The sequence below is a fragment of the Chrysemys picta genome, chromosome 4 (genome assembly GCF_011386835.1).
Source record: "Chrysemys picta bellii isolate R12L10 chromosome 4, ASM1138683v2, whole genome shotgun sequence".
Lineage (NCBI taxonomy): Eukaryota > Metazoa > Chordata > Testudines > Emydidae > Chrysemys > Chrysemys picta.
In genome coordinates this window covers 20327943-20472121 of record NC_088794.1, presented here as the reverse complement: position 1 = coordinate 20472121, position 144179 = coordinate 20327943, and the positions used below count along the sequence as shown (strand labels likewise).

General features: G+C 48.2%; 1 protein-coding gene across 1 annotated transcript; it reads right to left on the bottom strand.

Annotated features, from left to right (window-relative positions):
* Positions 1–31200: 31200 nt before the first annotated feature.
* Positions 31201–128813, bottom strand: LRRN2 (leucine rich repeat neuronal 2). Its single transcript, XM_005306392.4, has 2 exons — positions 128398–128813; positions 31201–33725 (listed from the first exon to the last, which is right to left on the bottom strand). The coding sequence occupies exon 2, from the start codon at positions 33453–33455 to the stop codon at positions 31290–31292; it is 2166 nt and encodes a 721-aa protein (XP_005306449.1). The 5' UTR covers positions 33456–33725; positions 128398–128813; the 3' UTR covers positions 31201–31289.
* Between the last annotated feature and the right edge of the window lie 15366 nt (positions 128814–144179).

Sequence of the window (144179 nt, the reverse complement as noted above, 5' to 3'; positions counted from 1 at the left end):
ATTAATCATAATTAATACCACTATAAATGAATAATAATTTAGTAATAAGCGATGGATTGCTCGGCTGAGAACCAATATGATAGATTAGAACTGGTGCGAATGAGTCAGTAGGGGGCATCTTCCTTTTGAATCATTACTGGTCCCAATGTCCCCGTGCCAGCTTAGGGGGCTCTGTACTACTGAAGGTTTCAAACCATGGTGCTAGGCACAGTACAGGGCCAAACAGACAATAAAAGAGAGTCTGTTCTCCAAAGAACTCTCGCCCTTTGGTTAAAGGGAAGACTTTGGGGCCCACGTGGGTAAAACGGACACAGTGGAAACACTAGATTTTCAAAAGAAGAAATTCAGGGTGCTGAAGTCCCTGGTCTGGGCTTGTAAACATTTGATTATTTTTGTCCAAGTTGCAACAAAAACCTCAATTTTTGAAACCTGCCACATTTTTGTCATCGCCTGACACCAGACACAATAGCAGAAGCTCAATACAGCAGGACAGCATCTTCCACAAAGAATCCCCAGGTGTCTTGCAGTTTAAAGACCAGTAACAAGCCACATCCAGCATAATCCTTCCCTCCCCCCGTGCCTTTGTCATTGTGATTTAAGAACTGTAATGGATTTGGCTTTCCAAATTTCAATGGGAAGATGATTCTATAGCCACCGGGCATCACTGTGGATAAAAAACAAAACAAAACAAACTTCGCTCTGAGTGTTTGGATTGCAAACCGCCTTCCAATCTGCTAGTGCAACATTTAATTTAAGAACCTGTTGGGAAGGTGGGTATGGTGCCCCGCTGAGCCAGGAAGAAGTGGAAATGGTAGAGAAATTGTGTTTACTGGTGTCCTGATCCAAATTATAAAACATCCAAACCAGCAACCTAAATACGACTCATTGTCTCCTTCCGTTGTGGGGTGAAGCAGAGGGTATTGGATGCATGGAAGGGGTTTTGATCATAGATTAAATCAGTGCTGCATTAAAGACATAGTCACTACAGGCCTGTGCCTAGGGCCCCAGTTCCTGGAGTCATGTGATGAGATGGAAATCTCAGCTTTCATTTTAAAAAAATAATAGTAAGTTTCCAGCCCTCCTGGTCAGGAAGAAAAGCTTGAAAAATGTACCCGAGTGTAACCAATGCCTGAGTCTGAAGAGAGCCTGAAATAGCAGCTCCGAGAGGGGTGAGCTGCCCTGTGCATTTCAGGGGAGTGTGACCTCCAAACTCTCACTGCTCCGGGGGGGCCCTCCACACACCAGCAGAGGGTGTGAATGGAGCCTTTCACCTCTAGGTGGCTGGTTTGAATTCAGTCCGGGTCGGCAAAGTCCAAAAGTTGTTACTGTCTGATAGCTCTTCAGTTGCCCCTTCCAGAAAAAAACTGGGGCCCCCAGTCCAGCTGTAGTGGACAGGTGTCCCATGAAGACCCTTCCAATTAGCACTAATCACCCCACCCTGCAGGCAGGCTCAACAGTGACCAATGGGCTGCAGAGACAGACCTCCCCCTCAGCCGTGGAGGTGGCTCTCCTAGGGGAGGGCTGAAGCACAAGGTGGCGGGGCACAGTTTGTCCTGCGGGTGCCCATGCCATGTCTGCCCTGTGGATACAGAGGCCTTCAGTCTCCAGGGCTGTCAGGCTGGAAGCTTTTGCCAGAGGAGGAAGCTTGATGGAGATGCGGGAGGAGGGTTTTTTCTCCCCTTAAACCATGTGTCTGGGCAGAATTTGTCTGGGAAACATCCAGTAATTCCTCAAATTCTTTTTGGAGCAGGAGGCTTTCACCAGGGCTGTCTGCCTGCTGTCCTCTTCTGATTGCCTTTCCATAGGCTTTAAGGCCAGGAGGGTCCATGAGATCATCTCGTCTGACCTCCTGTATGATACAGGCCATTGCATGTCCCCCGGTTACTCCTATATTGAGCCAAACGATTTCAGTTAGACTAAAGCATTCCAGGCCTCAGACTACACTGTGATGTGCCACAGGCAGAGAACAGGCGGGACCAAGGTGCCACCAATGCCTTAGGGTCCTGGAACAGCAGGGAATTCATTAGGTGGGGATATGCCCAGATGAGCCCACCAGGCAACCCATACCACCAATCCACTGCAGAGGAAGGGGAAAATGCCCCAAGACCCCTGCCAATCTGACCGGGGGGGGGGGAGATTCTTTCCCGTCACCTAATCTGACAAACAACGTGACCCTGAACAAGACACACCAGCCAGACAGCTATAAAGAGGATTCTCCCAGCTACCTCAGAGCGCTGGGCCACCCTGTCCAGTGCCCCATCTCCAGCTGCGGCCAATCCCTGATGCTTCAGAGGAAGACCCCCCTACCCCTCACCCCTCAACACATCTGGCAAACTGCATCGGAGGAAAAAATTCCTGCCTCACCCCAGCAGGCGAGTGGCTGAAGCCCTGAAGCATGAGTGTTGATAATACTTATTGTCTCAGTGCAGAGTTGCAAACCTTATGAGCAGGTTGAGGACAAGGCAGGCAATCCTGCTCCCTACCATGGTCCTTTGACCTGCACCCAAATGCCTGGTGTTGCATTCTTTACCCACTGTAATGAGTTGAGCTTTGTTCTTTCCTAGCCTCCCCCTTCCTTTCCTTCTTGTTTGCTGAGAGGTGTGTGAGGGTGTATGGGGGAGTGGTCAACCTTGCCGTGATCACGAGGGTGGAATCTTTCATCAGTGCTAAATACACTTGAAAAACTGAAAAAGGGGTCAGTGTTTCCTCTAAGCCGCTTGGGGCACATTCCAGTCCTTCCCTGTTAGCCTAGTGAATGGGTTAATTATAGATAGGAGAGTTGCTACAGAAGAACTGCCCCTCCCCACCTACATGCCCTTCCTGTAGGGCCAAACCTCAAATGCCAGGATGCTTCCGATCTTGCTGCCCGGTTTTCTGGGTTATTTCTCATGTTTACAGAAGCCTCTGCACTTCCAGGTTCCAGATGCAACTGGAAACCCTAAAATCCCACCCCCAGGAAGGGCTGTTGTTATGATTGTTTATATATATTGCAGTAACACCAGGAGGCCACGGGCCCACTGTGCTAGGCGCTGTACGCTCATATATTCATGAGATGGTCTCTGCTCCAATGGCATTACCCGCCCCAACTGGCAGCAGATGTGGAGCAATGCAGGATCTTTCTGATTTGGGCCCGCTGGCCTTAGGTCACTGAGAAACCAAACAACTCTCCACAAGGGCTGTGAGGGGGAAGCAGGATCAGGGAGATTGAGAAGGGGAGAGGCTCAAGGAAGTTGGGAAGAAGATTTCTCTGATAGATTCTTTGATTTTTAAGGGCAGAAGAGACAATTGTGATGATCTACTCTGACCTCTTGCATAACCCCAGCTAGGGAACCTCCCACTGTGATCCCTGCATCCAGCCCAATAACTTGGAGGTGAGCTAGAACATCCGCCTTAGAAAGACACATGCTTTTGATGTAAAGATGTCAAGTCATGGAGAATTCACCACGTCCCTTGGGAAGCTGTTCCAACGGTTAATTACCCTCGCTGATGCAAATATTTTATTTCCATTTTGAACTTTGCCAACTTCATCTTCCAGCTGTCAGATCTCATTCTGCCTGTGCACGGTAGATTAGAAAGCCCGCTAGTAACAGATAGCTTCTCTCGGGAGGTAATAATTACAGAACACAAACAGGTCGCCTCGTAGATCCAGGCCCCATTTGGCCTTAGGCAACCAGAGTCCTAGAAATCTTTTCCAGAAGATGAGATCTCGCTAGATTTCCAGCCTACCTTTGCATACCCAAGGGATTAAGAGACACTTAAACGTGCAGCTCCTTATCTGAACCTACAAAATGGTATGATTCTGTTCAGGGATGGATACACTTTTACTCCTCTTTATTCTCCCCAATACCTCAGGGTTTTGCTTTTTGCAAGGTGCCAATCATTTAGCAAACACCAGACCCCCTCTCTTTCCCCCACAGCAGATGTCTCTCCTAGTTTGTCAGCAGTGGAATGGCTGTCAGAGGTCTACATTATTTATCCGCTCTGTAACATTTACTGGGATTTAGTGTTTAATAACTGTCACTCCAATATATCTTTTCTTAATCCCCTCAGATCTGGCGCTGTAGCAATTTTAAATATTTATCAACGCAGTTTGTGTGTTCACTGTTAAGGCTGCAATTTTCTTGTAATTAAAGATTTACAAGACACTGCTCAAGATTTAGAAAGGATTGGTAAAGATCAAAGCTGTTTAGTATTCGTGCTGGAAGTCATCAGCTTCCTGGAGGTATTATGTAGGACCGGAGAGTTCGCCCTACGCATGTAACAGCACAGATCCCACTAGGGCAGACAGCTTTTGTTTATTTTTGCCTTTGCTTTTTCTTCATCTTTTTATGCCCAACGTCGCTCTTTTCGTTGACAGATATTTGGAGTGGGAACTCATGACAGCAGAGCTGAGTGCATACACTGTGCACAGTTCTGCTGATACACCTCACGCCTGCCCGACAGCACTTCCTGCCATTGCAACTTCGACCCCTCCCCCCCCCCCCCGCCACCCACCTCTCCTGCTCCCAGCTGTGCCACCACTGCAACTCAGGCTACGTCTACGCTACGGGGTGTGTGTGTGTGTCGATTTCAGATACGCAAATTCAGCTACGGGAATAGCGTAGCTGAATTCGCCGTATCTGATCCGACTTACCCCGCTGTGAGGACGGCGGCAAATCAACTGCCGCGGCTCCCCCGTCGACGGCGCTTATTCCTACCTGGGCTGGTGGAGTACGCGCGTCGATTCGGGGACCGATTATTGCGTCCTGACGAGACGCGATATATCGATCCCCGAGAGATCGATTTCTACCTGCCGATCCGGGCGGGTAGTGAAGAACAGCCCTCAGTCCCAACCTTGCTATTCTAGTCCAAGAATTCCCCCACCCCCATCAATGCCCCTTAATCTTGACCTGCAGCACTCCCTTGTAAGCCAGTGGGCTAACACACCAGCCCGTCCACTAAAGAACAATCTCCAGGAACAGGATCCCTGTCCCCTTTCTTCAGGGCCTAAGTTTTATTTCTTCAGAATAAAACTATTTAATGCTAGTTCAGCATTTCAATGGCCTCCTTTCCCCCTGATCCCAGGTCCCTCTGCAGGTGGCTGTCTAATCCCTACAGTGGCGGTTTTCAACCTTTTTTCATTTCAGACACCTAAAAAAATTCAAATGGAGGTTAGAGTGACCAGACAGCAAATGTGAAAAATCGGGACAGGGGGGTGGGTGGGAGGAGTGTAATAGGAGCCTATATAAGAAAAAGACCCCAAAATCGGGACTGTCCCTATAAAATCAGGACATCTGGTCACCCTAATGGAGGTGCAGACCCCTTTGGAAGTCTTAGACAATCTGAGGATCCCCAGGGGTACACTGACCACCGGTTGAAAACCATTCCACAGCCTGTCTGCCAGGGAGTCAAGACAAACCTCTCTGATCTCTTCTCCTTCCTTAGCCTGCTGCTCCCTGCAAGATTATCCTTTATAAACCATCTATCTGGAAATCACATATAAGCTGAGTTCTCTTTCCCCTGCCCTACACTCTCCTGCAGAAACCTTCCTGGGTTGCTCCCTATAGCTCTCACCCACAGCTGAGCTACTTGCTGGCTTTTATGGGGACCACATGATCTCCAACCCATCCCTGGCCTTAGCATCAGCTGGGCGGCAACTGATTAGTCACAGGCGGGGCTGGACTCAACTCCCCTTAAAGGGCCAGACGCCCTGTGGCACTCCTCCTCTCCCAGGGGTGCAGGATGTCATGGTGGTGGAAACATGGCATTTTGCCCTGCTCAGCACAAGTGCAATCCCAATAGCAGGTGAGCTTCATTTCCTGGAGAGGCAAGTGCTCTGCACCTTTGGAAACCAAGCCGGGCATGAAGAATGCTGGGGCAATTGCAGATTTGGGGTGTGTTACAGGCGTGCTAGGGGATTGCAAGGCTGGGGCAGTCAGCCTAATGCACATCCTTTGCAAAGGATAACACAGAGGGCTGGGCAGAGGGATTTTTGTGGCAGTGACTGCTTATGCAGTGAGAACAGTGCCTTAATTAAATGGTTGTCCCTTTCAGATAAAGCTCATCTGCATATCGGATTGACCCTGGCCCTTGTCCCCATTAGCGCTGAACCAGGTCTCTGGAAAGGCCAGGATGCCAGGCTGGGAGAGCCGTGAGGTCAGATTGGCTCTGTCAAGGGAGGGATAAGAGCTATCTGGGTTGAACAAAGCCAATCAATTGTGAGGTGCTTTCAAGAAACAGCCCTCTGTGCTTTGCCTTGGCCCTCCTCTAATTTCTGTATTCCGTGTCAGTTTCCATTGCCTCAGTGCTACGCACACAATTGTTATTGTGTATTAATATTCAATTCTCATCAGCACAAATGCAGCCCTTCCTTTCTTTTCTTTTTCTTTTGCTGCATGCAAATCTGAAACCGATTTTTCTCCTAATTAAGATTGAACATTGTTCCAGAATGACATGGCAGCAGTGAGATTATAAAAAGGTCCCAGGTGTTTCACGTGACTGGCTAAAAGCTGTGAGCGGACTCAGAGGTGGATCTGAGACGCAGCATGTTTGCCTGCAAGATGTTTCTGAAACATAACCACAGTTCGTTCCTTTCTCCTGGTCATCCTTCAGCAAATGAGACATTTTGCTGCATGTCGGGCTATGAATCCATGGAGAGGCAAGCACAAACAACCCCTTACCAGCAAGTAGAAGCTTTTAACTTGTGACCCTCAAAGATCTTGGGGGAGCCTTTAGTAGGATGGAGGGGTTAAATGCTGTGTCCTGACCGAAGTCTAGGATGAGAAACAATATTGGCTTCTTTTGGTCATATTTTACACTTTCTGTCAGAAGATCTCAAAGCACCTTAACAGCATCAGCGAATATAGTATTCCTGAGGTGTAGCTGGAGCCCAAAGAGGTGAAGTAACTGACCTAAAGAAGTCTCTAGCAGAGCAACGAGTAGAACCCAGATCTCCTGACCTTCATCCCTGTGCCGTAGCGACACTGGAAGTCTGCTGGACAATGGATGGTATTTCAGTACAGGTGTATATTGGCGTAACTCCACTGAGTTCAATTATTCTTATTGTTTGTCTTTCAGTAGCACCTCATTGTGAACAAAGTCCCTATTGTGCGAGGCACTGTTGTAACCCAGGAATCTCCTAGGAAGCACAGAGGGGGTGCATCGGGGATCTCCTGCGTCTGTTATTTACATTCTCGTTCACCAAAGGAATGTTATGTGAGGTCTCTAATAAAAGTCTGTGCCACACTGGTCATCGATATCATTGTGAAACAAAAGTACAGCTGTTGTGTAAGGGGTTAAGTATGTACACCAAAAATTCTGTTCCAAAGGTCTGTGTCTAGGGAGAAGGCCCCAAGAAAGGTGAAACACAGGTTTTCTTTGTATCTATCTGTCTGTTTACATGTAAATTAAGTATTGTCCGGATCACAATGGGTCTCCTCTCACCAGTCTGAACTGAATGCTAATGAAGGACTGTGAAAACTTCAGAGAGAGAAAAGTAACCAGAGGAACTAGAGAGCGGGAGCCCGGAGAGACTATCTTGACATGCACATCAAAGGGTTTTTTGGGGAAAAGGAAGACGCCCTGTCATCCTTCACCTAGGAAGTAAACGGACTGTGAATTTGCTTCATGAAAGAGGAGTCTCAACCAGGCTGGAGAGAACTTTGGGTGAGACACACTTTGATAGACAGGAGGGGAACTTGTTAGTGAAGTTTAGTCTCTAGAAAGTGTGGTATGATTTTATCTTACATGTAACCATTGGTTTCCAATATTCTTACTCACTACCACTTGAATGTCTGCTCTTTGGTAATAAACTTATTCTTGTCTTCATTATAAATATATCGGAGTGCTGTGGGGCTCAGCAAAATATTGATCCCGCGTGCTGTCTGACAAGCTGGTGTGTGCTGGTTCTTTGGGGACAGCAGGCCTGGTTATTCTGTGGCTGTTGAGTAGAACAGGGGCCAGGCATTCAAAAGGGCACTCCGAGGGCTTGGACGTTAGTGTGTCCCTATGGCTAACCTTCAGAGAGAGAACAAGACCCGTGGGTCTGGAAGACAGTGCTTGTGTCGCTAGAGGCTGGGGATTTCAGGGAGCTGATTGACTTCCTTGCACTAAGGGCAGGTGGTGCAGAGGGTGCCTCACAACCCTGGGAAGTGTGACAGCTGTACCAGCAGAGAACAAAAAGACAGCCCGTGCCCCCAAAGAGTTTACAGTCTAAATATAAGACAAGAGAGAACAGGCGGACACAGACAGATGGGGCAGCACCAGGAAACAATGCGCCAATGCTGTTGCCAGAGAGGCACGTGTCAGCCAGAGCAATTTAGCCATCTTTAGCAGTTGGTGTGCATTGCAAGACACCCTGGTATCATGGCTTGAAAGATGTCCAGGAGCTTGTGTGATTCTTCCTAGACTCATCAGCGGGAATTTCCAGCATGTTAGCCATTCTGCATAACAAGTCCTGGAACGGCCTGTAGTCATTTGGGGTGGATGTAGATGTAGATGACTCAGGGACTACAGCCTCATCCAGGCTGTGAGCCAGGGCAGAAAGGTCCTCTAGTTGGGATTCTTCATCAGAACCCTGAATTGTCTGCTCTGTTGGAGCAGACTGAGCTGGTCGCAAAGCTCCCTTCTGAGGTGAGGAAGAGGATCTAGCCCAGGCCTAGGAAGCAGACACTTGTCTTCTGGCGTGGTGCATCTCCCACTGGGCCCACTAAGGCAGGGATATTGATAGGCATAAGAGGAGAGTGGCCAAAGGCAGGAGGGGGAAATACCAAGGAGAAGTGTCCTTCTTTGAGCTTCTATGCCTAGGGTAATGAAACGCAGCCCTTAGGTGTAAATTGGCCTGGATACCTGACCCCAGGGAGCACAGGGATGACATCAACCTACTGCCCTCGCAGAAGGAGGATGCATAGTCCTTCCTAAGAAGAGCTGTACCAGCTGGTGTGCTGGGAACACCTTCCAAATGTGCTGTGGTTGATAGTGCTCACGTCTTCGTTACCTCACCACTGCAAATAAGCAGCTGGCATTGGTAGTAGGGTAGACAGCACCAGACATATTGGTACTAGAAGCTTCGCTGCTGAGAGGTTGGTACCAGGCAATTTATGCAGTGCCAGAGGGTCTGGGGCTTGTGCTACTCTTAATCTCTGAGTCTCAAGAGGTTTTGTGGCTCGCAGAGAAAGGATCTGGTGAAGGAGACCTTCCCCTTGTGAACGCGATGCTCTTTCTTCCCCCATCACCCAAGTTTTTATCAGATAAGGAGGATGCATCTTTGGCAGCAAGAACTTCAGCCCACAGGAAGAGGAGCCAATAGGAAGCACTTTTAGAGAAGGTGCGTGCCGAAGTTTCTGCCCCTTAAATGTTGTAATGAGGCTCACTCTGTATTATGGTAACACCCTGCTAAACAGCAAGATCTGAGGACTATAGTCCTGTATAATGTCTCTTTAACCAAGGCTAACTGTTGTAATGTTTGTTTTGTTTCTGATATTTACATGGCAAGGATTTGTATACTTGTTAAAACTTCCTAAATAAAATAAATAGTTAACAAACAGACAAACAAAAAGAAAAAGAAGACGATGTGCCAACTTCCTGTCCTAGGCACCCAGAATCTGAGGAGGGATGCATTGATCCCTCCAAAAGAAACCTTTGGAAATAAACTCCCTAGCTTTCTGGGTTCTCTCAGAAAAAGATTTAGAGACGGCACATCCCTCTGTAATGTGCCCTTCACCCCAGACACAGCAAGCGTCCGGGTGCCTGTCAGTTAGAGGTGTTACAGTCTGGCGTAAAGGGCAATTTTTGAAGCCTGGAGACCGAGCCTGGTGCTGGGAGGAACTCCCAGGCAAAACAAAGGAGCAAGTTTCCTTGTAAAACTATCAAAAATCACCAACGCTAACCCAGATCACCAACTATCCGCGAAGGATCTAGCTAGGTACACAGTGAAGAATAGGCTGCAGAGTAAGTGAAGAACCTGGGACACTGCAAGGTCCGACTCGTAGCCACGGGCACTGAGAAGGAACTGAAGGACCGTTGGGGTCACGCTGCCCTTTATACCTTCAGCCGGAGGCACAAGCACACTCAGGGCACAGATGCAGCCACAAATGGATGCTGCTGGCCAAAAAAAGCACATGGGGATGCATTCACACTGACAATGGCATTTACAAGCACTCAAAGAAGAACCCATTTCATTCTAGCTTTTTTGTGTCTGTCTGAACCCTTCTGGGGGTGTCTGTCCCTACCATATTGCCAGCTGGCATGCGGAGCACAGCGGCAGCCCTTGCCAGCCTGTGGTGATTGTACCACTGGGGTGGAACATCGCTTCCTTTCACCGTGATTCCATTTCCCTGAGATTTTGCTGCAGACCATATGCTGCCTGGGCTGCTCTTGGACTCCAGCTCTGCTCCGTGCATCCTAAAGGGAAGCAACGCTTGGATCACATAGAGAGGCAGCTCATCAACACTCAGGGCATGTGCTTGGCGGAGAAATAAACATGGCCCTGAAGAGATGAGCAGTTACAGCTGCCGGGAAAGAACAGGTGACACTTTGGTAACCACCACCTGGATTAGGGCTGACAGGGCCTCCGTATAGTGCCACCAAGGTTTCGTCGCCTGTCTCGGGGTGGGGAAGATCATTGCTATAAACTGGAAGGGAGAGCTTAACGGCCTCTGCATCAGGACTGCTACACCCTCTCTTCTGTTGTGACACATATTCAAGACCGGAAAGGAAACGTAGCCCTTTGTCCTTCCAAGCTAGCAGAGCTGAATTCCATGCAGCTCACCCCAGGGGAGAGTGTTTTGTGTGTGATCTTAAAAACCCAACTTCCGCTCTGCTCTTTGCAGCTGCTAAGGATCCTGTGGCACTTTTTGTGAGTTCAGGAGGTTTGTTCTGGTGTGCTTGGGCGGAAATCTCCCCTCTCGTCTCCGTGCCGGTTTGCCGGCATAGCGTTGCCATGCCCCCCACCCCAGAGATGGCCGGGATAAGTCTTTCCTGTGTGTAAAGCCCTTTTAAGATGGAAGTTGCTCTGTAAGCGGAAGCTTTATTCTTACCATACAATGGACTGTCACATTTTAATGTCTCTCAGAGCTATATTTGAGGAAGACTAGGTAGAAGTGAGTCCTTCTTGGCCAGGATATTCCTTTGTGGGAGGCGATGGGGGGTGGGGTGGGGTGGGGTGGGAATCCAGATTCTATTCCTGGCTTTGCAGCTGCATGTCCTAGGGCAAGTCACGTCCCCTCAATGTGCCTCCAGTTTCCCCATCTGTAACACGTGGTTGATTATCTTTACTTACCTCCCAGGAGAGCGGTGAGGCTAAATCCAAGGTTGTAAAGTGCTGCTCACTCCTGTACACAGGTGTAAGGTTGGTGATCAGGAGGAACCACTACTTGTCACAGAGAAGAAGGGTGGCTTTGTGGTTTAAGGCTGGCTTGGGACTCAGGAGGTCTGGCTCCGAATGTTGGCTTTGCTGTGATCTAAGCTCCCTGTGCCTCAGCTCCCATAGGGATGATAATCCTCCTTTTCTCCCACTCTCTCTGGTCTGTTTCGATTGTAAGCTTGTCAGGGCAGGCGCTGTCAGTCAGTGTGTGTATGTACAGCGCCGTGCACCAGGGGGCCTGTAGGTGCTGCTGTCACACCAATAGCGATGCAGCATGACTAGCTAAAGGGGCAGAGGGCCTGCTTTGTCATTAGAAAGAAGAGCACTACCTCGGGGAAGAGGCCCATCTTGTCTCTCTGCCTGGCTCTTGGCTTCTGGATGGTTTATGATCCCACTCAGTCCATCAGCTCCTCCGCTGTCACATTTGAAAACCCTGGCCGTCTGCAGTGGCGGTATTCAGCGGTGTCTGGCTGACGGCTGAACACGAAGCTCTGCCCTTTGGAGACCGTTAGTCGAAGAGATAGCCCGCAACCGACCTCAGGTACAAGCTGGAGCTGTCACTGCAGGCGGCTGGAGCTGCCTGCTTGCAAAAGGTCACTACCCTTCTCTCCCTTTTGGCTTCCTTCCTGGGCCTTTCTCCCTCCTGACATATGTACCATCCTTCCCCTCCCTGACATCTCAGATGCCTTCTCCAGCTAGGCCAGATGCAGCCCAGTCCGCCTGCTGAAAGCTGAACCGTGCTTCTGCCTTCTCTGGGGAGGGGCTGGGGGCAGGGGCAATGGCTGGGAAATCACTAGCCGAGGGGGCTAGTGCTCTAGTTGTGACCATCAAGGCTCTTCCTGGTGACCCAGAAAATAAAATGCTCCAAGATCCAATCAGCAAGGGATGAGCTCTAGTCTATTCTCTGCATCTCCTTGCTCACCGGCAGGTCTTTACACCCAGGTTCCAACTAGCCAGGTCCACAACTCAGCTTTGTTGATCCTAGCCGTGCTGCACACAGTACTGACTGTATCCCCAAAGTCCCAGCATGCACTGGGCTCAGCATACAAGGATGGATTCTCTGCTTGTTTCAAAGTCTTGGTCAGTAACCACTCCCTCACCATACATGTCCATCTGACTCACTGTCAAGGTGTGTATAACCTGGATGGGCTGCCCCCAGGATGTTCCAGGGCCTACAGAATGAAAAGCACTAGAAACAACAGGAAGGAAGGGGTCAGCCGGAGAGGAGGTGCCAGATGTCCCCGTAAAATCTTACAGCCACTCCGGCGCTTGCTAAAGCAGAGAGGCTTTGATCCCGTGTGGATTTTACTGTGTTCCTTCTGAGCTGCTCTGATCCACTTTAAACTGGTGATTCCCTGACAGAAAAAACCACCACTTCCCAGCATGGATGACACTCCCTTGATTTATACTTCAGGGGCCCTGGCATCCTCTGCTGGGGAATGGGCTTTCCTGTCTTGGTCTGACAGAGCCGAAGATTGGTGACTGTCAGGGCACCCTCTACAACTCATCTGGTTATTCAGACTTTGCTTGAGGAGGGTCTATCTGCTGCTTCTCTGGCCCCTATCACCGTGCCGCCTAAGCATCCCACAAAGATCCCTGGGCTTATCCTCACAACCCCACTCTGCGCATGGAGAGATGGAGAAATAGAGAGGTGAGGTGACTGGCCCAAGGACACAGAGGGAGCCTGTGGCAGAGCTGGGGATCAAACCCAGATCTTCCGCGTTTCAGCCAAGTGTCTTAAATCAAAAGGACCATCAGAGGGCTTGTCATTCGCTGGCATTTGTTCTGTCCAGGTACGGCCTCTCATTTAGGTCATTCTTAAAAGCCTTTGTTTGCCTCCCCTCCCCCTCGCCCCTCCCGGTATCCAGGCCCCTGCAAGACGGAGCTTTTCAATAGCTCATCAGAACACACCACAGGCACTCTGTTCTCAATCAAAATGGATTATTCCATGAAAGCAGGTCATCGTCCCCCTCCCACTCACCCCCACACACTCGCTTTAGAACATTCTAAGGTACGGTTTAAATTAAAATTGCAGACGTTCTCGAAAGGTCACCAGGCAGGGCCGGGTTTGCACTGCCATTGTATTTTGTTGCAGTCGTTCCTGCCCAGAGATTATATTAAATGCTACACCACGGCACAGGCAACATTACTCATCACCTGATAGAACGTTAGAATTGCGGAAGGGAGCAAGGGCTACAAAAATCATCTCAAAATCGCTGCACCATGCAGGAGCCTGCAAGCGCTCCTATGTCGGCAGTGGGGCATGTCACAATCTGGGCTGAGTTCTTTTCTTACCCTCCTGAGCACAGGAAGCCCAGCTCTGAGTCCCCCAGCATACAGAACAGCCCAGTGGGGCATTTGATGAACACGGAAAAGTTGACGAGTCAACTGACAGCATTTGCACGGGGCCAAGACCGGTGTGATTTGAAATGCGCAAAGTGGTTTAATTGCAAATCAGGACTGTGGAGAGGTTATTCATCCCAAGCCCCAGACAGCTTGGAAATTGACCCTGTACTGCTTTCCTAGCCCTGACGCCTTTCAATAAGCATGATTTAAAAGTAAATTGCCCACTTGAATACAGTAGAAACCAGTTAATTGGGACAAGCTGGGCGAGGCCTATTGTTCCAGTGGAGAGGGGATACAATTTTAGCTTTGAATTCTGAAAAGACCTAGAAGGAAATAAATGAATTAAAACAATTCCTCCCTGATTTCCAACTTCATTTCGTTCTCTGGTAATTGTTGTACTGAAAGGCCAGAGCTCAGAAATGTTTATCTCCTGGCCCGAGCATGGCACTGAAAGGGGGCAGGGGGCGGTTCAGGAATGCCTGGGTTCTCATCCCAGTTCTGGCACTAACTGTCTGTGTGACCAAGGGCAAGTCACAGAAGCGCTCTGTTCCTCAGTCTCCCGACCTGTGCAATGGAGATAATAATCATGAGACGGGGGAGGGGGCGGATCAGGTAAGGTTTCAAGCACTTTGGAGAAGACGAGTTCTATATATACTCTGATACATAGATCACACACTGCACAGTATGGGGAGGAGGTGAGCAGCCCTCAGTGGTGAAAGAACAGGTTAAGGATTATTTAGAATACCTGGACATGCACAAGTCCATGGGTCCGGATCTAATGCATCCAAGGGTGCTGAATGAGTTGGCTGATGTGATTGCAGAGCCATTGGCCATTATCTTTGAAAACTCGTGGCAACTGGGGGAGGTCCCTGACGATTGGAAAAAGGCAAATGTAGTGCCCATCTTTAAAAAAGGGAAGAAGGAAAATATGGGGAACTAGAGACTGGTCAGCCTCACCTCAGCCCCTGGAAAAATCATGGAGCAGGTCCTCAAGGAATCCATTTTGAAGCACTTGGAGGAGAGGAAGGTGATCAGGAACAGTCAACCAGGATTCACCAAGGGCAAGTTATGCCTGACCAACCTGATTGCCTTCTATGATGAGAAAACTGACTCTGTGGATATGGGGAAACCAGTGGACGTGATATAGCTTGACTTTAGCAAAGCTTTTGACACGGTCTCCCACAGTATTCTTGCCAGCAAGTTAAAAAAGCATGGATTGGCTGAATGGACTATAAGGTGGATAGAAAGCTGGCTAGATCATCGGGCTCAAAGGGTAGTGATCAATGGCTTGATGTCTAGTTGGCAGCCGGTATCAAGCAGAGTGCCCCAGGGGTTGATCCTGGGGCCGGTTTTGTTCAACATCTTCATTAATGATCTGGATGATGGGATGGATTGTACCCCCAGCAAGTTAACGGATGACACTAAACTGGGAGGAGAGGTAGATGCGTTGGAGGGTAGGGATAGGGCCCAGAGTGACCTGACAAATTGGAGGATTGGGCCAAAATAAATCTGATGAGGTTCAACAAGGACAAGTGCAGAGTCCTGCACTTAGGACAGAAGAATCCCATGCACTGCTACAGGCTGGGGACCGACAGGCTGAGCGCTGGCAGTTCTGCAGAAAAGGACCTGGGGATTACAGTGGACGAGAAGCTGGATATGAGTAAACAATGTGCCCTTGTTGCCAAGAAGGCTAACGGCATATTGGGCTGCATTAGTAGGAGCATTGCCAGCAGATCGAGGGAAGTGATTATTCCCCTCTATTCGGCACTGGTGAGGCCACACCTGGAGTATTGTGTCCAGTTTTGGGCCTCCCACTACAGAAAGGATGTGGACAAATTGGAGAGAGTCCAGCGGAGGGCAACAACAATGATTAGGGGGCTGGGGCATATGACTTATGAGGAGAGGCTGAGGAAACTGGGATTATTTAGTCTGCAGAAGAGAAGAGTGAGGGGGGATTTGATAGCAGCCTTCAACTACCTGAAGAGGGGTTCCAAAGAGGATGGAGCTCGGCTGTTCTCAGTGGTGCCAGATGACAGAACAAGGAGCAATGGTCTCAAGTTGCAGTGGGGGAGATCTAGGTTGGATATTAGGAAACACTATTTCACTAGGAGGGTGGTGAAGCACTGGAATGGGTTACCTAGGGAGGTGGTGAAATCTCCTTCCTTAGAGGTTTTTAAGGCCCGGCTTGACAAAGCTCTGGCTGGGATGATTTAGTTGGGAATTGGTCCTGCTTTGAGCAGGGGGTTGGACTAGATGACCTCCTGAGGTCTCTTCCAACCCTGATATTCTATGATTCTATAAAGCTGTCTAGGATTTTGTAACATACCCGCTTCATAATAACATCATCACGCACACGGGAAACACTGCCAATGTTTCACAAGGACGTCTGCAGTTTGAATGTACACTGTAGAGCGTTCTAAAGAGAGGAAGGGGTGCCTGCTTTAATTCTAATTTAATCAGACTAATTGTGATTGATAAATATGTACCTGCCATGAGTTGTTCTGAGATCTTGAACATCTCCCTGTAAGGAGCCCAGATACCACGGTGATAAGCCAAATAAAGGGTTGTAATAATGAATGAATCCATGTGACAGACACAGAGTGCATTAAATTGATGGAATGAATGCCAGCTAATGGTATTAAAGAACGTGGCCTGCCCATCGGTGCCCCATTTCCCCTCAACCAGAGCCGTGGGGACAAGAGCAGAGAAAAGGTCCTGGCTTCTAAAGAGTGTCATTGACAGTGAGTTCTTCATCCCCGAAGCTATTATTGTTATTTGTATTACAGCTGAGCCTTGATGCCCCAATTGAGCTCCGGGCCATACAGACACACTGTACAGCTCCTTGAGGTCAGCCCCAGGCAGGGGGTGTAGGGTTGACCTTGACTAGCCACACTAAAGTACAAACGGAGTGGGCTGTGTCTCCCCCAAGATAGTACATGGTGATAGCTATAGCAGGGGCAGCAGCGGTGCGGCTTGGCCGGGCAGAGTGTGCACCCACCGTTTTCAGGAGTGTTTGCATTAGCCAGGCCTCTGCCCACGCTGCCACGGCTGCACCACTATTTATACCCGCACCATATCTCATCCAGCTTGTGTACGTGAGCTGGGGCATCCCACCCCCTAGCTCGCAGTGTAGAGGTAGCCTTAGCATGCAGGACCCCTGACATTTCAGCAGCACTCAATCCGCTTACCTAAAACCCCAGCCAGTGCCATTGGTGGATCCAGGTCAAACCACTTTGGAAAAATGAAGGCAGAAAGTTTGGATGGGTAATTCACTTCCTTGGCCAGGCTTTGCCATGCTGCATCTTGCCAGTTCGTCTCACAGGCCACCTTCTCCTCTGCTACCCCCTCCCTCCACCTCCATGGACTCACATGGCAACATCTGAGATGCTCTTTAGCGGGCACTGAGATAAAGAGATTCCCTTGTCGTATAGAGAAGACAGGACTCAGCTGTGAATGAAAAGGGGATTCTTTAGCGAGGCTGCTGGACACAAGACAGTCCCCGTGGTTCTCTCTGGCCCTTTAGTGTCATTGCACAGGGCCTCCCTATGATCTGGCCTCCATTAGGCTCTCATGGAATGGACTATAAGAGCCCAGGCTTTCAGCCCCCTCACAGTGACACAGGGCTGCTGCAGGCACTTTCAGATGCATCAGTGCTCTCAGCTCTTTCAGCCTATGAAACCCAAAGCAATCCACCTGCCGAGTGGAGCATCTGCCTGCAGCCTACTCTAGTTAAACCCCAGGGTGCCGCCATGTCTTGGAGCTCAGCAGGCAGCCAGCTTTCCATCTGATCTAACGTGCCTAGGAAACAAGTCTCTAGTGAATTCTATTACATAGCACTCAGGGATGTTCTTGGATCACCGGGGATTTTATTGAATCCTCCAACCCCTTAAGCCTGAACTGCAAAAGCTGAACACACGGATGTACCTTAGTCATGTCTACAGTCACAGCAAGTGTTCTAGCGTGCCTCATGCCAGACGGCAGCATGCCCCGCTCTGCCACACCTCTCCCCACTTCATTTGTTACCATGATTTATTAGTTGTGTTACGGTTGCACAAAAATCCCCCAGCTGAGATCTGGGCCCCATGGTGCTAGCTGCTGTGCAAATGCTTAGCGAGACACAGTCTCTGGTCTGAAGAGCTTGCAATCTAAACAGACCAGACAGACCAAGGGTGGGCGGAAAGGATGGAGTCTTAGCCTCATTTTACAGATGGGGAACTGAGACCTAGAGAGATTAAAGGCCCCGACTGAGCAAAGCACTTAAGCATGGGTTTAACTATAAGTATATGAGTAATCCCATCCCTGTTCAGCAAAGCACTTCTTTTAGGCAAAGTGTATATCCTTCTTTGAAGGAAGAATGGTAGAAATACACTACTCTCATGAGAGGCAGTATAACCCAGTGGGTAGGGCACTGGACTGGCAGTTCAGACACTTGGATGCCATCCTTAGCTCTACCACGGACTGTGGGTAAATCACTTTTCCCCCTCTTTGCCCTTTGTCTCCTCTTATTTTGTATGTGTACAGTGCCTAGTGCAATGGTGGTCTTTTGGGTGCTTCTATGATGCCAATAATAAGGTTCTTGCAAAAGAAGGACACAGCAGTGGGTTCATTCCAAAAACATTTTTATTAGATGCTTAAAATAGAATCTGGCACACAATGTTCTCAACTGGATTTGTCAAGAAGCTAAGTTGCATATGAAATCCACAATGCTGTTTACACTGAGAAAGAGGGGGGGAAAGGGAAGAAGGAGCTGAAGCGACTGCTTCACTGTTATTCCTAAAGCAAATAGAAGTAAAACCGGAATGAGGGGCGGGGTTGGAGGTGGACAAAAAGCCGCTAAGGACTGTGGTTTATGGGAAAGAAACCACAGCACAGGTGTTAAACCTGATTGGGGCAGGCTGAGGGGAGAAGTATTTTCAAAGAAGCCTTTTAATTGCAAATGAAAACTCAGGGTGTAATAGTAAATACTCATTCTTTGCCCTTTGATAGTCACCTTCAATAGATCTTTCTCCCTTACTCCCATTAGTATTCCCTTCAGTGAGACTGAGGCCTTGGCTACACTCGGGACTTCACAGCGCTGCCGCGGCAGCACTGTGAAGCGCGAGTGCAGTCGCGCCGCCAGTGCTGCGAGAGAGCTCTCGCAGCGCTGTATGTACTCCACCTCTCCGAGGGGAATAGCTTGCAGCGCTGCGAGTGAGCGTGCAGTGCTGCAGGCTCTGATTACACTGGCACTTCACAGCGCTGCACTCGCTGCGCTCGGGGGGGGGGGGGGGATTTTCACACCCCTGAGCGCAGCAAGTTGCAGCGCTGTACAGTGCCAGTGTAGCCAAGGCCTCAGTGGAACCCAAAGACTATCCCTCCTTATGTTCATAGATTGGTAGATTTCAAGGTCAAAGGGATCATTCTGTCTGACCTCCTGTATAACACAGGCCGGAGAACCTCATCCAGTAAAATTCCAGCATCATGCCCAATAACTTGTGGTTGAACTAGGCTCTAGAGCATCTCTTTTAGAAAACCCAATGTAGAATTGCCAGTGATGGAGAATCCCCCACACCCTTGGGGAAGCCATTGCAATAATTAATTATCCTGCCTGTTCAAAAGTTGCACTTTGTTTTCCAGTTTGAATTTCTCTAGCTTCATCTTCCAGCCACTGGATCTTGTTATGCCTGTGTCCTCCTGATTAAAGGGCCCTCGCCTAGAGAGTCATCCTAGGTCAGACACTCATCTTAAAATCTCCCCCCCCTTTGAAACATCTTCAACCATTATTCTATGCTGCAAGCCTCATTCTCCCAAATAAATGAGGAGCAGACTGCAAAGGTAAAACCTGATTGAGCAATTTTCTGTTCATTCAGTGTTTCAATGGGTGGATGCTTTCCCTCCCGGCGGGACTGACCTTGAAATGAATTTAAGATGCTCTTAAGAATTAGCTGTGCCTAAACTTTTCTCTGCATTAAGTAACAGCCCCTGGCTAATGTCATGTCAGAATGGGAAACGCCTTCAGGAAAAGGGTGTAGCCTTTATCTTCATGGGGAATATAGTTCAACCAGTTCCACTCTCAACTTCAGATGCTTCTGAATAGCGGTACACTGGGGAGAGCAGGAGTAATTGGTAATATACTAGCTTTGGTTATGTGAATGATATCAGCCTCTACTGGACAGCCCACAGGGAAGATAAAGGACCTACTACTGCTTCCCACTATGGGAGCTCTTCCAGTTTAAGTGGGTAGAGGCTATTGTTTTGGGAGGGTGTTAGGGAGTGGGACATAGGTGGTCTGGCCTAGTGGCCAGAGAAGGAGTCAAGTCTAGTGGGCAGAGCAGGTGTCCAGCTGGGGAATGGAGTCGAGGGTCAGCACCAGAGTCAATTGCTGATTACCAGAGTCAGAGCCAGGAATCGAAGCTGAGGGTCGGATACCAAATGCCAGAGCCAGAAGTCAGAGCCTGGACTGATATGGTTGGAAGCGAGGTATAAGGGCAGGAACTGGAGGAGAGGCAAGGATCAGGCATGGAGCAGGAGCATGGTGGGTACCAGGAGCAAAGGCACCGTGAGGCAGGAGAGGATTAGGAATCAGGAAGAGGGTTGGGTGCAGGCACAATCGGGGTCCAATGCAGCAGCAGCAGCAACAGGGAATCATTTAGTTGCTCAGATGAATTCCTGTGCCTCCTTCTGGCTTAAATAGCATGGCTGGACTAGTCGGTGAAGCTGGGCAATCTTCCAATCAGCACTCCCATGGGTGGTGCCTTGGCTGAGGCTCACCAGGTTTCAGCAGCCATTGGGTGGAGGCCAGGATGCAACAGCTGTCTGAGAACTCCCAGGCCTGGATTTGAGAGTTGGGACGTCAGACGGTTCCAATCCCAGCTCCACGGCTGGGTCTGCCTCCTGCACCACATCCAAGATCTGACCGCCACTCCGGAGCAGTTGGCTATTTCTGCTACAATGAATCCTAGATATCAAACCTTCACTTGTTTCCCAAAATGTGGGCAAGCTCAGATCCTGGCTCTGGGGAACTCTGGGTATTCAGCATGGAACCCCAAATACCAGCACGCATGAACTTGGGGTATTTATGTAGGTGTCCCGCTGTAGCTGGGAACTGGGCAGCTTGGGCCCATCTCTACTGATGACTTGTGTGTAACATAGGACTTAAGTTGGAATTAACTAGTAGCCCATTGCACAGGGGGAATTTCCTCTGTTAAATAATAACTTACTCCATGAGTAGCCCTAATGAAACCAGTGGGACTGTTTTCATACTCAGTGTAAAGGTGGCAGATTGTGTCACACAGCCTGTCCTGTGCTATGTATTCCCTCGAAGCCTCTCGACTCAGAAGGTGTACCGAAAAGGTTTAATTTAAATTGGGTTTTAAACCAGTTTAGTTCAAAACCCTGTATAGACACTCTTATTTTGATTTAAAAGTGGTTTATTTCAGTTTTATTGAAACCTGTTCCTAACTGATTTAAGCTAAATCAATACAAGCCAGGTTTATATCAGTTTAAGGGTGTCCACCAAGCCCTTTTCATTGGTTTAACTAAAATGATTTAAAATTACACCTTTAGTTAAACCAGGGTGACTTTGCATGTAGACAAAAGAGCCAGATTTTCAAAATAGCTCATTTTCCATTTAAATAAAGGCCTGGGGTAACATTTTCAAAAATGCCTAAGTTCCATTTTCAAAAGCGACGGCCACTCAAGGAGCCTAAATCTCACTGAAAGTCAGTGGGACTTTGGCCCTGAAGTGCCTAGGTCACAGACACATTTGAAAATGTTTTCAGATTAGCTCAGCATCCAACATGCTGGGGTCTCCAGCAAATCCAGCCACTTAGCTAGGTGCCTAAATGAATATTGAGCTCTTTGAAAATCTGGCCCAAGTTTGCTATTGCAGGAAATACAACTTGAATGTGATAATGAAAGAATCTTTAGCAAATATATAATCTCTGAAATTGACCAAGACTAATTTTTTACCATAGAAGACAGCCTTTCTGCATGCCGCTCAAATGTCATTCATTTTAGACCCAAAGCTACATACTGTTCCACACACATTTGGGGGTCTCCTCACACATCAGAAATAAAAGATAATGAAATGGGATCACTGAGTCATTTGCACTAGATTACTGTATCCCACTGCATTCTGAGTTCCCTTCATGAATCATAGTTTTATGTCCCTAATTTCGGATCCTCGTAACACATTGTGTCCCGCCTTTAGGCCCTGGCAGGCTGAGGGCTATGCCTCTCTACGTAGTGGCCATAAAGGCCCTGATTCAGCAAAGTGTTTAAGCACAGGTTTAATTTTAAGCCTGTGTTTAAGTTTCATTAAATCAATGTTAGTGAATTTTTTGATGGAGACGGATGATTTCATGGAATCATAGAGATGTAGGGTTGGAAGGAACCGCGAGAGGTTATCTAGTCCAGGACCAAGTAAACCTAGACCATCCCTGACAGATGTTTGTCTAATCTGGTCTTTAAAACCTCCAAGAACAGGGATTCCACAAGCTTGCTAGGTAACCTGTTCCAGTGCTTACCTATCCTTAGAGTTAGAAAGTTTTTCCTAATATCTAATCTAAATCTCCCTTGCTGCAGATTAAGCCTGTTACTTCTTGTCCTACCTTTGGTGGACATGAGAACAGTTGATTACTGTCCTCTTTATAACAGCCCTTAACATACTTGAAAACTCCCATCAGGTCTCTGCTCGGTTTTCTTTTCTCAAAACTAAACATGCCCAGTTTTTTAACCTTTCCTCGCAGGTCAGTTTTTTAAAACCTTTTATCATTTTTGTTGCTTGCCTCTGGACTCTCCCCAATTTGTCCACATCCTTGGGCACAAAACTTGTCACAGTACTCCAGCTGAGGCCCCACTAGGGCTGAGTACAGCGGAACAACCCATATCTCACATATGACACTCCTGTTAATACAGCCAAGAATGACATTAGCCCTTTTTAGCAACTGCATCACACTCTTGACTCATTTTGCTGGAATATGTAGTTTGCGGAGTTGGAACTCAAATCTGGAGTGTGTTGCCTCTATGAATGGCCTGGAACAGTGTTGATTTTAAGCTGTAGCTGGGGATAAAAAGCTGATTTGAGGCAGGCATGTATGCCCGAAGTGTGGCCAATAGAGTCCTAAAATACGTCTCCCAGTAACTTCAGGGTGACAAGGACAAAGCTGATCGAGGGCAGGATTGTATTGCTGGTAAATCCACGCTATTTATATTCACTGAGGCAGAGGCAAGAGACAAGGACAAGCAACTATTAGGGCTGTGTGCCTTTCGTTCCAGTGCATTTGTATATGGGTTTGGGGCACTTTGGAAAGTTGCCAGCATGCCCCTCAGTGTTTGAATGCCCTCACCGCAGAGCTTGGCTCCAAATCCAGATCTGAAGTTGGGAAGCGGCGGAGGCAGGAAGGTGGTAGTAGAGCTAATGTTCCAGTTTGGATTGTGTTATAGGGACTGGGATCAAGCCACAAAGCTGAGGTCTGAACTACCCCTAGGGTGACCAGACAGCAAGTGTGAAAAATCAGGACAAAGGTTGGGGGGTGATAGGCGCTTCTATAAGACAAAGCCCCAAATATCAGGACTGTCCCTATAAAATCAGGACATCTGGTCACTCTAACTACCCCCAAGATCCATGGGGTTTTGATCTGGCATTCCTATCTGGGCAATCCTACTGCGTCAGCTCAGAAGCCAATGGGCTTTTCAAAGGAAGGCGAGGAATACCAGGGGAGCCGATCAATGAAAAGCCATTTTTCTTTCTCTCCACAAGACGACATCCTGAGGTGACTTATTCTTGGCAGTCAAAAAATTACCCCTCATACATCTGCACGACTGTTTCATTTGCACGATCCAGCCTCCGAGAGGGTGAGAACCCATATGTCCCAATCTCAAGGCCCTATAAAACTTTGCAGCTGTTATAATTCACAGAGCAAGGTTCATTTTTGGACTAGTCCTTCCTGATTAGTAATGTTATCACTGTGGCACCTTCCAGGCAATGATTCATTCAGGCAGAGCTGGGCCTAGGGTGACCAGATAAAAGGAAGAAAATATCGGGACACATCGGGGGGGAGGAGGGTCACCGGCGGAGCAAAATAAAAAAGGCATACCGCGAAATATATCGGGACAAATTGGATATCGGGATGGTCCCGATTTTATCAGGACGTCTGGTCACCCTAGCTGGGCCGTTTTAAGGGCCAATTCAGAGAGTTGGGTTCATTCTGTTATCTCTCGTGCATAGGCTGGTTGGAAAGAATTTTTTCAGGCTCCCCTGCCAAACCCAGCGCGTGTGATGGGTTTGACTCCATCAGACCCTGCAGTGGGTTTATTGGGGTGAGCTCAGTGGGTTTCCAGCATGGAAGCCCAGGGCTGGAACTAGTGTGTGTTGCAGGTCAAGAATGAGGAGCATCAGCAGGCAGTTTGGGGGAATGACAACTAGAACACAAAAGGGGGCTGCAGGTGGGAACTGAGGTGCATTAGCAGAGCTAGGAAAGGGGGGCAGAACTGATATAGCAGGAAGGTGCCAAGCAGGACTAAAGGGCATCCACAGAGCTTGCCTGACCTGCTCACACGATAAGTGATACCCATTGATTATGTTACTTAAGGCTAAAATGCTACTCCTCCTAAAAACATTTGGAATGGTGGAGCTAGTGCCATGCTCTGGAATTGCTGCAGAGATAATAGTGCTCTACCCAAACCCCATTGCATTTGTATGTTTTCCCACTCCAGTCACAGATCTCTGTATTTAAATAGATGCTTCTCCTTTGTAATCAGGCTGTCCCCTCTTGCATTAGTCAGAAAGACCAGGACTGTTTGCTTTGGAAGGGAGGAGAGAAAATGGCAGAGAGCTATACAAAATGAATAGGGGAGAGCAAGGTAGGCTGGTGCCCTTGTTTATGCCATCAGCTAATACAAGAACAATAAGCCACTCTGTCACTTCAGAAAGGAACACATTCCAAGCAGATGAAAGGAAAATGCATTTGGAAGCAAGGTTAAAACAGACAGTGGAAGTAGCAGCCACGTGTGTGTATCAGTGTGTGACGTTACTGAGGCAAACAACTTAAGTGGCAAAAAAGAGGCTAGACACTTAAGGTGAAATTTACCTTTGTGCGCAGAAATTAGTACAAGGCACGTAAGCCCTTCAAAATAGGGCTTAAGTGGTGCAAAGGTTTCAGGCTGGCCCTCTGCACAGGGGTGAATTTCACTGTGGGATGAATATCTTCTACAGTTACACTAGCTAGGATAAAAATTAGGCAAGGGTATCAGTCCTCAGGCTGCAGAGAACACATTACCAGCTACAGCTCCTTCCCAATCATACCATGCTTCACTATGAAATGAACATTGGGGGTGAGGGTTATCTTCCTCTTTAGCATCTAGCTGTGGCCTTTGTCAGAGTAAAGATCCCAGAGCAGATGAAGAATTGGCCCCTTAAAGTTCAATAGGAGACAGGAGACAGGACTAGGTCAGCTGTTATCCATTTGTTCCAGTCTACGTGACTAGTTGAACCATTCTATACTAATACAGTTTGACTCTGTCTGCATTGGCTGGTCAAATCCTGTAAGAAAGTGGTCTAACCACAGTTGAGTTTAAACCATATTTAAGCACAGTTGCTGAATTTGGTTGTACGGCCAGGATAGACAGGGTCTGTGGTGCTATTTAGCTAGCATGATGATCAGAAAAAAAAAAATCACTGGTTATGGAAACTATGAGAATCAGACCATCATCACAATAATAAATAGTGTATTCCGCACAGTGCTCTTCAGATGAGGATATCAAAGCATTTGGAGGAGGGGGGGGGGTAATATCATTGTCCCCACTTCAGAGAGGATGGATTTGAGGCACAGAGAAGCAGAGGTCAGCGTTTTCTGAAGTGCCCATTCATTTTGGGGGCCCAGCTGGAAACCCATGGAACCAGATTATCCAAAGAGCTCAGGCACCAAAATTCTGTAAGGAGCCAGCTTTTCATAAGCGCTCAGGGCTTGATGGCTGCTGAGCTCTCTTAAAAATGTTGCCCCTAGGACATGATTTTCATAGGCACTGAGCCATGGCAGGTCAGCATTTCTGCAAATCAACCCCATATACTCTCAGTTTGGGCTGCCAAATGACTGAGGCCCACCAGATCAGCAGCCACTTTTGAAAATGTTGGGCTAAGTGACTTGCCCAAGGTCAGGAAGTGAGTCAGTGGCGGTCAAGAACAGAACTCAGGCTTCCGAACTCCCAGTGTCCTGCTCTGACTACTGTTTAAATGCAGCTGTAGCCAGCACAGTTGGGTTTTAGCTAGTACAGTTGAGATCCCAGAGCAGACAGGAGTGGGGGGAAAGGAAGCATCCATAGAGGACAAAGCAATTCAATGTGTCAGTGCTGGCAATCAGAGTGGTGTATTTTTGTATTAATTATATTGTGAAGCTCCATAAGTATCACTGTGATTCCCAAACTCAGCTGAAGGCAACTGAGAAAATAGAAGAAGAAATAAACAAATATAATCTTCTGCTTGCAGGAATTAGTTGTAGGTTAAAATAAACAAACCAAGCAGCTGTTGAAATCTCACCTCCGGTCCCAGTGTAACATTAGCAGTAATGATAGTAATGATCACAGATGTCCTTTCCCTACACCTACAAAATTACAGCCTTTAAAAGGGCTGTGTGTTTGTTTTGCTTGAGGGTTAGCTACATTTCTGCCACGCGTAGGAACAAGATCATCTCAAATGGCAGCGGAGAGAGGTGAAAATATTGCCCCGTGACTGATGAATAAGGGAGCTTTTTATATAACTGGGAGGAATGGAATTAAATCAAAGACATGTCTACTCCTGGGAAATTTACAGGCTAATATTCCCAACTGATCTCACACTGATCCAGCTAATGGGGATTTTTTTGTAAATTTCCCCAGTGTAAAGAAAGGCAGAAGAGAAAAGATATTTAGGCCCTGATCCTCCAAACACTTGACTTTACATACGTGAGTAGTTCCATCGAAGGCACTTGGGAGCCTACAGAATCTCCGGAGTGGCTTCCATTCAAGGAAATACTTAAGCACATACTTAGCTTTGAGCCTGTCCCATTGAAGATAATGGCAAATCTTCAATGGGTCCCAAGCACGTGATTAAGTGCTTTGCTGATTAGTGCCGGTTGGCTAAATTGTGGCTGGGAAGAACTATCATATGGAATAATGTATCAGAGAAGGCTGCAGCAGAAGCTTCCGCCCAATAGGGAATTATCATGCATCCGTCTTTAGATGCAATAGCCTTGTCAAAGCCCTAGGCCTAGTCTACACTAGGAAAGGTTTGCTGGTATAGTTATACCAGTACCGCCAGACCAGCAAAGCCCTCCTAGTGTAGACCTAGCTTATACCAGCCAAAGCGTGCTTTTGCCCATATAACTTACCCAGGTCCCAAACAAAATTAGCTATACAGGCAAAACCATTTTTTGTCCCCAGTATAACCGTGTCTGCACTAGGGCTTTTGCCAATATAGAAATGTCATAAAAATAACCACATCCTGAGCTGACATTGCTATACTAGCAAAAGTTTTAAGTGCTGCCCTGGCCCCAGTGCACGGAAGTATTCCAGCGTGATTTGCCCTGGTGTCAATCATGCCGGTGGTAGCCCTTTGCCCAAGGTCTTGCAATTCCCACGTCTCAGTTTCATCCACTCTGGACGAGCTCGCAGGCTCTTTCCATGGTTTTGGGAATTAAACTGTTCTCTACTTTTTCGGCATTTTTATTTCAGCCGGTAAGAGGCAACCTCCATGCAGTGGTGTCAGCCCAGGGAGAGGGGGCGTGCTTTGCGTGGGATGAGTTATTCTGGCATCACACTGAAGGCGCCTGCCCACTGCTCCCAGCTGGGACAGGAACACAGTAATTGTTATGTTTGTACGCCTGGTGGGGACAATCTTTTATTATGATGTTTGAAGCAGAACCACATTGCCAGTCCCAGCTGGGAAAGAGGATCCAGTAAACAAAACTCCTAACTTTAAAGCAGAGACAGAGCCAAGCTGTAAACCTCCCATCTGGATTTCAAATCCTCCAGAGTTCGAGGCAGGGGCGAGGTACTGGGATGTGGGGTTGGAGCTCAACTCTGCACAGAAGAGTAGAAGTTTGAGGTTAGGCAGGTCACAGAGGACTGGCCATGGAATCCCACACTTGAAGTTGTCTGCACAGGCTATGTCAATCCCATAATTTCTTCAGTGTTCTTCCACCATGTCAAATAGTCCTTCTAGCTTTAAGTGTTAAGAACATTGCATTGCAGCACAGCATCAGACAGGTGTGGGCAGTCTTGCTTTGGGAGGATGTGCCATTTTCTTGTGCGTTTCTCCCAAGTTCTGACTGGGAGAGCAGCATGTCCATTTTTTAAAGGGGAGTCATTTTCCAGTTTCTGTTTATCCAAGGAATAGTCCAGCCACCATGAAGAGTGCAAGCTCCCCCTCCACCAACACACCTCACCCTCAGCCTGGAGCAGCCTCCTCTGGACTTGAGAGGAGAGTTCAGGCTCTATGGCCCAGTCAATCCTTGGTGTCTCTGCTAAGGCGGCCAGTTAGTGCCAGTTACGGGGTAATGGGTTTTGCATCAAGAGATGGTGATAGTGTCGTGACATCTCCATTTGAGTGGCTTCTTTCCTGTGAATGGGGGGTGTGTGGGGGGGGGGGGGAGAGAACAGAATATCAGGGTATTTTAAAGCAGGGATGGCTTTAAACAGGTGGCTTAAGGCATCTAACAGCCTCCCTGTAACTGCATGGCAAGGACAGAGCTGGAAGGGCTGCCGGCATGTGTTGCTGGTGAACTTGCAGGAACAAGCAGTGTCTGTTCCCTTATCAAGGCAAGCAGGGCACGGTGCCCTCATTGATTTGTGCATCTTAACATTCATGAGGATGTCTATGCAAATTAGCCAGGGCCCACTTAGCAATGGTTGTGCATCCCCCAAAATCGACCATCACCGATGGTGCTTGCGGAGTAGAGAGGTCAGCTGTGTGTGTGAATGAAAGAGAACAAGACACACACACACACACACTCTCACAGTGGCTTCTTTTCATTGCTCTCCTTGGTGTTCACCTCGACAGGGATAGCAAACTGCGGAGGATGGGACTTCACATCCCAGGCCATTTTAATTTTTAATGAAGGCCTCTCTCAGACACCTTTCTGCGCAGAAGGTATCTGTCTGCCATTATCCCTAGGTTGGGCTCAGAAGAACCAGGAGGGGAATCTCTCTTCATCTTCGTTTTATTTCTTCTCTCTGATCAACTCAGAGCCCCTCCCAAAGGGGGAAGGCATTATAATGTTTACAGATGCTCCAGCAAAGCTTAGCCGTGTACACTTTGATCTCTGGGCCTTGTTTATTTGCTGGTACATCACGTTTTGTTTCAGGTGATTACAGCGAACCTGGCTGAAATTTTCCCTCTGGCACTGTACTTTTTAATTGAGGGAACAGATTTGGTTCTGGAGGAAGGAGAGGGATTTATTATCCTAGCAAGAATTGACTATAGCACAGCCAGGGGCTGGGTAACTTTCCTCTGCAAAGCTCTTCTGATGCCTTCAGTCCTGACCTGTAGCTTCCAGTTATTAGTCCAGGGGCCTCTCACACACACTATTCTGCCAGTGCACCCCGCTCTTGACTTCCAGCATTCCCTGCTATTCCAGACCTGACCTTCTCCTAAGAAAAGGTTGCCAACCATGCCAAATTATGCCGTGATTTTTTTGATGTGAATACACATCTGCTAGATCTAGGTGGAGATTTTTCTCCCTATGACATTCTACCACATCAAAAAACTATACATGATTATGGTAGAGCTTTTCTTAATGCTTGCAATGGGCATCATGTGCCCCACAGTAGATGGGGAGAATTATGTGAAGCAGGGAGCATTATGTGAAGCGACTGGTCTAAGGGCCTGCTCCACAACCCATGGACTTCAAAAGGTTTGGTCCTGTCCGAATTTGCTGCTGTTAGAGCATGGACGATGGCAGGTCATTACAAAGATGGTGGTGAGGGCGCATCGGATCAGCCCATGCATGTGTCTCGTTCAAATTGCTACTCATCTCCCCATGCCTTTTAACTTGGAATTCTCAGTACACCAGTGCACCATAGGTGCTGGTCTCAGATATCAGATAACCAACTCATTTGTCTTCTGTTTCCTTACAACCACCATCTTGCCCAGATCTTGAAAGGTAAAGCAACATTCATAACCATGAACATTATACTTCCTGGTGGGAAAATTATTTTTGGTGTCTATTTACACTGACTCTTTTCTGGTGGCCTCTTTCTATCACTCTCTTTCTAGCTATCCATCTATTTATCCATCAGCCAATTCATCTGTCCTGCCTTTCTCTTTCCATGTGGTTCCCCCACCCCCCCCAATTAAAGGCTTCTTAGAAATTTAAAAGTAAACAAATGAGTTTTTTTAAATAAAAACATCCATACACCACTAGCGAAGGGAAGCTGACTCTCCCAAGCTCACTGATTTGAAATTCTATAGACGGCATCATCCCTTGGTTTGGCATAATTAGAAACAGAAGGGGGTGGGGGGGGGAGAGACTCATGCTGTCCACCGGTATGTTTCATTTGCAATTTTAATTGCTCATCAGAGAAAGAGAGGTGATGACAGCATTGGAGACCAGAATATTTATTCCCCTCGCACCCATAAAGCCTCTTCTCACTTTCATCTCCTGGGATGTTTCAAGTTATGCAGTGGGACATGTGCAGAGAGCAAAGTGCAGCTATTTGGAAGTAAGACACTGTTCCGGGAACCTCTGCCACATCAAAGATTTCTCCCTGCCATACACCCTGCCCCCACCCTTTGTCTCTGCAGCAATGTTTTTCCAGCATGAACCCTTCACGCTATAGACCAGTGTACAAAGGTTTTTTGTTTCTTTCTTTCTTTTTTTTTTTTTTTTTACAAAAACAGAAAAGCAAGAATTTCCTTTTTTTTTTTTTTTTTTTTGTAACATTATCCACAAAAGTTTACAAAATAGCCTTGAAATCAAGCTCTTGGGTTATGGGATCCAATCGGCTTTTCACGGCGGAATCCAGCCGGAGTCACAAAGATGTCACTAGCCAGTTAAGAGATACAGCAGCAGCAGCATCCTTGTTTCCTTAGCCCAACTGTCCTCTTCCCCCCTCCCCACTCTGTTCCTTGAGGTGGTTGTGGGTGAGCGAATAAGGGGGCTGGCAGGTTTGAGTCGTGGTTACCTATGGCTGTACACACAAAAAAAGTCCCAAAGGGAAAGGCCTTTGTGTATTTCCAAGACAGGGACCATCCATCTAGCAGACTAACAGCTGGGCTGCCGGGGGCTTGGTGTCATCTGTGGTTCTACAGTATGGCTGTTCTTGCTCATGCTCTCCGCGCTGGGCATTGCCTTTCATTGTCCCTGTCTGTGCTGAAGATTCACTCAAGAACCTTTCCCCCTGTAACAGCAGGTTGTCTGTAAGAGAAACAATCTGTTTGGACAAATGTTGATGGGTGACTTGGGCAGGGCATGGGGGCAGAGGGGCACCGCAAGGCCTGGATGTTGGCCATGTCCCGCTCCACTTGCCATGCTGCTTTGTTTGTCAGTCAAGTCTTCTTTTTATTTTTGGTAAAAAATAGTTTCACTTGCCTTCTCCCCGACCCCCGGAACCGCCACCCCATCTCCACGCCCCTCCAAAGAGTCCTTCAAGAGTCCAGCGGCGTTGCTTGCACCTCCACGGCTAGGAGCTTCTCCCCAGGCCTCCCCTGATCCCAGTGTTTGACGAAAGGAGGGTAGACCACGCGCACTGAGGACGAGCCCGGGTTCCATGGCAGGCAGCGCAGGAGCAGCTTCCCAGGCTGCGGCCTGTAGGAACCAAAGCCATAGTGGCCTACCAGGCTGACTGAAAGCAGCAAGATGCAGAGGGCCAGCACCGTCAAGACACTCCGCCCGCTCTCCAGGTACCCATAGCCGTAGCCAGCCTCTTTAGTCCTGGCATTCACACAGGCCACCTTGGACTGCAAGTTTACGAAGGCCACGTGAAGGCAGGCCCAGTACTCTGTGCCCTGGTGGAGCCGGGTGATGTTATACAGGTGGGTGCCCGCAGGGATCCGGGCCACGTTGGTCACATCCAAACTGGAACTGAAGGAGAAGCTGGACCAGGTGAGATTGGAGGAGATTGTGTTGAGGTGGGGCTTCCAGGTGACAAGGATATGGTAAGCCTGGACTTCCTTCACCAGAAGCTCCAGGTTGTCCATGCTGAGAGGGAAGGAGCTGTTGACCATCAGGCTGATGCTCTTGGTGTCAGCACCAATGAGGTTATGGGCCACGCAGGTATAAAGCCCGGCCTCCTGTGCAGTTATCTTGTGAATTTCCAGTGTCCCTTCAGGGTGCACCTTGTACCTCCCGTTCTCCAAGTAAGGGATCAGCTTGACCCCAGAAGGTGTGACCCAGTAGATCTCTGGTTCCGGTTCCGCCAGGGCCCTACAATGCAGTGAGATGTTCTCGCTGTCTGCCACCTCCAAGTGGGAGGGGAAACTCTTGGTGGAGATGAGAGGCAGACACCGGTCGGTCATTTCCCGGAAGGGAACATCCCGGATGTGCCTCCTCTTCAGGTCCGGGGGTTCGGCGCACAGTGTGGACTGGGGCTCGATGAAGCGGATATGGTTCTCGGTGCTGTTGACCCAGCGGATGACACAGTCACAGCGTATGGGGTTGCTGTGGATGCTGATCTCCTGCAGGTTGGGCAGGGACTCTACCGTCTGCTTATGCAAGGCACTTAGGGCGTTGTTGTTGAGCATCAGGGTCTCCATTTGGGGCAGGTGATGGAAAGCGCTAGGGTGGATGAAGGACAGCTTGGGATTGTTGGTCACGTCCAGTTTGGTCAACTCGGGGAGGTTGATCAAGGCAAACTTGTCTATGGAAACCAGCTCCTCCATGTTGTTAAGTCCCAGCTCCTTGAGGTGTAGCATATTCATGAAGTCACTTTGCCTGATCCTCTGCAAAGGGTTTTTGTTCAGATCCAGGAACTTAAGGCCAGGGACTTGCTGCAGCGCCCGCTTGGGGACATTCACCAGCTTGTTGTCATAGAAAGACAGACTCTCCAGGCTTCTCAGCCCTTCCAGGGCGAAATCTGAGATCTCCCTCAGGTTCATCCCAGCCAGAACCAAGCTCCTCAGATTCGACAGAGGCCTGAAGTTCATATCCAAGATAGCATCCACCTTGTTGCCTCCAATCATGAGGATCTCCAGGTTGGGGAGCACCTGGAACCAGCGGCTGTCAACAGTCCTCAAGAGATTAGAGTTGAGGTGGAGCCGAAGGAGGTTACTGAGGCCTGAGAAGGCCTGCGGGGAAATCCTACGCAGCTGGTTGTGGTTCAGATACAGCTCCTGGAGGTTGGCCAGGCCAGAGAAGCTGTTATCGGACAACTCAGCCAGCTGGTTCTCTTCAAGATGGAGGCTCAACAGCTGGGGCATGTTCTTCAGACTGAAGTCCCAGATGTCAGAGAAGCTGTTCTGCGACAGGTCCAGCTCCGTCAGGTTTTTCAGATAGTCCAGCTCACTCTGGTCCACCCTGGCGATGTGGTTGCTTTGCAAGAGCAGGGTCTGTGTCCCCTCTGGCAAGCTCTCCGGCACCGTGGAGATGAACAAGTCATTGCAGTCCACGGTGGCAGCCTCCCTGTACACAGACCTGGGCGTGTACCAGGGCCGGATCTGACACACACACTGCAGTGGGCATTTCACCTTCCAGGGCACTACGGGGATGGCTGTGGCAGTTGCCACACAGATGAGAAGCAAGTTCATTTGAAAGTGTCTCATTTTCAACTGGCAAGACTGACTTCCTTCCTGGGCAAAAACTTTCACAGGGCACATCCAGAACTTGGCACAGGAAGAGGGAGAGGTGGAAATAGGACCCACACACACAGAAAACCCCTGCCCCAAGCCTCTTCCACCATTCACGGGTGTTCCCTGCAGCGTTATTGTTCCTGTTGAAGGCTGCACAGCTCGGCCTTCCCTGTAGAAGAGGTCATAATGCTCTGGGCAGCGCTTGCTCCTTTAATCGGAATTTCTCCTTTTCTTCCTCCCAAGGTGATTCATTTTTTCACTCTGCTGCATTTTTGAGGTTTCCTCTCAAGGTCGTTCCTGAAAGAGCCCAAGGAACAGGTCACGTTAGAGGAGAACCGCGCAAGTGGCAAACAAAGCAAGACAGAGAAATATAGATTAATCCGGCACCCGCAGTAATGAGAGGAGTGTAGGTCTTGTGGTCAGGAGCTCTGGCTTCTGCTACAGACTCCTTGTGTGACAAGGTATTTAACCGCTCGGTGCCTCACCAGCTATAAAATGGGGCTGATAATATTTCCTTTCTCCCATCCTTTGTCTCTCTATTTAGGTTGTGAACTCCTTGGGGCAGGGATTGTCTCTTACCGTCTGAATGTACAGCACCTTGCACAATGGGGCCATGATCTCAGAGGCCTCTAGATGCTACTGTAATATAAATAACAATAACCCATTTCTTTATCTGGCTCAACCGAAAACTAGAGAGAGGTCAAACCAAGACTTCGGAACCCAGCATCCTCCCGTCTTTCAGATCCTGTTCCAGATTTGGTGTCTGACCCCCAGAACAAACCAAGCCTCTGGATCTCCATGCCTCCTGAACTTTGGGAACCTTTAAACACCTGGGCCCATCTCTGCACAGAACTAAGGGGTTAAAATGAAGCCAAGGGATTTCAGAATCAGTGTCTCCAATTAGGGCAAATCGTGAGTGTGTTATATTAGTAAAATAATCCAAGAATTTTGGAAAGGATATTAATCCTCAAGCTTCAAGGCATAAACCATCTAACAGAGCCAGGAATTAACATCCCCTGGGTGCTAGTTATCCCATCATACTAAAGGATCTCTGGCATTTTTCTCTGAAGCAGCTGGTACTGGCTACTGCCAGAGACAAGATAGGCCCCGGGTCTGATCCAGTCTGGCAGTTTTTATGTGCGGCATAGTTTATGCAAGTTTTTACAAGGGGTTGAAAGAATTAATGTGTCTGTGGTGGTATTCAGTGATCACTCAGTGCTTAAGGGGTTTGCAAGAGCTCTTTTTTACTCTGTGCCCAGTACCAGCCAGCTGTGCATAACAAGAGCTGCACAGCGCCCTGCCCAGAACCTGTCTGGGAAGCTCAGCCCTTAAAACACAGTCCCCAATACCACAGCTGAGGAATACGCTGGGAGCTACATGAAAGTGATGGGTGACCATGGGGATGGGGGCAGGGATTGGGGAGCCACACAGGGACTGAATTCTTGATCACAGCAAAAGTCTACTGGCATGAAACCAAAGGTAAAAGGATCTCCACAGAGAGTGATCCAGAGATTCCTTTGCTCATTCTCTCTCCCTGTAGGGAAAAAAACGGGAAGCCTAAATATTATCACAGGCGTAGCCTCTTTTGCTGAGGGGGAATGGGGAAGATGAGCAGCAGTAGGGTTGGGGGTGGGTGGGTGAGGGACTAGCCCTATTCTCACAGTGCTCGCCACAGCAATTCTAGCAGATGGGAAAGGGAAAGCCAGAGGAGGGAAATGGAGGCAACAGAAGCAGAAAAGGGGAATGCGAGAAAGGAGGATGATCGGGTGGCTAAGGGTTTGTCCACACAGCAAAAACAACAACCACCCCAATGCAGCAAGTCTCAGACCAGGGTGAACTGATTCGGGCTTGCGCTATAAGGCTGGAAATAGCCTTGTAAATGTTTTTGCTGAGCTTGAGCCCGGGCTCTGAAACTCAATGACGGGGGATGATCTTGGAGCCTGGGATCCAGCCCGAACATCTACACTGCCTGCCATTGTTAGCTCCGCAGCCTGTGCTGCATGAGCCCGAGGCAGTTGAGCTGGGCTCTGAGACTCATTGCCAAGGGTCTTTTTTGCTGTGTAGACGTACCCCATGGCATGGGTCTGGGTCTGGGTCTGGGGAGATCTGAATTCAGTTCCCAGCGGCCACAGACTCCCTTCCCCAGACACTTGGCAAATCCCTTCCCTTCTTTACGTCTCATCGCTGTGAAATGGGGTAATGATTCTTCCCTCCCACGTGGGGATGCTGTGAGGATACATTTAATGTCTGGGAGATGCTCAGTTATGACAGTAATGGGGTCAGCTAAGTACCAAGATAAAAGAAAAAGAGCTGCATAGAAATCGTAAATTCAAAATGCTTTGAGGTCCTTGGATGAAAGGTGCAAAGTATCGTTACATGGTAGAATTGTTCCTACAGCCAGGGCGTCCAGATCATATTCTGTACAGGATGCTGAATCCAACCTGAGACCATGTTACAAACCTAGAGCAAGGTACCTTTCCGGGGCGGGGTGGTGGGGGGCACCTAACTTTCCACCAGTTTTGGTGTCCCATGCACATTGGGTCACGGTTGGATTTACCCCCGAGAAAAACCCCAAACAGAGAAAGCAGGGTGAAGAGAGAGGTTTGCACCTTTGAGTCGAGTTGCTCAAAGAAACACGGGAACTGTTGTGCGTCCTGCACCAAGCTACAGCGACCCAGTGCAGGGGTAGCAGCTCCATTGCATATCAGTGCTCCACAGGCTCCGGTTTGGGAAGCATTGGTCTGTTAGGAGCTTGCATCTGACTGTTCCCACACTACAGGGAATTGAACTTTCCTCTGCAATGGGTGGGCCAGCCAAACCGGGCACTCATCTGAACCGCCAGCCTTTCATTGTTTCCTTAGCCGGTGGGAGTGTGACAGCTGCATATGCCCTGCGAATCCTTAGATGGGGAGACATCTCATGGTCTTTCTGTTCCCCCTCCCCTGGGGTCTGGGCTCTCAACTTGGTTATTTAGGCTGCTCACTCCTTGCCATTGATTTTCCTGCAGGCAACTGCTATGGGAGTGGAGAGCTCTGGCTGTGAGCCAGTGGCTACAGCAGGACTCTGTACTATTCTTTGTCAGAGTATTAACATACTAAGGGAGTGGGTAAGAGACACCCCTTGTGACTGTGGAGATGCCTGACAGACACAAACACTAGAAAGGAATAAAGGGAAGACAGCGTCTGAGTAGCAGTGATATTCCAGGTTACTGGCCTCCTAAGGGGCTCAGGTGTTCATGCAAGTAGATGGCAAGGGGTTCGACTATATTTTCAACTCCTATTATTTTCCCCAGTTATCAGAAACTACGGTGATGAGCGCTGTATAGAAACCTACGTAGAACAGACTAGTACGTTCTTATCAAATACACTGTGCATGCATGAAAGCTGTAAGCAGCCATTTAAGAAATACAGCATAGAAGAGCAGGAGATGTACGATCTGGATCCAGATCTGGATTCTGTAACCCATCCCTTCACACTTTGGTAGATGGAAAGCGGTTTAGATCTGGGGGGGTTGGGCATGAGCTTCTCTCTAAAACTCACTCACATGATTGCAAGATGGGCCTGTTTTCACAGGGTTTGAAATGCATTGTGGTATATTATTGTCTCTCTCTGTCTCTCTGTAACTTTTGTTATCGGCTTGATCCAGTGTTGACTTCAGTGGGCATTGGGCCAGGCCTGATCTATCTGTGCATTCAGACCATGTACCCAAGCACCTTATGAAATTATTAAAACCGTACGTAGGGCTTACAATCAATCCTTACTTTCCTTTTCTGTCCCCTACTCTTGGGACAAGTAGGATCACCTACACCTTCACTGCTCTTATCCTTCTCAACATGTACCCAAGGGGAACTTTTTCTTAAAAAGGGAAACCCCAGGCCTTTAAGTTTGCTGCGAGCAATCACAATGCCGTGTGTTTCTCACTCTCCAAACACAGATTCCCAACTTGCTGCTAAGGAGTTGGTATGTGGATGTCTCCACCCCATACCTCCTGCACTACCAAGTACTAGAACTACCACGGGGGAGCTTTGGGAACGCTGTGCATTTGTCATTGCTACATCACTCCTTGCATGGAAAGTACATTGTGTGACATACCATATCACACATTTTAAGTACCTAAAAATTAGGCATATTAGATAGCTCAGGCAAATGGTGGTGGTCTGTAAAGCCAGTGTTTGGGGCAAGGACTGTCTCTCACTCAGTGTATATACAGAATGGGGGGTTGATCCTGGATGGGGCCTCTAGGTGCTACCATAGCACCTAGAATAAGCACTGGAATAAATTGCCTAGGGAGGTTGTAGAATCTCCATCACTGGGGATTTTTAAGAGCAGCTTAGACAAACCCCTGTCATACTTAGTCCTGCCATGAGCACAGGGGACTGGACTAGATGACCTCTCGAGGTCCCTTCCAGTCCTACAATTCTATAATATAAATAAATAATAGTGAAATAGAGTGCTATGAAACAGAAACCAATCTCAAAGGAGTTCACCAGCCAGGGATTAGTCCCCGGTCCCTTTTCTAAGCACCTCTTTTCTTTAGCGTCTCCATTAAGTCATATTGCTAAATCCATAACATGAATTGACCAGGCCATATGCTGTGTTGGTGCTAATGATGAGTGACAGACAGGGAATCACTAATAACGAGTGGTAGGCAGAGGATGAATAACAGTGAGTGACAGATGTCATTTTGCAGGTTTGATTGCTACAGAGTTTGGCTTCTTTGCAGGGAAGCTGTCTATTTGAGATTTCTTTGGGTGTGTGACATCCCCACCAACTCCTCCTACAAGAGTTCAGATGAGCAGTGAGGGCTTCCCTCAGGGTTTGTCAGGAGCAGTGCCATGTTGGAGGAGACTCATTTTTCTGTCCAGAAACGGCAACCTGATGTGATTTCCCCATCTTTAATAGAGCTCAACCCCCATGCCCCACTGGGATCCCAGACAGAGATGACTTTGCCCCAGGACTATCAGAGATTCTACTGAAGAGAAGATGGACTGATTACTCCAAGTGTCGAGAGTTGTCGATAACATTTCCTTGGGAGGAGCGGGACCCACCCCTTCGCTGTTTTAATTTAACCATGGCCCCCAATCCTGCAGTGAGCTTCTCTTTGCAGACTCCTGCACCTGCCCAGAGCCCCCGTGACACTAAAACAGGGGTCCAGCCACCTGTATTTCCTATTCTATCAGTTCTTACTTCATGTTCATCACCATAGTATCAAGGAGATACTCTATGCTAGACCATCCGCATGCCAGCTATTGTTTTTAGGAGCATGCCCTGCAAAGCCCTATCACATCCCCTACTTTGCCTCCTCTCTTGGTTTCCTGAGAAAGCACGTGTGTTGAAAGGGGGGAAATGAAGGAATAGAGCACAGCACCTCACTTCTCTTTGCCCTGGAGCTACCCCAAGCGAAGGAGGGGAGAATTTTTGTGAGATCCTCTGATTGGAAGCATTGGCCCTGCTCAGAAAGCTAAAGAAAAACACCTATTTCATCTTGAGGTAATATGGGGATGAAAAAGAGTTGCAGTTAAACTAAACCAACGCCATTTCACTAACCCCTGTATCAACAGTTCTTAGCTACTCCTACCACTAACCACAGTCCCTCAGCTCCAGCTGCTGGGAGGCGTCTCTTTATAAAGGCATCTGACTGGTCACTCCAAAGTGATCCCAGGTGTGGCCCATTCTCCCTCTAGTCAGAAGCTCTAACTGGGTTCCTCAGTGGTTATCCAATGTTCCTGTGTAGGAGCAAGACAATTATTAACCCTCTCTGGGCTGGATGCGATCCTGGACCCTGCATCTTGCTCCAGTCCCCGTTCATTATCCAGACTAATGACTGTTGGGGTTTTTATGTCAAAATAATGTGGTTCTTTTCTCATTAAAAAAGAAATACAAACAGTTTCCAATCTTAACTAAACTGATATAAGCCACTCATGGGTTTGCATCAGTTTAGAAAATCCAATGCAAGGAATATCAGTGCAACCGTCTCATGTAGACAAGCCAGTAGTTCTTTAGCTCAAGCTGGAGAGACTCATGCTTTATCTCTGGGAATCCTGGGCTCAGGCCTTGATGACAGCCAAGGTGAGGGTTGTTACATGTACGCAGCAGCTAATGCATTGTGGGTGCTACTGCAATCCATAAGTAACAATCTGACCATCTCCTTCTCCATATTTTGTGGTTTCAGAGAAAACAGGACCCAGAAGCAAAACCAACCTTGGTGTTCGATCAGGGGCAGCGAGTTATATGGGCCTGGGGTGCCCATGCTCCAGCAAATTCAGGGCCTGGGGGCCCAGCTCCACCAATGTTCACGGCCGGGTCTTTTCCCCAGCCCTGCCTGCTGCCCTGCACGCCTCCCCCAGAGCGTCCCCGGCCCTGCTTGCTGCCCCCGTGCACCTCCCCTAGAGCATCCCTGCCGGCGCCCTGGGCAGCGGGCGGCTGCCCTGCCACTCTGCGCTGCGCTCCCTCGCCGGCCGCTGCCGGCTACAAAAGGGAGCGGCACCGGCGGCAGGCTGAGGTGGTGGTGCAGCTGCTGTCTGCAGAGGGAGATGCACACGTGATGGCAGCTTTCCTCCCCCCCATCCCCCGGCACCCACCACAGGGGAGGCGAGAGGGCTTCCTGGACCTGAGAGGGGCCTGGCCCCTAGGAGCACGTGAAGTGACGATGCCAGGTGGGAGGGAGAGGGCTGGGGGCATTTGGAGTCCTCCTATCTAGCCCCAGCCCTGGGGCAGCCTGCCTGCACCCAAACCCTCAGCCCCAGCCCTGAGCCCCCTCCTGCACTGTGAACCCTTCATCCCCCGCAGCCCTCACCCCCGCACCCAAACCCTCTGTCCTAGCTCTGAGTCCCTCCCACACCCCAAACCCCTCATCCCCAGCCCCACCCAAGAGCCCTCACCCCCAGCCAGAGCCCTCATCCCCCCCACATTGTGCAATATAGGGAAACTGTTAAACACTTACAGTTTCCAGTCCATTTTTACATTATTAAAAAAAATATGTATCAGCTTCCAAAGCAGGTGTGTGGGTGGGTGTGGGGGAGAGACAGGACTTGGACCTGTTCTGGGCACCACCAAAAAGTATACAGACCTGCTGCCCCTGTCTTCGATTTGCAAAAACCTGACCAACAAAGTGCTACAAAACAAATCATACCCATTCCTGTGGCTTCTCCCCATCTCAGAAAACCTCACACTCCAGAAAACAAAGCAAACAGGAGCAAGAAGGAAGGTTTCTCCAAAGGCTGCCGTGGTTTACAGCTCCCCTACTCTCCCTATAAAAGTCTTCCAAGCAAAGTTTATTCAGCATTGACTCACTCTGGTCTCTGCACCAGAACTGATCCTTTGCACTTTCCTGCTTGTCTGCTGCGAGGGCATCAGCTTTTAAACTGTCTCCCACAAAAGCAGCATTAAAGAAGGAGAAGGCTGCATTGATTTTTACATCTTTCCTTATGGACCCTCATCTTTCTTTTAAAACCCATGGGCATTTCTGCTGTTGTAAATCTCTCAGGCCATTGAAAATACTATAGAATTCTTTCCTCTTTACAATAATAATATGGAAGGACTATTTGATTTCCTCAAGGTTGTGAAAAAGGACCTAGAAAAAGGACCTAGCATCAGCTTCTGGCCTATGGAGTCAAAAGCCTTTCTGTTGACACCATTTCCGGCTCAGTACCTGTTGTTAGATTTTTTTTAAAATTATTTTTCACATGGCATATAATTAGACTGTGGAACTCCTTGCCACAGGGAGTCATTGAGGTCAAGAATTTAGCCAGAATCAAAAAAGAGATCGGATAAGTATATGGATAACAAAAATATACTGGGATATTACAGTGAATGCTAAGTCTTCGTCTGGAGTATTACATTTTGCATATTAAACCTCATGCTTCAGGATTTAAGTCATTTTCTAACTAGTAGAGATTAGGATGAGACCAAACATGGGGATAAAATTTCTTCTTAACTCTGCAACATGTTCTCATCAGACACAGCAGGTGAGAGCAAGTGTTCACACTAGCAGTGTTGTTAAGCTCATTAGTGGCATGCCTGTTTATCTAGTGAGATGATTGTTGAAGTGTTTAACACTTTACCAGGCACTCTGGATGATGATAATTGCTTACATTTATCTAGCACTTTTCACTCAGACTTTCACACTCTCACTTTCTCTCAACACACCCACACACATGAAATATCCCCACCTTGCTTGATGCTATTTCCTCATGTCATCATTCATGGCTCTGATTCTCCTCCCACTTACATGAAGTCAATCGGGAATAGTTAATCCACTTTAAATTTGCATCCTACCTTATTCCGGAATAACTTTCATGTGCAGACAAGCCCTTACCCTGGTAAAAATCCATTGACTTCCACGGCATCACTGCTGATTTAAGCCCCAACTCAGCAAACCATTTATGCACATTCTTAAAATTAAGTTTGTGCTTAAATCCGGTTGAAATCATTAGGATTTAAGCACATGCTTAATGCTTGGCTGAACAATTGGGGCTTAGTGCTTGCGTCAGAGAGCAGAAGCAGACGCTAGATTTCACTTGCCAATGAACTAAGGACACTTCCAGGCAGTTGCTGTGTAATAGCACATAGCAGCATCAGGGCAGGAAGTCACGCCAAGTGCTGCATCCAGTTGAAAATGCAAGAAGAATTTAGGGAGGCAAAATGGGGTTGGGGAGAACCTTAGTTCCCCATCTCCCAACGTTTCCTCTTTACTTAAGGAGCACAGGACGGTCTGGACAGAAGCTGTGTCATTGTTACCAATCCCAACACTCCATGGGAAATCTCTGCAGTTCTCTGGGGACTCCTAATCTCCGGAGGGGTTGGATGCTAAAACAGGATGGAGCCTGGCCCCCACCATGCAGTTACACTAGGATTGAGGGACGGGGTCAGACCTCCACTTTCCGAGAAACTTAAAAACAAAGTCCTCCCCAATTAACCCTCAGCCTGCTCCATCGAATATGTTTGGGTCCAGTCCCTGTCTGAGATCAATAACCCATCCATGGCAGCGCGAGATTTGGAATCAGTGTTCTATAAGGAGAGACTTGGATGAAGTGTCGGAGGCTGCATCTTACTCCTCTTCCATGAGTCTCATTAGAGCTGGGCAAATAATAGATTTCTCAGTTCACCAGCCATTCCGATAAATAAATAACATGTTTCAGATCAACCCCCGAAACCAAAAATTGTGGGAATTTTTGTCAAATTGAAAAGTTTAAAAAATTATGTTTCATTTCAATTTTGATCATTTTAAATTTTTTAAAAATTGTAGATAATATTGAAGGACATTTCTAAACAAAAAATCACTTTGAAGCGAAAAATTGTGATATTCCAATTTGAAAATGTCAAAACAATTATTTCAGTTTTTTCAGATTTTTTTTTTTTGAGGGAGGGGCTTTCACCCAGAACAATCGGGCGAAGTCAACATGACTTAGCAAAACTTTCAGGGTTGCTGAATCTGCATTTTTTTTGCCAAAAATATTTCAGATGAAAATTTTCACCCAGCTGTAGGTCTCATCTCGCATATGAGCCACCTAGCCCCCGCACTTCCTCCATGTCCAGAAGGAACCCAGTACTGAGGGCAAGAGGAGATGGGAGGGGAATTTAAGCTGAGGAAGCATGTGGTAAAGAGCAAGGTCTGTTGGGAAGGAGATATTTTCACGCAAGAAACTGATGGAAGAAGCACCATTGGTTGGGACATTGGCAAGCAGAGACGGTAGCAGAGAATAACCTTCCCCGTCCAATTTCCTAGGAACAACAGTGTACTGGTCCCCAGGCACCTGGATAGATGTTCTAATAGGTCTTTTCTATTGTTAGTTTTATGAAACATCATTCCATTAACACGTACATAGAGAACATGCATCTAACCTACTGCAGGGAGCAGGGCCGGCTCCAGGCACCAGCCCACCAAGCATGTGCTTGGTGCGGCACCTGGAGGGGGGCGGCACGGCGCTCCGGCCCAAGAGCGGGGCCACGACTGTGCTTGCCGCCCTCCCCATGGCCGCCGGGATGAGCGGAGCCATGGCAGGCTCGCCGCCCTTCCCCCGGAGCTCTGGCCGCTGGGGAGAGCGGAGCCGAGACGGGCTTGCCGCCGGGGAGAGCAAAGCCCCGGCTGGGCTCGCCGCCCTCCCCCCAGCGCTCTGGCTGCCGGGGAGAGTGGAGCCCCGGCCGAGCTCGCCGCCCTCCCCCCAGCGCTCTGGCTGCCGGGGAGAGTGGAGCCCCGGCCGAGCTCGCCGCCCTCCTCCCAGCGCTCTGGCCGCCGGGGAGAGCGGAGCCGCGGCGGGCTTGCCGCCCTCCCCCCGGCGCTCCGGCCGGTCGGGGAGAGCGGGCCCGTGGCCGGGCTCTCCGCCCTCCCCTGCCACACTCCCGGAGGGGGGGGCGGGAGGCTTTTTTGCCTCGGGTGGCAAAAAAGCCAGAGCCGGCCCTGGCAGGGAGGTAAACAAGGGATTGAAACTTGCCTCTGTAGTACTGAATGCGGGAGCCTCTGCCACATGAGATAAAGCACTAACTTGCACAGGCGCTAACGGTAGTAGGCTTTCATCTTGTTACATTGCCCAGCCACAAGAACAGGATGCAACACACACTGTGCACATGGATTGCATGTGCATTTTCTTTTTTTCTGACTTTCTTTCCCCTCCCCTGTGCTGTCTTCCTATTTGAATGCATGGAGGGGGACATTAAGAGTCCACAGCATAAGACCGTAGGCAGCTCTTTCTCCCATTGTTCTCCCACTTGTCCCTGGTCTTTAAAGTCCAAACATGTGAGGGATTGTTAACCACTTGAGGCCGTATTTCTCCCCTTTGTTGAGTGCCGTGGAGAAGGTGGTCTTGGTAAAGCTCTATCGAATGCTGTCTCCAGAGACTATAAAGCATTAGGCCATAGGGATTCATGGCCTTGCTCTCTCGCCTGCCCTAAATTGATCAGATAAACACTTGTTTAGCAGCTCGGGCAGGAAAAGCTTACAAGCAGTTAGGCTTTTATGATCTGTAAACCTACTAGGTTCCCCCACCGCCCTGTGACAGAGCAAAGCAGAAGGGCTGCCTCTGCCCCACAGTACTGGGGCAGCACTGATTCCAGGCAGCACTTCCCAGGGAGCTTGGATAAAAGGTTGTGGCGTGGGTCCGGGCACTTACACCAGCAATGTCAGGGTAATAGGGAGTGCAGGCCTGACTCCAGGCAGCAGCTGCAGATTTTGGGGGTTTCATTAACATACACGGTGCATAGTCCTAACAGTTCAGTGCACCTCGTTAAACCCTCACCACTGTGCATCTGTGAGTCTCCAGGTATTTTTAGTCCCTGGGCTTGGCACACTCAGGTCTCTCTAACAATTCGGATGATAGTTACTGATTCAGGTGGCTGTTTTGGTTAGTTAGGGGTTCTGTAAGAATCCTTTATTCATGGCACCGTGCGGTTACCCCTTCATACCCTACAACAATCCCTGCACCCTCCTATACCCCATGCGCCAGCATCACTGTAGCTACAGCCGCACAATAACACCCACAGAGTGGAGCGCTGCGGCCTTCTCATGCAACATCTTCGGCAAAAAGCTGCCCTTTCCCTTGCGGACCTCTGTACTTACAGGGTTACCCATGGCCGTCTCCATGCCGGCTGAGTCTCTGGGGCACAGTGCAGCATAATAGGTAATTGCAGAGGGTCAGGTCTTGATGCTCTTATTCATGGTAAAGGGCACTCATTCAGTGGGAGAAATTCTCCTCTCAGTCACAGCCATGTAAATCTGGAGTAACAAAACAGACTCCTCTAGGACTATTCCAGATTTACACCAGTGTAAGTGAGAGCAGAATTTGGACCACCGACTTCAGTGGAGCTAGTCTACTGGATGTGAGTAAGGTTTGAAGAATGGGGCACAAAGTGAACTTACGGGGCCAGATTCGGGCACCTAAATCAGGGCCAGCTTTTCTAAAGTGCTCAGCCTCTCCCCCCCCCCCCCCCCGGCACCCTGATGGGCAGATTTTCAGGAGATGTCAGTACGCAATGTGGTGAGCCCCTCTGAAAGCCGGGTCAGTTGTGAGCCTGGGTCTGGTTTCACTTCCACCACTGTGGATCTGTATTAAGCACACTGAAGTCAGGTTCTGATTTGGGGAACTGTCTCTCCATAGTGTTAAATGGCCGTGATAGAGGAAGTTGCATGTGTTTATTAATGTAGGTGTTCACCCATGAAAGCTTATGCTCCAATACGTCTGTTAGTCTATAAGGTGCCACAGGACTCTTTGTCGCTTTTATTAATGTAGTTAGTTTGGCTGGGCCAGACTGGCTTGGTCTCTGGAGGGTTTCAAAATCCCACCCATTATCTCCAACTCCCCTTGTAGATTCTCCTTTGCTGCCCGCCCTACACTGCCAGGCTGTAGGCTGTTCAAGAGCTGTCGTGGCACGGCTCTGAGCTGCCGGCATTTCTGTGCTGAGAGGAGAGACGTCTGCATGGCGGATGACAGGTCCGACTCCTATTAGAATAGAAGGTTAATATTCTCTTCCCGTGGCACTGGGCTCAGCTCCACTCTTCCTGCTCCCTCTCACCAGATGTTATCGTCCCTCAGGCTTGGATCGCAGTGAGGCAGTAGTGACAGATGATGTGGTGTGGGCACTCCCCCCACAAAAGCAATGTACGGAAGTTCCGAGCCTCCCTGAAGCAGGGTTTGTCTGTTTCCTGGGCCTGCCCAAATGGCCCCTGGCTGTCAGCAACAAGCAGGGGATTCTGAACGGGAGAGGTGCTTGTGCTTGCTAGAAGGCAAGCTGAGCCCATATCAACTGCAGGCAGAATTTGGATAGACCATGGTTCCACTATGCAGTGTAGACGGGCCCTAAGTGTGCTTAAACCCTATCCCCATTCAGTGCTAAAGCCTGTGACATGTCGCCTGGATAAAGGACACGGTTCTGAGTCCCGAGGCCCCTCTGCCTGCCAAGCACATGCTGCTCTGCAGGGCTTCTGGTGTCTGGAGGGGTCAGGAACCACAGAGATAGGTGTGTCTTTGGATTCAGCTCTTCAACCCACCTGGGCCTCTGTGGGCCCTGGCTAAGAACACCTGAGCAGCCCCTCTACTGTCCCAGCCTGGCCATGCCGGGGTGGAGCTTTCCTATGTAGAAATAAGTGGCGTGGTGCCCCTCAGGATCTGGACCCATAGAAACAGGGCGCCCCTTTCGAGTGTTTACTGTGCAGTGAAGGAAACTTGCAGGAACCTGCTAATCTCCACCCTTCCCGCCTCCCCCTGCCAGTTTGGCTTCTGTTGCAGAAATGCAGCAAGAGCAGCAGCGTCCCAGTCACATTACAGCTCTGAGCAGTGATGGATCACCTCACGCCCGCGTTGTGCTGACTGCTACAGCATCGCCTCCCCTTGCGCGGGGCTGAGGCCTCACAAACATATGGCTGGTGTAATCGAGTTGAACTCTGATAAACTTTAGTCTCCCTGTGAAGAGATAAACTGCAGCAAAGGGGAAATGGAGAGGGAGGGAGGAGGAGATGGAGAGAGACCTCAGCAAACTGCACAAGATGCACTTGTTCTCCTGTTGACAAACTTCCTTTTAAGGGCTCCTGCTGGGCTGCTCAGAGTGCAATAATCCCATTAAACTGCCAGGTGCTTTTTCCCCCTAGTCTTCCCACTTCCCTCACTGCTGCCACTTACAGAGGCATCTGCTTGAAAAGAGACTCTTCCTCCATCATGTTCAGAGCAGGAAGGGTGAGGGTGTGGCGAGATCATGGGAGAGCAAGGTGTCTGGGTGAGGGGGAGGATAGTTGATGGAGAAGGAAGCAGGAGGCAGTTGCAGGTGGGGATGGGTGGCATGCAGCGTGATAGAAGGTGTGTGACAAGGATGGCCAGACCCACTGCTGGGCCCCATATCCATTATGCACAGTGGAGCCAAGTGTCAGCACACACAGATCCCTGATCTTGAGGCTGCTTCTGCACTAGCTTCAGTTCCAGTGCTCTTTAGAGCAGCCTCAAGGTTACTCTAAAGTATAGTGACTAGTAACCACACCAAAGGGGTGGGGATTGCTAGAGTGCATCCTGCCAGTCCCCCTCCTGCTCCTCTTCACACACCCCTACACTGTGGCCAAGAGAGGGGAGGATTGCATAGGAAGCTACATCAGCTGAGGACTGCCCCCTCCCGCGGGGATAATAACCCTTCCTTTCTCTTGCTCATTTAGACTACATCTACACTGAAAACACTACAGTTGCAGTGCTGCAGCTGCGACGCTGTAGCGCTTCAGCGTAGACACACACTACGCCAACGGAGGGGGGATCTCCCATCGCTGCAGTTCATCCACCTCTCCAGGAGGTGGTAGCTAGGTTAACAGAAGACTTTTTCCATCGACCTAGCACTGTCTACACTTGGAGGTAGGTCAGCCTAGCTATATCCCTGAGGGATGTGGATTTTTACTATGCCGATGTACATTTCCAGTGTAGCCCAGCCCTTAGACTGAGAGAACAGTCCTCGTTCTGCGTCTGTACAGTGCCTTGCACAACAGGGTCCAGTCTTGGTTGAAGCCCTAGGTGCAACCATAATACAAATAACAATGGGGTGTGAGACCTGCTTTGATGGGAGACATGAACTCCCATCCCTCCATATTTCCGCTGAGGCAAAGCATTGTTCAGAGGCCAAACTGCCCTCTTCTCCAGCCAGGCAAGGCCTGGGCTTGGAGCTCTTAAAGGGTCAACCTCTGCCCCCAAATAACAATGGAAACAAAAAATGTCCATGGTAGGGCGTTGCCATGGCCAGTACTCCCCTCAGCCTCTGCAATTAGATGTCACGTTGGACTAACAAACCAATCCCTCTTCTTGCCCGCAGAAGAGAGAAAAGACAAAGGCCACGTTTTTCAAACACAAGGTGCCTAAAGTTGGGCACCTGAGTCCATATTTAGGCACCATATTAGTGGCTTCACTTGCAAAGATGTCGAGCACCCTTGGATTTCCCACTGGCACATCCCCCCCAAGGTCACAGCACGCAGGAAATCTAGGCGGGCACTGAGAGCCTCTGAGAGAAGGACCAGAGAGTCTCTTGGCCTATCATATGCCATGGTGATGGCCGTGGCCTCAGAATCTGAACAGAGTAGAGCAATAGCGCAAGGTTTCCATATCATTCCAGCCTCCATCACCCATTGATATAACAGAAACTTGCCCATTGTTCACACTCTCTGCCCTGTGAAAATGGGAGCAAGGAGCCAGGAAGATTAATTCCTTAGCTGAAATACAACTGCGATGGGTGGTAGAGGGGGATGGGGAGGGAGCCTGCTGGTTGTCATTTATTAGTTATGCAGCCTAGAATGAAGTGTGCCTCATTATTTCTTAATTAGGAACTGAAGATGCCTGTAGGTAGCATGCAAAGTCATTTACTGTTTTATTGCACAGTGCCAAAAAGTGACTGCAGGGAGAACGGGGAAGCGACTCTGAAGTGGGAAGAGCCACCCGAGATGCTCGTGTTTGAGTTGTAATGTCTCTCTATCGCTGATGTGTTTAGCTAGGCGCGGTAGGGGAATAATCTCTGCAAATGGAGATGCTGATGTCAGAAGTCTGTGGATGTAAGAAGAGGGTTTGAGTGGTTCTCTTTATTCCTGAGGCTGGGGAGCAAGCAGAAGTCAGCAGCGCTAATTTCTTGTTAACGGCTTTTTCCACCTGTAGATCTCAAAGCCCTTTGCAAAGGTGGGTATTATTATCCCACTGCTGCAGAGACGGCAATGCCCCACTTTAGTGTTGCCAACAGCCCCTTCTATAAATGTGGAGTCCAGGCCAGAATTTAGGGTGTGACATTAGGCAGCACAAGATGTGTCAACCAGTCTGGGAGTCAGAGAGAACCAGAGCCGGCTCCAGCTTTTTTGCCGCCCCAAGCGGCGAAGCAAAAAAAAAAAAAAAAGATAAAGCTGATCGGCGGCACTTTGGCGGCAGCTCAATCGCGCCGCTTCTTCTGCGGCAATTCAGCGGCGAGTCTTTTGCTCCCTCGCTTCCTCTTCGGTGGCACTTCGGCGGCAGCTCACAGAGGAAGAGAGGGACTGAGTGACCCGCCGCCGAATTGCCGCCGAAGACCCGGACGTGCCGCCCCTTTCCGTTGACTGCTTCCTTTGCTGGTGCCTGGAGCCGGCCCTGTTTATACCCATTATAATGCAGCCCTGTCTCTTCTCTACCACAAGAGAAACAAAGTGACTTGCCCAAGTGGCATAGCTGGGTATTTAAGGCAAAGATCTAACTTTACCTCCTAAAATTCAGGCCAGCTCCAGGTCCAGTCCCAGCCCTGTGTCTTGTGGGTGAGATGTAAAACCAATATCTTAGCCACTTGTAGTCACTGATTAGCTCTGTCAGGGTTCTTGCACCTTCCTCTGTAGCAGCTGGTGCTGGCTACTGTCAGAGATGGGATCATGGACTAGATAAACCTCAAATCTGACCCAGCCTGGCAATCCCTATTTTCCTACTGAAGATCCACGGATTTTTTCACAAGGGTCGGGATTCTTAAACTTGCTGTTCTCTCTGAATCCCAGGGTATTAACTAATTTCCCCCTGCAGTTCTAACGGGATATAATATTCCTCTTCATTCCCTGTCCTAAACTCTCAGCATACACTGTTAAGCTGCTGTTAGGTTCCTCCCCAGAACTGGCTGCATTTGCAGTGGCTTGTAAAGACGATGCCTGCAAAGCTGTCAGGTGTTTTGGGATGAAAGGGGCTATAGAAATGCAAGATATTAGGGTCTGATCTAGCTCCCATTCCAGTCAATGGAAAGACTCTAATGGGAGCTGGATCAGAGACCCCCCGCTGGCTAGGGGAGAGCTGATAGGGCACTTGCATCTTAGTTTCCCAAAGTGCACATGCTCACTGCATGATGCCTGCAGTGTTAGTGCTTGTTTGCAGGGAGTTATGGGCTCAGAGTCTGGGTTTTAGGAGGCTTTTTTTTTTAATGATTGTTATCTTCAGTTCGAAAGCCTGGCCCTACAGGGCTGCTTGCTGGAGTCTGTAAGAAAGACAAGCGCTCGCTGTGTGACTGGGAATTCAATGTCTGAGCCACGTAACACCTGCTGGAACTACGGAGGCCTGCCACGCCAAGGAATCAGTCAGCCCTTGACAATTTATTGCTTCAGACCTTGCTCCCTTCAGCTGACAGCAGCTGAGATGCAGCCAGGGCCGGCTTCAGGGTTTTTGCCGCCCCAAGCAGCAGGAAAAAAAACCCAAAAAACCCGCGATCGCGATCGGCAGCAGCTCCACCGCGCCGCTTTCTTCTTCGGCGGCAATTCGGTGGCAGGTCCTTCCCTCCGAGAGGGACAGGGACCCTCCGCCGAATTGTCGCCGAAGAGCCCGACGTGCCGCCCCTTCCCCTTGGCCACCCCAAGCACCTGCTTGCTCAGCTGGTGCCTGGAGCCGGCCCTGGATTCAGCCCTCCTGATGCCAACGGCTTCAGGAGATCACCGCCGACATGCCTGAGCAACAGGGTCTGTCCTCACCTTTAGCCCTTAGAAGCACCACTAGCAATGCCAGAGGTGCATGAAAGAAAGCGGCCTCCCTACTCCGCCCCCCATGGTCCCTCCTTCTGAGACATACCCAGGGATGTCATGCAAAGCACTCAGCAGTGCGGTCCTTGAGCACAGCTGGATGCACTCCCTGGCCCATAGAGCCAATAGAACCCTAAGCATCTTGGACTCAAATCAATGTTCCCCCCTTTCTTTCTGCGTTCAGAGGCGTACTGAGGGGAGGTGCTACAACTGGATGGCGGGTGCCTTCCCCGCAACTGGACTACTTATGTCGCTGCTGCTTTCCTGCTCCGTTTGGAGCCAGAGATTTTAATTTCCTGGATTTCTGTATTTCATTTACTTTGCTCCTCAGCCCTTTCCCCTTACTGTATGGAACCTGCCAGTGGCCCAGGCAGCTGGTGTGAAAAGTGAAGCGTCGGAGCAGGCAGCAGCTTTCTTTCTAGATAAGAGCCAGGGCAGCCAAGGCATCTGACCTGATGCCCCCAGAAGTCAGTGGAAAGATTCTCATTGATTTCAGAGGGCTTTGGGTGCACCCCCTCAGGCCCAGCATGGCCCACAGAGATCTACAGCATGGCGGCATGTGGCTACCTTGATATTATTTGTATGTGACAAAACGAACAAGATTCTTGCCCAGGCAGAACAACTGAGCTACGGACAGTGTGCTGAACTGGTTGATCTCCATATGTTGTTTAACTAGTCCAGTCCTTTAGTCTGTTGTGCCACAGCTGTTTGCATACCCAGAAGGTGGCTTTTTTTTATTACACCATTGGAAGGAGTCTTAGGCTATGTCATCACTAGAAACACTGCAGCAGACCAGCAGCGCTGCTGTAGCGTTTCAGGGTAGACACACCAGCGATGGGAGGGGTTCTCCTGTCGCTGTAATTAATCCACCTTCTCTATAGGCAGCAGCGAGGTCAACAGAAGAATTCTTCAGTCAACCTAGTACTGTCTACACCGGGGGTTACATTGGCTTAACTGTGTCGCTCAGGGGGGTGGATTTTTCACACCCCGAGCTACATAGGCAGGTTGACCTAACTGTTTAGTGTAAACCTGGTCTTAGCTCCTTACTCTCCACACATTGAGAGAGTGCAAGGAACATGCATGGGACATGTGTCCTGAACTAGGTATGATAGTCCTTTCATGTTTCTAAGATCTGATTGACACTACAAAGTTAGGGTGACCCAGCTACATCGCTCAGAGGTGTGAAAAACCCACCCCCCTGAACAACGCAGTTAAGCTGACCTAACCTCTGGTATAGGCAGCACGAGGTTGATGGACGAATTCTTCTCTTAACCTAGCTATCGCCTCCTGGGGAGTTGGATTACTTATGCCGATATGGTGACCACTCCCGTTCGCCTAGATAGCATCTACACTGAAGCACTACAGTATGGTTACCATATCTCCAGATTTCTCCGGACATGTCCAGCTTTTTGGTTCTCAAATTCCCGTCCGGGGAGAATTTCCAAAAAGCTGGACATGTCCGGGAAAATAGGGAGGCATAAGCCAGGGTCCGCCCGGCCCCAGCAGGACCCACCGGGTCCGCAGCGCAGCCCAGCTGCCCCAGCTACATTGTAGCGAGCTCGGGCGAAGGGGGCGTCCAGCCGCAGAAGGCGGTGGAGGGGCCACCGCTGCCCCCGCAGGCCGGGAGGACCACGCGCCCCAGCCGAGCCCGCAGGACCACAGGGAGGCCGGGTCCAGCCAGCGGCTTGGACTTCCCTTGTGGGCGGGGACCCTCGGCCACTGGGGGACCCTTTCTGCGGCCCCGTCGCCCTGCGCGGCTCGGAACCCGGTGCCGCGGGAGCTGTTTCCAGCGGGGACAGACAGGCCAGGGAACGTGCTTGGCGGCGGCAGAAAGGAGGCTGTGGCGCGGGGCGGGGAGTGCGGCGCGTGCCGGGGCTGCAGGGACCCGCGCCGCGCCAGTCGCTGCTGAGCATCCGAAGCCCCCGCCAGGCGGGGGAACAGGACAGGCGAGGGGGTGCAGAGGCTGCAGGGCGAGGAGGAGCAGGGCAGGCGGGGGGCGCAGAGGCTGCAAGGGCGGGGGGGGCAGGGCAGGCGGGGGGCGCAGAGGCTGCCGGGGCGGGGGGGTGCAGAGGCTGCAAGGCAAGTGGGGAGCAGGGAAGCACTTAGCAACCCCCAACCAAGATCAGAGCGGGAGGGAGGAGGGGGAATGCGGGGTGCTCAGAGGAGGGGGCAGAGTTGGGGAAGGGGTTGGAATGGGGGCGGGGCAGGGGGTGGGGCAGGGGCGGAGTTGGGGCAGGGCCAGGGCCCCTGTGGAGTGTCCTCTTTTTTCAGTGTTGAAATATGGTAACCCTACACTACAGCTGTGCCGCTGTAGAATTTCAAGTGTAGACAAGCCCTTAGATATTCCTTGTATTAGACACTGGATAACTGATGCATCATCTCTGTGTGATCCATGCACTTTAATCACTATGGGGCTTTCCTGCAAAAGTCTCTCTCTCTCACACACACACACACACACACACACACACACACACACACTTCTTCCAAATGAGAGCTCTTGGTGACAGAGAAGAGAAATGAACAGGTCAAGGGAGCCTCCTGGTGTCACTCCAAACAGAGCTCAGGGTACAAACAGCCCTTAAGAGCTGGAGGACCTGAGAATTTGACAGTAACAAATGGAGAGGTCAGGAAAAGGAAGTGGCTGAGGTTATAAGGGTGACTGCTCCCGCCCAAGGTGGCTAGATTTCATCTCCACTGTCAGACAGATTCACCGGCTTGAATGGTGATGGCGAGATGTTGGCCAGGTAACTGAAGGCTTTTAGTGAAAAAGATGTGGTACTCACTGTAGTCCGTGCCCAACCCACCTTCAATACAAAGGGAAGGTGATTGCAGAGAATACAGGCTAAACATTCACAGATGAATACTGTGATTTCCCCCCACCCCCTTTTCCATACACAGACAAATCTTTTCTTAATTTTTTAAAACTAAATTTTGGGATGCGTCTAGAAGTGAGGGGCAGAGAGCAGTACACGTAGGGGAGAGACAAGTTTCCCTTACATGGTTTAGGCTCCGTGACTCAGCCATGACATGCAACCTGTTTCCTTGCTTTTCCAATGAGTCCCACCCCCCACTGCGCTGTCAAAACACCTCAGTCCTCACTGGCAGCACCTGCTGCCATTTCTGGTTTCTCCTCAGCAGGGGCTGGGCACTTGTCAAGAACTAAAACACCTAATGCCCCCCACTACTCAACCCAGCTCACAGTCCCACTGACTGCCTGGGTCACCAAAGTCACCCGCTTCTGCATTTCATAAAGGTGTCGCCCAGCTCCTGGGCTCAGGTAGACCCTTCTGTTGGTTCTCATGCTTTAAAGATGAGATTTAGCTACAACAATCCTACCTATAAATATATATCTCGTCTTAATTGCAAAACTCTATATGGTGAAAACAACAGGGTTCTGAGATAGGAGCGGGTTCCAGGCAGCCAGGAAGCCAGCGTCCTCCCAGCAGGGCAAAGGAAAGGGCAGATTGTGGCAGCTGCAGCCAGGCGAATGGTGTGTGCAGAAGGCCTGCTGGGCCTCAGGTCCATACACAGGGGATGATGGCATCAGAGCCGACTGTGCCATCATCATGAGGAAGTTGGGAGACCCAATGTGGCGTTCTGATGGAGGGGAAAAGGAAAATCTGCCAGCTGCAAGTATTCCTCCTGGAAGGAAGAGCTTAAAGAGAGAAGAATAGAAAGAATCAGCTAATGTATGTTTTGGAGGGCAGCAGGGAGTAGATATTTTCACTGAAAAGGAAAAGAAAAAGAACCATGCTAATCCCTACAGCCCACCCTGACACGGTCTGCTTTATACCTCCCATTAACCACCTCATTAAATACACCACGGAGCCAATTCCAGGATTTCTATTTGCCAAATAAATTGTAAATACACTTCCTCGACCTTGAGCATTATGGCGCCGAGCGGCTGGGATTGTGCTTATGAGACTGAGTTGATATGGCTGGGAGTTAAGCAGAGAAGCCATTTCTCCGGGGGAAGATCACCGGGCAAGACAGCTCTGGAGAAATTCCATGGCTGCATGGATTTCACAGCAGTCATTCGTCCCTTCTTACTGTGACCACATGAGTTTTCATCGCCCTCAGAAAAGACAGAGCTCGGGACCATGTGTTATGAAAACACAAGCCTGTCTCTTGAACTAACGGAGCACATCCACTAGCAGGAATAGTATTAGGAATGAGGGTCTAATCTGAGCACCTGCCGCTCCCATTGAATTACTATTTATTATTTGCATTACGGTTGTGCCGCGGAGCCCCAGGTGTGGACCAGGACCCTACTGTGTTAGGCGCTGTACAAACACAGAACAAAAGACAGTCCCTGCCCCAAAGAGCTGACAGCTGGAGCAACCTCTGAAAATCACAGCCTTCCTCTATAGCCGCGGTGAGCTGCCGCCACTAAAGGGTGACATGGACATCAAAACAATAGGCACCTTACAAATATCATACATTAGATAGATAATCCACTAATCAATAGCTTGCTATTAATTACTATCGGTCCTTGTTTGCACAGTTTCATAAACTCACAGTGTGGGGATCGAAGTTTGCAGCAGTCGAAGGTCTGACAAGGCCCAGAGGACTGATTCTGAATGCTTCCTGCACCCCCAAACATTGCTTAGGGCACAAACAAGGCACTGCTGTCCCTGAACAGACTAGTTACCTTGTTGTGTTTCTATAAATTAACCTTTTTAAAAATGAGGATAGGTTATTGGCCTATTGTCCAACCTCCAGCGTGGAAAATCGGTGGGCTGATTTCCATCTGGCCCTACCCTTTGACCTACCCCACAGCAGTTTTCATTGGTGTGTGTGTGTGTGTGTGTCTCTCTCTCTCTAAGGGATCATACACAGCCTTCTCCCCCCTCCCGCTCCCAGCCAGATACACTAAGAGGGGAGCAGGAGAGAATGAAGCAGAGATAACAAGAGCCAGAATGAGAAGGAACCAAGAAAATGAGAACAAGAGAATGAGATAGGAGAAGATGCAGAGAAATAATGAGAGAGGAAATAAGAGAGAATGAAAGAGACAGACAGTGAATTAAAGAGAATGAGAAATGACTAGAGATAATGAGAGGGAGAGAGAAAAGGATATGAGCGAGAGAGGATGAGGGGAAAAAGCTGAGAGATCGGGAGAGAAAGAACACATAAGAACAAGAGAGATAACAGTTAAAGAAAGTAGAAGCCTTTTTCTGAAAGGGGGAAAAAAAATGCAACGAGAATGAGAATTGATGAGGCGCAGAGAAGGGAAGAGTCCTCTCATCAGCAAGTTTGCCAGATGAAGCTAGGAGATAAATCACAGAGTGGAAGGAGCCTAGGTCTCAGTGCCTGCTCTGCCTGCCTCTCTCCCTCTGTCATCTGTCTAATAGCCCGGCATTGGGAGATAAATGGTTGCAGCTGAGTCTTCCCCCCCCCCTCCCCTCCCTTACTGCAGTGAGAAGGGGCTGTCACATACTTGATTGCAAGAGTGCTGCCTGGCTGGTGTTGGGAGGGTCTTTTCTCCTCTGTCCATTTGCTCATTGATGAGTTTGTGATGGTGAGTTCGATGTTTAGTCAACAGAGGGAAAGAGAAAGAGAGAGAAAGGCTATGTCTACACTACGCAGCTTTTAGCAACATGGCTGTGCCACTACAGCCGTGCCACTAAAAGGCGCAGTGTAGCCACTGTTTGTCAGCAAAAAACTTCCACACCCAATGAGCGGTGTTAGTGTTAGTGTTGTCGGCAGGAGCACTCACCAGTGCTTGTCGTCGACAAAAACATTTGTCTTTGGGGGCTGGGGGTGTGTGTGTTTTGTTAACACCTCTGCACGACAAAAGTTTTGTCTTTCACTTGCCAGTGTAGACAAAGAGAGCAAAAAGGGAGCGAGAAAATGAGCCAAATTCAGACTCGATGTAAATAGCAGCAAATCAATTGACTTCCCATTTCACCTCTACCAGGTCTGAATTTGGCCCAGAGATGGAAAGCTGCCCTGGTGTGATATAACCAGCAGACTTGGCTGTGGGATGGACAGACTTGTGAGCTGTCTTTTTAATCCATCTGCCTCTCCAACGTGCCACATGTTGTACTGGCTTCCCATCCAACCAGACCTGCTTGAAGATCCTGGTTCTGATCTCTGAGGCCATGTTGGGCTGGTCCCTGGACACCTTAAAAGACCGTTCCTCTTTGTGAAATATTGGAACAGTTGTGCTTGTCTGGATCTGCCCCTGCTTTTCATAATTTTATTGGGACTCAGACATTACAGTGATGTGCACGCTAGATAGAGAGATGCATGCTTGCTTTGGAAACATGGACTATTCAAAGACTATTGTGTTAATGTTATCAATATGTCTCTTTATGGGGTGGCTAGTGATTGTATTTCTGACTCAATGGGTGAGCTAAAAGCTGTTACCTGCAGAAACTAAAGGCACTGGAGGGTATTTAATACAAACCCCCAATGCTGCAACAATGCAGGTAACAAGTCTTTTGAAGTTTTGCCCCTGGGGAAATAGCAGGGACCAGTCTGACCTGGCTCAAGAGGCCTTAACAGACAAAGGATCTGAAACAGTATAAAAAAGGACAGTCCTAGCCTGGGAGATGGGCACTGTCACTTGAGCCAAGAAATGACATGAGTCAGCGACCAGAGAAAGGCCCTGTAAGGGGACCAGAAGTCCTTTAAAACCTGCCAAGGTCTCCACTGGAAGACGGGTGACCATGCAGTAAGCTGAATAGACTGCTGTTTTCAAGCTGTGTTATCATAGAAATGCTTAGGCAGAAAAATACATGACTAGATTTTGTAAAGAGCCTGGCACGCTGGGTGATAGCTCTTGTGAAACTCTGACCCTTATTTAGGTTCTTCATGGGGAACTGTGCTCTTTTAAAAAAGCAGTCCCAAAAGAACCAACACAAAGCTTACAAGCAAGGAAATGAAAAGTTCAGGCTACCAACAGGAGATGCCCTCTTCTCCTGCACCCACCCCCACCTGGCATGTAGCACAACCACCATACTCCACAAGGAGCAAGCCACAACCTTATGTCTCAGGAGGGATTCCAGCCTCCGAGAATCCTCTTCCCCAAATGCCGTCCAGCCACCCGCACCAGACAAACAATAGACTCCTCCCCGCCCCATCACCTCCTTTCGGCGTAGTTCTACATATACACCAGGGTCTGGGCGGAAGTTGAATGAGCACTGGAGACTGGACTCCCTTCCCAAATGTTGAAGAAGTCCCTCCAGATCAGGCTACATCTATACCACTCCTGCAGCCGCTCTATCAGCATACGAATCCCTCTGTTGCCATATGTAACTGTCTCTCTAGCTCTCACTTGCTCTGTGCCTCAGTTTCCCTGTCTGTAAATGCAGATAATGATACTGACTTCCTTTGTAAAGTGGGAACCTTCAGGTTACATGGCCATCCATGCAGAGCTTGTCCCCAGCACTAAATCTTCATCCATAGAAAATAAAATAAATACTTATGACATAAAATTCAGGCTCAGTATGAAAAGTGGTTGTATCCTAAGGCTTAGAGTGGATGTTAATGAGAAGAACCATTCCTCTCCAGCAGCATTCTGGTGTGTAATTAATATCCTATTTGGCTTCGTATTGTACCCAAGGCAAAGGCAACGTTTCTGCTTTGGGCAAAACTTGCAATGATTGCTAGCGACTGACCCCGAAGAGCCTCTGCTAGAATTATTCAGTAATGATTTGTAAAGTCTCCAGATGAGCTCTAGGTTAATAATGTTGGTTAATGAAGTTCTTCCCATCCCCCAAGTCTCAGGGGGTTCGGACTACGTGGACCTGCTACTTGACTGATACTTTATCTGGATTTTTTTCTCTCCATTCAATCTCAAAATGTTTCCAGGGAGTGAAGCTTCCGTGATTCTAATAATAGAGCCTGGATGGGACTTTGAACTAGAGTCTTAAGGGCAGACAAGCCATGGACAATTTTGCACAGGAATTAGTGGCCAGCTTCTATGGAATAAGGATTAACCAATCTAAACCTTCTCCCAAATCTCAATCCATAATGTCCTGAAGGTTTGAGATGATTTCTTCTTCCCTGTCTTCCTTCCTTGTTGCTGCTCTGCAGGGTCCCACCCAGGCTGTAAAGACCCCAGGAGTTCAACCAAACAGGCCAGGCCTGCACTAGAAACTTTGGCAATATAATAATGTTGGTTGGGATGTGTGTGATTTTTTAATGACATTTGTATACTGGCAAAATCATCGTCCTGTTTACCCTTTGCTAAGCAGGAAGAGAATTACCCTCTTTGCTGCTTTTCATAAAAAGCATAGACGCAGTTAAACCAGCATAAAAATCCTTTGTCAGTAGAGTTTATTTTGTTTGAGGAACTGGTATAAACTATGCTGGAAAAAGCCCTTTTTCGCAGGTAGAAGCAGTGTCCACAGTAGAATGGGTTGCCACTATAATTATACCGATACAGCCACGGGGGAAAACCTTTTTTGTGTCGTATGCCGCGCTTTGGGCCTGATTCTGCAGTGCTTTATTCCTGGGGCAGTCAATTACACCAGAATCAGGCCCCGCAGAATTTAGATTTAAAATGACAGCAATTGCATGGTAAAACAAATCCCAACGGATCATTAAATCACATGTGTTCTGGATCAGCCACTCATAAAACTGCAATGCTAATAGTATCTGTTACATAGTTGTTAATCTGAAATAAATGTTTGTAATGATCCTCTGTTACTTAACATACAATAACTGTCTTATTAAATCTCAGTTAAACTGTGCAGGTCAAGTGGTCAGCTACGGCTAATGCTGACAGGAGCCGCGTGTGATTGTAACTCCTCGGGCACCATGTTGAAGAGCAGATATATCCTTCAAATATCACTTCGTAAATCAAAAGAGCTGTCGGGGTTCAAACTTATGGGGAATCTGGGGTGATTAATCACATAGGGAGAAATTCATCCCTGTGCAGAGGCCTAGGCATCACTCAAGCCTTATTTTGAAGGCTTACGCGGGACTAAAGTGATGCACCAGAAATAATTACACACCTTGAAGAAGCACGTGAAAGATTCCAGGGTCAGATTCTGCAAAGAACTCCACATGGACTCCTCCTGAGGGTCGAAATGACAGACTGGACCTATACATAGAATGCTTCCGCCGACATGCACAGGCAGAAATTGTGGAAAAACAACATCGCTTGCCTCATAACCTAAGTTATCCTAGTGTAAATTTGAAGTAATTCAACTGACTTCACTTGAGTACTCCAAGTTTCAGTCACGTAGCTGAGAACGCAAGGTGGCCCTAAAGGCCCAGCTCTCCTCCCAGCAGTTTTACACAAGCGTATCTTCACTGATTTCAGTGGTTTTCCACCAGTTTCACCAAGAGGAGAACAAAACCTTTAGTGAATAATTGTCAGTATTGGACCCCTGAGTAGCCATTTTACAGTAGCTGCAGCTGCCCACACTGCTCATGAATAGAAAGCAGCATCGATTCCATGCAGAATACATGATACTTCAGATGGGGAACCTGTCCCAATATAATAACCATCTCCAGTGTTCTCCCAATACACCAACCAAACCTTGTTTTTGTGATAGATCAGCTACAACTCTCCACATAGGGTGACCAGACAGCAAGTGTGAAAAATCGGGACGGGGTGGGGGGTAATAGGCGCCTATATAAGAAAAAGACCCAAAAATCGGGACTGTCCCTATAAAATCGGGACATCTGGTCACCCTATCTCCACATTATTTTTCATTGGTTTGGAGGCCTCTGCATTTCCTGGCTCCAGCCAGGATCAGAAACAGCAAAACATTACAGATATAGTTTGACCTCAATGCTGTTTTGCACTCGATGCAAAATTACTAGGATGTTCTAGTTATAAACATCCCATTGCGATTGGTGCTGCACATATAGTCAGAGGCACTCTCAGCCTTCAAGAGCTTACAGTCTGAATAGACAAGACAGACAAAGCATGAGAGAAAGACAGGATTATTATCCCCATTTTACAGATGGAGACCTGAAGCACAGAGAGATTCAGTGATTTCTCCAAGGTCACACAGAGACTCTGTGGCAGAGTTGGGCACCGAACCCAGCTCTCCTGGTCCTAATCTTTTGGCTTAACTACATCCTTGATTTAAAAGAGGTTTGTTCTCTGTCTAATGAACTATTTTTGATTGGTTAAAGCTCTGGAACTGGGAGTCAGGACACCTGGGTTCTATTCCCACTCACTTTGTGACGTTGGGCAAGTTACTCGGGGCTTGGTTTTCAGACATGCAGAGTAGCCACGATTCCAGCTGAAGTCAATATGAGCTGCAATATGATCTTTGGAAACCAGACCCATAATCTCCTTGTACCTCAGTATTCCCATCTGTGAAATGGGGATTGTGATATTCTACCAGTGGTGTTGTGAGGTTTAAATCACTGAGTAAGGTGCTTTGAGATCCTCATGTGGAAGGTGCAGAAAGACAACATGTTACTATTGGGACATTCCAGGGTGCAATCCAGACTTGTGAGGGGCTGTGTCACCACCTGCCCTGCAACCTTGGGTGCCTTGTTGTAGCTCCCAAGGGGACATGCAGCATGCAGCTCACATCCTGTGCGTCTGTTTATAGCTATAGCCCTGGTTCAGCAACTCTGACTCCAGCAGCCTGCTAGCAAACCCCAGCCACACTCCGGCTTCCACCAGCCTCGATTACTATGTGCAGGGTGACCCCATTACACTCCCAGTCCCGAATTGCCTCCAAAACATGTGTTCTGCCCTGTCCAGCCCTCTCTTGGGCAGTTCCGATATTATAGGTCCATTACCCCTCTAAGGGTTCAATATGCAACAGTTTGCTACTTTAACTGGAGTTACCAACCAATTCAGTTTTAACACAGCACCGGATTAGTTTTGATTAAAGAATCAAACATGTTTTTTTAACTACAAAGAGAGAGATTTTAACTGATTACAAGCATAAGGCATTAAGAGCAGAAATGGTTACAAAAGAAATAAAACACTTTTCTAGTAACTAAGACTTAGCAAACTAGACTTGGTTCAAGGTAAAAATCTTACAACATGTTTCCAGCTACAGGGCTGACCAAAGTCTCAGGTCAGAACCGGTCCCAAAGTCTAACAGGTGATTCCTTTGTCTTCTTAGGTGAGAGAGAGACAGAGAGACTCCCTGGGTTGTTTGTGCCCCTCACTTTTATAGTCTAGTCGCCCTTTGAAATGCATCTTCCTAAGGGCCACGCCCAGATAAAGCTCCTTCCCACTGTGAGGATGGAGACATGGAGTCTCATGGTGAAAGAGGTTTCATGTTTGTTAAAATGCAGATTGATCTGTTCCTGCCCCACCTCCATTGCCAAAGAATGGCCATTTGACTGGTGATTGCCAATCAACTGGGAGGTCACCTGACTAGAAGTGCCAGTTTGTTCTTTGTCTTTGAGAAACAAGTTTACGCCCCCATTTCCCCGACTTGTCTGGTAAACACATTTCAGTCAAAATTTCAGCTTATGTTCATAACGTCACATCTAATGTTGCTGTGCACATTTCACCATGATATTATTGACCAAGGAGTTATTACTTTTCAGATGATACCTCAGAAGGCATATTTTGTACAAAGATTATTACAATGGGGTGTAGGGTGTGAATACAGGGGGGCATTTGGTCACCACTATGATTAAAGCGAGACCCTGAAACAGAGCCTGGAGACATCATAGGTGCAGCGTAAAAAATGTGTCGAACCTCCCCTGTAACATGGCAACTGACTCTCCTGCAGCGGCTGTAGCCTTCCTAATCTGTATGCTCTGTCACAGCCTTGTGCCATCCATTGGGTTAACACCATGGCAACACTGTGGTCTTTAAACACAGGAGTTTGTGCTGTGATCGCAAACGGCATTAGGCAATTTAATTAAGGAGCTGGCAAAGGAAAAAACTTTTGTCAGTTTTATTAAATTCCATTGTATTATGCAGCTCGGCATCTCTGCTATCTGCTTAGAAGGATAAGAACATGCTCCCACACCTTTTCTTCTATTTCAAACACAGCTAAATAAAACACGAGGAAGGGTGTGAGGGAGAAAAGGCACTCTGTCATTGGTCAGTGGAAAATCCCTTGTGTAGCATTATTCCATGTTGGCTTGGCTCTGAAAAGCCATTCCAACCAGCATTGGCCACTCCGTTCTCTCTCCAGCAAGACGTGCAATACACATCATCCTTCTTGCGGGCATCTGTAGCCTAAAGTCAGTAAAGATGTCTGCCCCTGAGGCCAGCCAGCCAGAGAATGAGGCATGCTCTAGTGAAGTGAGCACAGAGCTGGGGATTTTAAACTCCCAGCTCTGATACTGAGTCGCTCCATGATCTTGGAGCCAGACCCGTAAAGGTATTTAGGCACCTAACTCTTATTGAAATCAATGGGAGCTGTTTGCTTAAATACCTGGAGGCTCTGGGTCTTGGGCAAATTACTTCTCCTCTCTCTCCCCCAGTTTCATTCTCAATAAACCAGGAATGATAATACTTACTACTGGATGATGTGGTGGGCAGCAAGGAATCATTAGCTTGTGGGCCAGATTCCCTGCTGGTGTAACATCCTTGGCTCCAAGAAAGAGACTTTGATCCAGTGTTTGCAAAGTGCTCTGAAGATGTAGAGAGCTACGTAAGAGCTATTGTAACGCCCATATTGTTAACTGATCTACACACAAAAACTGTACTGCTTTAACTATACCGGGATAGTTAAAGTGGTACAGGGTCTGCCCCAGTGTGGACACAGTTATACCAGTGTAAGAGTGCTCACAGTGGTATAGTTTATTCCCACAAGGGAAGGCGAATAAGCTATGCCATTGCTGTGTCTGCCCAGACACAGAAAGGTGGCACAACACATAGGTTCAAAGCCCATATTCACATACTTCTTATTTTTGTATCTTATTTGTTTTAAACACAATTCACCAATTATTGTATTTTTTTTAACCCTTGTATTTTGCGCAGCAAGACACTGGGATGTTCTTCTCAGGCCTTCTCCCGAGTATCTCCTTGTAGGGAGGGCAATAGCGCTAATTCTGTTTGTCTCGGAGGAAGCCGGGAGAGGGAAAGCTGCTGTGTGAGCTCGTTAAACAAACAGCCTGAACTGGCTGTGCCTTGTTATCTTTCTGAATCCTCCAAGAGCCGATGGGCAGGAACAGTGCCTGGTTCTTATCCTGATTTCCTCTCCCGGCTTTGTATGCTTTTTAATGAGAAGGACTCTAAAATATTTTGTTTGCTCTTCAGTTTTGCTTTGGGCTTTGGGAAGGGGACTTTGTCCTCTGGCTGCCTCTGAATATATCCCAGAGGCCTCTGGGGCTCTTTGCAAGTGCTGTACGGGAGCACTAGCTAGTCTTCTTTACCGACGGGGCTATAACAGATGTGATGAGAGGAGTCTTGTAATTAAGGCACGGACTTGGGGGATCTGGGTTTGAGTTTCTACTCTGCTACACACTCCCTCTGTGACCTTGGAAAAGTCACACAGGGACCGATTTTCAAAATTACTCAGCACCCACCACTTTGGTACGATTTTCTGGAGCTCAGCGTGTTGGGGGGTTAATTGCCTCCAGTTCCCCATCTGTAAAGTGGAGGTTCCTTTCTCCCACCCTTTGTCTGTCTTGTCCGCTAAGATTGTAAACTGTGGGGGAAGGGACTGTCTCTTGACATGAGTCCATACAGCACCCACCACGATGGGGCCTTGATTTCCTTTGGAGCCTCTAAGTGCTACCTTAATACATATCGTAATATGAAATTTTGGGATCAGAATAAAGATGTCTGGCAAGAAGCATCAGTGTGATCCCATTGGGAGTAGTAATTCCAGCGTAGTTAGATGGAGGAGACCAACCATAAAGCTGCCGGCTCTAAAGCTCCAACCAAAGCCCCAAGCTAGTGGAGTAAGAGCGATTCTGTAGCAGCCCCTGCACGGTAACTGGGTATAGCTTGTCATGGAAAAGCACCTAGGTTCCTGTGTGACATCCACACCAAGAGCGATAGCCAAAGAATTAAATCCTTTTGTGCCATGCTTCAGCCCGTCCAATGTGGAAGCTTTCAGAGCCAGCCAACACAGTAGCAGGAAACATGCCTCTTTCACCGGACACACAGGACTTAAAACACCCCCGATGAGTGTGTGAGTGCCGAGGAATGGGGAGAGGAAGGGATCAAGAAATGGGAGAGAAGATAAAACTGAAGCGCCACAAGGAGAGGGGAAGGGAATGGAGGAGAGAGAGAAGAACACTCTCCAATGGGGAGTCAAGAAAAAAAGGAAAGGGAAGAGCATGGCTGATGAATGTAGTGACTCGTTTGTGCATTTGTACTGCTGCCTGCTACTGGATACGGAATAGCGGTGATTATTAGTCTGTTATAGTCTCATCCCTTACTGGCTGGAGGCCTAAAAAGGCTGCACAGAACTGTGTGTGTATGCATGGGCACATGCCACTGCCCCTACTGGCTAGAATCAGCTCTGCTCAATTGTGTCATAGGCCCAGTACTGCCAACAGCTAATGGAGATTCTCCTTTAGCTCCCGTAGTAAAGGGCCTGTGGGCATCAATTCTGAGAGCTTCAAATTCTACTGCCCAAGCAGTATGTGAACGACCGTGATGCTTGTATATGTGGGAAGCCTCAGATCATTATACATGGATAAGCAGGCCTGAAGCTCTTTCTTTTTAGCTGGGAAACCCTGGGGCCATCTCAGTTTATCCCAGAGAATCACAGGGCTAGTCTGCAGGTCATACGGTTAACTTCTGCATTTGTAAATGTCTTGCAAAAGCAAACCGAAAAAAGCTGGCTGATCTCGACTCTGGTTTTCCTGAATAAATAAAAGGCTGGGGAGACAGAGTCTCAGTCTCAGCTCGCAGCCCAATCGGTCTTTACCCTGTAAAATGTGCTTCATTTAACAAAATTCATGCTGCATTGGACTGCATCACGTTGCCTTTTTGGAAGCTTCACAAATGACTAGCAATCCTGCCGGGGCCTACTACAAATTGAACTCTTGCCTTATTTGGGCACTTAGGCTGCGGCTCCACTAGGACATCGAATGTGCATTTCTCAGCACCAGCGTTACAGTTATGACACTTCACTTGTCCATAGAAATAAGCATTGCTAGCAAAAAAAGAAAGAAGAACTACTGGGGTAGAAAAGGGCAAGACACTGCAAAAAAAGACCCACAGTAGCAAGTTTCAAAGCCCAGGTCAAATGACTTGGGCTCCTGGGGTTTGTGCTACTGTGCTAAAAATTTTAGGAGTGTAGATGTTCTGGCTCCGGCTGTAGCTGGGCTCCGAGAACCACCCCCTTGGCCTTGTGAGACTGAGGTAGTTGACTTTTGGTTTGTTGCAGTACGCTAAGATTTCCTGGAGACATCTCCTCCATATTCCTGATCCGACCTTTGGAACAGCCAGTTATGAGATCAGCCCCCCGCTAATGCACCCGGGGTATTACACTGAGTCGGGCAGGATGCTGGGAGTTTTGTCAGTGCTGTGGGGAACCCCGCACAGTACAGATGTGGGCTAAAATATTTGAAAGTGTCTAAGGAGCCTAAATCCAATCTTCGAAAGTGACTTAGTCACTTAGGCCCAGATTTTTAAGGCATTTAGGCGCGGCTGTGCTCAGCATGGCAAAGCCTAACTGATTTAAGGGCCTAAGTCTCATTCAAAGTCGGTGGTACTAGTGCTCCTAAGTGCCAAAGTCATAGAATCATAGAATCATAGAATATCAGAGTTGGAAGGGACCTCAAGAGGTCATCTAGTCCAACCCCCTGCTCAAAGCAGGACCAATTCCCAGCTAAATCATCCCAGCCAGGGCTTTGTCAAGCCGGGCCTTAAAAACCTCCAAGGAAGGAGACTCCACCACCTCCCTAGGTAACGCATTCCAGTGTTTCACCACCCTCCTAGTGAAATAGTTTTTCCTGATATCCAGTCAATTGTGAACATGGGATTTAGGCTCCTAAATCACTTAGCTGCTTTAGGAAATGCTACCGATCACCAAAGCTTAGGGTTATGGAGTCTCCGTGCCTGGATTTCAGCACATCCCAGTGACCGGGGACACAACTCTAACCCCACACAGACAGATTTTCCAAAGAGCTCAGGGCCAGGCTTTCAAGCCCTCAGGACTCACAGTTGGGGCCTGATTTTTCAGAAGAGCTCGCTGCACCGTGCACTGCACTGGGCTGTCCTGAACAACATTCTGGCCATTTCGTTAGGAGTCTATGGGGGCTTGGAAAATTGCAGCTGTAGGGTCAAAACACAAGCTCGTTGAAGCTAACGGGAGCCTTTCCTGTTGCATTTAGTGGGGTTTGGATAAGTCCAGTAATGCCAAGCTGTCATCTCTGGCTCTGAAACAACATGACCAGAGCAGAATCCCTCTGACTCAATAATAGATGCAGGACACTGTTTATGATAATGCTGGCTATAAAAACTAAGAGAGATTTGACTATCTCCTGTTTGCATGCACAGCGGATCAGAACTCCCCACACATCTGTCAGACTGAGCAAACCCTATCCTCTCTTAGAAATTCAGATTAGCTTCACATAAAGGATGCAGCGGGATGGCAGATGGACCATGTCTCATGGTGGGTTCTGGGCCGTCCTTTGGCCCCAGAAGGAGACAAGTGGCAGTGGAGAGGCAAGAGTGAGACAGAGGAGGATTTCCTGCCCCGCAGCTGTGGGTGGGCTGTGCCCCCGACTTGGGCTGGGAGCACCGTGCGTGGCACAGAGTCTCATGCCTTCCTGGGGAGGCTGTGTTTATATTTCTTTTTGTTTCATTTTTTACAGAAAACTTGAAGGCCAGCTGTAGGCAGGCTGGTGGTGGTGGTACTGAAGATGCTCTGCCTAGGGGCACGTAAGGTGTAAATCCGGCTCTGACTAGATCAGGGGTCTCAAACACGCAGCGGCCCGCGGGGTTCTTTTGTGCGGCCCGCCAAGCTCCCCACGGCCCCCCGTCCCCGTGCCACCGCGAGCTCCGCACTGCTCCCTGAAACGGCTGAACTATTGCATGTCCCTGCAGCCCCGGGCAGGGGGGTGGGAGGCGAGTAGAGGGCTCCGTGCTCTTGCAGCTCCCATTGGCCGGGAACTGGGAACCGCGGCCAATGGGAGCTTTGGGGGAGGTACCTGGAGGAACAGCAAGAGCAGCACATGGTGCCGTTTCCCCCCACACACACACACCCCAGGGACTCTGGCTGCCGCAGCCCGTACCCCGCACCCCTTCTGCACCCCAACCCCCTGCCCAGAGCCCCCTGCCGCATCCCACACCCCTCCTGCACCCCAACCCCCTGCCTGGAGCCCCTTGCCACACACTGCACCCCAACCCCCAGCTGCACCCCTCACCCCTCCTGCACCCCAACTCCCTGCCCTGAGCCCCCGCCGCACCCTGCACACCTCCTGCACCCCACACCCCAATTCCCTGCCGTACCCTGCACACCTCCTGCACCTCAACTCCCTGCCCTGAGCCCCCGCCATACCCCACACCCCTCCTGCACCCCCTGGGGGCAGGGAGGGGGCAGAGTTGGGGTGAGGACTTCAGGGAAGGGGTTGGAATGGGGGGGCAGGGAAGGGGCGAGAAGAGGCGAGGCAGGGCAGGGACAGGGCCTCATGGAAGGGGTGGAGTGGGGGCGGGGCCAGGGGCAGCAAGTGGGGGGTGTCAGTGATGCGGCCCTCGGGCCAATGCACTAGTCCTCATGCGGCCCTCGAGGTCATCCGAGTTTGAGACCCCTGGTCTAGATCCTGAATTTGGATGCTGAGGTTGGACTGCATGCATGCCAAGCTGCCATTCATGGGATGGACACTGCGCTGATCTAAATGTGTGGTAGTCACTGGGGTTACATCAGCTGTGTATTCCACCCCTGGCCTAAATGTTGATCCTAGCAGCCCAGTGTCTGATTTGGAGATGCTATTAAGGATCCCCGCCTTTGAACCCTGGACTCCCCACCCTGTTTCTTATTAATCCTGGGGAAGCGCTAGGGAACGCCACTATCTGCATGGACACACTGTAGAGAATAAAGCCACTGTGCGAGTCACTTCTCATGTGCACTTGGCTAAATCGGGGGTAATTCTATTGCAGTTAATATAGCTGGAGTGGTGCAAAAGCAGTGTAAGGCGTGGGGGGGGGGAGGGGAGGAGAATCAGGCCTACTGCATTCGGAGTCACAAGCTCAGAACTGAGCTCAGAAATTTGCCCAAGTTCTGGGAAGTAACTGGATCCAGAGTCTTGGTTCAGGTCCATCTCGAGGACAGCAGTAGCAGAGGATTGGCGTGATAAAGCCAGCTGCAAACACTGGAGTCCTGGAGCTCCCTTATGGAGGCCTGTGGTGACAGTAGCACTTTATTCAAAGTGTCCCTCTCCTTTTAATATTCAAGAGGTCTTCACCCTAGCAATTGCTAATGCATACACTTGGTATTTGTGAGCAAGAGGTGCCCCCTTCCGCTGTCACTAACATGCAGAAGTGAGGGACAAGCCATGATCCAGAGAGAAATCTAAAGGCTCCCGCGTGCCAGGCGGCTGTCGCGAGCCAGGCCCAGTAGGTGCAGCACTGTGTCCCAGAGTCCTTGTTGTGCTGGTCATGCTGTGTATGGGCCATTTTTGGGTGTGATCCTTAGAGTTGTTCCAGGGGAATTTTCCTCCCGTGAGAAGTGTCAACATTTCAAAATGACTGGCTGTTCCGAATTGGAACAAAGAGTCAGAAGGTCAAAACCAAACCACTTCTCTGAAGTCTTGAATTGGAAATGTTAAAATTCAAAGAGGAGGGAATGCCCAATGGTCAGGACTCAGGAAACCTGGGTTCAGTCCGCTGCTCTGCCACAGGATCCTTGTGTGACCCTGAGCAAGTCACTTAGTTGTTCTGTGCCTCCATTCCCCATCTGTAAAATGTGGAGAATAATCCTCCCCTGTCTCACAGGAGCGTCGCGTGAAATGCACCGACAACTGTGAGATGTCCAGATGCTGCAGTGATGGGGCCCAGATAAGTGCCGTGGGAAACTGAAGGTTTTGACATCTTTGATTGAACTGAAAAGCTCAGACTTGTCGAAATGACATTTCCCCATGTCACTTCCCCCAGTTTCCTGTTGGAAAACTCGTTTTCCAACAGGAAACATTTCCATGCAACGCAAACAATTTTGACCGGCTCTGGCGCGCCGTACTGGGCATAGATTTCCTGCAGGACCGAAGTGTCCGGCAGAGAACCATGCTGCCTTTCCCACCCCCCTGCCAAAGGCTTGGAGGGGCAGGTGTTTATCTGGAGGTGAGCTGCAAGCCTGGAGTCAGATGGGAGGTCGATGGAATAGCTTAGCCATGATACAGGACAGACAGTCCCTGCCTCTCAGCACAGTACTGACCCACTCTGCCCTACCAGAAACCCCAGCTTGTCCAGAGAGCCCCCCCCTTTCTTATTCCTTTTCTCTTTCTCTCTCATTCTCTCCTTCTGCTCCCATCCTTCCCCCTTCAATCGCTTTCCATTCTCTCCCTCTTCTCCCTTTTCTCTCATTCCCTCTTTCACATTCCATCCCCTTCTCTCCCCCTCAGTGAGCCCGCCTCATGATTAGGCATGATTCCTGGAGCCCTGCTCTCTCCGAGTGTCTCCTGCTCAGCTGCCGTAGCTATGGAAACAGGCTGGTTTACTCTCCTTCAGCTGAAGACTCGAGCTGCGACCCTCTTCAATGTGCCCGCCGGCCTCCTCATTAACTCCAGGGTCCCCAAGAACCTCATGCTGCTTGGAAAGGATTGTGGCAACCCGTGTGTTACCTCCACTTTGGATGGGCCGCCTGAGGTGCAGGAGGCACAGCGCCAAGGCTGGCTGCTGACTAAGCCAGTGCTTTGCATCCGGCAAGGCTGGCTTCAGGCAAGGCTTCCACGGCTGTTCGTCTGCTGAATATGCCGCCACCATATGCCGAGAGGCACTGCCAGCCCCGACTGGGGCGAGGAGCAGGGAGGGCAGTTGCTCTGTAGGTGCTCGGATGAGGATGGTATAAATGTCTAAAAGCCATATGCTCTTCATTCTTGATTCTTCCAGTCCTAGCCCCATCCCAGTTCTGCCACAGCACCCCAATCCTGCATTGCCACACCCTGCTATTCCAGTTCTGGGTTCCCTCTACACCTAGTCCTGACCTGCAGCACCCCTGTTATTCCAGCCCTGGGCCCCTGCACACAGCTACAACACTGCACCTCAACACCACCATTATTCTAACCCTGAGCTCCCCAAGCCCCGCTCTGCAAATGTACCTCTGTCTTGCCCTGCCAGCCCTCCCGGTTATTGCAGTCTTGATCTCCCCACCCCCTCACAGCTCTGCCAAAGCCTTTCAAACCTGCCCTGCAGCAGCTCCTGTTATTCCAGTCCTGTGCTTCTTCCCAGCAGACCCTGCCAAATGAGGGGTGGGATCAAGATGTGGACAAATAATCCCTGGGGAAGACCAATTTAAGAGACCACCCAACTGATTTTGCTTGAAACCAAAGGTCTCCAAGCTACGGCACTATTCTAAAGACCGTGCTCTAATCAGCCTGGCCCCTGAATCAATATGCATGGCTTACTTCCCAGCAAACAGTTACCCAGGCCCTCACTTGCGATGTAATAAAAAGTCCTGCTGCATACACATTACTCTCCCTGTTACTGCTGCGGCCAAACCTATCAGATGGAGACAAACAGTCCTGGCCCTTTAATGAAGTTCCTCCTGAATGCTGTGCTGTAGAGCGATGCTCTAAATAATTCAGGCAAGATCCTGAACTGCCTAGAAAATACCTCCATGTCCTTCCTAATGAGCTCGCCACGGACAGTCCATCCAAGGCCAGCTAAAAGGGGGAGCGGCAGGAAACAGACCGCAGCAGAACTCAAGGGCCTCCCTGAACACGTGTTGCGCAACTGGGGAGGATGCTCCTGAAAGACGAGGGACTGCTCTTCAAAGGAGGGTGAACAAACACGCTGCCCCGTAAGAGGCAGTCGCTTCATGGAACTGCATGTCATTATGCTGCTGCTCGAAGCGCTGGGAGCTTGTGGGCAGCCGGACGGATCTCCTCAGCACAGCCATCGACGCCGTCAGCCTTAGAAAAGCATCCTTCCAGCAGAAGGAAGGGGACTGGCCTTGCACAGAAAGCAGCTTCCCATGTTAACGTTTTGGGGAGCAAGAGGCATATCTGGTTGCAAGATGAATGCTCTGAAGGGGACTCGCTGGCCCAGTGACAGGCTCCGACAGATCTTCGGTGGGTGTGAATTACAATGGAGCGTTGTCAATTTACACCAGCTGAGGAGCTGGTTCTGTGCATCTAACTGAGCCAGGGACACTTTTCGAGGCTAATAATAACGGCTGGAAACTGAAGCCAGACAAATTCAAATGAGAAATTAGCAGTGAGGGTGATTAACCATTGGAGCACACTCCAGAGGGAAGCGGGGATTCACCACGTGTTGGAATCATCAGGCCAGACCTGGATGCCCTTCGGGAAGAGATGCTTTAGTCAAACACATGTTATTGGGCACATTGCAAGGGTAAATGTGTGAAATTCTATGGAGGTCAGACTAGATGACCTAGTGGTCCCTTTTGGAATCTAGCCTACTCTGCACTTCTCACGTTAGCCTTTCAAAGCACGCCACAAAGGTTGATAAAGTTCATTATTCCCATGACAGTGAACCCGGAGTCATTGGCAGAAGGGAAAGAGAACCCAGGTAGCCTGACTCCAATCACTAGGCAGCATTGCCTCCCTAAGGATAGGGGTGTTTTATCACATGTCTCTGGCTGCCTGCATGAATCTGGGACTTGTGCTGAGGTTTCCCAGTGTATGCCAGACTGTTTGTGGGCCTGCATGTACTCCCAGCTAGACCCAGACAGAAGGAAGGTGCCCGTACTCAGGAGGTGCTGATTTGTATCCTCTACCAACCTCCTCCTGGCTGGACCAGATGAGCTTGAACCTCCAACCAGAGAGGGCAAAGCCCACTTCCTGGGAAGGTCAAGCACAGGATCCTAGTCTGCCTGGAAATGTAGTCTAGAGAACTTGGTCCCGCACTGGTAGAGGGATGCAAATAGAGGAGGAGGGATGGTGATGGAGGCACTGGCACAGGTGAGGACATTGAGCACTGAGAAATCAATGCATTTATGAATGAGCCCAGTGCTAGCTCTGCACCAATGGTGCCATATCTGCTGGAGGCGATGAATGAAATGAGGGATATGGGAAATCTGGACAGCCCCAGCAGATGGTTTTGCAAAGCCCAAAGGGGTGGAAATATGGATCGCTTGAAAATTCTCTTTTCTGATGCCAGACCTTAGGCCTGGTCTGCAGAATTTTACCAACATAGCAATGCTGGTATAAACCCTAGTGTGGACACAGGTATACCAGAACAACTGTGCCTAATACTCGTATAGCATATGGTGGTTCCTGGCCTGGTATAAGCACTTTTATACTGATATAACTGCATCCACACTAGGGAGAAGGTTGCCAATTTAACTCTACTGGTGTAATTAAAGCAGAAAGACTTTCCAATGCAGACATGCCCTCAATTTCCCTTTAAAGATATAGCAGGTTCTTCTCTACCCACCTCTGGATGAATGGCTCTCCAGGCACTTTGCACAGTTGGCCTTTCCTGTGCCTCTCCATTGAGTGCTCAGAGTCAAGCAGAAGCTGTAACGGAGGCTCCATGAGCGGAAGAGAAGAAAGGCGCCTGCATCAAGCCTCGCAAATTCCTTTGATTTGTTTCGTCTTGGGATTATTGCTCCAGAAATATTTACTTCCAGCGTAATTGTAGCTGACACCTGGTGGGCTGTTTCCATTTCCTCTCTCCACCACAGGTGACTGGCTACATTCGGATATTAATAGCCAAAGGTGGGGAGGGGTCAGGCAGCTTGTTCCAGCAGTAGATTGCTGAGAGCTTTCTGCTAGCAGCCAGGAGTCATTACGCACCGAATGTCTGGTTTAAACAAACGATTAGACAGGCCCATTAAAAAAAGAAAGCACGTGCTTTTGGAAATGGAAGAGAAGGGATGGTGGAGTGGAATGACAGAGGTGGGGGGAAAAGCATGGACCGTGGGTTTCCTTCTGTGTTGCTTCAACCTTTGAATCTTTGTTCCTTATGACACTGGCACGAAGCAGATACACTATGTATAGGCTTGGCAGAATTTGCTTTTTTTTTTTTTAATTTCAATGGATAATATTGCTGTTTATTTTTAAGCAATTTTTTATCAATTTAAATGTTCACAGTTGTGCAAAATTATGGGTTTTAAGATTTTTATTTGTATTGATTTAGCTTCTCACAGTTCAGGGAAATTATGGGGGGGTGTCAGACAAGGGAGGGATCAGACAATAATTACTTACCAGCAATGGATTTTGAAATTCAAAAAGTTAAAGCTTGATAACTGTTAAAACACCAGTTGTCGACATCGCATGTCAAAAGAGACAAAGGAAGGATCCTTAAATCAAACGCTAATAAGTTCTCAGGCAGCATTTTTCTTACATTGCCGATCTGTACATTTAGATGAGTATTGATGGAAACACTTTTTCATAGGTTTGTTTGTGCACAGTGAAATCGACATTTGCCAAGGATTGAAGTAAGTGAGGCACGTAAGTGGGACTCGGGCCTTATGCTGGGGTGGATTTCATCCCATGGATCCAAGGGCTTTCTGCTCTCAAACCCCAGGATTCTGCAGGAGGGTCTCTCGTCCCCAAGGCAATCTTGTCTGGTCTGACTCCTCCATCACTACCTTATTGTGTGACACCAGGGTCTTTTGGCTCAGCAGCGTCATCCCCTTGCAGAATTTCCCTCCCAGCTCTCATCTTCCTCCCCCACTTCTCCAAAGGACTCCTCCACCTCCTAAACTCCCCACCTGCCATTTGTATAGACTCAGTTTCTCACAGATCCCCCCTCTAACCATTGGGCTCCCGATGCCCAGACTCCCCTTTAAACCAACTGGCCTTGGGCAGTGGCTTCTGGGCACTGGAGCTTGGTGGCATGGGGGATATGAAGGATGAAACAGCCATGGAGTGCCACCACCAGCAGCAGCAAGACTACTGAGCCAGTCTGAGGGGCCTCCATGGCTGGTTCATCTTTCATATGCCTGGAGTGACAGTAATGTCATTTGTTCCATCACCACGGACCTCTATCTGCCACTTCCTGTCACGTTCTGGTTTTCAGTGACAGCCCTTGATGGTAGACACTGTGCTGATGGGATGTGCATTCCCCCAGAGCCCTCAAAAACCAAGAGGAATGGAAGCAGCTGAAAGACGGGGGAGTGTGTGGGTGGGGGGGTGGGGTGATGGGGGTGCATGATGGAAGCTCCTCAGTGGGAGGCACAGTTCAGTCATTATGAAGCCGGTTACCAAGCCAAGGTTTAATATTCGCTGTGCTACCTCTGGCAGTGGGGTGGAGTTTGCAAAAGCAGAACTGGAAGCCTGCTGCATGTGGTGCGGCTGCTGCTAGCACCAGGGAGGAAAAGAGAGTCAGAAATGAGCGTGGTCAGAAAACGAGGGCGGATAAGACTCCGGAGATTAGGGTTCAGTTCTTGCCTCTGCTATGGCCTCGCTATGTAACATTGTGCATAGCAGTATGTCTACACCCCCGCTGGATGGGTAATTTCCAGTTTGGGCGCATGTACCCAAGCTAGGACGTTGTACCCAGGAGCGTAGCTGCAGCATCGTGGGCTGGCTGCCCAAGTACACACCTAGGCGCTCGGATGGGTTTACACCAGGAGGCTAGCACATACTGCCGCTGCTATGTTTAGCGCTGTCGCTCAATCAAAGCCAGCACATGTACACTTACCTGAGCTGGCAGTTCTATCTCCAGACGTACCCTTCAGCTGAGCTCTCCAGAACACGCTGAGCTCTTCTGAAACTCTATTTCTTATTTCGGTGCCCTGCAGGGGAGCTGAGCAGTCTTGGAAATCGGGCCCTTAATCTCTGGTAACATTTTCAAAAACACCTAATTGGTTTGGGTGTCTAGTCTCATTGACATTCAATAGGGCCTCGGCTGTTAAATCACATAGGTGCTTTTGAAAATGCTCCCCTTGGTGCCTCTGTTTCCCATCTGTAATTCATTCTCTGTCTGTCTTGTCTACATAGAGTGGAAGCTGTTTGGGGCAGGAACTCTCTTTACTCTGTGTCTGTACAGTGCCTGGGATAGTGGGATCCCAGTCTTGGCTGGGACCTCTAAGTTCTAACATAATACAAATAATAAATAATTCCAATGAAGATGGGTGAAGGAAGAGGAGACAGAGAAGAAGGAGAAGAGGCTGAAAACACATGACTGTTATGGAAACTACTTGCCTTTCCAGAAACTTAGCAATGTCCTGGGCTAAAAAGTCAGGGTTAAACAACTGGACTTATCCTAGTAGCTGCCTTGATCTTACAAGAACAAACCAGCACTAGACCCACAGCCTGCAGCAATAACATGAGTCTTGACTGAAGTATTCTGGATTGTTACTGGAGAGCACTAAGATAACTGCAAGAGAAGCAGAGACTCCCAGGACGATTTGGGTCTACTGAAGAGATAGACCCGAGACATCAAAACTGGATCCATACGCCTGAGCTGGTTATCTCTTGAGAAAAGCCTTTGTAGTAGCATTTTGGCTCTTATGCTTTCATTCCTGGCCAGAAAGACCCTGGAGAGCAGAGGCATGTGGGAATGGAAAGATATTTCACCACACTTTTTGGAACCTCAGAAAAGATTCAGATTACGTTTGACTTTAGAACAAAAATTCATGGGGTCCTTGTTCTAGCTGAAATAAGTCTCCCAGCCATATTTTATTGATAGGATGCATTTTCTCAGCTTTGCACTTATAGATATCTTTCATTGCAGGGGTGCAAAGGGAAATGAATGATATGACCGTTTTGCAGAGGACTCAGAGTGAAATGACAAGGTAAGTCTGTGACAGAGATAAGAACAGAACTTTGGAATGCCGACTCTTAGTTCCTGGCTCTGACCGCTTGGGCACATTCCTTCCCAGAATAAGGAATAGAGCCCAGCAGTCCTGGCTCCCCATCTTCTCTGTAATCTCTACAGTGTATCCTCAGAGCCAGTGAAATAACCCAGAAGTCTTGGCTCACAATCTCCTGCTAATGACCAGACCTGTCTCCCAGAGCCAGTAATAGAATTCAGGAGTCCTAGCTCCAAGCCCCTGTTGTAGCCATTAGATACCATTGCTTATATTTGAAACTGTAATGTTTTCAGTATGCCGTCAGGTCTGGACAGAAAGATGCCAGTGGGAGACACATCCATCCCAAGCCTGCCCGATATGCTGGAAAGGAGCGATACAAAAGCAGATGCCATGCGCTCAGCCATCAGCACATGAGACACTGAACAGGACAAACATGGGTGTGTTTAGAGCCCCAGCCTCGCAAAGGAGAGCAGACGTGAGTCCCAGATGGACCTGTCAATTCCAGCTAATAAAAAGGATATTTCACACATCAGGCACTTTGCACACACTTCGATGAGAGCAAACAAAGACTCTGGGATGCAAATTAGGGACTGCGGAAAAGCAGCTCCCAGGACAGACACTGTTCTTCACAGTAGGCTGAACCCCTCTCTTACTTATACCAAGTTAGTCTCCGGGGGGCAAGATATACACGGGAGCACCATGGAGGTGACTCACACAATCTTACCCTGGCCTCTTTCAGCACAACACCAAAACACTGGACTCTCCAGCCAGCATAGCAGGTACCATTCAGCAGAACCCAGTTCAGATCAGTTCATGCCAACAGGACTTCTTATAAGGAGCAATTCCATCTCTTTAAACGAGGCAACAAGCATTCCTATTGTCAAGGGAAAGGTAGATTATTCTTGCAGCAGCTGCTGCTGCTTCCTCATCCTCATCATTTATTTTGCCAAAAAATATAGAGAGAGGCCCAATCTTATCCCTCCGGCATCCCATCCCTACATTTTCTGGGGTTTGCACAGAACTGAACTCAGACCTGAACTTCCCTTGGGTTTATTTTTGCAAAACCAAACCCCACCTGAGTCCTGGTTTTGCCTGTCTTTAAAATAACTGTATAGCCAAAAGCTCCCAACCCTCCCGCGCTGAGGCATTTGAGGGGCTACACAGACCATTCCCTTGTAAGTAATGGAAAGCACCCTAAAATATGCATCTCCCCACTGCCTTCTAAAACAAACCATTGAAAGCCCCGCATCATAGTCATAGATTCAAACAGTTAAAGGGCAGGAGAGACCATTAGATCAGATAGTCTGACCTCCTGTCTTCTCACAGGCCATTACATTTCACCCAGTTACCCCTGTACGGAGCCCAGTAATTTCAATTTGGCTAAAGCATCTCTTGCAGAAAGGCATCCAGTCTTGATCTAAAGACATTATCAAAGTTTATTGTGCTCAAGGCGGCGTGAGTTGATGTTGTGAGGTCATCCTGCTTGTCCGTATCTTGTGTTTATAGAGGAAGCCTGTCTCTAAGAAAAGGTACATACAGGGACGTCAATGGAGAAAGTCCTGCTGTCTTTGAATCAGGCCATCATGAAATGGAGCATACCAGAATCTAATCTATTGGGTGTTTCCACTGTACCCATCACCATGGTCTCCTGGCACCAATAGAAGCCATCAGCTCTAACGTGATGGATAGTCCAGCCCAATCTTCACAGGCACATGTGTTGTGGATCCTTCCCAATGGGTGACTGAATGGCACAGCAGACCACACTGAAGTGGGACCATGTCTGCCAAGAAAGATTCATCTCTGGCTGAGAGACAGGCAGAGTGAAGTCTTAGGTCCTGACAGCAGGGCATATCATACCTGACTAAACACATGTGGGTACACTAAATACACATAACCTATACTGGGTGAAGTTATGCCCCCAGCAGACAGCTCAAGGTCTATGCACCTCTATTCTTACTTAAACTGTCAGTATAGGGGGCTTATGGGACCTACGTGATCTCTGTCCGTGGACGAGTGTCACCAGCTACGCAGCTGCGACAGCCGACACACTGGGGATCAAGCCAGGGACCCCCAGAGCTAAAAGCATGAGCGACTACAGCTTGAGCTAAAGAAGCAAGGCGCTTTTGCTGGAGCTGTAACAGATTGATATCCTCTGTGGGTCAGGCACAGGAAGGACATGTAGAACACACTCACCAGCGGGTTACACGTACACACACAGGCACACACACAGGATAACAAGAGCATGCGAGTTGCAATAAAATGTTCTCATGAAACCGACGCTTATGGCTATGAAGTTAAATAGTAAAAACAATCATTCCCCTGTGGCCCTTCACCCTGGCTCCCTGTCAGTGCAGATGAGGAGGGAAGGGGCCAGACAATGGTCAGGAACTCAAGGCATCGTATTTTTCATGTAGCTGTGTGTGCCCCACATAAATTGGAGGGAGGGCAAGAGGGTGAAAGAGGCAGGATATATCACAGGCCCTGAGCCACCAGTTCTTCAATATATTTCAGATGATCAGGAGGGCAGCACAGTCTGAGCTTCAGCTGAAGTAACTGGGAAACTCAACAGCCGCTTTGGGGATTAACTGTATTGTCTATCCTACTCGGAGCTGAGAGATAAGGCTACAGCTCTGATGAGATTCATCACCTCAGGCCATTTCCATGACAGAGCAAACAGCTACACTGGAACTGATAAGATTGAGTCACATATGGGATGGGCATTAACAAGACACACAGCTCATGAAGGGGTGGAGGTTTCCCTGCCGTACACTCAGAGTGCCCCAGCCAAATGTGCCATTCCAAACACAGACTAGGGTTAATGGTGATGGGACCCAGACCTCCAGCCTGCCAAGTTGGTGGAGCTTGTGTGCTCTGGGATTGGTCCTCTGGCATCAGCCAAGCAGGAATCCACAGAGAAAAAGGCATGAGCAGCAGCATCATCCATCCCCTCCCATCCCCTGGGGCCCCACTTATAATGATGAAGCTGGTGCCATGCCCACAGGGCTCTCCTCTCCGGCAGCTCCATAGACATGTTTTATTTCTCTTGTCTTTCACTGGAGGAAGAGGGGCCAGTCACAGCCCAGAGTTGGGATCATGCAGACCCAGTGCGCTCGCTCCAGGATGGGAAAGGATTCCTGCACTGACCCAGTGTTAATGCAAAGTTCACAGTCATTGTCATCTGCTGTGCACAAAGGGGAAGGAAGCGATTCCAGGGCAACAAGAGAGCTCTTCATCAGCGTGGGGCTTCAAAGACAAACGCAGATGTAAAAGGCCTGATTCTGAACTCTCTACACCGCATGCCACCGATCTCCCCTGTGACAAGTGGCCTTAGCCAGGCTACCAGATCTGAACAGTAGCATCTTAGGCAGGGTACCAGCTCACAGAGAATCAGCCCCCTTATATGTATTTAGGAGAATGAGATTCTACACACCATACTATGTCCATGAAATTCAGATCTTGCCTCCAGCTGGGGCCAATACCTGACGCATCAGAGAAGAGCAAAAACCCCCAGTCAATTAAATCTTCTATAACACATAAGGGCAAATATACAATGAATGAGGTATAAGGAGTGAAACTTCCTTTCTGAGTCCAGCCTGAGATCACCTTATGTTCTGAAGGATGATATTTGCTTGTTCTTCTCTTGTATAACGACAAGAATGACCAGACATTTCTGAAGCATGCTTTGTCCCAAAGGAGACCAGAGATATGGCCAGAGCTAAAAGCCTGGACCCCCAGATTTTGGGAAAGTTCAGACTCACATTTGGATCCAAATGCTGAAGCTGAAGCCCATCTATCCAGGACACCAACATGCTTCACAAACATAACCAACTCAACTTTTTATCATAGACCTGGCTGGAGTCTGATTTTGTCACATGACTCCAGGTGCTGGGTCTTAGGTGCAGACCTATGCCTTAATCCAGCCAAGAATATTTTCATTGAAGTCAATGGATAAAATTCACCACTCGCCCAAGGCTATGCACCCCTTCAACCTTATCTGGGGCCCAAAGTGGGATTAAAGTGGTTCATAAGTCTTGTATTGACCTTCTGCACAAGGGTGAATTTCATTCCATGTGAGTAAAGTTGTAGAATTAGAATCTCAGGACTAGATTCTGCAAAGCACTTAACTTTAAGCACATTCTGAAGTCCCCCTGATGTCATATCCATAAAACTGAGCATGAACTTCAGTGCATTGCTGGAGAGAGTTGCTTTGTTGAAGAAAATTCTCGCTTCCCCCTATAATAAATCCACAGTGCTTTTCCTTAATGAATTTAATATGCCCAGGTCCCCAAGCTCATTCAGTGTGAGTGATGCTTCCAAAAGACACTCTGGGATAGAGGGGAAGATTGGCTATTGTTTTCACAGAGCAGTTTGATTCGTACAATAAACTCTATCCACCTGCCACTGAAGACACTGTTTATGAATGGCACCTGCTAGACAAGAGGGAACCCAGAAGAACAGAGAGAGAGAAACATACAGAGGAGATGAGGAGTTAGTAGATATTCTCTGAGGCAAACAGGGAAGAAGAAAATAGATAGGGGGTAATTAAGCCTCATTGACTTAAATGGGTGCTTAAAGTTAAACAGGTGCTTAGTTCTATCCTGAATATCCATGCTCTCCTGAAAGTGTCCAGAAAAGAAGGAAATGAAAATGTCATCGTAAGAGTTAATTTTTTGCTTCTGTTTTTCCTGCAGGAGAGATTTCATGCCATGCTGAATAAATAAAATAATATGATATTACAAAAGGCTGCCGCACAGTATATTAGGTACCACAGCACTGTTACAGGGCATCTGTCAGCACCAATCACAAAGACTGATGACATCAAGAATGGATCTGACATTTCCAAATGCGCTGTTTTGATAGAGATGTCATTCAAAAGGGCCCTAAAATAAAACAAATAAATAAATTTAAAAAATCAGACAGGAACTGGAATGTAAATGCAAAACATTTGTCACCTTTGTCTCACGGATATAAGGGTTCCCTGCCTGACAACAAGGCAATCTGGGGCATTCCAGGTATGTCTACACTGCAATGAGACCTGCGGCATAGCTGCAGCTGGCTCGGTTCAGCTGACTTGGGCTTCCAGGGCTCAGGCTGCGGGGCTAAATTTGTAATGTAGACGTTCGGGTTTGGGTTGGAGCCTGGGCTCTAAAACCCCTGAACGGGGGAGGGTCTCAGAGCCGGGGCTCCAGCCCAAGCCCGAATGTCTACACTGCAATGTTTAGCCCCACAGCCTGAGTCAGTTGTGAGCTGGAGTCAATTGACCCAGACTCTGAGACTCCATGGCATGTATTTTTAATTGCAGTGTAGACAGAGCTTCCGAGACTGGGATTGGGGAGAGAGATTCACATGCAAAGACTGATAAGTGCATGGGATGGAAAGGAAAACAGCCAGGTAACGCCAGAAGGAAAGCTTTTTTTTAAGACGCAGCTAAAGTCCATATTTCCTCCCACACCCGATTTGCACAGGAGCAACTCCACTGAATCCACTGGGAGGATGCGGTCATAGGGGGGAATATGGTGCTGAGAGAAATTCATATTATCATCATTACTGTGTCTTTGTATTATGGTAGCAGTGCAAGGCACTTAGCGCTGTACAAACACATAGAAAAAGAGAGTCCCTGACATGAAATGTTTATAGTCTAAACAGAGACATAAAGGGACTTGCTCAAGATCTCACCAAAAGGCAGAGCTTGGAGCAGACTGGAGCTGGCCAGGAAGAGGATTTTCCATTTCATGGTAAATTCCACGTCTTTTACGGTTTTTTGTTACACAAAGGAACGAAAACAAATGAAAATTTTCTACATTTCCCGCAAAATGGAATTCCGAAAAGAAAAATTGTTTTGGGTCAATCAAAATGTTTCGTTTCAATAATATCTGAACATTTCATTCTGATTTCAATCTTTTAAAACAGACCAGAAAAAATATATATAAAAAAGAATGAATTTTGTTTCAGAAAAGAAACATGGAAATGCTCCATTCTGAAAACATCGAAACGGGACATTATTGAAATGCTTTATTTTGGGTTCTTTTTTCCAAAACAAAATTTTCTCAAAATTGACACATTTTTGGAAAATCCATTTTGACACAAAGTTTCCAACCAACTTTAGGGTAAAACTCAGGTCTCCTGAAGCTGAGGTCAGTGAACCAGCCACTAGACCATGATGACGAACACAGTCAAACCACCTTAGAGCCCTGACCCTGCAGTTGATTCTGCTAGTATGAATCTCTGCATCAGTTCAGAGCTCCAAGAAAGTCAATGGGGCGACACACCGATCCAGGGGCACTGCTAGGCGGTCACATTGCAGGATTGGGGCATAGATCATTACAGTCTTGGTTTTTTTTAAACCTACCCCTCTAACAGCCAGTCAATTTGGTATTATTATTCTTGTACAGGAAAGACAGAGATAGCGATAATTCGACGTAAACTAGCACATGACTGCCCAATGTCCATTAGGAAGCTATAAAAAAGCTTTTGTAGGGTAAAGGATGTTTACAGTTGCTGAATTTTGAGTGTAGGAGAGTAAGTCGTGTAGTTAGAGAAAAGGTCTGGGTATGAGGACTTCTGGGTTCTCTTACCAACTCTGCCACTGAGTTGCTGCATGACATCTACCAAGTTACTTAACCCTGCTATGTACCTCCGCTTCCCCACCTGTAGAATTGTGCTGGCGATGTTAGGAAAAATTTACTGACTCTTGCAAAGTATTTTGAGCCCCCCTGGATGGAAGGGCAAAGTGTCATTATGTGTCTGTGCATCCTTCCCATGATTGCTGTACGGGTCCATATAAATAACCAAATTAGCTAAAAATAATATTGTTATATTTTATTGTTCCTCTAGAGGAGAGTTGGCAAAGAACATGGAGGTTAGAGCTTCACCTTGGAAATCTAGGGCAACGACTCATTTCAGGCAACAAATCCCACTTCATTCTCTGGGGCTGAGAGTGGAAATTATCCACTCAGTAGGAAAGAAAAACATTCTCCTAGTGTGATGGGTGGGGGAGCAGATGAGCTCTGCACACTGCAGGCACGATTAGCATGAGTCCAAGGCAGCAGGAGGCAGGGAAGAGATAACTGACCCTGTGAACAGATCAGGCAAAGCAGATTCCAGAAGCTGTGAATGAGGCAAAGGCAACAGATGCCTCAAGGCCTGATTCTGATATCCTTACTCCAGCCGAATAGCGCCTCGCTCCATCCATAGCCCCACGGAAGTGGATGGGACAGCTCCCAGCGTAAGGGACTAATTAGCGTGAGTAAGGATGGCAGGGTCTGGCCTTCAGTGTCTGCGCTGTGGGCAAAAGCAAAACAACAGTGGAGAGAAACTCTTCCCGCCCCCAATGCTGACCGTTGACAGCACAAACCAGAGATGGATCTGAACCATCCTGACCGTGCCCAGCTGCAGAGAGAGGCCATGGACTCAGAACTCTGGGGTGTTCCAGTTTATGCTGTCCTGGCGCCATTTCCCCTTCCACCCACTGTCCTCACTGTCAGCGTCTTCCCCAGCTGCATTAGAAGCACAAGCCCCAGCCACAGAGAGCTTCCCCTCTTCATCGCTCCTCTTTGCATTGTCAAGTGCCTCCTGAAGGAGGCTAATGAGCGTGGGCCCAGGGAGATGAATGCTTAACTGGTCAGCCTGGGACTGGGTCCTCAGAGAATACTAATATCACATGAACGGGAATCCGGCCTGGTCCCGCTCAGGCTGCTCCTTGCTCTGCGCTGCCTGCCTTGCTGGAATTCTCACTTATTGGAGCAGGCCTCAGCTAGTCCAAACGCCCAGCGGGAGCGGTTTATTATATTCGCAGAGATTAACCATTTGAAGCCTGGAGCCAGGGAGCTGTCACCAGCACCCGGCCTGTCAGAATGGCGGGTGAAATCACCCCAGTGCAGAGGCCCCGCGGAAGGTCAAGGCACCACTTCCGTCCCACCACGTAAGGTCTCAAGGGATGATATTGGCACGGAGTGCTCAGGCTGGCTCTCTGCACAGGGGTGAATTCCACCCCAGCCTGGTTAAGAGCAGCTGATGCCTCGGCGCAGGACTGTCTGATGAACAGCCTGTTTAGAAGCAATGACCATGATTCTGCTCAGCACTGAAGCCTGATCCTGCTGCCCCAGGAACAAGAGGCACAATTCCCATTAGCTTCAATGGGAGCCGCACGAAGGCCCTGACTGCTCCCTACAGTCCTCCCTTCCGGGGAGGGGAAATGTGAGCCCTGATCCCCCATTCGCTTGTGCTGGTGTAAATCAGGTGTCGCTCCAGAGAGGCCAATGGCATTACGCCAGCGTGAGGGGATATAATATTATTATTATTATTACAGGAGCGCCTGGGGTGATCCATGGTGCTACACACCCAGCGAGAGACAGTCCTGGCACTTAAGAGCTTACAGTCTAAGCAGACAAGATGAAGGAAGGATTCTCATCACTGTTTTAAAGGTGGGGAAGTGAAGCGAAGAGAGATAAAGTGACTGGCCCATGGTTACACAGGGAGTCTGTGGCAGAGCCAGGAATTGGACTCTGAGCTTCTAACTCCCCATCTGCTGCACTAACCCCCAGGCCATCCTTCCTCACAGCAATGTGTGTTATGGAGGCAGGTTCGCCTTGGCTGCCCAGGATCTCCCTAGCCCTTCCCTCACAACCCCCTCCTCCCCCCCAGCTCCCCTTTGGAGGTCTGAATTAGAGTTGGGGGAGATGAGGAGGAAGTGACAAAAGGCCTGTGGCAAGTCTGGTCCCCCACTACTCCTAGCCTTGCCCTAATGTGGGAATGCCGGAGAGCCAATGAGAAAGCCTGTGCTGTTCATTTTTCCAGCATAAGAAGTGTAGATAGTTTCACTCAGCTTGGGATAAGTATTTGACCTTGAGAGAGCCTATCCAGCCCCAATCCAAACATCCAACCTTTAAAGGTTTCTCCCTATGTCTGGACACATATACGCCACCCAGAGGCTGGCAGGGAAAGGGTTAACCTTTTTCCTTCTGGCGACCAAGAATTTTCCGCAGTTCATTTCAAACTCGAGCATTGGTCCTTACTGCAGGGATCTGGGCTGAATGGCTGAGCTGTGATGCCATGTTTTAGAAGTGGTGCTCTCCTGTAATACTCAGTCGGTGGCTTTATCTACCACACAGATACCACAGCCTACCCTCAGCACCATGTATCTGTGACGTACAGGTTACAGCATGTAATCCCAACCTACTCTACCATTTGCGCTAAAGGAGACCCTGCCCTTTGCTAGCAAGTATATTAGAGCAGCAGGGTACACACTACATTTAGACCAACCTCCCTTTTGATCAACTGGGATTCTCAGGAATTTAAATCTAAGCCTTGGTCACCAATCTGTAAACTCCTCACGTAACTCACACACGCATAAAGGAGTTGAACAGCACTTGTGCACCATGGACAGTGATGTATGAGCCTATGGGTCATAGTTGGCAGCAAACAAAGGGCAAAGCCAACCATTAAAAGAAAAAAAGACACACACACACAGATTTTTTGCAGGATGTTTCCATTTCCATTTGACTCCCTCCGCCTTTCACTACTGCCTATTGGATGCTCTCTGGTTACATGGACACTGTGTCCAATATATTTTCCCTTATACTTAGAGGATAGGTGCATTTGCTGAAAGCATCAGTCTCCTACAGGGGATACTCCAGGGAATGGGAACAAGTGTCCTGACCTAGGTGGAGCAAAATTAGTCATGGCTGAAGGCACCAGAAGGGATGAATCCATCATTGGTCATTGGGACTGCAACCAGACTGTTTGGATTGTCTTAGCCCAGCTAGACTAGGTATATGCCCTAATTATAACCACTGGTGATGCACCAGGACAAAACACGAGGGTGATATCTTGGCTCTGTTGAAGTCACTGCCTCCCGGAATTCCCCTTGACTTCAATTTCACTGGTAATGTAGAGCGTTTCAACATGGCCTAAGCTGCACCAGTGCCAATGACATCTTATAGCAATTTAGCTTGTCTACACATTGGGCAGCTAGTCCAGTGGCTGGAATCTGCAGTGTAGACAAGTGCTTAGATCCAGTCTGGCACCATTTGAGCTTTAGCTCTCAATAGAGGCTGGACTTTCAAGCTTTCTGGCCATGTATTAGCTGGCCATGTATTAGTATTTTGCACCCTTTCCCCCAGTGCCACCTTGGAAGGGTCCCCTTTGAGATAAGACCCACTCACAGTAAATCTGAAGATAAGTCCCCCTTGTATTCGGTGGTTTCCAGTGTGTTATTTCCTGAAAGCTGCTAACATAACCAAACCCGCGCAGACAGAGTGATTTACTGCTCCAAAATTATTCATTCACATGAAGAAATCTTTTATTTTCACATCGTTTCTCTTCAGGGAACTAAGTCTATGTTTCTATGGAGACCAGCGAAGATTCTGTCTCTACCCATCAATTTAATACCCAGGGCCCTGTCACTGAGGCTCTTTCCAGAATGCAGGGGGCAGAGAGAAGGGGGTGGATATATATTACCCCCCCACACAACCCAATACAGCTCAACAGGGAACCACTGTGTGCAGTCTAGCTCTGCTCCAGAGCCCGGAGATGGTGGGCAGGGCAGGGGAAGGCAGCAGCAGCGGGAAGAGTATTCTCAACCAGGCCATTTTGTTGGTGACCCTGTTGACAGAAATTTTCATTCACAAAAACAGGTCTCTGGATAACCCATTTGCTGCTGGACAGACTTGTGCGCTCTTCAGAGCAACAGCCGCTTTAGCCCGTAAGCATTAAAGATGCATCTCATGCTTTCAGACCAGCCTGCTGACAAGCTAATCTACACCGTACCTGGCCTATTAATAACATCATGCTCTATCTTTCTGTCTCAGGGCAACCATGACACATAAGCCCCAACTGTACTACAATTGCGTCTGTGTCAAGGGACCAAGTTTCAGCATTCCAGTTTGTTCCATTTTGTAGTGTAGATGGGACCTTAGCTGTTCTCCTGAACTGTGCAAAAGACTTGACTGTGTCCAAGGCTTTATTGCATTTCTGGTACACAGTTAAAAACTAGGTTACGTCCCATCCACAAATGGAAATAACCCAGCCTGGCTGTAAACATAGTATAGATTGTATTTGAGTGATGATTTGTGAAATGGCACATGATGGGGATACAGCTATCCCGTGTGTTTAGATTGTAAGTTCTGTACAATCACACATGCCTGTGTTTGTACAGCTCCTAGCACAATGGGACCTTGGTCTTGGTTGGTCCTTAGGCACTGCCGTAAGAATAAATAAATAGCCATAATAATAAATACATGAGGCAGAGAATCAGTGTGCAAGACGCAAGCAGTGTGTGCCCAAATTTTGAATGACTGTGCCCCTAAAACTACCCCAATCCTTGGAAATGTATGCACCCAAACTCTCCACCTTAGTCTGCTTCTGCTTACCTGTCTGGATGTACTTCGAGGAGAAAAAAACACCCCTAGGGCTAGATACCTTAGTAGAAACTGACAAAATACTATTTTCCAAAACATAGAAAATCATATTTGCCATGAATGAGCACTGAGCAGATATTCATCCATTCATATAAGAAACAAAAGGGAAAGTGGCAGTTTCTGGAGGAGCTTTCGAATATGCCTGTATGAGTTTAAAGCGCTGTAATAAAAACTTCAAATCCTAAAAGTATTGTTTGAAAAAGCACAAGAGAAGATAAAGAAGAGACATTCAAAGAGCTTTAGTCATTCCAAAAATCTACCACAGAACTGACATGCAAAGTTATTCTTCCTTGCAAGGTAGAAAAAATATCAATCATATTTACCTCCCTAAAGTGCCCCTTGGGCAGTTGGCCCCAGGCTATTAACATTAAATGTGTCACACGACCAAAACGCGTTCAAAAAGCTGAATCAAGTGAATGGGTTTGAGGCCAGGTGCGCAGTTGATGTAAACTTGCAATGCTCCATTGAAGCCACACTGATTCATGACAGCTACGAATCTACCCCTATATGTTAAGCCTCAAAACAGCCAGAGACGCTAAAGCTAATGTTCATCGTCCATAAGTGGCTGCTTGCGCACATGGAACAAAAAGACTGTTTATTGTTTTTATTGTGATCATTCCCCGAGGCACTAGATCAGGGCCCCTAGACAGGGTTGGATGCTCTACAAACAGGCAGATACAGACCCTTTTCCAAATGGTTTATAGAGATTAGGCTTTTGGGAAGGTTTAATGTATGTTTCAACATGGAGCTGGGAGTTAGGAACTCTGAGATGTTTTCCTAGCTCGGCCTCCTTTGCCAGCTTACAACATCTGTATGCCTCTGTTTACCCCTCTGTAAAGTAGGGATAATTAAGCTACACAAGCTCAATTAATATTTGTAAATTACTTCTCTACATGGAAGACCTTCAACAACTGCAGTGAAATATTAATCCACGAAGGGGTTGTAAGCCAGAGATGTGCTTTATTATTTTCTAGGCTCTTATAAATCAATTAATTCCAATCAATCAATCAGTATCTCTTACAATTGGATAGAAGGACATAGGGCCTGATCCAAAGCTCACTAAGTCAATGAGAGTCTTTCCACTGACTTCAGTAGGTTTCTGGTCAGTCCCTTAGAGCGTAGGCCAGCTGGCGGATAGGGCACCAAGTGAATCTGTTTAGCCTATCACCCACAAAACAAAGAACTGCAGCAGCAATGTCATGATGCAACACAAGATTTTGGCACTTGGCCAAACAATAATAAAGTGGATCTAACTGGATCCTTAAGGTCCTGATAAGGCACCATCCTTGTGCGATGGCTGCAAAAGTCAGCTGAGGGCTCAGAATCCTAGAGTGACTCTGAGTCACGAATCCATGAGCTGTCATTATCCAAATGGCAGAGAGCGCTCCCAGGGAAGCGGCCCGTCACCGGTGACGCCTGAAGCTGCTGCATCAGGGGAAACAATGTAGCTTTGATTTGGTCAATCTAGAGAATCTATGATGACACCCTTGATTGAGTGCACTTGTGGAAAGCAAGCAGCTGCTTCGGGGGGGATATCATCGTCACCCTGCAGATGGCACTGGTGACCATGTTGGTGAATCATGTTATGTGTGATAATTGAAGAGAGGTCTAAACGCAAACGCTCCCAAACAATGGGGAAGTTTGGTCCCCACTTTGAAACTCTGGCCCCCTCTCTACATAAAAGACATCAGACAATAGACTACAATTGTAATGAAATAAAACCTAGGGGCCTGCTTCTGCTCTCACTGACACCGGAGTAAATCAGGAGCAACTCCATTAATGTCAATGATGTTATAAGCAGTGTAAAACTGGCTCGAGAAGAATCAGGACCAAGGCTAGCAGTTGAGACCCCAGAAGTGTCTAGTCCCAGGGTAGGAAACACAAATTATGCTTGTTGGAACAAGGACGGTAAACAAGGAACTTGCAAACTGAACAAAAGCATCCACTAAGGAGCAACATTAGTCATAGATTGCAAAGCCAGAAAGGACCACTGTAGATCATCTCGTCTGACCTCCTGCATACACAGGCCATAGGACTGCCCTAAATTAATTCCTGTTTGAACTAGAGTAGGTCTTTCAGAAAGACATCCAGTCTTGTTTAAAAATATACAGTGATGGAGAATCCACCACAACCCTTGGTAAATTGTTTCAATGGTTCATTACCCTCATTTTAAAGATGTGCACCTTATTTCTAGTCTGAATCTGTCTAGCTTCAACTTCCAGCCATTGGATCCTGTTATATTTTTGTTGTCTAGATTAAAGAGCCCTGTATTATCAAATTTCTGTTCTGCATGTAGGTACTTAGAATCTGGGATCAAGCCACCCCTTGACTTCTCTTTGTTAAGCTAAACAGAGTGAGCTCCTTTGAGTCTATCACTAGAAGGCATATTTTCCAGTCCCTTAATCATTCTCATGACTCTTCTCTGTCACCTCTCCAATTTATCAACATCCTTCTTCAATTGTGGACACCAGAACTGCACTGGGTAGTCCAGCAGTGGTCGCATCAGTGCCAAACACAGAGACAATATAACCTTTCTACTCCTACTTGATAGTCTCCTGTTTATACATCCAACCACCACATTAGCCCTTTGTCAACAGCTATCTGCAGGCCATTGCAGTGTTGGGGGGAGTAGTGTGAATATTTTATATAGGGAGAAGGATTTGGGGGAGCCAGTCAAATCTTCGCCAGAGATCAAACTGAATTTAGCTAGATCCATATAAGAAGACCTGGGCCTTCTAGGAATATTAATTGGTTCTATCTTTAAGCAAGATGGGCTTTGACTGGCAGCATGCAAAAGGTTAAGCAAGTCAGTGATAACTGAGCCCAATATGTCTATATAACATATTAGCAGCCATTTGGGTCAAGGATCGTGGGAGCAGGGGGTGGGGCACAGCTGTGGAATAATCATCTTCAACTCATTAGTATGCAATGGGGGAGAATCAGAGAAACAAAATTACTATGGGGCCAGTGAAATAAAAGGGATGTCCTGACTATCAGATGGAACATCACCAGATAGGAAATTGGCTTTGATGTACAATTTAAGTCACACAATAATGATACTGACTATATACTGTGCTGCTGTAGAAATCTGATGAGCAGGAAATGGTTTCAGTTATTTAAGTGATCCTAAAAGAGATTTCGTCGTCATCAAAAGTTTGTTGCAATCAAACAAACAAAAAGCCTGGGGATGGCACTTTTTTCCTAAGAGATCTTCTTATGTAGTGGCGTAAATCTGTTTTTAGTAGCAAAAGGCACGCCTAGTTGCTGCAGGAGCCCTCCTTGAGTCAACACTGAACCAATGCCCCAGCGTGGTGTTAGCGGACACTGTGCTGCTGGAGTTGCTGTCTTCTGGATGAGAGTATAAAAGTGGGGTCTTGATCACTTGGGGTCCACCAAGGCTACATTTTCCACAAAGATGGGGGTGTAAGCTCTGGTGCCCTATCCAAATTCCAGTTTGGATAATTACACCCTCTCAACTTCACGCTCCCCCTGTAGTTTTAATTGGTTCTGTGTGCTATTAAACAGTTGTTGTGCCTCACCCCAGAAGTGGCTGAATTTCGGGGGGGAGGGGGAGAAGTGACTCCTACTCTTAGTTTTTGTATCTGTTTGTAAAGTACTCTGGGTGCATGATATTTCATTGCCTTGCATCTCGTGCAGACATTTACACCTGTACAAAATAAATGCAAAGTGTATGCAGAACACCACCATTCTGATTTGGAAGCATTTTACAGTCACTTTGCATTGGTTTAAATGACTGCACACAAGATGCTGCACAGGAGAGGCTCATACCCTGGGTTTCTTGAGGCTGGAAGATGCAAAGGGTGTGAGAATGGATTTGGTGACTGAGCTGCTAAATTCTCATGGCAACCTTCCATGCCTGGTTTACATTACGGGGGGAAAGGTTTGTGAGCATGACATTTTGCAAGCCCCAAAAGTAGTTCAAGAGGGTTGCAAATTTCTCAAATTCCACTGGCTTTGCCCATCCCTACTTCCATAGACACAACTCAACTTCCAACCACTATTACATCAAAGAGCCACTTTGTAGTTGAAGTCCAGGGATTGCCTGCTTTAATCTAAGTTAAATACTAAAGTGAAAGGCAAGCTATGGTGAAATCCCAAGTTCATTTGAAAATGCAGCTGGATCCCAGAGGAGATGCAGATGATAACATGATAGATACAGGGGGAGAGAGAAAGAGACACAGAGAGACGTACAAGCAGGTAGGGAGTCAAAGTTAGAATGGGAAAAAAACCCAGCATGTTAAGGGGATGAAGATTAAACGACAACCTCCGATTCAAAGGGCTGCAGGGAAAGCTAACAAACAGCGACAAACCGGAGTATGTGGACACAGGCAGTCAATTCCCTGAAATAAAACTTTTATTGGAAATGATATCTGAAAACAAACAGCCGACAAGAGGAATGAATGATTGCCACCAGCCTGGCCCTGCACACTCAGCTCTCCAGGGAGAGGAAGCACTGAAACAAGTGCCACCAAGTGTTAAATTCTGCTGATGACACTACCACAGCAGGTTAGGGGTGGGGGGAGCTGAGGGGGAAGGAGTTAGAGAGAATCACTTAGCCTTCATTACTCCAAATTAAAATCAGAAGTGAGATGACAATTACAATTTGTGACCAGCTAATTGTCTCCCTCTGAAGCTGATCGTTCGGCAGATTGGGGAAATTAATGGTTCGCAATCCCAGGTGGATTGGTTTTGAACCCTGCGGAGGAAATTAAACTCTTTGGAGCGAGAACTATGCAGCTCCTTCCACTTGGTGCCTGGGGAACCTGGCCTTGTTCTGCTCAGTGCATGGGAAACTCAGCACCTTGGAGAGCAGCAAAGGCCTGTCTCTGTTGCTGGGAGTGTAGGGGAGGAATTCCCTCCTATATGTTCATTGCAAGCCATGATGCTTAGGTTCTTTTACTGACTGAGTCACTGTTTGATCCTGGACAAGTCACTTCACCTTTAGGTGCCATCTTAAGTACTTGTAAATCCCTCATTACTACAGTATCTGAGCACCTCACAATTTCAATGTATTATCCTCTGTGAGGGAGGGAAGTCATTTTAGCTCCATTTAATTGATGGTGACACAAAGAAGCCAAGTGACTTGCCCAAGGTCACAAGGTCTGTGCCAGAGCAGGGGGCTTGAACCCAGGTCTTCCCAAGTCATAGGCTACTCCCCTTGCCACTGGATGTTCCTTCGTTTCAGTTTCTTTATTCATAAACCCAGATAACAACTACAGCTGGCTGGGTTTTTTTTCACACAAACTTTTTTTGGGGGTGTGTGTGGGTGAAAAATGGTTTTTTTGGCCAAACCAAACATTTTTGCAGACAAATTTCATTTTCATTTTCTTTTCTTTTTTTTTTGTATTTTTTGATGAAAAACAAAATATTTTGGTTAAAAAAATCAGCTTTTATTACAAAAATAATTTTTAGAGGAAAAAAGTGCTGGTTTTAGTTTCTGATTTTTATTCATGTATTTAACCACCAAAACCAGTTTTTGAAAATAAGAACCTATGTCAATTTTTGTTTTCAGGTTGTGGTGGGTTTTTTGTTTGCTTGCTTGCTTGTTTTTAAGCTGAACATTTTTTCCTTGGGGTATTTTGCATAAAAACTTACCATGTTTTATCAAAATTTCCCACTAAAAATATCTGGCATTTCCCACCAGCTGTTCATGTTTGTGTAAACCATGCTTACACTGGGTGTCTCTCTGTCTTCCTCTAGTGGCTGGACTACATAGGGAATTATGAGTCTGTACAACCTTTGAATTACCAGAGCAGGATCTTTTAGCTTGAGCAGCACAATGCTCCTGCTTTTAGATCCAGAAGTCTGAAGATCAGTTCCTGCTTCTGACAACTCACCTCAGGGCATTATCCTTTATTTGCAAAGAGCTTTGAAATCCTTGTGTGAAACAGAACATACTTGTGTCTCCTATTATTCATTATACAATCACCATCAGTGTCTGGGGTGAAAGTACAAGATCAAAGCACCCGTCTGTCATCCTATTACTAAAATAATTGAAGACATCAGTTGACCAGCTGAGGGGTGGAAATCACCAGCACTTTGCTAGAGCGTGACAGGATAAATATGCACTTTTACAGTCCCTTTTCTGACAATACATTCACAGCCCTTGAGTGCCCATTCTCCTGGCATTCAAGGGAGAGAATCTGTGAAGGTCTGTGAGACAGCATGATACAATAGAAATGCCCAGCCTGCCTAGTGCTGAAAGATGGCACAGTGGATTTGCCCTCTAATGTACTAATCCTCCCACTCAACTAAAGGGGCTGCAGAGGAGATAGGAAAGCTGCCTTCCTAGCTAGAAAGCTGCAGGGCTTTTAAGCATAACCAGGCATTGCTGCTTCTACATCAAAACAGAACCCACAAACAGGATGGCATCAATCAAATCTACCGTGCCAGAGAGTCTTTCTTGTCCTTCATCCCCGGGGAGTTGAGGGAAAGGGTTGTTACAGACTAGCACCATGATGTAATTATAACTCTTAATTGGTCTGTCAGAGAGAAGGAAGGTGCCAGATTTTAATGAAAATGGAGACCTTATGCTTTTGATTCATATTTTTCTGTGTCAACACAGACCTATGCAAGCTCATTGAAGTCTCTGTGAGTCCGTTGATTTCAATGGGCTGTGGATCAGGCCCTGAAATTGTTTTATACATGGGGAAACTGAGGCACAGAACTGAGATGTGAGTCACCTAAGGGCAACTAGATTAATCTTTGTCAGGGTTAGGACTCAAACCCTAGGTTGTGATTTGGGATGCCTGAATTTCTGCCTGCCCTACATGAGACATCTCAAAGGAGACTGATTTTCAGATAGCAGGTGCTCAGCACGTCTGAAAAACGAGGCCCCTTGAAGGCATCTCACGCTGAGCACCCAAAAATGCACAGGCCCAGAAATCACTACTGACGTTTGAAAATTCCGTCCCCAGATGTCATAGAATCATAGAAATATAGCGCTGGAAAGGGCCTCGAGGGCTGTGAAAAGGGCTGCCTGCCTCCCAGTCCTGTGCTTTAGCACCAGCTATCGGCGACTATTTAGAAAGTGCCATAGAGTGTAGCTTCGTGTTTCTCCACAAAAGTTGCATATTCTTTCTTCCAGTGCCTCTAGCTGATGGTTATTTTTATGTCCTCTTCAGGGAACCAGCCAGAATAGAACAGTTTCCATTAATAGCTGGAGGACTGGGGGTCTCTAAGAACATCCACTCGCAGACCCAAATAGAGAAAGCAGCCCTACATTTTACACACTGCACATTTCCTCTTTGGGTGGCTCCCACTCTTTGAACACAGCAGCAAAAGGAAGCACACTATACTCCAACATGTGGCACATCCTGTAAGCTCTCTCTCTCTCTCTCTCTCCTGGTTAATTAGTTGTGAGGTTCAAGCATGCTTTCACTAAGTGACAGACCATCCTGATTTCCCGTTGGCATTTATTATTAAACAGTGATGCTGGCATTCCAGCCACAAGCCTGGGCTGTTGTCAATCCACACATACTTTATTAGCATGTCTGCAACAAGCAAGGAACAGCTAAACAGGGAGCCATGTCCCCTCCCACCCTCTGTAGGAAAATTACTTCCCATTCCGCAAAACCAATATATTCCAGGAGTTCCATCTATCAAGGGCTAGGGGAACAAGCAGTTTACTCAGCCTTGTGTATAGCAGAACTTGTCTCTGAAAACATTGTCTTCCATTACAACAAATAGCATGTTACCATGTAGGGTAGTGCTTCACCCGGGGCTAGCTTTGAGAGCTACACTAAGAGATTGGTAATCAGGGTACAGGTAAGCAAGATTCTTTGGGTGAACCAGAATCTTAAATGTGAACCCTGCCTCCCCCTAGTTTTGGGAGACTTCTGATTCAAAGGCCTTAATCTTCAATCTAACACCATGTTTCGATCCTGGGTTGCATCCAAAACCATAAGCAGGCAATAATCCAGATCCCGTTCAGGGGCCACACTTTCAGCTGGCATGAAGGGGCACAGCTCCACTGTGTCCAAAAGGAGCTACGATCAATTTATGCAGCAGAGAATCTAGCCTCAGGTGTGGTCCAGGATGGTGAAAAAATCTCACACTGCAGCTCTTGACAGATGGCTACTATTTGAGGCCAAAGTTTTATAAGCACAGATTGCAAAAAATTCAGCAGCTGCAGAGCTGACCTTGCATCCTAACCCACATACCTAACCCTCAAAAACCCCATCCAAAATTCACTCCAGATCCAAACATGGTTTCTCCCTGGGGCATATTGTATTATTCCATAGGGATCCCACCAGAGCAGAGTGCACATGAAGGTCTTTCCCATGTGATATGTGACACAAATGCCTACTGGATCTAAAATGGATTCCTCAGATGCTTTTCAAGTACAGGACTGAGCCGGGAGGGTTACTAGGGCTGCAGCCATGAGATCTGATGTCAGTATTAGTCCATTATTTGAGAATCATGAGGATAACTTGATAAGTATGTGATTGTATGTCTGTAGAAGCTATGACAATAATAGTAATTGTGTGTGTGTGTGTATATATATATATATATATATACACACACACACACACGTACCAGGAAATTGCAACATCCACAATAAGCATGAGACTCTGTGTGTGTGTGTGTACACTGAAATTGTGACATATATAGTTGTGTGTCACATATTTTTGTGACATGGAATTGGTCTATTTTGTGTACACCACATCTGTGTATTGCCAGTAAATGGTAACATCCTCTTGATCAGTATGATGCAAGTAAGGGAAATAGCCTATTTCCCCACTGTTGCAGCGTACAAGGAAGAGCAAGGTCCTAGTTAACCATTTGGGGCCAGATTTTCAGAACAGCTCAGCTCCCATTTAGGGACCTCAATGAAGCCGCTGGACTTAGAGCTGCTGAGTGCTGAGCACGTCTGAAAAATATGACCACAAATGCACGAAACCTGTGAGCAAAATGTCTTGTGATGCATGTGGATTAACACAAGTCCTTATTTGCCTCCATTTACTTTTACATCCTTCTAATCCAGCGAACAAGCCACAATGAATTCCACACCCAGTACATCAGCATGCAACCAAGAGCTATTTGCACCTTTCATTAGAGCATCAGAATTGGAAGGGGCTGTCCTTCTAGTCTGGTAACCTGCCTGTTGGCTGTTTCATAGGAAGATGTAACCATCCTTGTCCCCCCCCCCCCCCCCCCGCACCACTTCTGCCTCCAATTGTGTGAAGAAAGGCTCTCTCTGCAACCCAGCTGGTGAGCATCTTATCCCTAAAGCAAGAAGATTGATGGCCAAGGTAATTTTTTCCTGGCTACCACAACTGCAGGTGCATTACTGCTGCATCAGCCCAAGTGACTATCCCCAGCTGGCCTTTTGAACTGGTGCGGAGACAGTATTCCCTCCACAGCAGACAAGCAAGCCGGAGTGGGGGCGGGAGGGCTGGGATGCTGAGGCTCTCAAAGTGTTGCTATTTTGGGGAGCTTTTCCCACGCTGCAAGGCCAAGGAGAGGCGTCAGCGCTGAAGCCCGGAGGAGCCTGTCTAGGAGGGAGCTCCAGGCAATGTCAAAGCCTTGCCTTTGAACGGAGCTGCCTGCACACCGCTCAGCAGTGTCATGGAGAAGTAAACGTGAGCTGTGGAATTCAAAGGGGACGAAGGCGAGGGGGCATTACCCAGGGAGGTTGGTCATTTCCTCCTGTGTAGAGTCAAAGCAGAACAGCCCCGGAACAAGCCGTAAATTCCACCAGTGTAAGGCAGCAAGATGTAGGTGTATGTAATGCTGGTGAAAAATGGCAGCCTAGCATCCCTAGAGACCGGATGGACCCTTCCCCCCTAGGAGCAGAGGAATTGCCACATGATCAGACTAGTGGTCCCCCTTGCCTAGAATCCTGTCTCCATAATTAACAGTATCAGCTGCAGGCTGCTCTGTGATGGCTACTAACCTGATGCCAGGGAAAGTTACCTCTGGACTGCAACCTCAGTAGTGAGACTGGCTCATTGCCTGAGGCAGGAGGATTTATATTCCTTCCCCTCCCCACGGACCAGGTGGAAGCACAGGGCAAGCTTCCAGAAGCCCTGACTCTAGCTGGGCGAGAATTCCCCCACCTCGAGCACTGTGGATGACAAGCCCAGGCTGCCTTCTGAGGACCCCCCACCCCAGAAACCCTGGACTAGGGGGAATGGTGGGGTGGGAAAGACAATTCCGAGTGTGGCTGCAGCATGCAGCACTGTGGTAATTCTGAGCAGCGCTACAGCCCAGCAAAGCTGCTGCAACTTTAACAGAACCCCAGAGCTGCCTCACTGATGCTGGGGGGAAGGGGGGAGGGTATTCCAGTTTAGCCCCCTCCCCCTTCTGGACTGCAACTCTGAGTTCACCTCTAAGAGATACAGCACAGAACCTCACCCCTCATGCATAAAGTTAAGCACATACATAAATCTTTGCACAACCGGGGCCACTTTGGGCAAGTCTCTTACAGCCGCATTTTCTAATCTCACACAAGCCAGGAATAGAACTGAATTGTCCTACCTTCCATTCCCCACCCCTGCTCTACCCACTTAACAATGCTCCTGCCTCCTACCCGGAGATATTTTAAGCAGGAATGTTCCAGGGCTGCAATGCTTTGATGTCAATCTTTTGAGATGAATAAATCAAGGCTCTTTAATTTTTTTTTTAACTAGGGGGTGAGTGAGGGGTTGGAAAGATTATTAAACAAAGTCAGAAAATAAGTTCTTGGGTATAATTAAAATCCAAACCTTGATGTAACATTTTATATTATTTTATAACATTTTATATTATTTCTCCAGAGATGCATGTTGTGGGAAACAATATTTTTTTAACTAAGCAGCATAGCCCCAGGTGGGAAGTGTCTCAAAGAAAGAGCCCAGCAAAGAGGCGAGATGCAGGAGACTGCATCCTCATGTGGCCCTTGTTTTAATGGTGGATTTGCTTTCAATGAAGAGAAATATGTTTACAAATTAAAAGCAACACCTAACAGCATCTGCACAGATGGCAAAGAGACCTGGGATCCTGGTCCTCCCTGTTCGGACACGGAGATTTGGGAACAATAACCCAAATGAGGCACTTAGCATCAGATTGCTTAGAGGGCTGCATTGTGACGTCCACTTCTGTGGGAGGAGGGAAAGCAAACCTAGCTGATCCCCGCTGGGGAGAGGGCTAACTCCTCAGCATCATTCCCCTTCTTCCACAGCTGCCATACAGATGTTTCTTTGCTTTGCATCCTGCTATCACATTCAGACCCAGCCCCTGAGCTCGATGCTTCTGCCTCTCTCTCTTTACCCCATGCCCTTTTCCACTGACATGTTCTATTGGGGAGAGGAAATAAAAGTGTGGTTCATAGCAGGGAGATTGCCTCCAATTCCTGGTGAGCTGCAGGAAGCAGGAGCTGCAGGACAGGTGTCATGGTGTCAATACTCACACTTAACCACCCCATGTAAACTTGTCCATTGCAATTTTCGTCTCCTTTGTCTCTTCATTTGTGGACTAAATGAGCCTCTTAAGAATGGAACCGGCCTATCACCTTCAAGGTGGATTCACTAGCAGCTTACAAATAGATGGTGACTGCTACCAAGTGCCCAGAGAAGAGTGAAATGCTAATGACCCCAGCTGCAACCCACACTCCTTGAACTGTCTCAGGACATCAGTGCAGAGTGAATGCAGCTAATCCCACGTGCAGGGCATGGCAGGAGCTTCAGTGAGGGGTTGAATATCAGCAAATGGAGTTTCCAATTAACTGGGTAGCTTTAGCAATAGCAGACAACGCCACATACATGCAAAGAGGGAACCAAGCAGCAGCTTCTAGAGTGCAGCCCGGTTGGGTTAATCTTTAAAAGCTGCAAGGTCAGGAGGACAGCAACATGATTTCATGTAAGTGACTCAGATCAGGCTAATCTCTAATTAAGAAGGACTGTCTGCCATTCTCCTCTTGATCCATTCTAGTCTCTTCGGTCGATGGGGCTGGGATAGTGGGGATGAAACATCGTAGCAGCTTTTGCTGCTAGTGGCACTTGTTCACTGTCAGAAAGGAAGAGTGACGGGTACTAGTTAATGGCTCTAAAGGGACTAGGAGAAGAGGTCCAGCATCATACAGGGCACATTTGGAGCCAGATGCTCAAGAGAGCTCAGCATGCATTTCAGCACCTAAAGAAGCGATTGGATTTGCAGGTGAGCCCAGAATGCTGGACGCGTGTTGGCTGCTGAGCTCTTCTGAAAATCTGGGGTAGCATTTTCAGAAGTGACTTAGGATCCTAAGTGCCATTTTCAAAAGAGGTGTAAGTAATTAGGCTATGTCTACACTGCATTGTAAACCTGGGGCTGTGGAACTCATGCCTACAGACTCGCTATTTCCAGGCCTGCACTTGTGTGCCCACGCTGCTGGACCCAGGTCTCACAGCAGTGCTGACATGTTCATGCTACACACGCATCTGAGTCAGACCTTCTGCTGCTGGGGACCCAGACTTGCATCCACCCAGCAAAATAATAGGGCTTGGGCCAGAGATTCAGCAGGTCTTGGACTCAGATACTGCTTCACCCCACCCCAAAAGGTGGCTCTGAAGGACTTACTGACTTGAATCAGAAAGTTTTGTGTGTGGACAGTGTGGGGGGAGGTTGGGTTCACAGCTGAGTCTGAGCCAGGGGCAGTGTAGACTTACTCTTCGGGGCTCAAGTCCCTCTGATTTTTAGTGATACCCAGGAAATATCTATACTACAGACTTCTGCCAGCATAACTATGCCAGTCGGGGTGTAAAGATGTGTGATCCCAACCGACATAGCTGTGCCAGAAGAAGTTCCTAGTGTAGATTCAGCTATACTGGCAAAGCTGTGCTTTTACGTGTATAGATTGTTTCATTCCTGGGGAGTAATTTGATTACACTGGTACAAAGCACCGCTTTGCTGGTTAGCTAGTGGCATCCATGCTAGGAGCTCTTTTCCAGTATCGGATACCAATATTCTTCTGCTGATAAAGTGGTCCTAGGGCAGGCAATGCCGTAGACTCCTAAGTCAGACAGACTCCTGTGTCACTTAGGTACTTTTGAAAATTTTACCCCTGGCCTTGATGTAGGTGACTAAATGGGAATTGAGCTCTTTTGGCCCCTGAAGTTTTAAAAAGATGATTGTGGGGAAGCCTGTCATAGATGAGAAACCATTTTCTTTTCTAAAGTCTCTTTCTTCCCTACAATGGCCTTCCCCCCCCCCCCCGCCCCGTCTGACAATTGACACCATTTCACTCAAAATCATCCATGCACTGGTGTCTCATCACATCCTGGTAGCTTAGTGATAATATTTTGCTTGCCTGTAAATGATGTGCTCATGAGAGGAGTCAGGTTGACAGGGTCGGAGACTGGATTTTTCTAGTAATTGACTTCATGGACTACACCAGTGCAAGTTTCCCCAGCATTGTCTTGACTAGGACTCCCACCAAACTCCTCCCACATAAGCGGATGGTAACAGCTTTAAGAGCCTGATTCTCCTCTCACTTTGATGTAAAATTGGCAATAACTCCAGTGGATTTGATGGAATTACCTCATGTCCAAGAGGATCCTCAGGAAACAGGGGTTGAATCTGTGGGGCTAGATTTGACCTGTATGGCACATGACTTGCCCCCTTCATCCAAAGATATCAAGATGCTTTGCAACACCTCTTATAAAGTGGTTAAACAATGTTATACGCATTAACTGAGGCACAAAGAGGCTAGGAGATTTGCTTAAGATCATACAGTGAGTCTGTGTCAGAGCTGGGTATAAAATAATAATATTAATCATTATTAATACCTAGCTCTTCTGCAGGGCTTTTCATCCATTAATCACCATACAGAGTAGTCTGAGATCCACTAGACTAGATGATCACAATGGTCCCTCCTGGTTTTAAAATCTATGAACAAATGCCTTTAAATCTATAGATTTGCTAAAGATAAACGACAAGAAGTGCTTTTAGCAAGACTGAGTGGCTCAAACCCACCCTGGGAACTGCTGCACATAGCCCATCCTGCTACACAGAATGGTAAAGTTTATAAATAACTAACAGACATCTAATCCGAAACAATAAATCTAGAAGAGATATCCAAAATCGTATGATATATGAATAAAAAAAAAGAACTCACTGGTTTTAACGGTGATGCTACATTTCACTGAGGAGAAGATAGGATGTTCTACAGAAGTGGTTGGAAGAATAAAATTCAAGCCATGCAGGACATGTACTGTCACATAATCTATGATGTCTGAAAATTCCCAGAGACAAACAGACAATGAGTAACCCTGTTACAATTGCTGGAACATAAGCCATCCACCTTGCTATGACATGCTACTGATAGCCAGAAGGGAAAGAAACCACTTAGGGTGGTCCATAGAGGGTTGTTTAGGAGTAATAGGATTAAACTGAGCATAGGAAAATTGAGATTGAATATTGTGGGGTAAATTTCTGACAGCGAGGTCTATTAAGCTGCAACTTTGTCTCCCCAGTGTGGTGGTGAAAGCCCCACCACTTAGCTTATCTAGAATTAGGCCAGACAAGGTATAGGCAAAGGATTTTGTAGTGAGCATGACACCTACCACAAAAAGCTCCTCAGTTGGCGTAAAGTGATGTAGTTCCATGGATTTCAGGGGAGACAGATTGATTTATAGCGGCTGAGGATCTGGTCTGTGGTTTGGTGAAGACAAGAGACTGGTTATCGTGTAGTTGCATTACAGTGGCGGATGAGTTATTGGTACTGGGGAGAGCTAAATTCATTGCAATTTTATGAACAACATGACCTGCGTAAGGAGTCTACGGATAAGCCAGGAACTGAGCTACAGCTTCTGGATCCCAGACAAGTGCCTTAACTATGAGACCTCTTTACTTGACAGCAAGCCTTGAAACAGGCGTATTGGCTAATGCTCAGACCAGGGCTCTGTGGGCTCCATTCTCTGTTGCCGTGGTCACTCACACTAGTTGCAAAGTGAGTGTAAAACCGTGTGCCGAATCAGAGTGGTGACATCTTACAGCTGCTCTGCACTGGAGTAAATGAAGCACAGTGCAGGACCAAGGAGAATCCGCTTTTACCTGCCATCTGACCCTCCGTCTGTATGGATTTCTCTCTCCCCTCCCTCATCTGACACCCCCTCCCACACACCACACTTCAAAGGTAGGACATGGCCTTATTCTGGCATTACCCATGGACCGTTTTCTTTGTGTGGTCTCCCTCCTCCCATTACTGTGTAATGAACTACAGGTGGCAGCACAATCAGAAAGCTTACACACATACCCAATGCAGCACCCCCCCATGCACTACTTCCACACTCACAGTCTCACACACACACCCTACACAACACATTCATGCCTCACATTCCTCCCAAACACACCACAGTACACCCACACATGCGCACACTGTAAATTACACCACCACATCCACACCCACCATCCCATACCGATTCCAGTGCGCACACACACACACACCCCTCAGTACACCTACACACCGCACTTGCACCCACACAACACACTCACACCCATAACCTCAAACACATCCCCCAGACACCACAGCACATGCACACCTCACCCTCCACAAACACACCAACGCGCAATGCAGCCATACCCAAAAGCCACACACAGCCCAACAGCACAGGACACAGACACACCCACAACAAACACACCACACTCATTGCCACAAACCCCATGTGCACCCCGACCTCAATTAGAGCCTATGAGGACTGAGTGCAGTGTTGGATGGTACTGCCAGTGCTGTTGCCATTGCTTGCTTGCCTGTCTTCTCCTCCAGTCTCTCTGGTCCTGTGGTAGTTGTTTTGATTTGAGGACAGGCTCCCCTGCTGCCGAGCACACCCAAGAGGCACTCATCTTTCCAGCAGCCGTTTCTGTGATTAGGACCATGGGGTATTCAGAGCCAGCTCCCTCCACCGTCCCATAAACTGGAGTAAGATCATGTAGACCTACCTGAGCTAGCTTTAAGTCTAGCTATCTCAGGCACCAATAGCAGTGAAGCCCATCTGGGACCCTGGGTACATACGTGGGTGGCTGCATCTTCACTGCTCCAGCTTGAGCACAGCTAGCTCAGGTATGTCTACATGTGATGCACTCACACCCCGTGACTGCAGTATAGACGCACCCTTGGTATTTTGCCAAAGCAAAGTGTTCCAAAGCCGCGAATCAGGCTCCAAAAATCATGGGAGTGGCTTAAGAATAAATCAAGATTTTTAAAAGTACTAAATTGGGAGTGGGGGGTGTCTGTCTGTTTTGCCCTCTGGTGTTTGAACCCTTAGGAGTCACATTTTCAAACTGAACAGGAGTACTTGTGGCACCTTAGAGACTAACAAATTTATTAGAGCATAAGCTTTCGTGGGCTACAGCCCACTTCTTCGGATGCATATAGAGTGGAACATATATTGAGGAGATATATATACACACATACAGAGAGCATGAACAGGTGGGAGTTGTCTTACCAACTCTGAGAGGCCAATTAAGTAAGAGAAAAAAACTTTTGAAGTGATAATCAGGATAGCCCAGTACAGACACTTTGATAAGAAGTGTGAGAATACTTACAAGGGGAGATAGATTCAATGTTTGTAATGGCTCAGCCATTCCCAGTCCTTATTCAATCCTGAGTTGATTGTATCTAGTTTGCATATCAATTTCAGCTCAGCAGTCTCTCATTGGAGTCTGTTTTTGAAGTTTTTCTGTTGTAAGATAGCCACCCGCAGGTCTGTCATTGAATGGCCAGACAGGTTAAAGTGTTCTCCCACTGGTTTTTGAGTATTATGATTCCTGATGTCAGATTTGTGTCCATTAATTCTTTTGTTTAGAGACTGTCCGGTTTGGCCAATGTACATGGCAGAGGGGCATTGCTGGCACATGATGACATATATCACATTGGTAGATGTGCAGGTGAATGAGCCCCTGATGGTATGGCTGATGTGATTAGGTCCTATGATGATGTCACTTGAATAGATATGTGGACAGAGTTGGCATCGGGCTTTGTTACAAGGATAGGTTCCTGGGTCAGTGGTTTTGTTCAGTGATGTGTGGTTGCTGGTGAGTATTTGCTTTAGGTTTGGGGGTTGTCTGTAAGCGAGGACAGGTCTGTCTCCCAAGATCTGTGAGAGTAAAGGATCATCTTTCAGAATAGGTTGTAGATCTCTGATGATGCGCTGGAGAGGTTTTAGTTGGGGGCTGAAGATGACAGCTAGTGGTGTTCTGTTATTTTCTTTGTTGGGCCTGTCTTGTAGGAGGTGACTTCTGGGTACTCGTCTGGCTCTGTCAATCTGTTTTTTCACTTCAGCAGGTGGGTATTGTAGTTTTAAGAATGCTTGATAGAGATCTTGTAGGTGCTTGTCTCTATCTGAGGGATTGGAGCAAATGCAGTTATATCTTAGAGCTTGGCTGTAGACAATGGATCGTGTGGTGTGTCCTGGATGGAAGCTGGAGGCATGTGGGTAAGTGTAGCGGTCAGTAGGTTTCCGGTATACGGTGGTATTTATGTGACCATCGCTTATTAGCACAGTAGTGTCCAGGAAATGGACCGCTTGTGTGGATTGATCTAGGCTGAGGTTGATGGTGGGATGGAAATTATTGAAATCATGGTGAAATTCCTCAAGGGCTTCTTTTCCATGGGTCCAGATGATGAAGATGTTATCAATGTAGCGCAAGTAGAGTAGGGGCATTAGGGGACGAGAGCTAAGGAAGCGTTGTTCTAAGTCAGCCATCATATATGCCATAATGTGGCATATGGCACATGATATATGCCATCATGTGCCAGCAATGCCCCTCTGCCATGTACAGTGGCCAAACCGGACAGTCTCTAAACAAAAGAATTAATGGACACAAATCTGACATCAGGAATCATAATACTCAAAAACCAGTGGGAGAACACTTTAACCTGTCTGGCCATTCAATGACAGACCTGCGGGTGGCTATCTTACAACAGAAAAACTTCAAAAACAGACTCCAATGAGAGACTGCTGAGCTGAAATTGATATGCAAACTAGATACAATCAACTCAGGATTGAATAAGGACTGGGAATGGCTGAGCCATTACAAACATTGAATCTATCTCCCCTTGTAAGTATTCTCACACTTCTTATCAAAGTGTCTGTACTGGGCTATCCTGATTATCACTTCAAAAGTTTTTTTCTCTTACTTAATTGGCCTCTCAGAGTTGGTAAGACAACTCCCACCTGTTCATGCTCTCTGTATGTGTGTATATATATCTCCTCAATATATGTTCCACTCTATATGCATCCGAAGAAGTGGGCTGTAGCCCACGAAAGCTTATGCTCTAATAAATTTGTTAGTCTCTAAGGTGCCACAAGTACTCCTGTTCTTTTTGCGGATACAGACTAACACAGCTGCTACTCTGAAACCTGTCATTTTCAAACTGTTCTCTGCCAGCACAAGGGATAGGAATGTACTACTGTTTCAAATGAATGCTGGGGGGCACAGATTGGCGTTCATGTCATGCTCCCCATTAGAACCCAGCCCAGGCTGGGGAAGCTAATGATCCCCCCAGCAGACCAAATTCGCTGATGGATCTTGGTCACACGCCACCTGAGGCAGGTTGCACATAGATTAAGAAGAAGAATGGAGGCTCGCTCTGTGCCCTAGTGATTCCTGTTGCGCTCAGCACACTAGAGTAGGGTGACCAGACAGCAAGTGTGAAAAATCGGGACGGGGGTGGGGGGTAATAGGCCTCTAAATAAGAAAAAGCCTCAAATATCAGGACTGTCCCTATAAAATCGGGACAGCTGGTCACCCTACACTAGAGCGTGGCGGGTTGACCTATCTTATAAGAGTGGCATTGATTCCAAAGCAAATCCCTTATGAAGACATCCTGCTCTCCTCATCCCAGCCTTGACAGGAACAAAATGAGCAGTGATTTACCACCAGCATCTCCCCGCAAGCTGGATAATGAATCCCTGTCTATTTGTTTCACTCGGAGAGTGCTGGGGGGAGTACTTGGGAGGGGAAGCAGATCCATTTAGAAAGGTTGGCTGTGCGCAGGAGAGGAAGGGGTGGATTCCCCAAACATCAAACCAGGGTGAGATGTGAGACTGGCTCTGTTGCTTTCACAATTCAGCTTAATTAACATGTCTAACAGTAAAAGGGGTTGAGGTGGAAGGAGGTGGGGTAGACAAGCCAATCTCTAGCTGCCGAAGAGAGAGCTGTAAATTACCACAAATGCCAATAAGTCATTAGGAAGTGCAAGAAAAATGTAAGGTTGTCATGGCAACTGACATTCACAGCTTTCGGCCAATGTTCCGGGGGGGGCCATATTTTTTCGTTCCTCAGGTGTGCGCACGGCACATGCTAGAAAGAGAGGAGCAGCTCTGAGCCGCACCGGGGTGACGGGGCGAGGGAGAGAAAGCACCGGGCAGAAGGGAGCTTGCGTTGTTATGAAGGGAATGCTCAGACCTGCCAGGCAGAGTCTTAGCAGGGAACACCAAAACCTTTGTTATAGCGTCCCTTTTCCTTGGCGTGTGCACATGTGTGCGTGTGCAGACGGGCATGTATGTATGTGTATGAGTGTCTGCCTGCATTTTTATGTGTGCACGTGTATGCATGGGCGCATGCATATGCGTCTGCATGGGTGAGCGCATGCTTGAAGCTCATGTCTGCATGTATGGGCTAAGCCTGATGGTTGTGTGTTTTAAGTCCCAGGTGATCAATGCATCAGCTTTATCCCAACTCCACATTACGTTCATAGCACTCCATGAGGGAGAGGAAGAATTGCGGGGGGGGGGGGGGGGGGGAGGGGGGGGGGAGAGGGCTGATCTTCAGGAGTCACTACCTCAGAACACCTGTGAAAGGACTTTGCCCCTTCCCCCTTCACTCGTGTTCCATTTACCTCATCTTTCTGTCTCCCCTCAAGTGCAAAATTATTCAGGGCCCGACCCTGTTAGGTACCGCCTGCCCTCGCTGCCCAGCTCAGCTCACAGGCCCCTCAGCTGGCGGGTTGGATGGTTGAGACTGATGCAGGGAAAAACTTCCCCTTTCGTTGTCCTCCATTTTGTATGTGTATGTGTGTGTGTGTGTGGGGGGGGGGGGGGGCGTAGTGGGGACAGCAGACCGAATAGCCAAGAGTGCTGGGAAAGGAACACAGACCTTGCCACCTCTATGGGTACATCTACACAGCCAAAAATTGATGCACTGCAGCAAGCCTCAGAGCTTGGCTCAACCGACATGGGCTCGGGCTGCAGGGCTACGAATAGCCATGCAGACCGTTGGGTTCAGAGACCCTCCCCCGCTCATGGGGTTCCAGAGCCTGGGCTCCAGCCGAAGCCCAAATGTCCACATGGCTATTTTTAGCCCTGTGGTGCAAGGCCCGAAAGCCCAAGTCAGTCGACCTGGGCTCTGAAACTCGCTGCCATGTAGACATTACGCACATCACCATTTCACAGCTCTCCAACAGCCAGCGTGAGACGCATAAACTGGTCTCATCCCAGTCCTCGTGGAGAGGCAGCCACAGCTCAAAGCCCACATCTTCCCCCGCACCTTTCCCTACATTGTTGGCACTCTGAGCAGAGATGCCAAGGAGGAGAGAATGGGCCCTGAAAAGTGAGTTCCCCTCATGCCCCTAGATGGGGTCTGTGGCGGGTTGTCCACCCCACACAAGGCCTGAAGGGGTTAAGGTGGCCAGGTGTGCCAATTAACCACCTAGGCTGCACCTGGAGGAGCAGCCGGGGAGAAAAAACTAATTAGTGTAGTGAGTGGGCCAGGGGAAGTGGCACCATGAAAGGGCAGTGAATGGAGAAGACTGCCTGGGACAGAGGGTCCTGAAAGATTTTGATACCCTGGAAGGGAAAACCACTTAGTGACTTGGCCAGAGGGCTGAGTCACGAAGAGGAAGCAGCAGCTCCTGGAGCGAGAGAGGGGCTGCAGACGGAGAGAGAGACGGAGAGTGATGGAGTGCACCCGCTGGAAAGGGGTATCGGCCAGGCAGAGCTAATCCCCAAAACAGCCAGGAGAAGGCGCCATCGAGTGGTGAGTAGAGTACCCTGTGACACGGTCCCTCCAGGGCAGAGTGAGGCACACTAGCAAGGTAAACAAGGGAGATGCCTGTCCTCCTGGCACTGCCTATACGGTACACGTTCTGTGGACTTGTGTAGCACCGCAAGGCTATCAATCTCTCTCATATTTGTACATGTGGGGGTTCACCCTATATTTGTTATAGGACTGGGGTAGCTGATTTTTTCAGTACATGGAACGATCAAAGTTCCCCCTCTATCTGCTTCCTCCCTTCCCCTCCTTCTCCAGAAGGGAGCTCCAGTAGCCTATTTTAATCACGCCCTTGGAGCTGGACCATCTCTGAGCCAATGCAGGGAGATGCATGATGTGCTGGAATCCCAGGATTGTATTTCATGACACACTCCATTTCCCTTGCAATACCACTCTCCATTCCTTGTCCTGTCCTGTATCCCCTGATGCCTACCCCGCCCCCACACACCACATCTCCAGTGCAAGGCGGCTTCCTACTTTCTGTAACTGTTAAGAAATGGGATTACAGCATCATGGAGGAAAGGCAAATGTCACCTGCAAGCTTTGTGGAATTAAAAATAAACCCTGCATGTTCATAAAGAGAAATGAGGCTTAGAAGGGTACACAGCCTGACTGCATCCGGAGAGAATTTTAAGCAGAAAAGGCACACGATGGAAGAATGTACAACACCAAGAGGCTTGTTCTCAAAGTCATAGCGGAGCAGTTTGGGCAGAGCAGAAAGGTGAGGTGAGCCATCCCTCAGGCTCTGTGATTTTAATATTTTCTAATATAAGGTGATTGAGCAAGAGGGTTAGGATGACCATATTTCCCAAAGGGAAAATGGGACACTGTGCGGGGCTGGCCCAAGACGCCCCACCACCCCCTGCATGAGGCTGTTGCTGGTCACTCGAACCCTGCCGGCTCCCCATGCAAGGCTGTCGCTCGAACCCTGCTGGCCCCCGCATGCACTAGAATCCTGCCCCCCCATGCCCTCCTTGGCCGGAGTCCTGCCTCCCCCCCGCACGGGACTGGCATCTCCGCTCGCCTTCTGCACCACACCCCACTTTTTTGACAAAAGTGGGCATTTGTCCCATTTGCTTTTGCCAACTGATCAAATCGGCAAGAGCAAACGAGACAAATGCCCACTTCTGCCAAAACAGTCGGAACAGCCAGGATAGGGCTTAAAAAGGGGACCATCCCTGCCAAAATGGGACATATGGTCACCCTAATTAGAGGCTCCAAGAAGTGAAGGTACTTTGCCACCAGCAGAAGAATCACCGGTGCTGCAGGAGAAGCCTGTAAATGCACTGGAGACCTTTAATTTCAGAAGGTCCTGTCAGTGGACTGAAACGTGCACACGTAACCCTCTAGCATGTATGTATTATGGGTCCCTCTGTAGCAATCCACAGAGCACTGTAGCTTGTTACAGTGCACACTACAGCAGGTTGTGTTTTTAGCTCAAGTTGTATCAGTTAATGCTTTTAGCTCTGGAGATCCTCGATTCAATCCCTGGTGTGTCGGCCTATTTCCCGACGATCATCCATAGCTGATGTTATATGGTCACTAGTACAATGGGGGCCCTTTGGGAGAAGAGAGCTCTAGGGCAGTGTCCATTTGTTAGTAAAAAATGTGAGACCTACCCTTCCAGCATGTCCTAGGCAAGGTACTACCGGACAATATCACAAATAAAAACAGTAAGAGGGCCAAAAAAAAAAAAAAAAGCCATCATGGCTAAACAACAGAATAAAAGAGACTGTTAGAGGCAAAAAAAAACATCCCTTAGAAACTGGAAGTCAAGTCCTACTGAAGAAAATAGAATGGAGCAAAATCTTTGGCAAGGCAAGTGTAAAAATATAACTAGGCAGGCCAAAAAAGAACTTTAAGAGCAACTAGCAAAAGACACAAAAACCAGAAGCAATTTTTTTAAGCACATCAGAAGCAGGAAGGCTGCCAAACAATCAGTGGGGGCCATGGATGATCAAGGTGCTAAAGGAGCACTCAGGGAAGAGAAGGCTGTTGCAGAGAAGCTAAATGAATTCTTTGCACGGATCTTCACTGCAGAGAATGTGAGGGAAATTCCCACATCCAAGCCATTCTTTTTGGGGACAAATCTGGGACAGTTTCCCAGACTGAGGGGTCAGTAGAGAAGGTTCTGGGACAAATAGATAAATTAAACAGTAATAAGTCACCAGGACTAGATAGTATTCACCCCAGAGTTCTGAAGGAACTCAGATATGAAATTATGGAACTACTAACTGTGTTATGTAACCTATTGCTTAAATTAGCCGCTGTACCAGATGACTGGAGGATAGCTAATGTGACGCCAATTTTTTAAAAAGGCTCCAGAGGCAAATCTGGCAATTACAGGCCAGTAAGCCTAACTTCAGTATCAGACAAAATGGTTGAAACTATAGTAAAGAACAGAATTATCAGATTCACATACAAAAACAATATATTGGGGAAGAGTCAACCTTGCTTTTGTAAAGGGAAATCATGCCTCACCAAATATTAGAATTCTTTGAGGGTGTCAGCAAGCAGGTGGACAAGAGTGATGCAGTGGGTATAATGGACTTGGACTTTCAGAAACCCTTTGACAAGGTCCCCCAGCAAAGGCTCTTAAGCAAAGTAAGGAATCATGGAATAAGAGCAAAGATCCTCTCATGAATTAGTAACTGGTTAAAAGATAGGAAAAAAACAGTAGAAATAAATAGTCAGTTCTCACAGTGGAAAAAGGAAAATAGTGGAGTCCTCCAATCATTGTTCTGGGAACAGTGCTGTTCAACATATTCATAAATGATCTGGAATGAGGGGTAAACAGTGAGATGACAAAGTTTGCAGATGGTACAAAATTACTCAAGCTAGCTAAGTCCAAAGCTGAGTGTGAAGAGTTACAAAGGGAACTCACACAAAACTGGGTGACTGGGCAACAAAATGGCAGATGACACTCATGTTAATAAGTGCAAAGTAATGCATGTTGGAAAACATAATCCAACTATACATACAAAATGATGGGGTCTAACTTAGCTGTTACTACTGAAGAAAGAGTCATTGTGGATAATTCTCTGAAACCATCGGCTCAATGTGCACAGCAGACAAAAAAGCTAACAGAAAATGTTAGGAACCATGAGAGGGACAGATAATAAGACAGAAAATATCATAATGCCAATATATAAATCCATGGCATTCCCACATCTTGAATACTGGATGCAGTTTTGGTTGTCCCATCTCAAAAGAGATTAGAATTGGAAAAAGTACAGAGAAGGGCAACAAATGACTAAGGGTATTGAACAGTTTCTATATGAGAAGAGATTAAAAAGATTGGGACTGGTCAGTTTAGAAAAGAGACAACTAAGGGGTGCTATGATAGAGGACTATAAAGTCATGACTGGTGTAGAGAAAACGAATAGGGAAGTGTTATTTACCCCTTCACCTAACATGAACCAGGGGTCACCCAATGACCTTAATAGGCAGCAGGTTTAAAACTAACATAAGGAAGTACTTCTTCACACAATGCACAGTTTCAATCTGTGGAATTCATTGCCAGAGGATGTTGTGAAGACCAAAACTGGGTCCAAAAAAGAATGTTAAGTTCATGGAGGATAGGTTAGTCAGTGGCTAGTAGCCAAGATGGTCAGGGGTGCAACCCCATGTTCTGGGTTTCCCTAAACCTCCAACTGCCAGAAGCAGGGATTGGATGACAAGTGATCAATCACTTGATAATTGCCCTGCTCTGTTCATTCCCTCTGAAGTGTCAAGCACTGGTCACTGACAGAAGACAGGATACTAGGCTAGATGGACCATTGGTCTGACCAAATATGGCCATTCTTATGTTCTCCATAGCTACGTGTATCTGCCCAGCACATTTGAGGGCCACATGTGAAGCTATTTGAATAGATGGTCTGACTACAAAGCCCAAGGTCCTCCCCAGGTCCTGCCCCAAACTTCTGGGTCATGCCATGCAGAGGAGAGTGGGAAAAGGATATAAAAGGAATGATTAGCTATGCAGCTTGGGCAGATTGAAGGGGATGAGAAGGCAACATGGTAGCCGAGACATGGCCTGTTCTAACAGGGTATATCCAGTTTGTATTGTTTACACCAATTTAATTTTCTTACCCAAGCCGCAGTCTGAGCCATCCCCCTCCACCGCCATCAAGGGCGAACGCTGTGCTCCTGTGTCAATAACTTGGGGGCAGCCAGAGTGAGTTATGATATGCCTTCCCCCAAGTGAAGGAGACAGAATCACCCTTCACGGGTGAGGAATTCTGTTTATTCTCAGGAAATTCATTTCCAGTTTATTTTAAATGAAACTGTCTAACTCTGAGCATGTGGAGCCTGATGGTAAAGGAGGGACCGGGGGAACTGATAGCAAGGGAAGGAGAGGGACTTCTGCCTGCATAAAAGCTGGATATTTACTTCTTGGGGAGACCTGTCCTATGGCATTACTTATTTGGGGGGATGCTGGGCTAAGGAAAGTCAAGACTGGAAGCCTGACCTGATGTTTTGTGATGAAAAATGGCCCCCGGTTTCTGGTGAGCCCAGGTGAATTGCAGAAAGGAACATTTTAAGAGCCATATTGCATCCTGAAAGCAAAGGAATGCAGTGCATGCTACGGTGCTCTGTATAGAGTGAGAGGGAGTATTGTCTGGTGTTAGAGTAGAGGGCTAAGGAATAGTGTGAGGAGGTGAAACAGTGACTAGGTGAATTTATCTCATATAAAATGGTAAGGGTCTAAATGGGTTTAATGGATCACACATTAATTATCAATATATAATCAAATGCATACGCAATATAATTGTGGCCTAGATTTTAGTGTGGCCTTTGAATATCCTTTTTTGGGAAGGAGTGCAAACAAAGTCTATTTGACTTCCTGTTGTTCTGTTTTTGGAATGTCCCTGATTCGGGTACAGGACAAGGATCAAGTTATGGTGACCTGCCAGATATAATCAGAATAAACAGGGAAAGTCCTAAAAATCCCTGTCAAATAATAAGATTAAGAGCTTTGTTATTGTTAATAAGCAGATCAACATGTTGTATAATCCTGGGTGTCGTGAAATCTCATGTTTGATCAGATATTATTATTATATAATGAATCAGAAGAGGGGGTGTTGATAAAAATAGGGTGTCATCTTGGGTATACAAAGTCTGTGCTGAGACTTAAGCGTTGCCTTTGTTTATGTACAGCAGCGATCGGTAACCTTTGGCACGCGGCTCACCAGGGTAAGCACCCTGGCGGGCTGGGCCGGTTTGTTTACCTGCCGTGTCGGCAGGTTCGGCCAATCGCGGCTCCCAGTGGCCACAGTTCGCCGCTCAAGGCCAATGGGGGCTGCAGGAAGTGGCAGCCACCACATTCCTCAGCCCACGCCGCTTCCCGCTGCCCCCATTGGCCTGGAGTGGCAAACCGCGGCCAGTGGGAGCTGCAATTGGCTGAACCTGCCGAAGTGGCAGGTAAACAAACCGGCCCGGCCTGCCAGGGTGCTTACCCTGGCGAGCCGCGTGCCAAAGGTTGCCGATCCCTCATGTACAGCCTTTGTTTAATTTAAATGTAGCCAAACCTTTGGCCTGCCGTATTCCACCTGATCACTGGGGTGTGGCATTCTGTACCTCTGCTGAAATAAATCTGTTCCAAGGATTTGAACTCTGAGTTAGCAGTGGATTTTGTCTGCTACGGCAAGTAGTGGTTGTCTGCTCTGCTAGGTTCCTAAAGTGAGCTGTGGGCCTGGTTGGTGTTCCTGAAATAGCTTAAAAAATAGGACTCCCTCTGCCACTCATTCTCTGTGTGATCTTGGGCATGTCACGTGGCGACTGATTTCTAAGTCTCAGCACCCACAATTTGGACCAGATTTTTCAGCAGTGCTCAGCACCCCGTAGTTCCCACTGTGACACCGATGGCTAGATTTTGCAACCCAACAGCCAGCATTGTGAACTGTCCTGACAAACCTGGCCACTTTTGAAGGACAGTGCCTGAATGGGAGCTGAGATCGTTGGATAATCTCTCCTCCACGATGAGTGCTGAGCCTCCTAAAATTCTGGCCTTACCTTCTCTGGGCCTGAGTCTCCACAGCCTTACACTTTGTGTGTCCCTGTGCAAAGTCAGAATGCACTCACTTTGCACCTCCCACCGCTGAGACTGAGCTCATTTCTCTTTGCAAAGTTCTTTGGGATCCTTGGATGAAAGGAGCTATTGAAATACAATTTAAAAAAAAAAATAATTGAAACTGAAGGGCACGAGGGACTCTGAGATTCCGGACAATAAAATCATACAATAAGATCTGACCTCGCTGGAAAGCTTATGCCAAGGTCAAGTAACATCCCAGTCACCAATGCACTGTACACTATATTGGTATGTAATAATTTTGCTTTCAGCTTGTGCTGACTGGCCATTTCCATCTGCCCTGCTTTGACTCCTGAGCTGTGAGTCACAATGATTTGCCTCTTCCAGTGCTCGTTTTCCAAGGCTCATTTTGAGAAACACAAAAGTGTCACCTTTTCCATTCTGGGCTGCTCTCTGCTTTTTCCCCTCCATTCTTAAGCATCAAATCAGAGAGACCTCTTCCTTCTGCGAGCACAGCTGAATGATGACTGCCCTTTCCCCCCCCCACCCCAGTGATATTCTTTTCTGGAGGATCTGCCCTGCAGAGCACCCATAAATATGAAAAAGCTTGTTCCAGTCCTCATCAACACAGAAAACCACAGGTCTGGCTGTCACTGGGATACAATAAGGTTCCCTGAAAATATTGGGCCAGAATCTTAGCTGCTGTAAGGCAGCATAGTTGTAGTGAAGTCATCAGACACAGGAAGTACAATTCTGGCCTCAGTGAAGTGAAGCAAAGTTTTGCTATTAACCTCAGTGGGGCTAGAATTTCATCAAGGATGAGCTAGGATGGAACTACCTTGATTTACACCAATTGGGAAACTCAGTTCAGAACTTCCCCTGTAGCCAATGGCGCTATGCCAACCTACGCCAGCTGAAGATCTGGCTTACTGTACCCAGGGCCGGCTCCAGGGTTTTGGCCTCCCCAAGCAGCCAAAAAAAAAAAAAAAAAAAAAAAAGCCGCGATCGCGATCTGCGGCGGCAATTCGGTGGGAGGTCCTTTGCTCCCAGCGGGAGTGAGGGACCGTCCGCCGAATTGCCACTGAATACCTGGACGTGCCGCCCCTCTCCGGAGCGGCCACCCCAAGCACCTGCTTGCCAGGCTGGTGCCTGGAGCCAGCCCTGACTGTACCTACCAGCATGGATTCTTTCTGTTGTACTAGCAGGAGAAGACACTGCCCTCTCTTTCATCTCCTATGGAATTAGGCATTCACTGCTGGGCACGGCCTTGCTCTCTTGTGAGCTGTCTGGAATCATGCACATCCGATACTTTCCATCTCCCCGTGCCAATGGACACACTACCCACAGCTAGTTCTGACACTGCACGTGGCTTTCAAAAATATCATTCAGTTTGTCTCTGATTCATAGATATCACTTTCACCCTGATAGCCTGGGTGCTTGTTTGTGTAGTTACCGGTAGTTCTTTCAGATTTTCATTAGAAGCACGAAGCCTCTCATGTTCAGTGAAGGCAATGGAGCTATACCGGGTTTGCACCGTCTGAGGCTCTGGCCCCACGGAAAACACATCACAGAAGTTAATGAAATAGTATCTGAATCTGTACAGAGCTGTCTATACCACAGGTCTTGAGGGGAGGAGAGGAGGTGCAGAACTGTAGCCACCCCTCCCAGGATCACAGAGGGCATGGTGCCTCTGCCAGGCACAGTTTCTCGCCGGGGCTTCTTCTTGCACCTGTGAGCAGGGCCTTATTCTCTATTGTCCTATTATTTCTGCAGTAAGCTTTTTGGGGGCAGGGACTATCTTTGTTCTGTGTTTGTACAGCGCCTAGCACATGGGGTCTAGTAGTCCATAGCTGTGCGCTACAGTAATACAGATAATGATAACAGTTTACATCAGTGTAAAGTGGGGCACAACATGGTGCCTGCCATATCAGAATGGGCATGCGTCACCCCAAATTGCACTGAGATAAATGACTGCATAAGGGGCAGGCAAGGGAGAATCAGACCCTGTGAGTGCACTAAGGCAAAGCAGATTGCGTCTTCTGTTCTGTCGGACGTGCAGATGGAAGACTCAGGCCACAGGGAGCTGGAGCAACATCTCTACCCTCCTTTGTGTCTGGCTCTTCACTTCTCTTCCCCTTGGCTTTTTACAGTGATTTAACTCTGTAAATAGGTTATCCACAGCAACTTTGTAAGGAAGACTGTTTGTATGAAGGGCCCTATGCACAACAAAATTGCACTGGGCTGTGCGTACTGTACACAAATCGAGCCTGACCCTGCTCTCACTGACACTAGTGTAACTCCAGAGTCACTCCATACATACGTCCCGCTATCCATCTGTCCATCCGTGTTGTGCCTGCTCTAGCCAGACACAGCCATCACACCATCTCTCCGGGAGCACCAACCAGCATCCAGTCCTTACTCACTAGGGGCCCCATCCTGCAGCCCTTACTCAGGCGACACTTTCATTGACCTGTATTGGAAATCTTGCCTGAGCAAACCCTGCTTTTGCAGCCCTATCTAGAAGTGAAAGGAAGCATATCCCATTATTAACAATCAGTGTTACTTAGATATAGTTTAGCTTGTGTTTTCCCCCTCACTTACATTTACCAGCAATTTTTAAAAGAAAACCTATTTCTGTATGACCCCCACTTCATAAACCCTCCCCCCCACACCATTTGCAGCTCTCCTGCTGTTCTGTACCAGCAATCCCTGCTATTTCTCACATTGCAGCACTAGCAGCTTCGTTGGTGAGGGCGGATAAACAGAAAGAGATTTGGGGCATAAGTTATCATTTTTAAATATAAACAGCCCTCTTCATTTAACTTCCATTAAAAACAGAAAACAACACGGGAGAAAATTCAGTGTTTGCCAAATGGAAAGGGACAAGTTCAGTTCAGATCCAGGGCCAGGGGAGAGGATAGATTTGTTGTGCCTCCCAGGGGGTGGGGAGTGGTTACAAACAAAGAGGGAGCCAACAAAAAAATTAAAAAGCCATAAAGATGTCTGGAGAGTGTCATTGAAATCTCTTTGTCTTATTTAAATGGCAGTTTAATAAAAAGGAAAGAACAATAAAAAATCTCAGTGGTGGAATATGACACTCCAGTGTAATCTGGGGATCATTTGCACGATAGCCCTTCGGAGCCTTTCTGGCTTACTATGGCAGCAGTGGGAGATTGTGTAAAACCCAGCAGTGTCACAATGGAGCATCCCAAGCTCCTTATTCCTCTCAAATATTTTAGATGGGGTCTCATTCTGCTCTGAGGTGTGTATTGAAGAGATCATTCATTGCATATCCTAGGCTTTACTGCAATGCTACCTGAGCACTGGAATGCACACAGGCAGTTATTGTCTCTCCCACCTGTATATTAAAAAAAAAAAACCCAATAACTGCGGACAGGGACTCAGGACTCCTGGGTTCTTTTCCTTGTTCCTTTCATTTAGTAGTTAGAGCAGGGGATTGGAAGTCAGGACTCCTGGGGTCTAGTCTTCTCTGGGAAGAGTGTGATCTACTAATTAGAACTGGAAATCTGGACTCCTGGGTTCTTTTTGTGTGTGAGGGAATGTGGCTTATGGGTTAGGACATGGGAGTGGGGATCCTGTTTTCTATTCCTGGTTTTGTGAGGCAGTGTGTCTTCCTGGTTAGAACAGGTGAGTGGAGTCAGGAAACCTGAATTCTCTTCCTAGCTTTGGCAGGAGATTTGTTAAAATGCCCCATGTTGGAGATAGATGCTTTACTAAGGCTTTTAAAAAAAATCAAAGCAGGTGATATTAAGTTTTTCACAGAAGCAGAAAAGACTCTTTTTAGTATAAAATAATTTCCCCTGCTTGAACTTTAAAACAAACCACTCACATTTGGTCAACAGAAAAGGGAAAACAACGACAGTCAAGCTCAAACCTTGTGTGCCAACTTGAATCTTGGAGAGAATTTTTATGGCTGGTTATAAACTCCACAAAATACAGTTTATAACAGAACCCAGGATAGTGTCTTAACCCTAATGAGCACCACTAGAGTCTATATGGGGTCAGAGGATACTAGAGTGCTAGAGGGGGAAATGGCTTTAGTTCTGAGTAGAGTTGGCGAATAAATAATTCAACATGAGTAATGTATTGACTAAGTTTGTCTCTTTCTCCTGTTTGGGTGAAATGCACCCACTGCGCAGAGCCAGCATAAGCCCTAAGCACCACTTACGTTCCAATTAAGCCCTTTGTGAATTGTCTGGGAACAGATCCCAACTTTCCCATATTTATTTGTTATTCAGAATTACTCACCAAACAGATTCTACACATAATTCTTGCTCCACACCTTGTTTGCAAACAGTTCACGGCGAGTGCTTGATATCTGAAATTCAAGCTGTTTTTATAGGCCACAACAGGCCACAGGGCATGCTGCTGTTTCCCTGACTAGATGCACATAACCCTTAGAATCAGGTTTCCCCTGCATATAGCTGTGAGTAAAAATTCAGAACTCTTTCTGGAAATATTCTTCAGTATTCCCTTACAAACATTCCTGCCAGTAAACTCGTTGGCTGGAATATTCATGGAAAGGCATTAGGCATGAACACAGCTGAACTGAATTCATTTGAAAATCTGTATGAACATCTGGAGGGAGATATTTGCACTATCAGCCTACCCCTAATCCCAGATGCCCTGTGGCTAGAAGGTGAAATTCACCCATGTGCAGTGGTCTATATTCAAGGGGACTCAAGTGGGGCATAGTAGACATTGGGCTGGCTGCTCTGCACAGAGCTGAATTTCATCCCAAGTGAGTATGAGCAGCAGGTTTGGATCTGTTGGGCCTGATTCTTCTTTTGTTTGCACAAGTTTCATGCTGGGGTAATTCTATTGGCATCAATAGGCATCAGGAGCAACTCCTGAATTATGCCAGTGCAGGGGAGAGCAGAATCAGGCCCTTTATTTCTAAAATGCTCCCGATCAAGGCAGGGGAGGCCATCAAGCAGGGTGCTGGAACTAGGGGTGCTGCTGCACCGCCTGGCTTGCAGTAGTAATAACAAAAACCACATACATGGTTTCCATGGTTTCCGTCAGCAGCACCCCTACTATCAAGATTGTTCCAGCACCCCTGCCATCAAACTCAGCGGGGATTAGGAGCACTGGAAATGCCACAATTGTCTTGCAGCAGTGACTCATGATGGCTGATGCTGAGATGGAGAGAAGTTGTCGCTCACAAATGAGCAAGTGTACAAACTTTTGAGGGCCATAGGGGTCAAGAGACGCAGCATGGCCAGTGGATAGGCCACAGGACCAGGACTCAGGAAATCTGGGCTTTATTCCCAGCTTGGCTGAGTGACCATGGGCAAACCAAGTCACCTCTCTTTGCCTCTGTTTTCCCTCCCTCCAATTGGATATTTAGACTGCAAACTCTTTGGGGCAGGAACTGTCTCTCACTCTGTGCATGAACAGCACCAAGCATCATGGACCCTCCATCTCTGTTGGAGCTGCTTTTATAACGTAAACGTCAGCCTCATATAAGCAGCAACACACCTTCCCACCTAGATCCCTGCTGGCCCCTGCCTTTCCCCTTGGGAGAAGTGGAAGTCAGAGGGGCTTGTAGGACCCCCATAGACGTAATGGTTTTAGATGCTCTGAGATGCGATCAGAGCAATTTTCTTGACCATTTATTGCCTTACTAAAACCCATTCATTGGAACAGCCTTTTACAAAACCAGCAATAAATATATTTATCGCAAAATACTCTACCCCATCAACAATCTCCAAACCTGCACGTATATTTTACTACCTATTCACTGATTGATGCCCTGGAACAGCTTCAGGCTTTTAAACAGCACTCTCTCTCTCTCTCTCTCTCTCTCTTTCTCTCTCATCTCATTTTCTTTGCCCTGAAAAAAACGTGGGGGCTGGGATGCACAGGAGGCATTCAAACTGCAGGGCTGTTCTGCAGTATCTGGGAGCATCATGGGAAGGACTCGGGGCTGGAAAGCAGGGGTGTACAAGATCAGGATGTGTTGGCGAGATGTTGGAAGGATGCAGCATTGCAGGATGTATCAGGGGGTGCCTGAGGTGCACTGACAGGGCTATGGGAGCCCCAAAAGGGAACTGCAGAGGTTTGGACTGAGGTGCACTGGAGAATGTGTGTGGTGATCTATTACTGGAAAAGCAGGGGTTGCAGAAGGTCAGGTGTGTGTGTACGACCCTTACTTGAAAAGGAGGAATGCTGCAGGTTAGGACTGAACTACATTGGCTGAGGTAAAGGAGGAAGCCTGCATGGCCTGACACCTGCCTGCCTGAGTCCACACAGCCTGAAATAATAGCTCCAAGAAGCATGAACTGCCCCGTTCATCAGCCTACTACCACCCCCAGGGGGGCAGGGCTGTGGCATGGGAGTGGAGCCAGGGTGCACTGTGTGGGGGGTATCTAGGGACCTAGATTATTTTAATTGTCCCTGAGAATTGGGCATCCAAATCCCCTAGGTGGCTTTGCAAGTTGCACCCATAGTTTTTTTTTTAAGGATGTGTACTGTGTGCGTCCAAAGTCCAAGGGCAGAGATCAATCCTTAAAACAGAAGAGAAGCAAGAACTTCTGAATCACCATGTGCCTAGCTGTGCTTCCCATCACATCAACTTACCCCAGCAAACTCCAACCTCTGTCTGCATCTCTGACACATCCTTGTCCACAAACTCACCTGGATTTTCTCTATGAGAGGACCAGTATGAGCCAGGATTTGTCTTACTGTAGCAGCCAGAGGCCCCAGTTGAAATTTAGTGCCCATTGTGCTAGAATTGTGCTAGGGGCTGTACATAGAACAGTCCCTGACCAAGAGAGTTTACAGTCTAATTAAACATGATGTACAAAGGGCTGGAGACAGGAAGGATTATTATCCCCATTTTACAGATGGGAAGCTGAGGCACGGAGTGATAAAGTGCCAATGCAATGGCTGCTGAGCACTTTTGAAAATCTGATTCCATGTGACTGGCCAAAAGTGAGACAGGAAGTCTGTGGCGGGGTTAAGACCTGAAGCCAGCTCACCTGAATCCCCACCCAGAGCTTTAACCACAAGACCATCCCTCCTCTTAAAGGCAAATTCTGTTGTCATTCACTTTTACCTTGCTCTAGTTTTAATTCACTCCAGAGAAGTAGCTTGCAAGCCATCGTCCTGCTTTGCAGGGTCTAGTTATTCTCCTTTTGGGGGGTTTCCAATTCCAGAAGTGGGCAGAAACCTGCAGTTTCCAATGCAAGGGATAGGGGAAGATACTTCTCCTGGGAGTGACAATTTCATTTCCAGGAGGCTGCTTAGCAGAATCAGAGAAAGTTGCCGGCACCTCCCACTCAGAGCAAGAGGCAGAAGGATGTATCATCAATCAGTGCTCTGACGGCTCACACCTCATTGCCTACAGAGTCCAAGCGAAACACTGATCTCCTGTGTGTTTCCAGGCAAAAGGGCTGGATTGCAAAAGTGATTGGTTGCAGAAAGCTTCTATAAACAGGGAATTAATTAGCAAGCCCCTCACATGGTCCCCTCTGGGATCGCTTTCTGGCTGCCAGGGCCAGGTCTTCAGCAATGTAAAATGGTATAGTTTCGTGGACTTCATTAAGTCAGCTAGGTGCAACTGGACTGCCATGTTCCAAGGAAACTGTCCAACCAGCAGCATTCAGGGGTGACTCTAGGGCCTATTTTGGGGCAGTTCTCTGGCCAGTGCTATACAGGAGGTCAGACTAGATGATCAGAGGGGTCCCTTCTGGCCTCGGAATCTATAAATCTAAGACTAGCCAACATAACTAGGGGACTGGTTCAAGTTGAGCTTTGCAACATGCTACTGCAACACAGTAATGTGTGACAGAGATGCCGAGAGCATGGAGATCTGAAGCTGCCCTCGCTCCCCCACTGTGGATGGGTGAAAAGAACTTTCCTCACTGCGGAACCTTCCTCCCAAACTCAGACTGAACCATGTTTCTGAGGCTACGTCCACACTAGGCGCTAGTGTGCAATCCCCAGCTCGCGCAGATGAGAGCGAGCCCAAGTATAAATAGTAGTGGAGCTGCGATCGCCTGGTTAGCTGCAGCAGCAGCCTGCCTTAGCCGTGCGAGTATGTACCTACGGGATTTGGGTGGGTTTGTACTCGGCACAGTTGAGCTGTGCTGCCCCTGCAGTTGCCTGGGCTATCATGGATACACTATTACTTACATTCATGCTAGTTCTCATCAAGCTACTGAAAGTATGTCTGCATGAGCTGGGGATCGCACCCTTAGATCGTAGAGTAGACGTAGCCTGAGAAACATTGGGATAATCTCCTCCTCTCTCCCCGCCACTTCCTTTTAATTTTATGGCAGCCTCTGAACTCCTGGCTTCCAGCTGGAAGTCGAGGAGCCAGAATATCATGAGTAAAGCTGTTCTTGGGATATGTCCAGTACATCCTTTTGTTTGCCTGTCTATCTAGCTGTCCGTCCCAATGCAACTTGTCAGTCGCGTATGCAAGAAATGAGGATCACAATGATTCCCCACCTAGGAAACTCTCTCTGACTCTTTCAATCACCTGCAATCTCAAGCAAGGTCAGTGCTTAGTGGCCATCCTCCACCAGAGGACGGTGACTCAAAGTAGGAAAGGTGTGGGCAAAGAGTGCACCAGGCCAGAGGCAATTTTATCCATGCGGAAAGAGTCCCATAGCCTATCGTCATCAGCTGAGAAGGCAGCATGGGAAACCTTCCAAGAAAAGCTGCTCCAATCAAATCCCTCAGCCCACTTTTGCAATCTCACGAGGTTCAGAGATGCACCCAACCTTTTAAGTGCTTGTCTAGATCAAACCCCAAGCCTTCTGAGGTTCTCCCATCTCCATCTCTGGCTAATTCTTGGTTCTTAGGGTTATTTCACACACAATTATATCAGTTAGGGATGGCCAGGAATATGAGTCAGATCCTCAGTTGAGGTAAGTCAGCATTGCTCCATTGAAGTAGATGGAACTGAGTCCATTTTCACCAGTCGAGGATCTGTCCCTGGGAATTAGTGCCTTCCCCACCTACTTTTAAATGGGCCATGCAATGGGGCTCCCACCACTCATTCCGGGAGCTGATTATGCAGGTTAATAGATCTCATTGTCCGGAAATTATCATCTGAAGTTTAGGCAGAATTTTCTGCTTTTCCTAATCTCCTCTGATGACTCCCAGTTATATTCCCCTCAAACTGATAATTCCTCTGCTTCCTGTGTGGAGAACTTAGGTGCTAACCTTGCTATGCCCAGAGTTACAGACCCCATTTCCTCTGCAGACATCTCTTGCTGGATGCCACCGGGAACTCAACAGGGTTCCAGCACTGCTGAATGTGCCCATGCTGTGGAATGCAGAGGCAGCTCTGTATAGCTCTGTATCCTGCATGCAAGTTCTTCCCTCCCTCCGCCCTCACAACTATCTCACTGCTGCCTGGGACTAAGACACATCTCCGGGCGCATGTGACAGATAATGTGGCTCAGTGCCACATAATGCATAACAAGATCAGATCTGTTCTGGTTGGGTACAAAGGGTCCTACTCAACAAACCACGTTCATTTCCATTGTGCGAGTGGAATTTTATCAGGGTTCTAATGATGCCACTTCATAAAGAGAGGTGGCGTTATCGCTTCCTCCCCCCATCCCCGAGAGCGATAGACAATCTCCTTGTTTTTACATTACAGACTCACGGCTATGGGAGAAGATAAGGGGCAAGATTGAAATGTAAGGGTGGGAGAATACACATCCCCTTGTCAAAAATAACTCAGGTGAAAGGAATGGGATTAATAGCAGGACAGAGATATTTAGCTGGGCTCATTTCAGACCCACAAATGTCCCTTCTCCAAGGAGGGCAGTTATTGGACACAGAGGGTAGCAGGGTGAGTGCCTGCCTTGCTGCTCCCAGGCTGTGTCTGTTCTAAGGATGAATAACAGCCTCTAGGGCAGCCATTTACATTAGTGCAAAAGTGAGAGCGGAGTGGTTGCAAAATGCTGGCCTTCACACCTGTACACCATCACCGCACAGTCAGCGAGCCAGTGCGTTCTGAGTTGGTAGCGTTTGACACATGCTTTGTAAGGGGACACAGGTTGCAGACAGATTGGGAATCAGGCCCTCTATTTAGAACTGGATTAGCGGTCTAGGTGTACGGAATCCTGCCTCAGCACAGGGAGATGAATTAGATGGACCTGGAAGTTCATTCCAGCCCTTCATTTCTGGAATTCTATGAACTGGAGGGTTGGGGTCAGTTGGGGTGACCTAGGATGGTGAGCCAGGAATGGGAGACAGGTGAGGGGGGCTCCCTCACAACTATGGGGGGAGCTAAGAGCAGAAGTGAAGTCAGAGGGTCAGGCTGTGTTTCCCATCCATGAGTGGGGAGCCGAGAACAGGGGACAGATCAATCCAGACTTCCCCGAACCCCTGAGCAGAGAAGGGGACTGGGGAGCAGGCGGCAAGGTAGGATCGTAATGCTAGCTCTTGGTTTCCTGACCCTACTGTGAGTATCAACTCAATCTTTTAAAGACAGAGGATCTGACCCTGAAGCCTTTATGATGGCAAAACTCTCCCTGGCTTTGCTAGGCATTTGCCCTGCCTCTGGGCTGCCTGATCAGGCCTCTTGTGGCTGCAAGGCAAGCCGCATGGGGCTGCGCACCAGAACTGGCAATCTCAAACAAACCCACGAGTCTCCTTATACAGATTCAGATTTAAAGTGGAACCTGCCCCAGCTGAAGAAGGGACCATTGGACCCAGGACCCTCGCATGCATTATTACCACCACTTGCGTAACATTTGCTAAATGCGAGGAGTGCGGCTGGGACTACCCAAAGCACAAAACTCCCTGCCCTGAAGAGCTCATGGGGCTTATACTTTAGTTGCCAGCCCAGGAATAAGGTTCTGCACTATCTGCCTTGTCTGCCTCATGGGTTCAGGACCAGCATGGCTTTGTGAGGGGGTGAAAGGGAAGGAGATTCCCACATTCATTCCTGCTGCACTGTCTGTGCAACCCCCTTCCACTGAGCCCCCGGGGGCGTCTCAGCCCTTTGGGAGGCTGTGCACAGCAGCCTGAGTGTTGGAGGTGCTGAGCGCCCTCCGCTGCCCACTGAGACCAAGGGGAGCTGCAGGTTCTCACACCATCATTCTTTCCCATTCCAGTCCTGGATAAGGGCACACGTTGGAACTGAGCACATGGCATCCCCTAGGGCCATCTCCACTGGCCTGCGGCCTCCAACCTGTTCAAGACCTGCTGCACAAAGGGCATTTTCCCTCCATTCAGTACCCGATCCCTAGTATCCACAGCCCTCATGCACTCCCTGCCAATGGGGCTTGGCTCTCCTTTGGTCAGTTCCTCCTTGCCATTGCAAGGAGGGGACCCCCTGATATTCCCAGGGCATGACTCTTTCTATGGGCACAATCCTCTCATGCTTGGAGTCTTAGCCAGGTACTAGAGGGAGCAAGGGACTTGCTGAGACCTTTCAAGCCCATTTTTGTTCCAGGCTCCAGCACCGAGCGAGGGCAGAGCAGGAGGGAGAGACCTGGTTCTTGTCCAGGCTTCCAAGCAGAGGAGAGGGAGGGAGAAGACAATTTATGTCACTGCTAAGCATAGCAACACTGGAATCACACAGCTAGGGTGACCAGATGTCCCGATTTTATAGGGACAGTCCTGATATTTGGGGCTTTTTCTTATATAGGCTCCTATTACCCCCCCCCCTGCCCCCATCCTGATTTTTCACACTTGCTGTCTGGTCACCCTACACACAGCCTTATTTACACCTTTCTGCTCCCCTGCAGCCTGAGCCCCCACTCTGTTACTAGGGTGGGTTCAATGGCAGTGCTACTGGTGGTGGTGGTGGGGAGGCAGGGGGTGGAGGGAGTCTATGATGGAACACAATAGCAGAGGAAAAACAAATCCCCATCCATTGCTAGAAACAAGAGCTCACCCTAACCTCCCAGCTCAGCCTTGCTAGGCACATGATTATACCCTGCACGGTTCCGGCAGGCTGGAGTCAGGAAACCAAAATCAAAAGAGGGCTGGGATGTTTAGCATGGCATGGGGAGAGGGGTGTATAGGGCGGCGAGTGCCTGCATGGCATGGGTGCGCCTATGTGGGTGGGGGGCGTGGGGGTGGATGTGTACAAGGGATGTGGGTGGTGGTGAAGGGTGATGTAAAAACACAAACAGCAAGACCTTGCCAACACCATCGGTTGTCCTGGTGTTTCTCCTGCTGATACCATGGGGCAAGAGAGGAGAGCAGGCACCCTATCCTCAACCCCAGCTTGCTTAACCAACCCTCTGCTACAGCAGCCCGATGAGACTGCTCCCTTCTGTGCTTAACACCGACACATGGGCTTCAGCCCTAGCTACCCTGCCTCCCCCTCTGGGTGCTGGATGACAGACAGACAGACAGCCATCTGCGTGGGCTTTCCTTTCCCTGGGCTCTGCGGGCTCTGGAGGGTTGATGGTGGGTGGTTCTTTTGTTTGTTTGCTTGCTGTCAGATGATCTCCAGGGCAGGGACCCCCTTTGCAAATGCACTGGGTGCATATGCAATGCTATTCCAGAGTCAATGTCCACTGTATTTGTCAGCTGCTCCCAGGTTTTGGCTTAAGGATCACTTTTTACTTTGCAGTCTCTTGTGCTCTACTCTGCTTTCCCCTCTCCCATCTGCGAGCTGAGCTCTGGGCTGGCAGGGGTGGAGGTAGGAGGCTAATGGACTAGGTTATTTAACACAGCCTCTCTCCCACATCTAACTTCTCTTGTTTACTGGTTTCCGTTCATCTCAGCCACAGAAGGGTTAATGTGCTGGAAATGTTGGTTCCTGGCCAGATCACATCCTCTTGGTGTTCTTTTTCAAGGCTGGATTCTGATCTCACCGACACCAGTATAAGCCCACAGCATCTCCATTGCTTCCACTGGGGTTATTCCAGATTTACACCAGTCACTGAGATCTGAATCTGACCCTGGCTCCATTGATTCCAGTGGAGTTTCCAGATTTCCACCAGTGTAAATTAGATCAGAATCAGGCCCTTAACATCTGTGCTGCAGAAAACCTTCCTTTCCATCGGCTGCCTTATCCGTCCCTGCCTCAATCTTGTTTTCCTCACCCGTTCATCGTAGCACAACTGAAACACACGGGTACCACAGCATTCCCCCCATGCACATTCCCCCTGCCCCTTACCCCTTTTTTCTCAGCATTTAGCATCTGTCCTAGAAATAAGAGGGAGAGAGAGAGAAAGAAATGCACTTGGGAAAAAACAACAACCACCCAACTCTGGGTGCCAAGGCTTCCCCATCCTCAGCCGTGAGTCGCACCCACCACGCAGCCACGAATGCACCCATCCTTTCCCCGTCTCCCCTTGCCTTCTGTGCACTGACAATACCCGCCACCAAATAGACGGATCCCAACTTACCCTTGGACTCTCCTCCGGTCTCCTAGCGCCGCTGTCATTTGCCTGTCTGCTCCCTGACACGGACATGCACACATCAGGTTCAGACGGCGCCCCGGAGCTGACAGACAATGGGGGGCTGCAGTTTCCTCCGCAGCTGGTGTAATGGACCAGCCAAAGCTGAGGAGTTTCTGCTCTATGCCCCCCCCCGCCCAGCTCCCCCCTCACACACACACTTTATTTCTGTTCTCAGAGATGGCTGGCCGATTTCCCCCTCTCTCCTGCTTTCTCTCCTTCAGCTACTTATCTGGAGGCAGCAGGGAGGGACCATCATTCTTCCCCCTCTCACGTCTCATTTGTAAGCACACACACTCCACTCTCCTTGGCTTTCAGCAGCTTCCCACCACCTCCTCCTCCTCTTTCTCCATCCTCCCTCCTCCTCCTCCTCCTCGCTGGAGCCCTGTCACTGCAATGTGCCACCCACCTGAATCAGCTCCTGCCTGCTGTGCCACTTAACCCCCGAGGTGCCAGCAAGCTGCCTTGTAAACAAGGGGGGCCGGAGGGCTGGGAGGCCGAGAGGTGCCTGACAGAAGCAGGGAGCCAAGCAGATTTCTGGCAGGGCTGAGCCTCACAGCACAGGCAGGAGCATCAAAGGACCCAACTGCAGCTTGTCCTGTTTAAATCGGTTTGAAGACCGGCGCCACTGGGGACACAGACAGCTTCCCTGCTTCCCTCAACGTGACACGTGTCTCTTTCTGTCTGAGCTCTTCCTCCCCCTCCTCCTCCCCTGTTTGGGGCTCTTTAAAAGGCCGAGATGCAGAAGGAAGCCTTTGTGGGATGAACTAGCAATTGGTTTGCGCCCGTCCGGCTTGCAGGGCCCTAGCCCCGGCGTGCCCATGGTTCCTACCACTCCCATTGCACAATACCGGCTTGCAGTGTCGTGAGGCCACGCTGCCTGGGTATCCTTATGTTTCTCGGTGCGAGCATGTCTTGGCACTGAGGCACTGTAGGGCTCCCCACACCATTCTGGTGTCATGGCAGGTTGGCATTGAAGCAGCTCTGGGTGTCAAGGGGTCAGCAGCCACAGTGGCGCAAGGAGCCCTGGGGTTCCTGCTATGGCTTGTGGCACCCTGGCATGGCGGAGGAACCGGGAGACACCTCCCACCTCATTGCAATGAGCCAACTCAAAATGGCATGGCTCTTTCTGCCCCCTCTTCACCAGTCTGACACATTTATTTATCCCTAAGGCATGCTGGGGGCTCAGCCTCCCCATACCTCTCCCTGTTTGTCTGGGTCATGGCATCTTGGCAAGGAGGACCTTCCTTTTCTTTTGCACCAGCCTGGCTCAGGGTGGGCACCATCCCTCTGCCTCACCAATGAGGCACGCTGGACCTTGACATGGAGTTGGCTGGGGTTCCTCACACTTCTCTGGGGGTTTTCAGAGCCTTGCAAATTGCAGGCTCCACTCTGCCACCATTTGCTTCCCACCCTGCTGCAACTTCTAGGCCTAGTTGTGGATCATCTAACAAGAAACAGTGTCACGTTCCTACCAAGCCACGTGGAAGTCAACTGTGCCCTGGTGTCTTCCTCCATCTTGCCCCAGGTGGAACCAAGCTGGCCTCAAACAAACTGCTTCTGGCCCACATCCTTGCATGCCGCTTTTAGAATCTTAGTGAGTTCATTCAGAGCTGGTTCCCTGTAATTAATGGCAGGAGTGTAGCAGAGTTTACATGAGGTCAGGCTGGATAGAAATCTGAGCTGGCCCTATTCAAGGCCTAACTTTTCAGAAAGGAAGGATGGCTCAGGGTTTAGGGTTTTAGCTTCGGACCTAGAATACCTGAATTGAATACCTTCCTCCAACATAGGTTTCTTGTGAGACCCTGGGCAAGTCCCTGAACCTCTCTGGGCACCTACAAAATAGGAATGATGACACTGACCTACCCCACAGGATAAACACAGTAAAGATTAACAGAGGGTCCTGTGGCACCTTTGAGACTAACAGAAGTATTGGGAGCATAAGCTTTCGTGGGTAAAAACCTCACTTCTTCAGATGCAAGTCAGAAGTGAGGTTCTTACCCACGAAAGCTTATGCTCCCAATACTTCTGTTAGTCTCAAAGGTGCCACAGGACCCTCTGTTGCTTTTTACAGATTCAGACTAACACGGCTACCCCTCTGATACAGTAAAGATTGTGAGGCACTCAGATAGCTGGTAATGGGACCCAAATATATACCTTAGACAGAGTTATGATTCTGCTCCAGGAGATAAGATTTTTCCACTGTGTCAGGGTGCTGGCCCAGAAAGGCCTGTGCCCTAAGATCATACTCTTGGAGTGCAAGTGAAAACAGAGATCCAACTGTAAGGGGGAGAAGAGCCTTGGGCATCAGGAGTTTGACAGCAGAACACACGGAGAAAGCAAGGACTCAGCTGCCTTCCTACTTGGTTAGATCGCCCCTGGAACCTACATTTCAAGGATGGGCTGCCTCAGGGATTGTTGACCTATAAAATGACTGAAAAATCACTCTATGACCCCACCACGTCCCAGAGGCAAGGGATTGTGGGTGTTCTTAAGGGTTGCAGCAAGAGAGAGAGAGTACACTCTAGGTTGCAACATCAGATCAGCTGGATCTCAGACTGCAGAGGCCAGTGTCCTCTTGGCAGGTTGTGTTTGTGTTTCCTTCCCCCACCTTTCCAAGCATTTCTCTCTCCATTTGAAAACACTGAAGGGAAGCCACCATGCCTTGGGGGTGTCACCTGCAATAAGAAGAAATAGCCACCCATTTGAAATGAAGAGTTGGTGGAAACCACAGCAGAGACAACCAGCTGAGCCACCCACCTTTTTACAATGTGGTTATGCCACAGTGGGCTGCACAATTCAGATCTGGATCCAGATTTCTGACAGCCCAAAGTCCAAGGTGTTTGGATGCAGGGTTTTGGTCAGGCTCGTTTAAAAATTGGGGGCTATACGGAATTTTTGAAATCCAGATCCACCTTTGGAGTCGGAACCAATCCAAATGTCTGGGTTGTTCTGATCTGTGATTTTAGCTCAGGCCCATTCAAATAGCCATGGGACCATGTGCAAAATTCAGATCCAGATCTGGGTTTTGAACAAAGCTGGTGGGAGCCTGAAATTGGGGTTCTGTTTTGGGGCCCATTTCTTGTCCCAGGCTGGTGTAGCTGGCTCATTTTGACTCTCTTTGCTCTTCGAGACCACCATTGCCAGCTGACATCTAACCTACGCCATCCCGTCCCAGCCCCAGATGGCTGGTGTCATGGAGTTCTTTGCATCCTGGGTGCCCGAAGAGTAACAATGACCATTGTCTTTCTGTTTCATGCCTTTCTCTTCCTCGTTAGACTGGAGATGGGATTTGGCTTGCTTCCAGACTACTTGCCTGGGGCAGTGGGCTGGGCAGTGAGATGGAGAACACACTAGAGAGGGAGACATGGGGAAGGATTGCAGTGACCTGATTTTGTTGGCCATGCTGCAAATAACATAATGTTCCTGCCTGTGTGCCAGAGCAGATGGGTGATGCTGTGGCACATTGGCCCTGATTCAACAAAGCATGTAGGCATGTGCTTAACGGGACTTAAGTACGTGCTTAAAGTTAAGCAGGTGCTTAAATCATTTGCTGAATGAGGGATTGACTGTTGAATCAGGGGCTTTTATTTAGCAGGCATCCCTTGTGAATAGCAACAGATGAACCTCCAGGCAGGGTTTGGCTTGGAGAAGTGCCTCAATGGCTGACGGAATGCCTGAGTCTGAACCCACAGGAATCACTGGGAGTTTTGACATGGACATTAATGGATGCAGGGTTAGGTCTCTTGTTATTGTTCAAACTGATCGAGCCTCTTGATTTTGCAGTGCTGACCTGGATATCCCCTGAGAACAGCTTTCCTCATGAAATTCCCAGGCCTCTGGTCAGCTTGGAAAACCCTTAAAAATGGCCTTTGTGATGGTTGTATTTGGGCAATTCCACTGCCAGAACTGAGGAGAGTGGAGAGGCCTGGACATCGGAGATGGGAGAAAGCTGGTGTCCTGTTAGGTTTGCAAAACCTGGTCAGCTGGATGCCAAGTAGTGAGGGCCCCATCCTGCAGGGTGTCTAGCACCCTCAGCTCCCCGGTAACTCAGTGAAATGGAAGGACTCAGGAGGCACTCAGCACTGGCCTTGCTGCTGTGCTAAGCAATGCTAAGCAGGCACAGCAAGGCTGAACTGGGCCATGCTAAGCAGTCACTGACGTTCTGGGCATCCAGGGTGGGGCTGAGTTGCTTGTTGTGTTTCAGGTGGACATAACTCAGATCACGTACACCAAGTTCAATGATCTCCCAAGCACTCCTTGGGAAAACAGGTCTCATATTTCCTAACGATATTTTGAAGGGAACAGAGAGAGAGAGAGAAGTAGAGGAAACAGGGCAGGCAGCCTTTAGCTACCTGTCAGCAACCCCATCAAGGATACCTTGCAACAGGGCTCCCAATTTTTTCATAGTGTGGACCACAACTTAAAAGAGATTGCTTTGTGGACACTCATCCTGCCATTCATGGTCCCCTGGACACCTGGCCTCCGTTTGAGCACTGGATAATAATCCTATGCCAACTACAGCCATTGCTTCCATACCAAAGTGATATTAGGGAAATCTTCAGTGCATTTGTAGCTTCTTTTAGTGCATCTTAGGAGGAGGAGCCAATGCCCCATGGCCAGACAGCTCTCTAAAGACCACAGTTTGGGAATGCTCTTTGTTTGTTAGCCCTAGGGTACAATGTCTCTGGCTGTGGGAGTCAGGGAGCTGCTGGATTAGCCAAGCTATCGGTTCACTTGGTGAAAAGGAATGGTATGTGCCTACCCAATGGAGAAAGGGAACCCGTGAACTGGAACAGAACCCGCCACCCCCACCATGGAAATCCTCCACAGCCGTTAAGATGAATCATCCTTCCATACCCTACAGCTCTGACTTTCAACCGCTTTGTGCCTGTGCAAGGCACTTACATCTGTACAGAGCTCCAGTTCGGTATTGTTTTAGGCCCCCTTTGCCCAGGCATAAATAACGTCTTGAGGTCAAGGCAATGGAGAACTGGGCTCCCTGATTCATGCTGCTGCAATGGTGAGTGTGTGGTTCACAGACTCCTGTAAATGTTGCTGTGAGGGGCCTCCTAGGGTTGTGAGTTGTATCTTCTTGCCTCTTAAAGCATACGCTCCTATAGCTGGCTAAAGCAAGGAGCTGCTGAGCCCAGCATAGAGACAATCAATTTAAAAGATCCCAGCCAGATCTAAGAGCAGAGCCAGATGGAGGCATGGATGAAATATGACAGCACATCAGGGAGCTGAGTAGTGGGGAAAATGCTTTAAGCTAGCTAGGCAAAGGCCATGCCCAGAGGCAATTTCGGGTGGACTCAGGATTCCACTTCAGGTCCTTCTCATCCTTTGTGTGAGTGAACTGACAAACTGGAGGAGACCTTTACCTGTCTGCCTCCAGCCCAGACTTTGTTAGCAAGCTCTTTTAATCTCTGGCAACCCCACAGGCAAATCCCCCGCTAGGTTTCTATGCTTGCCTTGAAAGGGATTCTGGGTCCATGCACTGGCAATCAGAGCACCTGGACCTGGCAACAGGTTTGGGAGTTTGCAAAGAGCCCAGTGAAGCAAAGGATTTATAGGGTCACTCCAGGAGTCTTTCATCTCGTGTGATGACTGATCTGACAGCACTTAACTCATCTGGGACAGAGTCAAGGGCATTTTCTTAGACCAAAAGATCTGACTTACTTTAATTATGGTCCCCTATGACAGGTCACGCCATCCAGAGTCTGGGAAATTGATCACTGCAACCATGAGAGAATGCTATAATAAAGCATGTGATTTACTGTCAGCCTTACAAACAAACAAACAAACCATCTTGTGAACAGAGCCCTTTTAGCCCTTAGATGGTAGAGAGATAGGAGCTGATCCAGCACTAATTGAGGTTGATGGATGTTTTGTTACTGACATCAGTGAGAATTGGACCAGGCCCCACCCGTTAAATATCTTTCATACAAACTGTCCTGGGAAACTCTATAAAGAGTTAAAAGATGAAAAAGGGGGGTTGGATGCAGATCCAAAGACCTCTGAGCTTTGGGGTGTCCAAAATCCAATTCCAGACCTAGATCTGAATTTTGAAAGTGGTCCCTATCGTTATAGTGAGCTGAACTATAACCCCAGATCAACACCCCCTAACCTCTATTGTAGAGGGATGGTGCTGAATTCTGAGGAAGGGCCTCACCTGAATTCTAGGGCCATAAATTGAGGATACACAGATATGGTACCCTACCCTAGTGTCTAAGCTTAACATCTGGCACAGGTATGGCTGGATCAGATGCAGGAAACCAGAATCCAGACAGGACTTTTTATTTATAGAGGAGATTAAGCCTTGAAGGGCTCAAGAGAAGCCTGTCTTGGATGTCTGGCAGCCAGGAAGGGAACATTATTAACTCTATGTCTCTATGCAGTTCTCCTTGCACTGTTCAGACCCTGCCTCCCTCCCAATGCATTCAGACTGGCTTATGGCTGTACTGTGCAACTGAACAGCCAGAATCCCCTTGGGTCAGGATATCTCCCTGGCCAGCCACTCTCCCTCTCCATTAGACTTTCAGATAAATTGGTGCAGTGGTTGCAAGGCCATGAGGCAGGGACTGCATCCACATCCCTGTCTATGTAGCACCTAGCACACTTTCTACATTAATACCTAATACTTAGCTATTTGTTATTTATGTCTCAGCAGTGTCCTGCATAAGATACACAAATAAAGACATCCCCAAACCTAGAGGTACTGGGTGTGATCCTTCCCCCATTTGTACCGGGGTAATTCAAGAATGATTCCATTAAAGTCAATGGAGTAGCATCCCTGTCCAAAGGAAGATTGGTGAGAGGAAGGATGGTCCAGTGGTTAGGGCACTAACAGATACCTGGACACAATTCCCTGTCCCACCACAAACTTCCTGTTGGGCAAGTCACTTAGTCTCTCTGGGTCTCCATTCGCCACCCAAAAACAGACATAACAGCACTGCCCTACCTCACAGGGTGTTGTGAGGATAGATACATTAGAGATTGTGAGATGTCCAGATAAGAGTGATGGGGGCCATATAAATACCATAGATAGAATCAGACCCACTGCATTCTAAAGTCAGTAATGAACCAGCATGTTCATTCATTACTCTGCATAGGGCCAGAGTCACAACTTGCAAATGGCCAGCAAGGAATTCCCCTGGTGTACGAGAATTCCCTCTGGCTAAAGCTGGTGGAGATGGCTCCTGTACTAGCTCCCATGTGGGGTATGTAGGAGACTCTGCCCATTGATGACTCTCCACCAGTGGCATAGTTACATCACTCCACAGCTGCTGACTCTTGCCAGGGCCTGTGCAGATCAGGACCAGGGGCCTAACCAGATATTCTGGTGCCTACATGAGAGAGATCTCCTCAGCTGAGCTGTTTGGAAAACCTTGCCCTGTGGGCTAGAATCTCTTCTGTGAATGAGCATCAGGGGGAAGAGTATCAGGGAGTCAGAATCTTGTATTAAACCAGCTCCCTGCTCAGGGGGTGCACAGTGGTCCCTGGGCAACAGTATGGGAACCTCTGCTATGTGGGGAAAGAGCATGTTAGTGCTGTGCCTGCGCGTGCATGCACACACACACACACACACACACAATCAGGCCACAGGATCCCATCATTCTCATGGGAAACTATTTGGACTCTAATGGGTGCTCTCTGGGCAATTGCTCTCAGTACTTGATGGCCTGCTATTGACCCGCCTGCCCTAAAGTTTAATCTCACAGTTTAGCCATGCAGAACTGACAGAGAGCACTGCAGCCAAGCTTTAGTTCAAGGAAGGGAAAGGGGGCCTCATGCTTTTGGAGAAAATGCACCTATTCTATTCTGTTCTATTCAGGTTCTTATACTGTGTGCCTCACTGTAGAATCCGAATGCCTTCGAAAGTGGTATCTGAGAGGAAGGATGGTGCACTTGGCTAGGGCTAGGTGACCTGGGTTCAACTTCCTGCTCTGTCATGTACTTCCTGTGTGACCTCTCTGTACCTCAGTCCCTCATCTGTAAAATGGGGCTAATCTAGCCCAAATGTACCTCACAGGGGTGTTATGAGGATAAATACAGCAACGATTGTGAGGTGCTCAGATGCTTTGGTGACGGGGCTGTATAAGTACCTCAGACAGCTAGATCGCAGCAATGTGTTGAGTAACCTTATTATCGATATCTGGAGTAATTCTTACCAGACTAGTAATACAGGGAGGCCTCAGCCAAAGCAGAGAATTAAACTCTTCTGCAACTCAAAAAAAAGTTTTCATGTCATTTTTGGATGAGTTCTGGATTGTTTCTTATGCAAACCAGTTCACCCATCCCTAATAGCAAGCCAGGTGTGCTCCACTCCAGCTCTGTATGCGTGTGGGGGGGGGGGGGAGGGGGAAGGGAGAGGGGTTGTTTGCACAGCATCTGCCCACGTTATGTCCGGTTGAATTAGTACTTATCAGTCTCTCGCTTCCCTGAGCAATGAAGCTCTTGAATTCATCCAAGAGCTTAACTCCCTAAGTGCCAAAACCAGAGCAAAGGAAAGAGTCTGGCAGCCAGATAGATAAGCCAGGATCCCAGGTGCTTTGTTTATTACAATTATTAATAGTACAGTTGAACTTACAGGCTCCAACGGAGCTCAGGGCCAGGTCGTGCTGGGGTAATCCTGTCATGGGTTGTTCATTCAGAGGGGCAGGTTTTAGACAGATATCTTGTTATGTGACTGGCTAACATGATGACTTCAAGAAGGACATTATCCCATCTCCCTGTAACATGCACTCTGTAGTATACTGTATAACTGCCCAGGTTAGTGATGTAGTATGTTCCTCTTCTTCCAAATCAGTTTCAGATCAGCAGGACTTGCCAAAGCTGGTGGTAGGATACCAGAACTGAGGACCAAGTGGTTCAGTCAAATCCTGCATGACAGTGTTGTACATTGTTCCCACATGCAACTTTCCAGGAATGTTCTGCAATTAGTAATGGACACCGGGAACCAGAGAAGAGTCCAGCAATATAGAGTAGCACTGGGGAAAGACGCTCTTACCCCTAAATATTTGGCTTAAAGGAGATCAGATGTCGGGCAGCTTCCTCCCCAGCTGCCAGAGAACTACTGATCAGCACCGTTGGCTTTGTGGTGATCTTGTCCACAGAGTGGGTTCTGAATGCAGCGGGGTGAGAAAACTTCAAGGAGACAACAGGACCCAAATGAACTGCACAGAACTGTGGTATCCCAGGGCTTGTGCACATTTGTGCAGCATAATTATGGCTGGATCCTTAAAGCAGCACCCCAGCTATGTATAGAGAAGGGCAGGTTAGGCTGCTAGATTGGGACTTGGGAGAACTGGTTCAAGTCCCTACTCTGCCACTGATGCCCCGTGTGACCTTGAGCAAATCATTTAGTCTCTCTATGCCTTAGCTTCCCACCTGTTCAATGGAGATAATAGTACCTCTTAGGGCACAGAGGTGTTATGAGGATAAATGTATTAAAGATTATGAAATGCCCAGATACTATGGCGAGGGGAGCCATATAAGTCCTATGATAAGAATAAGTCTTGTAGTAGAATTGCCCTCCTCTGCATTGTCATGGATTTGAGTTCTAGCCCTAGGTTAGTTCCCCCAGGGCTTTGCATTGTTACGACTGGGAGGTTTGGATCACAAACTTGCCACCTTGGGAATGGGAGTTGCTCTGCAATGCCACTTGAGAGACCTGCATTTGAATTCCAGCCTTACTCTTCATGCTGGGAGCATGCTTACATCCTGGGAGAGATGCCCAGGATTCTCCTTCCTGTAGAGGCAGCGAGGGGAGGAATGCTGACACATATTTGCATGGCTCCATGTAAATTTTTGGGGTGGGGGAAGAAGGGTTTCATGTGGACAGTAGAAGGACATCAAAATAGGGTGACCAGATGTCCCAATTTTATAGGGACAGTCCTGATTTTTGGGTCTTTTTCTTATATAGGCTCCTATTATCCCCCACCCCCATCCCAATTTTTCACACTTGCTATCTGGTCACTCTACATCTAAATGGTGACATTTCATTGGAGGCTCCTGAGTGTAGAAGCACTTATACTCCTGGCCCCTGACGCAGCCCACAGCCAGGACATCAAACGTGCCTGGAAAAGATAAGAGTTTGCCCGTGATTGGACCGGAACCTGTACCGGAAGCCTCTCGGACTGCCCCCTCATTCCGGAACATATTGTTACTGCACGTTGAGCCAACTAGCTGCAGCCAATGACTAATGCATGTCATTTTCAAGATGCTGTCTCCGCACAGACAAGTACTTCCCGATCGAGGTTTTAATTGTGTGTGATTTTAGCTGAGATGGCGCTAAGTTATTTTCCCTGCCACTTGAGCGATTCTTACGCTTTTACCACAGTAGAAATCACCTGGAACGTATTTTCCAAGAACACAGGGTTAAAAGATTATCTCACTGGAGATGCAGCTCATAAAAATCCAAGGCAGATCTTTCTTCAGTAACCTTTTACATGTCTCTGCTTCTACAGAACCTCACGTCCCTGTTTTTTCTCCTCCAAGCCACCAAGATTGGCTCTGGGAAGAATGCAGCCACTACAGTCTTATGAGACAGCTGTGGCTACTGAGGCAATGTGATCTAGGGGGTCGAGCACATGAGTGCTGATCCCAGCAAGATACTTAATTTTTCTGTGCCTCCATTTCCCCCTCTTTAAAATGAGGATGATACTGCTCAACTTACCTTGCAGGGCTTAATGCCTGAAATTCACCCCTGGTGCAGAGGGCCCTTACAAGTCCTGTGAACCACAGAGGCCCTATTTTGAACCCCAAATCACAAAGCAAAACACAGTCAAAACCACTGCACTTGGTTTTGCAAAGAAACCATGAAACCGTGATTTTAAAACACAGAGGTGAAAGGAGAGTACACTAAGGACCAAAATCCTGAGAGCCTCACTAAGGCAAATGCCTAGTAACTTCTGTGGGAATGTGTCTGAATAAAGAACAGGTGAAAGCAGGTTAAAAACCTCAGGGCTTGGCCCTAACTCATTGTACTACTAAGCTCCCAAGCTAGGGTATGTTTATCACAGATTTGAAGGCAAGAAGGGACCATTCTGATCATCCAGGCTGAGCTCCTGCATAGCGCAGGCCTGAGAATTCCACCCAGTGATTCCAGCCTCGAACCCAGTAACTTGGCAATACAGACATGGTAAGAGTGAGAGACTCCACTCCACAGTGCCAGGGGACGCTCCTGAGTGGACAATCCTATATGTCTGATGGAACTCTTTGGGAACTGCAGCTTGAATTACCTGCAGGTTATTGGGGCTTAGAAATCGAGAACAGCATATTTTTCTAGCATTGGTTATAGGTAGGGTCCTACCAAATTCACGGCCATGAAAAACACGTCACGGACCATGAAATCTGGTCTTTTGTGTGCTTTTACCCTGTACTATACAGATTTCACAGGGGAGACCAACGTTTCTCAAACTGGGGATCCTGATCCAAAAGGGAGTAGCAGGGGGTCGCAAGGTTATTTTAGGGGGGGCCACAGTATCGCCACCCTTACTTCTACGCTGCCTTCAGTGGAGGCAGGAGAGCAGCAGCTGGTGGCCAGGCGCCCAGCTCTGAAGGTGGTGCCCCACCAGCAGCAGTGCAGAAGTAAGGGTGGCAATACCATACCATGCCATCCTTACTTCTGTGCTGCTTCCTTCAGAGCTGGGTAGCCGGAGAGAGGTGGCTGCTGACTGAGGGCCCAGCTCTGCAAGCAGCAGCGCAGAAGTAAAGGTGGCAATACCATTACATGCCTTTCTTACTTCTGCGCTGCTGCTGGCAGCAACTCTGCCTTCAGACTGGGCAGTCGCCACTCTCCAGCTGCCCAGCTCTGAAGGCAGCGCCATCACCAGCAGCAGCGCAGAAGTAAGGGTAGCAGTACCACACCCCCCTACCATAACCTTGCGACACCCCCACAACTACTTTTTGGGTCAGGACCACTACAATGACAACACCGTGAAATTACAGATTTAAATAGCTGAAATCATGAAATGTAGGATTTTTAAAATCCCATGACCATGAAATTGACCAAAATGGACCGTGAATTTGGTAGGGCCGTAGTTATAAGAGGCCGGAGTCTTTTCCTTCATGAAGGCTACTACACTGGGAGATTTGCTTTTGATCTGTGCTGTCTTCAAGTCAGCAACTGCTACTGAGGCTAAACCGGAGAAGAGAAGTTCCGGGTTATAATGATAGTACAGCCCAGATTTTCAGAAGAGACCAGTTCCAGAGTAGGCAGTGTAGCAGGGTATCTGGCTTTGAGCCCTGCCACTGCCTCCATTTACTCCAAGCTCAAAAGCTTTCCCAGTTCTTGATGAGGGCTCCCCCTTCCTTATAGCCTTCCCTCCATGCTCTCAGTCCTTTGCAACCCTTCTCCACCAGCAGGCTCCTATTCCCTGCAGGTCCCAGAGCCAAAGCTTATCTCTCAGCAGGCCTCTGTCCCTTGCAAGTCCATGTGCCACCTAGGAGCGCTGGAGAATTGCTAACTGCCCTCCCCCCAGCAGGTTTTCTCCCCCAAACTCTCTCTGACTGAACTCAGGCTGCCCTCATATGCCCCAACAGACCTGGTTTCTGGTCACCTGCTCACATCACATGACCATTGATGTCATTCCCTTCACCTGGAGATGTGTGCTAAGCTTGGCACAGGTGAGGTTGTGCCTCAACTCTCTTAAAGGGCCAGGCCTCCCTGTGACAGGCAATAAAATAAGTGGTCAGGTTTTCAGAGCAGCTGCACATCCAAGGCTTGATTTCTGTTGCCTTTCACCTGGCATAGTCATTACATCACAGGGGCCAGAAAAGGATTGGGTTGTTTCCCACAATGAGGATATTCATACTTTGTTTTCCTTACTGTTACCAAGCCCCCTGGGGAGGCAACTTGCTGGCTAGAACATTTCAAACAGTTTGACATTTTGATTTTAAAAAATGTGAAAATAGACTAGCGAAAATAGACACTTTCTCGCTGAAAATGTGCTCTCCGTTTTTCATCCAGCCCAGTGGCTGGTTGAAGAGCGTCTTTTCTTTTGCTGCTGGACAAACTGATCTACTCAACCAGCATATGAGGGATGCTTGGGTTTAGGAGCGACTGTTGTACCTTCTGCGCTTTGATTTCTAATCTATTAGTCCTGGCTTCCAAAAGAGGGATGAAATTAACCAGGTTATCTCATGGGGCTCCGAGGCACTACAGGATATAAGAAGATTCCAGGATGGTCACTCTGTCTGTGTTTCACTCTGAAGTCTAGAATGTCTGTTGAATCAGCATGAAGTGATGGAAACAGCTACAAGCATGGTTGAGAGTTCTTTTTGTTTAGGACATTCCTGGATGATTATCTCTGGGATTCACAGTCTGCGAAGGCCCAGTTTTAAGTTCTCCACCATTTTGACTTTGCAAATTACACCTGTGAAGTGTACAGCTACAGTGTGCCACACCAAGAGGACTAGACCATTGTGAGATCAGAGGTAACTCAACCAATCATCACCCTTACTCTACAGCCAATTTTCAGGGCACAATTTAGTTCGTTGTATGAGGGAGACTGCACAGAGGGTGGATTATCTGGCCCAGCTGCCACACCGGTGTAATCACAAGGGCTTTCTGCCACTAGTACAAATAATAAATAACAATGGTAGGGTTTCTTGCACCTTCCTCTGAAGCAGCTGATGCTGGCCACTGGCAGAGACAGGAGACTGGACAACATGTTGCTCAGGTCTGATCCAGCTTGGCAGTCCTTATGTCCCTATGCAGCAGACCAGCACAACAGCTATGCAGTCCTTAAGCCCTATTTTGAGAGTTAAAGAGGGACTTAAGTGATGCATAAGGCTTCATGCTGCGCAGGAGTGAATTTAACTTGGAGAACAATGTTTATTTATATATTGCCTGATGCAACCTTTCCCCGTACTTTTCTCTCCCCCTCAGTTATAGCTGGTACTTGGGGAAATCGTAGCTACACTAAAACAGACTGGGCAGTGAGAGCTAATATTCTAGGAGCTCTAACACCATCTGAAGCATGGTTCATTTTTATTTGGAGACAGAAATCTCTCTATTATTATTTTTTTTATTGTTTTAAGGAACTAAACTTGGCTCCATTGGCTACATGCTAGGGGAGAGGAAATAAACTGAAAGGGTTTGGAAAAAGCTATCTGCTGCCCTTTTTCCACCTCAAGGCCCAAGGAGTAATCTCCCCTCCCCTTATGCTTCTCCCCCATGCGGAATAAACTGAATCACTTACCAGCAGTGCCGAGTAAGTTATTGCAGGCCTGTCGCTTGTGCAGGACAGAGTCATAACTCACACAGGTCACTGGCGCTCCTGAGTTATAGTGTTTCTTATGCCAGTGGCAGAGCTGCTATATGTTACCTCTGGCACCCAGGGTCTCCCAATATGTTTTGTTTTAAGCAGGGATCAATAAGCCTTCCTCCCTTGATGACAACACTGAGAAATATTGGCCGACGGTGTGAAATACAAACGGGACAGCTCAACCCAAGCCTTGAAGCTTTCCCCAATCAATCTCAGCAAACAGATATTTTAAGGGACTGCTATGTGCTCTTCTCCTTCTTCTTTCTTTCCCATGTCTCTCTGCTGGGAAAGTTCTTACCTGGCTCACCTACCCCCTCTGCTCACCCAACCCCAACCCCAATCCATAACTTTTCCTCCATAGTCAAATCAAATGCTCCCTGGGGCTGGAGTTATAAGTCTAATGAGGGCTTTTGGAAGGCTGTGTGCACTGGGAACTGGGAGCGCTGAATTGGTAGGAGTCAGAATCCACTGGAGGGCAGAGCACCACTTACCGCTGTGCCCTGAAAGTTACAGCACGCCGGGGAACCTGGGTTTAAGTGACAGAATGAGAAACCATGCTGCTCATGGAAATGGAGAGGGAGAGATCAGAGCTGTCGGAATGGACCCTTCTTCCTGTGAGAGTCACGCAAGGGGCTGTGCCTGGAGTCCCAGCCCTCACAGGGGGAGCAAAGCTGTTGTATGAAAACAGGCAAAATTCACACCCCAAACCAAACCATGGTCCCATTGCGCTAGGCACTCTCCATACACATAGCATGCGGGTATAACAGACAATAGGAAGCTGGGGGGGGGAGAGGAAGAAGGAGGAAGAAGGAAACAAAATGTCCTCAAATGGCACTTACGTGGTATGTCATAGTGCCACCTATGCAGTCTGGCTTTAAGCTAGCTGCTGCCTGCTGGCCTGTCTCCCCAGCCCACCCCCAAGGACTCTGCCACACCCAGAGTCTTTTTCCAGGCCCACACTTTTATTCTCCGAACAGAATATCACAGTTCTTCATTCCACTCCGGGCTACAGCTCTCAGAGGAGCCTCTCTCTTCCTTTGCCTCTCTCTGTCCCTCCTGCCACTCCCTCTGAACGGAGGTCTCACCGGACCCCTTTCCAGATGGGTCTGATCTACTCAGAGCTGGCTGGCCCCAGACCCCCTGACCCTTAAAGGGGCAGGCCAGCCTGCTAGATGGTGCATAGGATTGGTGGAGGCATACTGCATGATGGTGCGTTTCACCCCAGTGGGCACAGAGGCAAACAAGGCTAGCCATCAGCAGGGCTTCTGGGTTTGGGGGTTATTGATTTCATTTTTCAGAGTTTATTTTTGAGTTTTACGGGGATGGCCAGAAATCAGGGGGCTTTCAGCGGCTTCTCTTTGTAATGCTGTCTAGTTTCAAACAGCACTATGTTAAAGTGCACTAAAGGTTCCCTAGTGCGCACCAGCAAAGTCTAAATGGGCCAATTAATTCGCGACA

What these genes read in the sequence shown, in the direction of transcription:
- LRRN2 (XM_005306392.4), bottom strand. Translation starts at nt 33,455, where the DNA reads ATGTGCCCTGTGAAAGTTTTTGCCCAGGAAGGAAGTCAGTCTTGCCAG.